This window comes from Geotrypetes seraphini, chromosome 10, assembly GCF_902459505.1.
Source record: "Geotrypetes seraphini chromosome 10, aGeoSer1.1, whole genome shotgun sequence".
In the NCBI taxonomy this organism is placed as follows: Eukaryota; Metazoa; Chordata; class Amphibia; order Gymnophiona; family Dermophiidae; genus Geotrypetes; species Geotrypetes seraphini.
The window spans coordinates 141,213,061-141,357,239 of NC_047093.1; the positions used below are offsets into that span (position 1 = coordinate 141,213,061).

Below are 144,179 nucleotides of genomic sequence, written 5' to 3' on the forward strand. Positions count from 1 at the left end.
TCTGATGATTAAACCTTCTAGTGAGATAGATCCAGTTTCCCTCCTTGAATATCTCATTCTGGCTTTTGATTTCCACAATAGGGATTGAAATTCAAGACTTCCCCATCTTTGTTGTGAAACGCCCTCCTCTCCCATTATGTATCTGATGGCCACCCTCCAAAAACCTTTCCCTTCTGTCTTCCCTTCTCCAAGGCAAATCAATCAAGTTCTAATCCTTCCTCAATCAGGAATAGCTATGAAAGATGATACAACTTACGTCGTACCTAATGCTTTTAATGAAATTGAAGACTTTCAACTTCGAACACAAATGGTGAGAAAAGTAGGATTTGGTACGACATAAATTGTATCATCCTTCATAGCTATTCCTGATCAAAACCTTCATCAAGGCTGATTTCAGGACCCCTGAGGAAGACAGAGCATTGCCAAAACACGGACATGCCAAAACATGTAGGTCCGGTCTTACTTTGTAACCAATCAATATAAGGTATTGTAACATCTTTGACACAGACTTTTTGTACCTGATATATTTCTGTTTTTAATCGTATGGCATTTTGTGAAATAAACATTTTTTTTATCAAGTCTCCTGCATCTCCACTTTGTGTGTCTTCGGAATTTCAATTTTGTTGTGGAATAATGGTCCTTCCCCCTTGTGTTTGCTCTTCTCAATCAGGATAGCTAGACCTCACAACCATTTTGTATTATCATGGTAGCCAAGAAAGGAGGGTGGCTGGTTGGGGTAAGAGAGTGTCATACAGCTGAATCAGGGATTGGTTTAGAAGGAGATCGGTGGTCCAGAAGCAGTGGATTTTATCTGACTCGTAAAGTGGACATGTTTGCCTCTTCCTCTCCACCCGCCCAGATGTTCAGCCCCTAGTACGGCTGATTTGACCCACTCCCCTTTTTCAAACAAATGTATGTGAGGCAGATGTTGCACATTTTGAGGGAGGCATTGGGTGGTAACTCTCTGTGAATGGAACAGTGAGTGACATCGAGATCAGAGTCAGATCTAACAGCGGACTCTTTTTCTCAAGGAGTGAGCAGATAAATGGCAGATGAAGTTTAATATGGAAAAATGCAAAGTGATGCATTTAGGCAGAAAAAACAAAGAACACAAGTATAGTATGTCAGGTGTAACTCTGGGAAAGACCGAACAGGAAAAGGACCTGGGTGTACTGAAAGATAGGACCCTGAAACCGTCGGCGCAATGTGTGGCGGTGGCGAAGAAAGCAAATAGAATGCTAGGCATGATAAAGAAGGGAATTACAAGTAGATCAGAGAAAGTTATAATATCGCTCTACAGAGCCATGGTCAGACCGCACCTGGAATACTGCATCCAGCATTGGTCTCCATACTTAAAGAAGGATATAAAACTGCTAGAGAGGGTGCAGAGACGTGCAACGAAGCTAGTGAAAGGTATGGAGAACCTGGACTACGAGGAACGACTTAGGAGACTGGGGTTGTTCTCCCTTGAGAAGAGGAGACTGCGAGGGGATCCGATCGAGACTTTCAAAATACTGAAAGGATTCAACAAAATGGAGCAGGGGAAGCAGTTATTTACAATGTCCGATGTGACACGGACAAGAGGACATAGACTGAAGCTGAGGGGGGACAGGTCCAGGACGAATATCAGGAAGTTCTGTTTCACGCAGCGAGTGGTGGACACCTGGAATGCTCTCCCAGAGGAAGTAATTGCAGAATCCACCGTTCTAGGATTTAAGAGTAAACTAGATGCACATCTCCTTAAGAGTGGCATAGAGTGATACGGGTAAGGGTAAATTAGATGCACATCTCCCTTGAGAAGCATACAGCGATATGGGGACTAAAACTAGGCCAGGGTACACCTGGTGGGGCCTCCGCGTGTGCGGATCACTGGACTTGATGGACCCAGGGTCTGATCCGAGATGACAATTCTTATGTTCTTATGAGTCTCAACCTGACCAAGAACTAAAAGTCATCAGTCCCAGGTCTTTTTTTTGCTCCCTACCCAAAATATGTGAAGGCGACCCAGACATACAAGTAATCATCTCTGTTTATATCATTTTAACAAGCCATGATATTTTTAATGCTGCCATAGCTGTTGTTGTTGTGTGTGTATGTGGGGAGGGGGGGGCTGATGGGAGGCGGGCATCTAGTTCCTCAGGGATTTGTTAAATCATACTGTTAGACATGATATGCTGGATTTATAAAATGTCACATTTAATCAGCGTCAGCTCCAGAAGGAAGTGGCATGGAGAGGGGTGTGGAATGATTCTGGGAGCAGGAGCGCTGAGTTCTCCCCTGGGTGTCCACAAGCACAACATCCTGCAAGAGTCGAATGGTGAAAGAGAGTAACAATTTGTAGCTCTGCCGGTCGCCGGTCAAGAAATAATTCCCTCTGTTGATTGGGGAAAAAACCCTACAATAATGACATAATCAATCAGTACTGAAGGTCCTCTGTGTCCCTCCCAGGCTTTACCCCACATTCCCCCATCACTGAGGATACTCTGTGCCCCTCTCAGGCTTTACCCCTCACTCCCCCACCACGGAGGATCCTCTGTGCCCTTCGCAGGCTTTACCCCTCACTCCCCCACCACGGAGGATCCTTTGTGCCCCTCGCAGGCTTTACCCCTCACTCCCCCACCACTGAGGATCCTCTGTAATCCTCCCAGGCTTTACCCCTCACTCCCCCACCACTGAGGATCCTCTGTAATCCTCCCAGGCTTTACCCTTGCCCTCACTGAGGATCCTATGTTCTAGGAGTTCTTCCCAACTGTAATGATAAATTTCAGAATCTTATTGTAAACTGCAATGAATCCTTGCTGAAATTTGCGGGGTATAAGAGACTGTATGGTATCTTCAGTAACCCAATCCAGATTTTTCCTGTCATGCACGTTGAGGATCCTCTATAGCTGTCTAAGGTTTCTCCTGCGTCTCACTCTCCACGCCCGCTTCCTTGGTCTGGAGTTTCCCAATGTGTAAATCCCATGCTGGTTGGGCTCAGGGGTGGGAGGTGATGGCAGGCACTTGGGACTTTTTCTGAATAGTTTGTATCCTTCTACCTCAGATTCTCTCATTTTCTGATCAGGGCCAAATCCACAAAGGCTCGAGCTTAGCGACACTTTTATAAGGGCTTTGGGACACGTCTAAGCAGTTACAGCATGCTAGTGTAAAGCCACTTTGGTGTATCTATTGGTAGGAGCAGTCACGTATGCCATGTCAGTGGCAGGTATGAGTGGGCACACCTAACTGCGCCTTGCAATAGGCAATCATGCTCCTTCCACATTAATGCCCTCTTTGTGACATCATTCGCATGCTTTAAGTGCACCTTGTGACAAACAAAACGCCCATGATGCGCTCATGCTCCTCCCACATTAACGCCCCTCCTGGTTACATCATTCGAAAGCATAAGTGCGCTTATTCTATAAGTTAATATTTGCAATTCGGACTAGATTCTCTAAATGTACTGAGTTAGGGGCTGTTTATAGAGTAGCGCCTGGTGCCAGGATCTGTGCTCAACTGATACCTGGTGTAAATCCTGGTGCGTAAATTAGGCGCAGATCCCCCGAATTCTATAATACTGGAGACATCTCCAGTGAGCGCCCTGACCCGACCATGCTAATGGCTCCTAATTACTGGCGCTAATTGGCTCATTGCTCAATTAGATTACACACACAATTTTGAGTGCCATATATGGAATCTGGGGGTTAGTGCCTAAATGTAAATGCTTTTTTGGAGAATTGCCCCTTAAGCGGCTTTAATTTACACGCTGATTATGTTTTGGCCCTGACGACCTCCGCACTCTGTGGCGATCTCTGATATTCAATGATGAGACTTCATCCGGCCACCGGCATTGAACGTCAGGAGCAAAGTCCGCCACCTAGAACTTAGCCAGCCAGGCTGCCAGTTAAGGCAAAATGGCGAAAGGTAGACCTGCTCTTTAGACAGGTCTTTGAAGCCACTAACTTTAACCAGCCAACTGCTGGATACTGGCAGTCCTTGGCCAAACTGGCAAACTGAATATCAGCAGAGAGCTGGCCGAGAGGCGTTCCCAACAGCCTAAGTATCACTGAAAGGGGGTTAGAACACTGATACTCTCGTATATACCTGTGTCTATACGTAAAGGCCCAAAATCTACCTTAAAGCTATTCTGTACCTTGAAAACTGAAACTTAGCTATTTTGTACATTGTAATTTGAAACTTCAGTCCAGGTGAGATATGGGTGGGACTTACAAGTAGGCAGGCAGGTAAATTTCTGGCATTTCGACTGGCTTAAGTGCTTACACGTAAATTATAGGTGTGCATTTCACCTGTTCCACAGTGCGGAAGAAAACATCACCTCCAAATAAATGTACAACAGGGAAGCATAAACTTTCCTGCAACCAGACCTAACGAGAGAGGGTAAGAAATCACCGTTTGCCCCAGACTTTTTCGTAAAACATCTAAGACAATATTTCAATGGATGCTACGTCTGTCACATGTGCTAAAGAGGGTGATGTCTTCCACAAAGTGGCAATGGTGTACCTAGGTGATCTGGAAAGGCAAGAAAAAGCTGTGGAATTGATGCTCTTGATGCAGATATGGGTAAAAAGTTTTGGAACAAGGCCACAAACGTTTATTGAATATTCATCAAATACAGACTCATCCACATAAAGCGAGAGTAGTGTAGGTCCAACACGGTCCGTGTTTCGGCTGTTTTAGCCTTCCTCAGGGGTCCTGGACGTTGGATATTGGATAATAATCAGCGCTATTATGGATGAAATCTTCACTGCGGGTTCGGAACTCGCAACTTTGATTATTCACGGGTTTTGTCTGGGTGATCCACCCCCACCTCCCAGACCTCTCCACTTACTTTTAAAAAACCTGGTGGTTTAGCAGTGAAGCAGGGCAGGAGTGATCTTCCTAGGCTCCGGTCCTGTGCAGAACTGGGAGCAGAAATGGCTGCTGTGAGTTCCCATGGTCTCGCGGGAACTCATGGCAGCCATTTTTGTTCCCAGTTCTGCACAGGGCAGGAGTGTAGGAAGATCACTGCTAGACCACCAAGCTTTATAAAGTAAGTACAGTGAAGAGGCGGGGATGGGTCAGAGTCGGCCTTAAAGTTTTTCACAATTTTTTTGTATTTGTAGGCCAGCTTTTCCCCTAACCCCCGTGAATATGGAGGGGGATGTGTATTTTAGGAGATTTCATCCAGAATAGTACTGATTATTATCCAATACCCTGCGTCTGGGACCCCTTGAGGAAGGCTAAAATAGCTGAAACACGGACTGTGTTTCACTTCTGTAGCTTGGCGCCAGCACATGGACACAACCTCTTGATCAGAATCATCTAGAATTGCTTGTAGGTTCTTATTTCACTGCACAACATCTGTCGTTTTCCACCTCTCTCTCTCAGCTCTTTCATCACCCGCTTTGTTCTCTGTCTTTCATGGTGATCTCTTTTATTCCTTTTCTTTTTTCCTTTGTTTGGCTCTTTCCGGATGATCTCTCTTTCCTGGCCAAATCGTTCTGTTTTTGGATTCTATTTCTAAATATATTTTACATTTCTCCTACTTCAAGAGTTGTTTCATCTTTCTACTGGTGGTCCAGCATTCATCAGCTGGTCTTTGGGATGGTCAAGGAGAGACTCGGTCAAGTTACACCATGATTAAAGAGTCAGAGCCAGTGACAGAACCAGAGATCAGAGTTGAAGCACAGGGAGATAAAGTGAGTCATCCCAGGGTCACACGCACAGAGACAGTGACAGAGCCGGAGTCTAGAGCTGAGACACACGGATTTTATTAGTAGTTTGTGCAAGAGAGCATAAGATAAATGTGGGACAGGACCCCAGTGTGGAGAGTTGCACAGGGACAGAAATTTCACCCATCTCCGCCTATTAAGATCCATTCCATCCCCACAATTAATCTCCTTCATTCCCACCTGTACCTGCAGGAGTCGACGCTTTTCTTTACTTGCTCACAGACCTAACATCTTCCCTTGCTTTTTTGGATGGTATTCACTGTTTAACCAATGAATGCACTCCAGCTGCCTCTCTCTGTACGTGCCAAGCCTCATTCTGTAATCACCAGAGGTTTTGACTACCTTCTTCCATACCCGCGGGAATCCTGCTGATTCTGCGGGATTCCCACAATCCCCATTCCCGAGCAGCTCTCTACCCCAGTGTCTCTGACTGGCTCTTTGTTTTTAATGACAGGCTGCTTCAGTCAACATACTACTTCTCCATTCCACTCCGGGTCTCTGAATTCCAGTTTCTCCTCAAGTAAAACAGTATTGCAGATCCGTATGGAAGGGGGAGGAAGAGGAAGGGAAGGGGATAAAACCAGGACTAGAGTGTCTTCTCTGAGATGACTGAGCCTGGTCAGCCATCCTTTCAGGTTGAGTAACAAACTCCGGGTCTTGCAGGCCCCAGGCTTCTCTGGATTTGGAGAAAATGCAACCCCGGTGCCTTGTGCTCTTTGCAAGCCTTTCCCAGCAGACATGATAAAATGCATCTTAGTGATATCAGGTGTGAGACAGCAGGGAGGGAGAAGACGGCGCCAGCTATGAGATGCAATTACCCGATTGGATTCAAGCCTGTGTGCATATCTCTCTTTCCCTTCCAGGTTCAAGGTCACATATTCTCTCTCGTCAGACAATGGTCACAGGAGGGTTAGCGACCTTAGTGTTTCTTGTCTTTGGAGGGGCAAGTTTTGGAGGAATTACTGCAAACTAAAGGGGTTACATTTGGTGAGGTAATATAAATTGATACCATTTTTCTCTCAGGGTGACCATTTTTATTGGACTAACTTAATGCATTTTTTCTTCTTCAGATCAGAAATAAGTAAATGTTGACAAATAGACTATATCAGTGAAACATAAAAGCATTTCTCTGGCAGTCTTGCAGGAAGAGGGAAGGAGTGGGTAAGGGGAGGTAAATTTATATCTGATGGAAGACATTTGCAATTTTATCTTATACATATTCACAGTGCGTCTCCAGAAGAGAGTTGAGAGGAGGGGGAATATCGCCAAAGAGGAAATCTACCCCCAAAAGCTGAGGAGGAGGGGGAGGAGGGAATGAGATTGGAGGGGGTGCAGAGGAAGCAAGGGGTAAAGGAAACTATGCTCTGTGATGGAGGGACCTAAGAATGAACATTTTAAAATGACTGATCTTTAAAGCAAGTTACGACAAAGGTGCATCAGGCATTTTCCTGCCCTAAGGGGCTTGCGGGCTAAGTTATATCTGGGGTAATGAAGGGTTCATTGCCCGAGGTCACATGGCGCATCAGTAGAAAAAAAATGCTGGAGAAAGGCAAGACAGATGTCCAATCAAACCAAAACAAGCTTTATTAATCCAGGTGTGACAAGCTTACGATGCCAGTATGACAATCTAATGGTCCCAACAAGGATCCTGGTGTCGGCAGTATAAACTGCCTTCTTCAGGGGACAAAACAACTGATAGTTGAATAAAATAAAGCACGGTGTTTGGTGGAGAAAGGTCAAATAATCGCCCGCTAAAAACAGTCGTGCAAAAAACGCTTCGTAGTCTCTCAAGGCAACCGCTATGGTTTTGTATCATCAGTTGAAGCAGGATTTCAGCCAACATAAGAACATAAGAACTGCCATCTCCGGATCAGACCCATGGTCCATCGAGTCCGGCGATCCGCACACGCGGAGGCCCAGTCAGGTATACACCTGATGTAGTTTTAGTCACCCATATCCCTCTATGCCTCTCGTAAGGAGATGTGCATCTAATTTGCCTTTGAATCCTAGCACAGTGGATTCCTTCATAACCTCCTTTGGGAGAGCATTCCAGGCGTCTACCACTCGCTGTGTAAAGCAGAACTTCCTGACATTTGTCCTGGACTTGTCCCCCCTTAGCTTCAAACCATGTCCTCTTGTCCGTGTCGCGTTGGACAATGTAAATAATTTATTTTCCTGCTCTATTTTATCGATGCCTTTCAGCATTTTGAACATCTCGATCATGTCCCCTCGCAGCCTCCTCTTCTCAAGGGAGAACAGTCCCAGTTTCTTGAGTCGTTCCTCATATTCCAAGTTCTCCATACCTCTTATTAGCTTCGTTGCTCATCTCTGCACCCTCTCCAGCAGTTTTATATCCTTCTTTAGGTTGGGAGACCAATGTTGGACACAGTATTCCAAGTGTGGTCTGACCATTGCTCTATAAAGCGGCATTATGACTTTCTCCGATCTACTCGTGATTCCTTTCTTTATCATGCCTAACATTCTGTTTGCTTTCTTTGCCGCTGCCGCGCATTGTGCCCTGGTCTTTCTGGTTCTCATAACATCAGGAGCAGAGCAGAGGAGAGGTAGGAGAATCCTCTGTGGCCCTGCCCCCAAGCTGTCTAATTGCTAATATTTTATTGGACAAAATATTGGTAGGGGCATCCCATCTCTCTAACCTCTAGGTTAATTCACCACTGATAGAGAGTTAAGACAATACAGGGTATCTTTGAAGCGAGAACTTGGGAGTGTTGGGCTAGACTTGGGAAAACCCCACTACTTATTCCTAGGATAAGTAGCATAAAATCCATTTTACTGTTTTGGGATTTTGCCAGATACTTGTGACCTGGGTTGGCAACTACTGGAAACCTTCAGTCTTTCCCAGTACTGCAGCTCTTATTATCTTATGTAAGCCAATTATTGTGACATCACCAATGAGGTTGGCTTTTAGGTATTGGTGGAATGAGGCATTATGACATCACAATCTCAGCTCTGGAATGTTGCTACTCTTTGGGTTTCTGCCAGGTACTTGGGACCTGGGTTGGCTACTGTTAGAAACAGGATATTGGGCTTGATGGACCTTTGGTCTGTCCCATTACAGCAGCTCTTATGTTCTTATGTGAGCCAAGTATAGGACAATCAAGCCATTGTGACATCAAATTTTTGACCAACGATCAGTTTTCTCAATGTAAATGGGTCATGAGAGAAGCACCTCAGGGGTCTGTGCTGGGAACAGTGCTGTTGTGTTTTACCATGTTCATTAATAGTCTGAAAAGGAAGCAATGAATGATGGGATCAAATATGGAGATGGCACAAGTTTTTATTAGGATTTTATATACCGCCTATCAAGGTTATCTAAGCGGTTTTACAATCAGGTACTCAAGCATTTTCCCTAGCTGTCCCGGTGGGCTCACAATCTATCTAAAATTATTCACGGTGGTTAATACACACACAGGCTGTGATGAACGGCAGAAGAGCCTTGCCAGACTGGAAATGTAGGTGAAATTTAATATGGACAAGTGCAGAGGAAGGCAAATAGAGGAAAACCTTATTAGTCTGCTTTTGTGATAGACCTAGGGGAAGCCAACGCTTGCCCTGAGATCGGTAGCATGGAATGTGGCAGTTCTTTGGGGATTCTACATGGAAGGTTGTTACTCTTTGAGGATTCCACATGGAATATTGCTACTATTGTGTTTCTGCCAGGTACTTTGACTCTTACCACCTATATTAAAACAGGCCTTCATACCATAATATTTGGGCAATTAACTACCAAAAATGTCAATTGCATGATTGGATTTTACATAAAAATTTGGGTTTTATTACTTTGACCGAAATTTGGTTTCCCAAAGGTGATACTATTTCTCCTGTTCAGATTTGTCCTTCTGGTTATAATTGTATAACTCAGTTTCATGAGCTTAAGAAAGGAGGCGGTCTTGCCTTCATTTTTAAAAGATGTTATCATATTTACAGGAAAAATATGAAAGAAATTTTGCCTATTGAATGTTTATTGATTTCTTCAGATATACTGGGTATCACTATTTTATTAGTTTATGTACCACCAAATCAATTTTCATCTCTTTTCAGATGACATCCAATTATTGTTTTGGCTTTTTTCTTTTTTTTTAGATGATCAGGAAACAACCATTAGGGATCTAAATAGCAAATTGAGTCAATTAAGTAATTGGCTACATGAACGCAATTTGGTACTCAATATTGAGAAGACATTTGCAATGTTGATCTCTCATGGTCAAAAACCTTTGAGGGCTTTTCCAGAAATTCAAGGCACAAGGTTACGACTTTCTGCTGACATAACTATCTTGCATATTTGCTGTGACTCTAATCTAACCTTAATCTTCAAGTTAATCATGTCGTAAAGTCAAGTTTTTACCAACTGTGCATGTTACATCAACTAAAACCTATCTTGGAAGAGGAAAATCTTACAAAGCTAATTCATGCTTTTATAACATCTAGGTTGAATTACTGTAACACTCTTTTTCTTGGCTTAAGCAAAGCTAATGTACTTCATCTGCAGTTGGTTCAAAATACCACTGCTAGACTTTTGACAGGTACTAGAAGATCAGATCACATTACTCCAGTGTTGTATAAACTACCCTGGTTGCCTATGGACAACGTATTAAGTTCAAATTGTTGTACATGGTGTTTAAAGCTTGGTATGTAAATTCTCCTATGTATCTTTCAAATAGGTTAACTAGATATTTTCACAAAGATCTTTACGCTCCTCTCAAAAGGAGTTGCCTGGTGTCGGTCAAGCCAAACCCGCTTCAACAAGAAATTGAGCATTTTCGTACATTGGTCCATCTCTGTGGAATCCTGTGTTTGACACATTTTTTTGACGGCATGTGTTAATCAATTCTATGGTACTAAAAATTTTGTTGAAGATTCTATGATTCGTTAATGGAGTTTGTTTGATGATTTTATCTGTTATTGCTGCATTATGTTAATGTAATTGTACTATGATGTATGTATATCTTTTTTGTACACCGCTTAATACTTATGTCAATAGTAGAAATTGCGAAAATAAATCTAATCCAAACCTGAATTGGCCACTGTGGAAACAGGATACTGGGCTTGATGGACCTTTGATCTGTCCCAGAATGGCAGCTCTTATGTTCTTATGTATAGGACAATTGAGTCATTGTGACATCACTGCTGAGGCTGGCTCTTAGGCATTGGTGAAATGAGGCATTATGACATCACAATCTCAGGTCTGGAATGTTGCTACTCTTTGGGTTTCTGCCTGGTACTTTGGACCTGGGTTGGCCACTGTTAGAAACAGGATACTAGGCTAGATGGACCTTCGGTCTGTAATCGCACATGCCTCAAACACTTATAATTTTAAAGTGTTTGAGGCTTGTGCAGATGAGGCCAGAGCTTGTAGGAATGGGGCAGGGACAGGAAAAGAACTCGCTAGGACGGAAAAGGAAAAAATGTATCCCCGTGTATTTCTTTAACTCTAACTTCTAGAAAACACGGCCACAAGACTAATTCTCAAAAAGAATCAATATGATAAGGCAAGTCTACTCTTAGAACAACTGCATTGGCTGCCAGTGAACAACAGAATCCAATTAAAGATAGCCTGTATAGTCCCCAAAGCGATCTAAATAGAAACCTCAGAGGGACTTACATCTGATATCAAAGTCCCACATTTCTTCTTCAATTCACGTGCATCACAATGCTTGAAACCATCTCTCCCGTCACCTCAAAAAATACGACATAAGAAAATGTTTGAGGCCATCTTTGAGTACCACATTCCCCACAAACTGCCACTATAACTAAGACAACGCACCAGATGCCTTGACTTCAGGAAGAAACTAAAGACATGCCTCATCTTCCTATAACCACTTTCTCATCCTCACCCCTTCCGCCCAACAGTCATCAGCCTCTCTATAAATGTAACGTCAAAACTTGATCTAACTCTTGTTGTAAACCAAAGATTCCTTGCAGAGAATTGTGGTATTGTATTCCCACTCCAGGTCCTTGTAACCAGATATGTTTATTAAAAATCTTTATATGCTGCTCAATTTGCCAAATAGGATCAAGGTGGTTAACAATATAATCCAATCAAAGTAATGAAAAGAACTCCATTTAAAAATAGGAAAGGCAAAGCAAAAAAATAAACTAAATATCATACATCTATCATACAAAATATTGAATACATTCTTCAATAAAAATAAAGATAAACAAAATTAAATAAAACATAAAATAAAATAATGCAGGTTGAAGTACTGAATTCAAGTCCTATCAATGCAAAAAGGCCAGTTGAAAGTAATGGGCCTTTTAAAATTTAGGAAAGATTCTTCCTTTCTCAATTCTACAGGTAAACTATTCCATAGAATTGGAACCAGATACAAAAATGCACAATTTCTAGTCAAGGCAAGATGAGTCGTTGATATATGAGGTCTAGCTACTCTATTATCATTTAATCAATAATAATATGCTAGAGGCGCATGCGCTCTTGAAAATTCGTGAGCGGTGGCGCCATGAGGTGTGCTTCTGTGCCAGTCCTCACGGCGCCTGCGCGTGCTGTGCAGAAGACACCAGCGACTCCTCCCTCCCGCTCCTCTTCAAAGCGGCCTGCTGAGGTTCACCAGCTGCAGAAGAAGGAGTCGCTGTGTCACCTCCCGCCCTCACTCGCCGCTGCCGCCGCTGATCCTCCTCTTCAGAGCAGCTTGCAATCATGGCCAGCTTTAAAGAACCTCGCAGGCCGCTCTCCAGCTTCAGTAGCACGCTCCCTCTGACGCACGGGATCGCGTCAGAGGGAACGTGCTACCGAGTTGGAGAGCAGCCTTCGAGGTTCGCTAAAGCCGGCCACCACGATCGCAGGCTGCTTTGGTGAAGAGGAGCAGGCCAGAAGACGCCTGGATGTTGAGAGGGTAAGAAGGGAATCAATACCGGGAGCCAGGGGGAAAGGGAAAGGGGGCTGTTTTTTGGGGAGGGGTGTGCTGGGGGGAGACAGAAGGGGCCATGGATAGGGAGAGGGAAAGGGGGCTGCTTTGGGGGGAGGGGTGTGCTGGGAGGAGACAGAAGGGGCCATGGAGAGATAGGGAGAGGGAAAGGGGGCTGCTATGGGGGGAGGTGTGCTGGGGACAGACAGCTTTGCTCAGGGGGGGGGGGAGACAGAAGGATACAGACAGCGGCCAAGGAGAGAGAGAGAGAAAGAAACACAGACAGACACATCTATTCTAGCACCCGTTAATGTAACGGGCTTAAAGACTAGTGATCTTAATAAATGCCTAGGTGCATAAAATGACACTAAGTTGGAAAGATACAAAGGTTGTAATTCAAATAAAGCTCCATGTGATACACAATAAGAGCCTGATTCTATATACGGCGCCTACCGATAGGCGGCTATCAACATAGGCGCCTACATTAATTGAATAATAAGGGTCAATCAGCGCTGTTATTGTTTATTGAAAGCTTCTATATCACTACTATTGACAGGGGAGTCAATTCAGAGCGATTTACATGAACTTGTGTAATGCTATTACAATACAGAGCGTTTTCTGAGATGGTTTTTAATACAGATACATTTATACCATCGTCAATCATCCTACGTATATGTTAACAAGGGTTAATTGAAAAATAGGCACCTACAGTTCTGTAATGGGCCACCTGTAAATTTATAGGCATCCTAAGAAAAAACATGAACCTATGGAAATAGGCGTGGATTGTAGCTAGGACCTAGGTGCCTGTATTTTAGGTGTTGTGAAAGCTAGCCTACTTTTCAGATGGTTCCAGCAGCCCGGAGTGTCTGAACCCAAAATTGGGCTGTCTTCTCCTTGGAGGCATCTACACGTTACGACCCCATGCTGATGATGTCAATGATACATGCTGACATCATAGGTTGCCCTGATCCAGTATAATTCTGCAGACGGCGCTTGCAATAAAGACACCTAGTCACACCTAAACAACATAAGCACACTAGGATCACTTAAGCGTCACTCAGCACGACTCTATAAAGTGCGACTATATTTTGTTGAATCGCATTGGCTGGCTCCTTCATTGGCGCAGATTTTTTTGGTGCTGTTAATAGAATCTGGCTGTAAGTACCTGTCTAAAATATGTAAACTGCTTTGATTGTGTATACCACACAGAAAATGCAGTACAGTACTCCCCTGAAATTTGCGGGGATTACGTTCTTGGAGTGACTGCAAATTGTGAAAAACCGTGATTATTTGATGCGAAAGAGGAGCGGGGATCAGAGGCGGGAGAGGGCTGCAGGGGCGGCGGCTGCTGCTGCGAGTGCCAATGCGGGTGGTGGCGCTTGCGGCTCCGACCTAGGCCTGGATCGCTGCTCGGATCGCAAGTCAGGCAGAGCGGATCGGTGATGTAGCAGGGCCGGAGGATGCGCATGGCAGGGTCCTGGGATGTGGAAGAGGCGAATGGAGGATATTTTTCTAATTGTAATTGCGGAGGGAAGAACCGTAACTTCGCGGGGGTATACTGTATATCAAGTTCCGTCCCCTTTATCTTTTCAAGCTCAAATGGCATGTGAACGCTGGCGCCTTTCATAAAAGCCTAGAATTCCCTTAAATGGTTGCAAAGTAGTTAAAAAATGACTATGTCCTGAGATTTTTTCCACAATATTGGACCTGCAATGGAGAAGGACATGTTGAAGCCCTCAGCTCGGTGTGTGGCGGCAGCTAAGAAAGCAAATAGAATTTGCGGACGACACCAAACTATTTAATGGAGCTCGGACTACAGAGGACTGCGAAAAGTTGCAAAGGGACTTGAACAAATTAGAAGAATGGGCGGCGAAATGGCAGATGAAGTTCAACATTGAAAAATGTAAAGTATTACATGTGGGGAGCAGAAACTCGAGGTACAACTATACAATGGGAGGGATGTTATTGAATAAGAGTACCCAGGAAAGGGACTTGGGGGTAATGGTGGATATGACAATGAAGCCGTCAGCACAGTGTGCAGCGGCCGCTAAGAGAGCGAATAGAATGCTTGGTATAATCAAAAAGGGTATTACAGCCAGAACGAAAGAAGTTATCCTGCCGTTGTATCGGGCGATGGTGCGCCCGCATTTGGAGTACTGCGTCCAATATTGGTCGCCGTATCTTAAGAAGGATATGGCATTAGTCGAGAGGGTTCAAAGAAGAGCAACACGTCTGATAATAGGTATGGAAAACCTGTCATATTCTGAGAGATTGGAGAAGCTGGGTCTCTTTTCCCTGGAGAAGAGGAGACTTAGAGGGGATATGATAGAGACTTACAAGATCATGAAGGGCATAGAGAGAGTAGAGAGGGACAGATTCTTCGAACTTTCGAAAAATAAGAGAACAAGAGGGCATTCGGAAAAGTTGAAAGGGGACAGATTCAAAACAAATGCTAGGAAGTTCTTCTTTACCCAACGTGTGGTGGACACCTGGAATGCGCTTCCAGAGGACGTTATAAGGCAGAGTACGGTATTGGGGTTCAAGAAAGGATTGGACAAATTCCTACTGGAAATGGGGATAGAGGGGTATAGATAGAAGATTACTGCACAGGTCCTGGACCTGTTGGGCCGCCGCGTGAGCGGACTGCTGGGCACGATGGACCTCGGGTCTGACCCAGCAGAGGCATTTCTTATGTTCTTATGTTCTTATGTTATGTTCTTATCAGGAAAGGAACGGAAAACAAAGTTGAAAATGTTATAATATCCTTATATTGCTCCATGGAGCGGCAACACCTTCAATACTGTGCAATTCTGGTTGCCGCATCTAAAAAAAAAAGATATAGCAGAAGTACTAAAGGTACAGAGAAGGGCGATAAAAATGATAAAAAGGATGGGACGAATTCCCTATGAGGAAAGGCTAAAGCGGCTAGGGCTCTTCAGCTTGGAGAAGAGAGAGCTCAGGGGACCTTTTGGTCTGTCCCATTATGGCAACTCTTATGTTCTTATGTTTCTTCATAATGAATTGTGTTTACAACTGGTACGGAAAGCTACCTAGCTATCATAAGAACATAAGAAGTTGCCTCCGCTGAGGCAGACCATAGGTCCATCCTGCCCAGCGGTCCGCTCCCGCGGCGGCCCATCAGGCCCATTGCCTGAGCAATGGTCTATACCTATCTATACCCCTCAATCCCTTTTTCTTCTAGGAATCTATCCAAACCTTCTTTGAAACCATTTAAGGTTTTCTTGTCTACAACAGCCTCTGGAAGCGCGTTCCATGTATCCACCACCCTCTGAGTGAAAAAGAACTTCCTAGCGTTTGTTCTAAACCTGTCCCCTTTCAATTTCTCCGAGTGCCCCCTTGTACTTGTGGTGCCCCTTAATTTGAAAAATCTGTCCCTGTCTACTTTTTCTATGCCCTTCAGGATCTTGAAGGTTTCTATCATGTCTCCTCTAAGTCTTCGCTTCTCCAGGGAGAAAAGTCCCAACTGCTTCAATCTTTCGGTGTATGGGAGATTTTCCATTCCCTTTATCAGTTTAGTTGCTCTTCTTTGTACTCCCTCAAGTACCGCCATGTCTTTCTTGAGGTACGGTGACCAGTACTGGACACAGTACTCCAGATGCGGCCGTACCATTCTTATGTACCATTCTCAGATCTCAAATTACACGATGCGGTCTATAAACTTGTCGTAAAGGTCCACCATCTCTATGGCTGGCATAAGGTCTTGCACCTTACCGCCTAAAACATTACATCTTGGTTCTTGTAGCCTGCAGTAACCTACGTGGTTCTCTGAGGATAACAAGCACGCAGAGACAATCCAGAAAATTACATTAAAACATAGCTATCAACACAGCCAAGTCAAAAATAAAGCAAAGCATAGCATACATTCAATTTCTAGACCTCAAATATTTATGAAACAATACCATCTTCACTCTTCTAAACAAGAAATAGGTTTTTTTTTTAAGCCATGTAATTAAAGAGGAGAGAGAGTTCTATACCATAGCCTCCTGGTAAGGAAAAGATTTTAATCAGCTCCGAGATCTAATCTGATTAACAGCTGCAAAATGCAACTTTATCTGTTGCCGTCTGTGAGTTAGTTAATTAAGATCTACTATAGGAGGTGGCCAATACCATGTATTATCTTAAACATTATCATGTGTAAATTAAATGTCACTCTGGTCTCTATCGGTAACCAGTGTAATCGCAGAAAAAAATGGTGCCATTTTGTCAGATTTATGAGCTGAATATATTCATCTCATATCTATATTTTAGACTGTAATTTTTTGAATACTAATTTAGAGCATCCAGAGTATATGATATTACACAAAGGGTCTAGAATCAGAAAATAAGATTAAATATTGAACTAAGGCCAGTACTGGGCAGACTTGCACTGTTTATGTCTGTATATGGCCATTTGGTGGAGGATGGGCTGGGGAGGGCTTCAATGGCTGGGAGGGTGTAGATGGGCTGGAGTATGTCTTAACAGAGATTTCAGCAGTTGGAACCCAAGCACAGTACCGGGTAAAGCTTTGGATTCTTGCCCAAAAATAGCTAAGAAGAAAAAATTTAAAAATTTAAATTGAATCAGGTTGGGCAGACTGGATGGACCATTCGGGTCTTTATCTGCCGTCATCTACTATGTTACTATGTTATTACAAGAGTCCAGGATATTTCGCAGTCCAGGATATTCTTAGAGCCCGACTGAACTCTGCCTATACTGGCTCCAGGCCCAAGATGGCTGCTGCTGAAATTTATGGTAACCATTTTGGCAGTGGAGATGACCAGGGCGAGACTGACTGTGAGTCTTGCCCTGGTTAGACCACTAGTTCACTGGGGCGCCTGAGAAAGGTTTTTTTTTGGGGGGGGGAGTTGGCTGATGGATGGGTCTGGGGAAGGAGGAGTTAGGAGGAAGGGAGGCTGTGTGCAGCAGCGACTGCAGTAGAGGGTGGAGGAGTTTCAGTTTCATGTGAAAATGCCAAACCTCGAATCTGAATTTCAGGCCACCTCCAGTGCCGAATCTGAAATTGAAAGCATGATTTGGTCAGCCTCTAATTTCCTCATAAATATTTGGATCATTAGTATTTAAAGGGACATTCCTGATTTGGTCAGCCTCTTATTTCCTCATAAATTTTCCTCATAAAATCATGATTTCCAGTGTCATTAGTATTTGAAGGGATATTCCTGGAAGCTCCTCAACCAGGAAAGAGGGGCATCACCTAGAGTGGCTTGAGGATCCTTCAAACAGGAAAGAAGAATATTCTCAAACTAACCTAAGAAGGAAAATGGACCTTCCTTTAGAGAACAGGCTTCAGTCAAGAGCCCTCTAATTGCCTCCAGGAGGGTTATTTTATAAAAGGTTGCCCAAGTTAAGAAGGTAAGCAGATGCCCATTTTTCAATTATTTTAAAACGATGCAAAGATGCCCAGATGTCTTTGCAAAATACCAGGGTGAAGTGGAGGAAAGGGCGTAGACGTGTGTGGCTTCAACGTAGACGTTGACGTGTGTGGCTTCAACATAGTGGCTGTGTGTATTTTATGAAGAATAAGCATGATGTGTGGCTCTGCCATATTCCAACCAAGGTCACAGGGGTTGCGGACTTGGCTCTGTAAGTAACTTTAAATGCATGACCTGTGGGGTAATTTCAAAAAATCCCAAGTATGTGCATAATACAAGAGTTTTATGTGCTGAAAAATGACCCTCTAAGCGTCTTCATGCGGGAAAAATCTAGGTGTTATTGTAGAGAATACATTGAAATGTTTTGTGCAGTGGGTGGTGGCAGCCAAAAAAGCAAACAGGATACTAGGAATGATTAGAAAAGGGATGGTAAACAAGACTAAAGCGCGCTAAGCGTTTTAGTGCGGATTTAGCGTGCACTAAATCAATGCGTGCACTAACCGCAAACGCATCCACAGGATAACATGCACGCATCAGCGTTTAGCGAGTGCTAAAAAAGCTTAGCGCATCTTTGTAAAAGAGGGAGTAAGAATGTTATAATGCCTCTTTATTGCTCCATGTTGCGACCTTACTTTGAGTATTCCGCACAGTTCTGGTCGCCATGTCTCAAAAAGATATCATGGAATTAGAAAAGGTTAAAAGAGCGACCAGGATGATAATGGGAATGGAACTCCTTTCGAATGAGGAAAGACTAAAGAGGTTAGAGCTCTTCAGCTTGAAAAAGAGACGGCTGAGAGGGAGATGTGATTGAAGTCTACAAATTTCTGAGTGGTGTAGAACAAGTAAAATTGAATTGATTTTTCACTTTTTCAAAAAGTACAATGACCAGGGGGACACTCAAAGAAGGGATGGAGGTGTGGTAGACCCTGATCGATTTTCAGAGGATTGTGTTCGTGAGGAGCTAGCTAAATTAAAGCTAGACAAAGCGATGGGGCCGGATGGTGTACATCTGAGGGTGCTGAAGGAAGTTCTGGTAGATCTGCTGACTGACCTTTTCAATGCTTCTCTAGAGTCAGGAGTAGTAACGGAGGACTGGAGAAGTGCAGATATGGTCCTTCTACACAAAAGTGGAAGGAAAACGTAGGGAATTACAGGCCAGTAAGTCTGACTTCTGTGGTATGCAAATTCATGGAAATGCTCTTAAAACAGAGAATGGTGAAGTTTCAGAGGCAACATGGATTCACCACAGGGAGGTCTTGTCAGACAAATCTGATCAATTTCCTTGACTGGGTGACCAGAGAATTGGGTAAAGGAACTGCGCTATTTAGATTTTAACAGAGCCTTTGACAGTGTTCCACACAGACGTCTAATAAATAATAATATTAATAATAATTTATTTTCATGTATACCGCCCCACCAACAGTTCTAGGCGGTTCACAGCAGAAAAACTGAAACAAGTCAGCCGAAAAATACAATTTCAAAACAAACTTCTACATACAATCATTAATACATGTCAATTAATATAGTAGACAGAAATATAAAACCCCCATCTAAAATATTACTCAGATCTACATTCTACATTCTTGTTCATCAAATAGGTAAGTTTTTAATGAATGTTAAATATGAATGTGCTTGAACAATCAACGGACCCATCCAGGAGTTCATCTTCCCTGCCTGATATTCCAATGTCCTGTCCAAAAAAGTCTTATAACGACAGGCCATTGGTGTAGGGAAGATGAACATACCGGAATTTCTAGCACATTTTGTCAAATAAGACAATTTCTAATAGGGTACCAAATAAAAGGGTAATAATCCAAAAAGTACCTTTTAACAAATGCACCCAAACTTAAAAAACACTCTGGCCTCAAATGGCAGCCATTGCAGTCTAGCGTAAAAAGGACTGACATGATCATACTTCTTAAGACCAAAAATAAATAAACTGAGTGCTCTTGGGATGGGCCCCAAAGTGACGGGCTAGGTCAAGAATTGGTTGAGTGGAAGACAACAGAGGGTAGTGGTTAATGGAGATTGCTCTGAGGAAAGGGATGTTACCAGTGGTGTGATCTAAATGATCTAGAAACAGGCACGAAGTGTGAGATAATAAAATTTGCGGACGATACAAAACTATTTAGTGGAGCTGGGACTAAAGAGGAATGCGAAGAATTGCAAAGGGACTTGAACAAATTGGGGGAATGGGCGGCGAGATGGCAGATGAAGTTCAACGTTGAGAAATGTAAAGTATTGCATGTTGGAAACAGAAACCCGAGGTACAACTATACGATGGGAGGGATATTATTGAATAAGAGCAACCAAGAAAGGGACTTGGGGGTAATGGTGGACATGACAATGAAGCCGACGGCACAGTGCGCAACAGCCGCTAAGAAAGCAAATAGAATGCTAGGCATAATCAAGAAGGGTATTACAACAAGGACAAAAGAAGTTATCCTGCCATTGTATCGGGCGATGGTGCGCCCGCATCTGGAATACTGCGTCCAATATTGGTCTCCGTACCTTAGGAAGGATATGGCGTTACTCGAGAGGGTTCAGAGGAGAGCGACACGCTTGATAAAAGGGATGGAAAACCTCTCATACGCTGAGAGATTGGAGAAACTGGGTCTCTTTTCCCTGGAGAAGAGGAGACTTAGAGGGGATATGATAGAGACTTATAAGATCATGAAGGGCATAGAGAGAGTAGAGAAGGACAGATTCTTCAAACTTTCGAAAAATAAAAGAACAAGAGGACACTTGGAAAAGTTGAAAGGGGACAGATTTAAAACGAATGCTAGGAAGTTCTTCTTTACCCAACGAGTGGTGGACACCTGGAATGCGCTTCCAGAGGGAGTAATAGGGCAGAGTACAGTACAGGGGTTTAAGAAAGGATTGGACAATTTCCTGCTGGAAAAGGGGATAGAGGGGTATAAATAGAGGATTACTGCACAGGTCCTGGACCTGTTGGGCCGCCGCGTGAGCGGACTGCTGGGCATGATGGACCTCAGGTCTGACCCAGCAGAGGCATTGCTTATGTTCTTATGTCTCAAGGTTCTGTTCTTGGCCTGTTCTTTTTAACATTTTTATAAATGATATTGCTGAAGGGTTGTTGGGTAAGATTTGCCTATTTGCAGGCGATACCAAAATTTGCAATAGAATAGATACCCTGGATGGTGTGAATGACATGAAGAAAGACCTGGCGAAGCTTGAAGAATGGACTGAAATTTGGCAGCTAAAATTTAATGCTACGAAATGCAAGGTCATGCATTTGGGCTGCAAAAACCCGAAGGAACGGTACAGTTTAGGGGGTGAAGAACTTATGTACATGACAGAAGAGCAGGACTTGGATGAGATTGTATGTGATGATTTTAAGGTGGCCAAACAGGTTGAAAAGGTGTTGGCGAAAGCTAGAAGGATGCTAGGGTGCATAGGAAGAGGTATGGCCAGTAGGAAAAAGGAGTATTGATGCCCCTGTATAAGACTCTGGTAAGACCTCATTTAGAATATTGTGTACAATTCTGGAGGCCGCACCTTCAAAAAAAGATATAAAAAGGATGGAGTCGGTCCAGAGGAAGGCTACTAAAATGGTGCGTGGTCTTCGTCATAAGGCGTATGGGGATAGACTTAAAGATCTCAATCTATATACTTTAGAGGAAAGGCAGGAGAGAGGAGATGTGATAGAGACATTTAAATACCCACGTGGTGTAAATGCACATGAGTCGAGCCTCTTTCATTTGAAAGGAAACTGCAATGATAAAGTTAGGAGGTGATAGGCTCAGGACTAATCTAAGGAAATACTTTTTTTACAGAAAGGGTGGGAGATGCGTGGAACAGTCTCCCGGAAGAGGTGGTGGAGACAGAGACTGTGTCTGAATTCAAGAAAACCTAGGATAGGCACGTGGGATCTCTTAGAGAGAGGAAGAGATAATGGTTACTGCAGATGGGCAGACTGGATGGGCCATTTGGCCTTTATCTGCCATCATGTTTTAAGTTTCTTTACCGCACATTGACGCCCCGTGGAATTCAGCAACCTGTGGTTTCCTGGTACTTCAGGTTGCTGAATCCCATATTACAGGAATAACTGTAAGCCACCTTATTTCTGTGGCCCAGGAGCTCCCCTTGGACCATCAATGATATGTAAGATGGTGGTGGTGGTGGTGGTGGTGGGGGCGTCATACATTGGGAGGGAACTCGGGTCTGCAGCCCAGGAGCATCAGGCCATTTGATGCTCCCAGATGGTAAAATAATGCGACTTGCAGTGTATCACCGAAGTCACGTTAGGGGATTTGCTTAGTGCAAAACGTGCATTTCTGTATTTTGCATCACATTACTTCGTAATACATGACAACTTAAATATGAACAGGCTCTATTTGGAAAAGCAGCTTTGGGGCCGTTTACGTCATGGTAAGGGCCAATTATTGCACCTTAATGACCGAACGCTGCTTGATGAATTCCCCCCTAAGGAGCACATTTAAAAATATTTTTTCACTTGCTGCCAGAGGATGTGGCAAAACTAGAAGAGACATTTCTATAAGCACCTGGTTTATATACTTGCAGGGCCTGACATTCAGCTGCTGGTAGTTGGCGTTTTGCCGACCATTGGATATATTCCTTAATATTCAAAGCTGGGCACTATAACTAAATATCTGGTTGTACGTTGGCTGCTCAAATTCATCACTTAGCTGCTTAAGGTGAACCGCATGAAGAAATCACTGTATTTTATGCGGTCTGATTTGTCTGGTTAACTTCGGTGGTTAAGTGCCAGCTCTGTCCACAGACTGCCTACTGAGTTTAGGGGTCTGTGGTTAAGTGTTGCTGAATATCAGTGGCGTGGGAGTGTGTGGTGCAGTGGCTAGAGCTACAGCCTCGGCACCCTGAGGTTGTGGGTAGAGAATGACACGGTGACAAAATTCATCACCGTTCCCATCCCCGCGGATAACCGCGGGAAATAATCCCATGTCATTTTTTAGTGTCTATTTCAACCTCGGTCCTTCTACACCAGCATTCTTCAAAGCAAAGCTTGCGGGTCAGTGGTTGTAGCCATTCATACTCTGATTCTTATGTGAGCCAAGGATAATGAAGCCATTGTGACATCACTGATGTGATTGGCTCTTAGGCACTGGTGGAATGAGGCATTATGACATCACAATATCTGCTCTGGATACCAGAGACTGTCATTCTGTAGTGTCTGTTTCAACCTCGGTCCTTCTACACCAGCATTCTTCAAAGCAAAGCTTGCGGGGCAGTGGTTGTGCCCAATTATACTCTGATTCTTCCCTCTCTCCTTAAAGAATGACATGAAGATGGTTTTCCGCGGTTATCCGCGGGGACGGGGACGGTGATGAATTTTGTTACCGTGTCATTCTCTAGTTGTGGGTTCAAATCTCACACTGCTCCTTGTGACCCTGGGCAAGTCACTTAATCCCCATTGCCCCAGGTACATTAGATAATAATAATAATAACTTTATTTTTATATACCGCAATACCACAAGCAATTCAGAGCGGTTTACAGAGGAAGAGACTGTATACAGAGTGTGAGCCCACCGGGACAGTTAGGGAAAAAAGCCTGAGTACCTGAATAATTTGTAATCCGCATAGAATTGTAGGATATGCAGAATATAAATTATAAAAAATAAATAAAGACAGCCTTGTAAGTGCAAGATCAATGCCCTAGAATTTGAAGTTACACACCTTTGTGTATGAGGGTGGTTTCAAAAGTTTGGTAAATTTCCACGCGATAGCACCACCCTCCATTACATCATCAATGCCATCAATAAATATTTTGCAGAGTTTGACAAAGCCTATTTTTCCGATGGAATGAAAAAAAACTGGAAACTCGCCGGACTAAGGGCCTGGTTCTCACAACAGCTTCCCGATTGTACGCGGAGGTAAGCATCCTACTGCCGTCTAACTTACCAATCAGGATGCACTTTTAAAAGTTTTAACAGATGCGGCAAATGATGCCTACGGAAGCGCCTAGTCCTGTCTGCGGACGCCTAAAGCCGGTAAAGGTGTGGCCTATACCGGAAGTGGCCTTAGGTGTCCGTAGGCGCAAGTCAGACGCCTTAAAAGCAGGCCTGTAAAATGCTGGCCTACATTTAAGCTGTCAGTACAAAAAATAGACGTGATTCTGGTCGGTGATTGATACACACTAGGCCCTCGATGGAGACTATGTTGTTTAACTTGCTTTTTTACCAAAACTTTTCAAACTACCCTCGTATTAGAAGTTTGCCTAATTTGCTTAGCGCACAAACATCAGCTGCGTACACATGGGCATCACCACACTTACAGAATACTGCCAGTCACGCATGTTGCATGGTGAACTTAGGTGTCTACTTAGGGCATCCATTGACCTGTTATAAGTAAGTGCACCTAACTTTTGACACGCCATTGCAGTCTTGCGCTAATATTCTGTAATGGCTTAGGTGTGTCCTTAAGCTATTACAGAATTGGCGCCAAGCGCCCTTCCATAGCACCTAAAATGAGGTGCCAGTTTATTGAATTGCTGCCAGTTAGTATAGCTGGGTTTCAGACATGTTTGGATATGTTCCTGGAGGTTGGGAAGCCACTGCTTATCTCTGGGGGGTTGATAATTTGGAATGTTTGCTTAATTTTGGGGCTCTGCCATGTTCTTGTCTCGTAAGACTGGACTAGATGGTTCTTTGGGTTGAGCCAGTATGGCAGTCCTTATGTTCTCTGTCTCTGCCCTTTCCTCTTCTCCTTCATCCCTTTCCCTCTCTCTCTCCTCCTAACTCACTGCAGAGCGAGTGCCCAGACCCTCCGAGATGAGCCTACGCCCTCGCGTGACCTCCGCTTCTGCCTCCGCAGCTAGGATGCTCTTTCTCCTGGCTCTGGGATGCGCCAGCCCCTTCGTGCCTGTGCGCCGAGAGGACGGCCCCCGCTCCCTCAACGTGGCTGTGGTCTTCAGCGGTGACTCCTACCCTCCGGAAAGCGTCCGCTTTTCCCCAGATACCTTCCGCCACTTCCCCATGGAGGTCCACCCGATCTCTGTGCTGCTGAACGATACCAACCCTCGCAACCTGATCGTGCAGATCTGCGACGTGCTCTCCAGCCTGCGTATCCACGGCGTGGTCTTCGAGGACGACACCCGTACTGAGTCTGTGGCTCAGATCTTGGACTTCATCTCGGCCCAGACCTCCATGCCTATCATCGGTATCAAGGGCGGCTCGGCCATCGTATTGACCCCCAAGGTGAGGGGGGAGGGGTAGGTGAGAAAAGGTAGATGGATCAGAACACATTGCAGAAAGTCCTTTGACATTTGAAGGTAGATGTACGCAGAGCTCCATGGAAAAGCTCTTAATGAGTCATCATTTCCATTTGAGGTTGGCTCTCTTTGCCTCTCTCCCTTGGTCCTCTATTTCTTTTTCATTGTTCCTCCCTCCCATCAACTTCATTGATCTTTCCAAATCTCTATCCTCCCTTTCTTCATAGTGTTTTCTTCCTCCTCCTCTTCTCCATCTCTCCCCAGCCTTTTTCAATTTCTCCCTTCTTTATCTTCTGTCCATCTCCTGTTATCACTTCCCTTTCCCTTTCCAGCTCCCCTCCCCCATTTCATTCCCTTTTCCTCCCCCATCATTCACCAGGCTTAAGGGCACCATATGAGGTGACCACTCAGTTCTGACCCCATTCCCATCATACTCAGGGACACATATTCACAAAATGCCCCTGAAAGGATCCTCAGAGGTGGGGGAGTGAGGGTTAAAGCCTAGGATGGGCACAGAGGATCCTCAGTGGAGTGGGGTGAAGGGTAAAGCCTAGGATGGGCACAGAGGATCCTCAGTGGTTGGGGAGTGAGGGGTAGAGCCTAGAATGGGCACAGAGGATCCTCAGTGGTAGGGGAGTGAAGGGTAAAGCCTAGGATGGCCACAGAGGATCCTCAGTGGTGAGGAAGAGAGAGTTAAAGCCTAGGATGGACACAGAGGATCCTCAGTGGTGGGGAAGAGAGGATTAAAGCCTGGGATGGGCACAGAGGATCCTCAGTGGTGGGGAAGAGAGGTATAAAGCCTGGGAGGGGCACAGAGGATCCTCAGTGGTGGGGGAGTGAGGGGTAAAGCCTAGGATGGCCACAGAGGATCCTCAGTGGTGGGGGAGTGAGGGGTAGAGTCTGGGAAGGGCACAAAAGATCCTCAATTAAAAGGGAGCGAGGGGTAAAGCTGCAGGTTGGTTGTCTCTGCATTGTTGCATCGGGAAGAGAGATGGTGTTACAGTTTTTCTTTTAACTTATGGTCTTCTCTCTCACTTTCTCCCTGTTCTTTTGCTGTGACTGTACTAGTTTTGCTCCCTTGATATTTTGCCACTGGCGTTGCAGGCGAATATTTATCCTCTGATTTCACGGGGTTAATATACAAATCCAGTTAATCTGCTGAGAGACTCCTTGCCTGGTTAACTGGTGCTGAGTGGGCCCTGAGGGAAGATCCACTGGCAATTACTCAAATAGTGCCGCTGAATTTCCCTTCTAACCGCTAAAGCCGAAACTTGGATATTGTGTTGGTGGTCTGGGAGTGCATTTAACTGGTAAGTGGTGATATTTAGCACTTAACCAGTTAAGTATATTGGTCCAACGGGACCACATGAATAGCAGTCCTGTCTTTGGCTGCTTTAACTTAACCTGATTATTACAACTTATCCGCTTAAATGCCAGCTGACAGTATATGAACCCAAATAAGTCATACTGGGACCTGAACATGGCCCAGGCATGATTGCCACCAGCTGAATATCTTCCCTATATGTTCTCTTTTCTCTGCACCCCTCAGGGACCCACCTCTAATTTCCAGATTCAGCAAGGGAGGGGAGGCCACCTGAGTTTAACCGCCCCCTGCCTTTACATACACATGCCACAGACCTCCTGAAAGACTGGAAGTATCAAGGTTGATAAATAAAATAGTTTCTCTCTCTTTCTGCTTACTTCTACCTTTTCCCTTGCCTTTGTCCCCTCCACCTCTTGTTCCCTCCACTCCTTTCTCATTTTTCCCTCTCCTTGTCTCCACCTTCTGCAGGAGAAGGGTTCTATCTTCCTCCAGCTGGGGTCCTCCACAGAGCAGCAGCTGCAGGTCATCTTTGAGGTCCTGGAGGAGTACGACTGGACAGCCTTCGCAGTGATCACCACCCTCTTCCCAGGCCACGAGGACTTTGTGGAGTACATCGAGTTGATCACGGAGGGCAGTTTCATTGGCTGGGAGCACCGTGGTGTGCTGACCCTCAACCTCACTGAGGACCCTGACGGGGTACGGCTTAAGCGCCAGCTACGCGAGGTTACCGCCCAGGTCCGTCTCCTCTACTGTTCTCGAGAGGAGGCCGACAGTGTCTTCCGGGCCGCCCGTGAGGCTGGCCTGACCGGGCCTGGGTACATCTGGTTCATGGTGGGGACCAACCTAGGCAGCACGGATTACATGCCTGAGAACCTGCCGGTGGGACTGTTCACAGTGCTTTCGGCTGGATGGAAGGATGATCTGCACCGACGTGTCCAGAATGGTGTGGCGATCATTGCCACGGGGGCTGAGGCCCTCTTTAAAGACTATGGCTTCATCCCCGAGTTTAACAATGACTGCCGGGCCCCCAACCTGACACACCTGAATGAGAATCTGCACAGGTAAGAACAGTTTTAATTGCCAGGCAATAGCAATGAGCACTGTTGTTTCCAGGTCTGCCCATTTCACGCTGGGACTTGTGGCTTCAGTTTCCCTGCAAATTACTCTGAATGTGTTTCTCAAAAGGATCTGTCTGGCTGGATCCCCCAGGGTGAAAATTGCTCAGCACCAAGCAGCTAAATTTCGCTGTAGCCCTGGGAAACCAGTTGAGCAGAGTCTAAAGTAGTTCCATGAGTAGAGCATAGCAGTATAATAGATAGCAACAGATAAAGAAAAAAATGGTCCGTCCAGCCTGCCCAGTACGGTTGTTGGGGTTCAAACTGCCACTTCATGTCTTCATATGGGGTTATGCATGATCCTTCAATTCTGCTCATCTCTTACCTCGTCTATGCTCCTTCCTCCTATCCATTACCACTCCGTTTACTCAACTGTCTTCTACCCCTTCCCAAATCTAACTGATGTAACCTTGCTGTCCTTACAGCACATCTTGTTGTACACCATTTTAAACTGAAAAGGTATGACAGGATATAAATAAAGCTATTATTATTATTTGTACAGGGTACATGTACAGGGCATGTGTATGTACCTATAACATTCCAAGCCTTGTTGGATGATGGAAGTATGAGCTTTGAAGACCCTACTGTTGGGATGACCTTTGAACTTGTGTCCCCAGTATCACTCAATGGATACAAAGTCAAACTCAACAGGGACTTTTTTTTATTAGTAAAATACGTACAACAGGTCATTCTCTAAATCCATCTCAGGCAAGTTCTCTGCACTAAGACAGGTGCTAGTTATGGAAAATCAAAACAATGCTCCTTACCATCTTTGGTTTCTATTCACTCCACAAGTTTCTTGCAGGCCAGTGGCTGGACTACCACCCCAGCCTTCTCCTCTCCTCTTGGGTCTTCAGAGTATCTCTTTCCCTCTCCTGTTTCCTAGCTAATATAGGTAAAGCCAGACCTCAGGCCCCAACCTGTTCACCCTGCAGACCCCCTGACTCTCCCTTCAGGCTCCCATTTCTCTTGTTAGGTAGATTCCCTGACTCTTCCCATACTCTTCAGCTGTTTCCTTGGGTAGACTTCTTGACTCTCGTTGGGTAGACCTGCTGAGTTTCTCCTTATTCTTCAGCTCACTCTTTGGATAGACTCTCTGAGTTTTTCCTCAGTCTTCAGCTCTCTCTCCTTGGGTAGATTCTCTGAGTCTCTTGTAGTTATATAGACTCTAGACACCTCTTCAGGATCCTGTTGAGAGATAAATGCAGTAGGGGAAGGGAAGGAATTTCTGTCTTTAACTCATACCCTTTTTTCTCTGGTAGCTCAAGGTGAGTTACATTCAGTTCCTATAGGTTACCTCAATTTGATTACTGTAATTCTTTATATTTGAACTTAACATCAAAAAATTACAGTTCCTCCAGAATACTGTGGTTAGATTAATTTTTGATCTAAAAAGATATGAAAGTGCTGCATTGGCGTATAAAAATCTTCATTGGTTATCAGTTGAGAGGCGAATTAAGTTTAAATCAGCTCGCATAATTCATCGTATATTACAGACTAAGGGGCTCATAATAAAAAAAACCCAAACATCTAAAAAGTGGTCTAAATGGGTACTTGGATGATCAAAAAGCCTGATCGTTCAAGTACCTATAATCAAAGCTGGTTTTAAGACGTATATAAAACCAGCTTAGACCTTTCCCCTGCTTCTAAACGCATAGAGCGAAAAGAGGCGTTTTTAGAGGAGGGGAAAGGGCGGGAGGTGGGCCGACCTAGACCTAGGCGTGCAGCAGGTATAACCAAAACTTTAGGCAGGCTTCCTAGTCGGCACTAATACGTTTTGACTTAGACCAAGTCAAAACAGGTATAAGAGCTGAAAAAGGGGCCGCTGAGCTGATGGCGGCTGGCATGATCAGCTCTGTGGCCCGGCAACCTACCCACCCCCCACCGCAACCATCGGGGCAGGAGAGATGCCTCATCTCCCCTGCCCAAGTACCACCAAGTGCCGCCAAACGCGGCACTTGGGCTCTCCTGCTGTGATCCACCCCTCCCCCCTGCCCGACAATGATCGGGCCAGGAGGGAGCCCAAGCCCTCCTAGCCTGGCGACTACCCAACCCCTGACTAAGATCAGGGCAAGAGGGAGCCCAAGCCCTCTTGCCCCGGCGATTCCCTGAACTTCTAAATCGATCAGGCCAGGAGAGAGCCCAAGCCTTCCTGGCCCGGCGACTCCCTGATCCCCTGACTAAGATCGGGGCAAGAGGGAGCTCAAGCCCTCTTGCCTCGCAGCACCCTGAACCCCCCTCCCCCCCCCCCGCCAATTAAGATTGGGCAGGAGGGGCCTAAGGCCACTGGGCCTATTCCGGTTGGTCCAGGCGCCTCAGTCCCCACCTGTGGGTGGGGTTTGAGCCACCTGGGCCAATCAGGCCCTAAGACCAGCCATTACTGGGATGACTGGCCTGCTGGCCGGCCGGACTTGACACCCATCCATCCAGCCAACGATTTGAAGGTACGGGGAGGGGGATTTGGGGTGGGGGGTCAAGGGGACGGCGGGGGGGACTCACGGGTCAGCAGGGGGGGCCAATCAGGGGTTCGGGGGGGGTTTGGGGGAGTGGGGTCCATCGAGGGCTGGAGGGCCTGGGAAAACTCCTGCCCGTATCTTAGTGGGGGTGGGGGGTAGGGGTTCATCTGGGCAGGAGGGCTTGGGCTCCCTCCTGCCCAATCGTAATCGGCGGGGGGGTTTGGGGTGCCGTGGTGCAAGAGGGCTTGGGCTCCCTCTTGCCCCGATCTTAGTCGGGGGTTGGGCAGTCGCCAGGCCAGGAGGGCTTAGGCTCCCTCCTGGCCCAATCGAGTCGGGGGTTCGGGGTGCCACGGGGCAGGAGGGCTTGGGCTCTCTCCTGCCCAGATCGTTGGGGGGGGGGGGGTGGATTCTGTAACCGGTGTTCTTTTTGAGAGACACCGGTTACAGAATCCAGCTTTTAGACGAAGGACTGGCTCCTCCTTCACCTAAAAGCCCTTGTTTTGGGCGTTTGGGACTTAGGCTTTTTTTAGGTTGATTATATGGTGTAAGTTTATACGTAGTGGTAGTCTGGGCGTTTAAACAGCTGAACGTAGAGGCAGGCCATTATCAAAAAAGCCTTCTTTTTGGACGTTTTTTTAAATAATGGACATTTTCCCTGCTTCTACTTTCAACGTTTAAGGCCTTAGGCCAAAAGGGGACTTAAGACGTTTTTTTAAAATTATGCTCCTCCACCTCTTCTGAAATCTGATTTTGCTTTTTTCTCATTTGCATTATTCTTCCATCCGATTCTGTGGTACCTTATTACTACATTTCTCACAAATTAGAGGAGTACGGTATAAACAGCAGCTGAACTCCTCTTTTGCTTACGCTGCCATTACAATTTGGAATAATCTACCCGTTCACATTAGGATGGATATCAATTACTTAAGGCTTCGTAAAAAAATGTGAAAACTTTTTTATATGACTTGTTGTAATATTCATGTTATGATGATATATTAATTATTGATTGCTTTTGTGTTTTCCCGTAGATTTTACGGCCTCTTTTAATGTAAATCGCCTTGAACCTTTTTGGTAGGGTGTGATTAATAAATTGTGTATTAGATTAGACAGAACAAAGAACAGCAGTGAGATTTGAACAGGGCTTCAACAGGCGCTTCCTTTCCTGTCTTTAATCCCTCAGGATCCCCCCCCCTTCCCAATCCTGAAATGGAGGATAAAACTCCTTCTTCCTATAAAGGGCTTTATATGTTCTTCTATACACAGGGATAATATATTTATCACATCACCTCCCTCTATCACATACCGCTGGTAGAAACCGTAATAGCACCAGACCATCTTATTTAAAGACAAATTTAATGATTTTGTCACAAACCTGACCTGTTTCCAAGTTTCCAAGTTTATTATAAGATTTGATTAATCGCCTATTCCAGGTTCTAGGCGATGTACAGCTAAAATTACAAAGTTAGGGTAAACATACATAATTAGAACAACTTAATATTAAACATTAAAATAGCATAAAAATACTTAACATGACTAAACGTATACAACAGGACAATGAACATAAAAAACATTAGGGAAAGGGGAAGAAATTTAATATAAGATGTAGAAAAGATTTAATATAAATTGTTAAAAAAAAAAAAAAATCAATTAATCACTAAAAGCATCTTTAAAAAGAAATCCCTTAAGTTTGCTCTTGAATTTGTCTAAAATTCTTTCTTCTCTTAAATGAATGTTGGTATTTTTTGCCGGGAGTAGGGGGAGTGGGGATTACAGTCATGTATAGAATACTGAGACAGACAGGCCTAACCCATAATTTGTAACACACATATCTCCAGAGAATTTATGAGGGGAAAACTACCCCTGTAGCTGTGTAGAGGAAATTATCCTACTTCGTCTCTCCATGTCCCTGTGTACCCAACTGTAATCGAGATATAACATTATCCATCCTCTTCTCCCTCGGAAGCTTGTCCTGCCTATAAGCAATATTCTCCAGTTGTTGTTCACACACCTGCCCCAGAGGAGGCCGCCTACCTGATTATAAAATATGATGACTGGGCCATACGATGTGTCTCGGTTTCAGAGGTAAAGAAACCAAAACGTATGAGATGTTCTTTATGATCAGAAATCTTTTTTGTGGTTGTAGACAAGTGATGGTTTTAAGCTCTTGGTTGTGTGGCTCCTAGTGGGTTAGTTTCATTCCACGTTTGTACCTGAAAAAATGGACGGTTAAGTGACTTGCCCATTAAGGCTTTAGTTCTTCAATTTATACCAATCATTTTCTAATGGGATAAACACAGATGATCTTGGCTCTAAGTGGTGTTCATTCACACAAATTAGCCAAATCTGACATGAACAATGCACGAGAGCATGGACCTGGGAGGGCCAGGGGCAGGTCAGGGGTGGGCCTAGCAGTGGTGCACACAATTTATAGAAGTAAGAAAACAACAAGGCTGCCATGGGTGGGCCCAGGCCCTCCCACTTTAGGCTCAGGCACACCCAGCGACAATACATTTATTAAGTATTTGGTGAGGATCCCCCAAGTCCCACAAGCTAAAAAGTCCCCATACCGCTGCTCCCGCGTACCTTTAAAGGGGCAATCTTCGCGAGCAGCCTGACTGATACACACTACTCATACCAACATCACCAAAAAATGGCAAATGGTAGAACATGCCTGGTCTTTTCTCAAGAACACGGTGAGCGAGGCGCAAAAGCTGTATATCCCCAGATTCAGAAAGGGATGCAAAAAGAGTCGAACAAAAGACCTGGCGTGGATAACTAAAATAGTGAAGGAAGCGATAGACGATAAGAAAAATTCATTCAGGAAATGGAAAAAGGACAAAACTGAGGGGAACTGGAAAGAGCACAGGAAGTATGAAAAAGAATGTCATCGAGTGGTTCGAAAAGCAAAAAGAGAGTATGAAGAGAGGCTAGCCAGGGAAGCACGAAATTTCTAACCGTTCTTTAGATTTGTTAAAGGGAAGCAACCGGCTAGGGAGGAGGTGGGACTGCTGGACGACGGACACAGGAAGGGAGTGGTGAAGGAGGAGAAAGAAGTGGCAGAAAGACTTAACATGTTCTTTTTTTCTGTATTTACAAACGAAGACACATCCAACATACCGGAACCTGAGCAATTCTTCAATGGAAATCAAGCAGGAAAATTAACATCCATGGAAGTGAGCCTTGAAGATGTACACAGGCAGATAGAAAAACTAAAAACTGACAAATCCCAAGGTCCGGACGGAATCCATCCAAGGGTTCTGAAGGAATTAAAGGAAGAGATAGCGGAACTACTGCAGCAAATTTTCAATCTATCCCTGAAAACAGGCATGATCCTGGAGGACTGGAAGATAGCCAATGTTACACCCATCTTTAAAAAGGGATCAAGAGATGACCCGGGAAACTACAGTCTGACCTCGGTTCCGGGGAAAATGGCGGAACCACTGATAAAAGAAAACATTGATGAACATTTTGAAAGAAACGAACTTCTGATAACCAGCCAACATGGTTTCTGCAAGGGGAGATCGTGCCTAACGAACTTATTGCACTTCTTCGAAGGAATTAACAAACGGATGGACAAAGGAGACCCCATAGACATTATATATCTAGATTTCCAAAAAGCCTTTGACAAGGTGCCACATGAACGGCTACTCCGGAAACTGAAGAACCATGGGGTGGAAGGAGACGTACATAGATGGATCAGAAACTGGTTGGCGGGTAGGAAACAGAGGGTAGGAGTGAAGGGCCACTACTCGGACTGGAGGAGGGTCACGAGTAGGGCTCGGTGCTCAGGCCACTGCTATTTAATATATTCATAAATGATCTAGAAACATGGACGAAGTGTGAGATAATAAAATTTGCGGACGACACCAAACTATTTAGTGGAGCTCGGACTAAAGAGGACTGCGAAGAATTGCAAAGGGACTTGAACAAACTAGGGGAATGGGCGACGAGATGGCAGATGAAGTTCAATGTTGAGAAATGTAAAGTATTACATGTGGGAAACAGAAACCCGAGGTACAACTATACGATGGGAGGGATGTTATTAAATGAGAGTACCCAAGAAAGGGACTTGGGGGTAATGGTGGACATGACAATGAAGCCGATGGCACAGTGCGCAGCGGCTGCTAAGAAAGCAAACAGAATGCTAGGCATAATCAAGAAGGGTATTACAACCAGAACAAAAGAAGTTATCCTGCCATTGTATTGGGCGATGGTGTGTCCGCATCTGAAGTACTGCGTCCAATATTGGTCGTCGTACCTTAAGAAGAACATGGCGTTACTCAGAGGAGAGCAACGTCCGATAAAGGGGATGGAAAACCTTTCATACGCTGAGAGATTGGAGAAACTGGGTCTCTTTTCCATGGAGAAGAGGAGACATAGAGGGGATATTATAGAGACTTACAAGATCATGAAGGGCATAGAGAGAGTAGAGAGGGACAGATTCTTCAAACTTTCGAATAATAAAAGAACAAGAGGGCATTTGGAAAAGTTGAAAGGGGACAGATTCAAAACGAATGCTAGGAAGTTCTTCTTTACCCAACGTGTGGTGGACACCTGGAATGCGCTTCCAGAGAGCGTAATAGGGCAGAGTACGGTACTGGGGTTCAAGAAAGGATTGGACAATTTCCTGCTGGAAAAGGGGATAGAGGGGTATAAATAGAGGATTACTGCACAGGTCCTGGACCTTTTGGGCCGCCGCGTGAGCGGACTGCTGGGCACGATGGACCTCAGGTCTGATCCAGCAGAGGAATTGCTTATGTTCATATGTCATGTTCTTATATCACAGTCTTCCTTCTGATGCACTCCGCCTCTATGGAAAACAGGAAATTGTGTCAGAAGGAAGCCTATGGGGCTGGCACGAGCAGTGTGTATCAGTCAGGCTGCTCACTGCCAGTGAAGATTAGCTTTTCGAAAGGTAGGCAGCTGTAGTGGGGGTTGGGACTGGACTGGGTCGGATCACCTGAGTGGAAGAGGGAGAGATGGGATTGTCTGTCTACTTAACTGAGGTCCAAGCCTACCCAAAACTGGGTATCTGGCTATGCCCCTGTCTTCTATATCCAAAGTGGAAAGAAGAAAAGCAGACCATATGAAGAACAGTTGTTTTAGATTTAAAACAAACCGGAGAAAATATTTCTTCACTCAACATGTAATTAAACTCTGGAATTTATTGCCGGAGAATGTGGTGAAAGCAATTAGCTTAACAGGGTTTAAAAAAGGTTTGGATAACTTCCTAAGAGAGAAGTCTATAGCCATTATTGAGATAGCATAGGGAAATCCACTGCCTATTCCTAGGATAAGCAACATAAAATCTGTTTTACTCTTTAGGGATCTTGCCGGATACTTGGGACTTGTTTTGACCACTGTTGGAAATAGGATACTGGGCTTTGAAGGACCCTAAGTCTGTCCTAGTATGGCAGCTCATATGATCTTATGTGAGCCAAGTACAGTCAAACCTCGGTGTGTGAGTAACACGGTTTGCGAGTGTTTTGCAAGATGAGCAAAACACGAGCAAATCATGCCTCGCAAACTGAGCGTTGACTCAATTTGTGAGCCGCCCCCCCTGAGAACCGGCATTGCTGCCCGCGAATGCCCCCCCCCCCGGAAACCGGCATCACCCCCCCCCCCCTGCTCGTGAAAGCCTTCCCCTTGCGAACCGGCATCCCCTGTCCACCCAAACACAGATCTGGCACCGGCACGCAGCACCAATCCACAGGACGTGCCGGTGCCCGAAGATCCTACCTCTTGCCTGGGCTGGGCCTTGAGCATCTGTGCATGCTCAAGACCTTTTGGCTCCCGCTCTCTCGGTGCCCGAAGATCCTGCCTCTTGCCTGGGCTGGGCCTTGAGCATCTGTGCATGCTCAAGGCCTTCTGGCTCCCGCTCTCTCTGAGATTTGGAGAGAGCAGGAGCCAGAAGACCTTGAGAATGCGCAGATGCTCCAGGCCCAGCCCAGGCAAGAGGCAGGATCTTCGAGCACCGGCATGTCCTGTGGGTTGGTGCTGCGTGCCGGTGCCAGATCGGGGTAAGGGCTTGTGTTTGGGCGGGCAGGGGATGCAGGTTCGCAGGGGGGGGAGGTGATGCCGATTTGCAAGGGGGACGTTCACGGGCGGCGGTGCTGGTTTGCGGGGGGGGGGAGTGGGGGAGGAACGAATCAAGCAAATTTCCCTTACTTCCTATGGGGAAACTCGCTTTGATATACGAGCACTTTGGTTTACGAGCATGCTTCTGGAATGAATTATGCTCGTAAACCAAGGTTCCACTGTATAGGACAATGAAGCCATTGTGACATCACTGATGAGATTGGCTCTTAGGCATTGGTGGAATGAGGCATTATGACATAATAATCTCAGCTCTGGAATGTTGCTACTCTTTGGGTTTCTGCCTGGTACTTGGGACCTGGGTTGGCCACTGTTGGAAACAGGATACTGGGCTTGATGGACCTTTGGTCTTTCCCAGGATGGAAGCTCTTATATTATGTGAGCCAAGTATAGAACAGTCGACCCATTGTGACATCACTGATGAGGCTAGCTCTTAGACATTGGTGGACGCTTGGCACTTAACACACACTAATTTATTAGCATGTCTTAGTAAAAGGATCGCTTTGTTTGTGTCAGTCAGGTTTACATTTACTTATAGTTTTAGAAGTTCCTCTTTGTACTTCCTCTGAATTTGGGCTTTAGCCAGTTGTTTTTCTTTGCCGATCTAATTTTTTAGTTTCTTCTCTTGTTTTCCAAAATCTGTTGCTTCTTTTTCCACGTGTTCTGCTGTATTTGTGCAGGTTTAAAGTTACAGCACTCTGAGTACATGCATCTGTTGATGCTGTTGTTTATGTAACCATGCCTATTCTCCGCCCTTAACCACACCTACTGTTAGAGATAGGCGTGGGAAGGCGCTTCCACTTAGGCAGCGCTAGGCATCCTAAGAGTTTGGCCCCACACTCTTAAATTGCTTAATTAATGTTTTTTTTATTTTTGATTGGCTGAAAACCAGCACATTCAATTACCACGCCGATTAAGCTAATTAAAAATTAAAAATGCGGATCCTGAATTTAGGCATCGCTACAATTAGTATGCCTGATGTAGGCGCCATTTACAGAATATGGCCTTAACCGAATATACACAGTTAGCCATGGACAAGCGATTTAAATAGGGCCATTTAAATCACTTTGAATATCAGGCGGATTTAGCTCAGATTTTCTAGTCTAAAGCTAGCAGAACGTTATGTCTTCTTTATCAGCTGGGGTCCAGTTAATTGATGTCATTGTTTTCATTGTGTCCTTAACCTTTGTGGCTTACCTCTACCATCTATGGTCAAGGTCATCCTGTCCTTTAGCTTCTGTAGGGATATCATCTTCATCTGCAGTGTCAACACCATTACTACCATCACCATCAGCCTCAACACTCAAGCCAAGGCTGGGTATTCTTGGTGTCCTTTATAGAAACATAAAAAAATGAGGGCAGATATAGACCATACGGCCTACCCAGTCTGCCCATCCACTCTCCCTTCCACTACTTTAAAGATCCAATGTAGAAGTTCCAAGTTTTCTTGAATTCAGATACAGTCCTTTATCTTCACCACCTCCACTGGGAGGCCGTTGCAAGCATTCACCACTCTTTCCATGAAAAAGTATTTTCTGGTTACTTCTGAATTCATCCCCTTTCACCTTCATCCTATTCCCCCTCCTTCCAGAGTTTTCTCTCAATTGAGAGACTCGACTCATGCGCATTTACACCATGTAGGTATTTAAAAGTCTATCATATCTCCTCTCTCCCACCTTTCATCCAAAGTAAGTCTTTCCCCATACACCTTATGACCAAGACCATGCACCATTTTAGTAGCCTTCCTCTGGACTGACTCCATCCTTTTATATTTTTTTGAAGGTTTCCAGAATTGTACACAATATTCTAAATGAGGTCTCACCAGAGTCTTATACAGGGGCCTCAATACCTCCTTTTTCCTACTGGCCATACCTCTCCCTATGTACCCTAGCATCCTTCTAGCTTTTGAAATCGCCTTTTCAACCTGTTTGGCCACTTTTAATTACATGATATGAAATTCAGTTGCATATGTTATAGGGAGGGCTGTGGAGTCAGTACACCGAACCTTTGAACTCTGACGTCGACTCCTGTTTTTCTATTATCCAACTCTGACTGATATTTGGCTTTAATTTTGCTTTGTTCTGGATCTAAAGTACCGGTAAGTATAATTTCTGTTTAGCAGTATTTTAGATCCAGGAAAAAGAATCCTTTATTCATAAAAAATACTCATATTCAGATACAACAATCTTATACTAATCTCCTTCAAAGTAGTCCCCTTGGGCTGCCACACACTTCTTCCAATGGTTCTGCCATTTTCAGAAGCAGCACTTGAACTGGAACTGAGATTGCTCACAACTGGTCCATCGCATTCTGCATGATGTCTTCTCTTGACTGAAATCTGGTCCCTTTCAGAGGCATTTTCAGCTTAGGGAAAAGCCAGAAGTCACATGGAGCCATGTCGGGACAGTAGGGAGCCTGAGCAATCACAGGTGTATTGTGTTTGACCAGAAAACTCCATATCAAATGTGAAGAATGGGCAGGTGCGTTATCATGATGGAGCTGTCAATTGCTCGATGCCCACAGATCCAGCTGTTTGCATCTCATAGCGTTAAGAAGGTGATGCAGAACCTCTTGGTAGTTCCCCTTGGTGATTCGACGATCCTGCATCACCAGGGTCCTCACTTGGTCAAAGACGATCTCATTTCTGGACTTTGAGGGCCTACCAGAACGTGCTTCGCTCTCCACTGATGTGCAGCCATCTCTGAAGCGGTTGTACCACTCCTTTATCTGTGTGGTGCCCATTGCTTCGTCCCCGAAGGCCTGTTGAATCTTGTGGATTGTTTCCACTTGGGATCGCCAAGCTTTGCACAAAATTTAATGCAGTAGCATTGTTCAACTTTTTCTGTCATTTTGTCAAAAATGAAAATCGGACGGCACTCACTTACACTTCCTCACTCATTGGTGGTCTGCCGGTGACTGACAGCTTCTGTAGGTGGGAAAAAAATTCAAGCATGCGCATTAGGGTCACCTATATACGTGCACCATACCACGCTTCCTAGCTTTATTTGTTTACGAAAGAAAAATTAAGATCTGATACTTTTTGAACAGCCCTCGTATTTATGACTATAAAGTGATACATTTACCGTATGTTATAATGTTGTAAGTTTTTAGTTGGAATTGGTACATGTTTACAGACCGTGACTCTGCCCACAATTGTGTAACTTCAAATGAATGCCAAATAATACCAATTATTGACTTTTAATGCCTCATTAGTTAGTTTGTCTGTGGATCTGGGATCCATGTCCAAATTTGAGAACCCAACCTTGGGTGACTTAAATAGAATCTGGGGTTTTGTTTACCAAAACTGCACGCTCTTTCAGAATACGTCATGATCTTAATGACATTTAATCCTTAGACACAAAATGCCCTCCTCCCAAAAAGGAATCCTTAACACTCCCATAAACAATAAGGGAGCTGGCACAGCACCAACATGTTTGAGCCATCTACCCCTACTCCCTGGAACACAGAAGGTCAGGTGATGGACCAACACAGTGAATATTACAGCTAATATTCAGTGATTTTTTTTTCTTATTGTTAAATCACTAAAGCCCATCTAAGCAAGAGTTTTCCTCCTCCTTTATCTGAAGAAAACCTCAGTCTAGTTGAATGAAAATGTTAAATGAATTAGACTAAAAAACCGTCTTTGCTCTGATTCAACCTCAGGAAACTGTTCTGGCCAATCTATCCCCAAGCTGTGAATAAAATACATGAACCAGTGAAAAGGAAAAATTACACATTTCAGAAAGGACAGGAACAGATCCCCTTTTTGGCTCAGTGACAGCATACCACAGATTCTGCAGCTCTGCTTGTTCTTTGTCTTCTTTTCCCTAGGATTAGAGACAGCTTTCCTTCTTGCTCTTTGCTGGGAAGTCTTTGATTTTCTTTCTCTTCTGTCTTTCGATGTTGCTTAGTACAGGAGAAAATGCATTTCTGCTTCTTTGTCTCTGCACTTGCCCTGCAGACAGACCCCTACATCTCAGCCTTTTCAGCTCAGATTGTGTCTGCTCATTCCTAATTTGTGGTCTCTTTTTCTATGTTATTCTCTCTTCTCTTTGGGAAAAGTGTCTGTGATCTGTTTGGATTTTGCTCAGTGCAGGAGGAAATGTATTTCTGCTTCTCTTTCTCTGCTCTTGCACTGCTGGCAAACTCAGACCTCTTGAGATTTTCAGCTCAGTGTCTGCACATTTCCGCTTCTAATTCATGGTCCCTTACTCTGTGCTTGGTGAGGGTCTGTCCATGTTCTGTGTATGTGAGGGAACCTGCTATCATATTGGTTCTATGTAAGGATCTCTCACAGTTCTGCTGGTTCTGTTTTGTATTATAGGAGATATATTGGTGTTATAAAGCTGGTGGAATATTTGCAGTGCTGCCTTTTCCTAGATAGGATTGCTACTAATTGGTTCCTGATAGGTCTAATTTTTTCCAGTGGCCACAACCACATGATGTGCAGTCTTTCATACCTGCTAATTCCTGTCAGCAAGAGAATTAAAATCCTAGGGGGACTGATTGATTTCAAGTTGGCCTTTTGGCCATATATATCTATTCAGATTGGTCAAGTTCGCTTCTTCTAGTACCTATTTAATAAGAAATCATTATGTATCATTATTCATTCTTTGGTGATTATACATCTCAATTACTGTAACATTTTTACATAATTAGGCATCCAAGTTTCCAAGTTTATTCATAATTTGATATACCAACCATCAACAAGTTTCTGGTTGGTTTACAGTGCTAAAATTTAAGTTACAATAAAAGTAAAATGGGGAATAACATAAATTATTGGACGAGACATGGACAAAATTGATTCAAGAGGGACTGGGGAAAGGGGAAGATTCAAAATGACATTGAAGTTAAAAGAAAAAAAATTAAAGGGAGGTAAAGGGGGGAGGGGGAGAATAAGGAAAGAAGGTAAATCGCTTCTTAAAGGCGGTTCTCGTTCATCGTTAGATGTATTGGACAAGGATCTTATATTGTATTTTGGTAGGCATCTTGAAATAGGAAGGTTTTGAGTTTTATTTTGAATTTGTTGAGGTGGTTTTCAACGCAGAGGTGTGCTGACAAAGCATTCCAGAGAACAGGGACTGTGACAGAAAAGATGGTGTTTCGAGTGTAGAAAAGTTCTTTGATTATGGGAACAGTCAGCAGATTCTGATCGACGGATCTCAGGGCCTGAGAGGATGCATAAGGGATACAAAATGTTACTGTCAAGTTGATTTCTAGTGCCAAAAAGTTTGACTGTGTGACTCCACTTTTGAAAGCTGAACATTGGCCGCCTATTGGACATTTTATAATCTACAAAATTGTAATTATAGTTACACAATTCACTACATTGGGCTACAATTATATTTTTTAGGTATCCGATCCCTTTTTCTCTTTCACGTACACTCTACTCCACTCAACAAAATCAATTAGCTATTCTATCTTTTCGAGAGTCTAGGTTTAGCATCATCCATCGCACATTATGGAATAGTCACCCTTTACCCTTATTTTTTTTTTTTAGAAAAGTCACACCAGATATTCAAGACTTCTCTCTCTCTTATTGTACTGTAGTTCATTCTTTTGTATTTTATGTCTAGTATTATATTGTACATCGCCTTGATGGTTGATCTCTAAGGCGGAATATCAAATTAAAATGAACCTTAATGTTACTTTGTCTACACCAGGGGTGTCCAACCTGTGGCCCAAGGGCCGCATGCGGCCCAGTGAAGTATTTTGTGCGGCCCCGGTCGAGGGCGATGCAGTGTTTTCCTCTGCTGCCCCTGGGTGTTTACCGCCTTACCAGCTACTTCCTCTTGTCTTGCTGCAGTGTTTGCGCGTTTGTGTGGCCCCAGAAATATTTTTTTCGGCCAATGCGGCCCAGGGAAGCCAAAAGGTTGGACACCCCTGGTCTAGACCATCATTAATGATCCTTTCAGTCGTTCCTAAAGCAATTTGACCACTTTGAGTAGATGCACAGACAAATATTTTATTTATTTAAAAATTTTATAGCCCGCTGCATGCCCAGTTCTGAGTAGATTACATAACTACAGTCATAATAACTAGTCAAAGAAATATTCAACATATAATTAAAACATACTAAAATATACACTTTTTCTTCTATTTACTATATATCTATCTATCTATATCTATATCTATCTATCTATCTATCTACAGAAGCCAACATCCAGCGCCCTTCTTCTTGACCCTCATCTAACATAAGCTTACAAAGTAATTGAGTGACCTTTTATGCTTGTGAACTCTACTGCATTCAGGTTGACCCTAGTGTTACCTCCTGTGCCTTTTTGTAGATCTGATGGTTTGTGGATTGTAAGCACCAACACAATGCTTTCTTGCTGCTTTGGGCTGTCATCGCTGCTCCATCTACATCTGGGTCTGGATAACCAGCAGCTTTCACCCACTTCTTTCCCTGAGGAATATATTAAAAGACTCGCTACAGATGTTTTGAGGAAGTTGTTAGATGAATTATGACTGTGCTCAGCTGTTTAGATATTAGGTGATAGTGTAGGCAGGTGTCATTTTGTTCTAAATGTCGGGGAAAGCCACAAATATGCTGTGTGGGTTCGAAGCACAGACACACACACAGTCAGAGATGGAGCTGGGGGCTGGAACTGAGGCACGAAGAGGTGAGGTGTTTCCCCAAGAGTCAGGAGCTAATTCTATAACTTGGCGCCCTGAATTAGGCTCCACGATGGGGCACGATAAGTGCCAGTTCTATAACGACATTTAGGCATGCCTAAGACATTATGGGTTACTGGCATAACTTCACTTTGGTATGTCAAAGGTTAGTCAGAATCACTTATACCAGGTCATGTGCCCACTTATAGATTTATCTCCTTGGTGATTATGTGTTGATACCTAGTGAGATCATGTTTGATCTCTGTTTTTGGTGATGTCCTCTCTCTGTCTCTTTCTACAGATATTTTATGAATATCAGCTGGGGAGGGAAGGACTTCTCCTTTAATGAAGATGGCTACCTCATTAACCCTTCCCTTGTGGTCATCGCCCTGAACAAAGAGCGGAGTTGGGAGGTGGTGAGTTACAGGGTGGACTACAGTAACAGAACAGCTTGGGGGATGTTTTGAAAAACTGTGGCCCACCTACTACTAGTTCTCTGTGAGGTACTTGACTGCAACCATTGATGTGCTAAGTCCCACTGCCAGGGGGCACACTGCATGGCTGTGCAAATGGACCTGCATTGGGCGAATCAATGGAGAAAGTTGAGATCAACATAGATTCATATCTAAGCTGGCAGCCAAGAAAGTATCCCTCTTGCCACAGTATCGTCAATGGCTGGCCCACCAGCATACACTCAAATGTCCAATAGGTACCAGTCTTGCACTTCTAAGCTTAGTTTGGTGTAAGAGTCTTCTGTGGTGAGAAATACATTACTACATGTCCTGTCACTGATAGAGACAGAGGAGAACCAATCACCTGCTTTCTCACCCCTCATAGTTATAACATGGTATTTTCTACAAGGCGGTAAAAAGAGAAAATGAAGCTTGGGATTCAGGCTATAACATGTGTACTGAGGATAGAAGGAGAGAAATCACTGGAAATCAGAGAGTACTAGAAATATGAGCGGGAAACCCCTTCAAAGATCATCTAGAATCAGCGAAAGATGGGGCTGGGAGAGACCTTTGGAGATGATCTAGAATCAGTGAAAGATGGGGCTGGTAGAGACCTCTGGAGATGATCTAGAATCAGAGAAAGGTGGGGCTGGGAGAAACCTCTGGAGATGATGTAGAATCAGAGAAAGATGGGGCTGGGAGAAACCTCTGGAGATGATCTAGAATCAGAAAACTATGGGGCTGGGAGGGACCTTAGAGGTTATCTATAATTCCCAAAAGATGATTCTAGGAGAGATCTCACAATGTCATCTATAGAGAAATGGAACAGGAATAAAATTAAAAGATCATATCAAAATATTGGAAGATGTGATTGGAAAGTCCATCAAGAGGTCAGCTTGAGCTGAAGAAATCTGGGAGGAACCTTAGGGGGGGGTCATCAAAAATTTAGAAATATGGGGTACAAGGAATTTCTAGAAGTCATGTAGGATCCTAACATGAAAGGTTAGAAGGGAGCTTAAGAGGTCATCTAAATTAGAGAATGACACAGTGACAAAATTCATCACTGTTCTCGAGGATAACCGCGGGAAACCATCTTCATGTCATTCTTTAAGGAGAGAGGGAAGAATCAGAATATGAATAGCCACAACCACTGACCCGCAAGCTTTGAAGAATGCTGGTGTAGAAGGACTGAGGTTGAAATAGACACTAGAAAATGACATGGGATTATTTCCCGCGGTTATCCGCGGGGACGGGGACGGTGATGAATTTTGTCACCGTGTCATTCTCTAATCTAAATTTGTAGCTAGATTGGGCTAGAGAGGGTATCAAATTTTACAAAGATGGGACTGGAAGTGAGTTGCAGAACTCATTTGAATACTTACAAGACAGAGAGGAGCGTTTTTGACAGAACACCCAAGTCAGAATTGGGACTTCTTTCTCATAACGTCCAATAAAAAAAAAAAAAAAATCCATCTCACAGCGATTTTCAAACAGGGAAGTCGCCCAGATTTCCTCTTTGAAAATACATGAGAAGAATGTCTCTGGAGACTTCCATCCTGAACAACTGTCTTACAAACAAACATTTTTAATTATAATTGGAGAAAACAAAGCACAGGGACATCTGTTTGGCACATTCTTATGAAAAAGGTCACACATGTCCTTGCAGAACAAAGAAGCAGCCTAGTGGTTAATGCAGTGGACCATAAACTGAGAGGCACAGGTTCAAATCTCACTGTAATTATATATATATATATATATATATATATATTTTTTTTTTTTTTTTAAATGATCCTTCCAGGAACATAAAAATACCTACTGTACCCAGTGGCGTAGTGAGCGTAAAAATTGCCTGGGGAGGTTGCACCCTCCTCTCCATCTCACTTCTCCTTCTGCACCCTTCCCCATGTACCTCTTTAAATCTTCACCAGCATGAGCAGCTTCTCCAGCCTACTACTCGTGCTGGTGTTGGCTCTGACATCACTTCCTGGCCCCGTGACCTCGGAGGGGGCTTGACCCCGTGATTTCAGAGGGGAGCCAGACCAACGCGAGCAACAGCCTGGAGAAGTTGCTCGCACTACTGAAGATTTAAAGAGGTATGGGGGGAAGGGACAGCACAATCGTGGCTTGGGGGGGGGCTGGAGAGGTGGGGGTGGGAAGCGCGAGTGTGGCGTGGGAAGGAGCTGGGGCGGAGAGGAGGGCGCCTCCTACTCTTGCTACGCCACCTGATACAATAACTATTTTTCTGTTCCTGGAAGGAACCCCAGAAAAAAAAATTGGCAGAGTTACAGTGGGATTTGACCCTCACACCTAGGCTATTCCTCTGACCTGTTTGCTGCTTTAGTCAGAATGGCCATAATACTAGCAGCTGACCTAGAGCCTGGATTTCCTGTCCAGTTTCACTTTCAAGAGAGAGGGAGAGGAACAGCAGCTGCTGGGGAATTAAAGAGGGATTATGCCTTAATCCCTTCAGTGATCAGCTGCTCAACCACAGCATCTATTTGTAACTCAGATGTGACTAAAACAGGTTTAGATAAAAAATGTCCTCCTTTTAGATATGGATGTTTGTTCCTATTCGAAAATCGCTGTTGGATGTCCTACTTGTGTGCTCTCACCCAAAATAAATCCACAAACATCCCCTTGCTATTTGGGCAAACTGTAGTGTGAAACATCCAAATTCTGACTTTCCAAAATTGGAGTTTGGATGTAGCAGATGGACTTTTTAAACACATTTTAAGGCATCCATCTTCTTTGAAAATGAGCACCAAAGAATACGAGATATAGGTCTAGACCCATCGAGATGGATCCAGTGATCAGCAGAGGTCCCATCCAGATCCATTTATCTACATATCTAGATGATCTACTAAGCTCCCTCCAAATCTAATCCTTGTATTCATTCTTGACGTTACCTCCAGGCTCATCTCTCTCCAGATCGCAGTTGAATGTCTGATGTCTTTGAAATCCATCTTTCTATGATTTTATGATCTTCCTCTCATGATTAAAGAGTAGAACTGTAGTAAGCCATCATGGGTTTGACAATAAGAGGCTTAGGTGGTTCCATTCTATCCACAGGTGGGAATCTGGGAACATGGGGACCTTCGGATGAAGTATCCTGTGTGGTCGCGTTACGGCAAGTTCCTACAGCCTGTGGATGATGATCAGCACCTTACAGTGGCCACACTGGAAGAGCGACCTTTCGTCATTGTGGAAGGTGTTGACCCATGACAGGGACCTGCATTCGGGACTCTGTGCCTTGTCGGAAGCAACTGAATAAAACAGAGAAGTATGTGCTTGTAGGAAGATTATAGGGTGCCTTCAGCTTCCTTCCACATGGAAGCCCAAGCAAAGCTCTGAAGCTCTTGCTGTCTTTCTGTTACCAAAATACCATTCTTCTGTAATGGTATTTTCCGTTCCATGAACTATTCTCTGCATGCTTTCCCTGCTTGTTCTCTCTTCCTGTTTCCCCTCTCTCACTTTCATGAGTGTCCAGTAGTGAACATGACCATTTTCAAATCAGGAAAAGGTCTATATTTTTGGTTCAAAAATGGTTATTTCTTAGATGTTTTTGTGCATAGTGGGGGAAATTCTATAAATGGAACCAAAACTTAGGCACCGGTAGGCACCCTACATGCACCTAGGTAAATTGAAAAACGCCATTTAAAATGGTAAAAAATTAAGAGCCTAAATAAAAGGAGCTGGTAGGTGCTTTACAGCACTTAACGCCACTATGGGCGTGGCTAACACCAGAATTGGCATTAGGCGCAATTCATGGCATAGATAGGCATCAGAAAATGTAGGCCCGGAAAACCCTGGCCTACATTTCTGGCACCTATCTTTCGCGGAGGTGCAATTCTCTAAAGGGTGCCGTCACTTGACTGACACATGATCGGCAGCTGCTTTTTAGGCATTTGCCGATATCGGCACCCTATAAAGAATACGGGCCTTACTGGCTACTTATGTGCTATATATTTGTGGACGGTGAAACCAGGCCCTTAAATTTTGCTTCTAAGCTCCAGTTTTCAGAATTAGGTGGTCGATCGCAGACTTAAATTCAGTTGGCCTAAAAACTCAGGCACTGGATTTAAGGCCTATTTGAAATTGCCATGACCAGTGGGGTAGCGATGGTGAGAGGTGCCCAGGGCGGTGGTACCCCTCCCCCCTCCTCTCTGCCCCCCCTGCCTCTTCCCATTCCTCCCCTCCACGCGCTGAGGTATAGTCCTCAGCACGCGCCCCCTTCCCTTCCTCCCATACCCCTAGTTGAAGAAGTTGTTTGTGGAGGTCAACAACGTGCTCTTCACGACCCCGTCAACTCTCCCTCTAACGTCACTTCCTATGCGCAGCACCCGGAAGTGATGTCAACAGGAGAGCCAACGGGGTCCCAAAGAGCACGTTGTTGACCGCCACAAACAACTTCTTCAACTAGAGGTATGGGGGGAAGGGAAGGAGGCGTGCGCATGGAGGGGAGGAATAGGAAGAGGCAGGGGGACGGAGAGGAGGAGGGGTGTTGGCGCTCCCACCATCATGGCGCCTGGGGCAGACTGCCCCCTTGACCCTCCCCCTTACTACGCCACTGGCCACGACCTAGCTGTCTACGGTAGCAGCTGATAAGTAGATTCACTCAGCTCGCCAAAAAAAAGGCACATATCACTGCTTTGAAAACCTACCCCAAAGGTATTTTAAAATATATACTTTTGGGGGGGAGATTAGAGAAGCAAACAGCTTCGTTATCCTTAGAGGAATTAAAGATTTATAGAACTGACTAATTTCACTTCCCTGGTTCTGCCAATAACACCATCCAATTAATATTAATTTCCTTGTTATCTCTGAAGTAGACCACAGAGCACATTGAAGAAAGTGTGTCTGAACAGAAATCAAGGATTAAAACGTATTTGCAGCTTTTTCGTATTAAAGAATAGTGATTCTGAGAAAAGGACCTATATCAGAGTGTTTCTACAAGTGGCCATGAATAGGTCCAAATCTGATTATAACCCTCTGATAAGATATGAGGCTTTCAGAAAGCTTATAGGGCAGAGTTTCTCAAGTGGTGGGTTGTAATCCCAAATGGGATGACAAATTCCACATTTGGGGTCATGGTCTGGGCGACACATCATCGATCTGTGCCTCCAGGGGTTGCACACTTTCTGTGGCCCCCAATAATGGGGTCATGGCCACAGAATGTTGTAGGGGCTGATAGAATGGATTGATCTTGTCCAAGGTCGTATCCCTGACCACTTCAAGTCAAGGGGACAGTATCAGAGATTGACCTTTTTCCCTTCTGTACCTGAAGCATTCTCTCTTTCTCTTGCCTATGTTCAATTGTCTATGCTGTATTCTTTCGTAGGTCTAGCAGCCTGAGCTTCGTCGCTATAATCCGATAGACATATATATTGATTCATCATAGCCTCCTACTAATACATGATCTGTTTTTATTTCTCCCTTCCTCTTCTCCACGCAGCCATCAGAGTGATCCTATCATCTTTGTGAAGCAGTGCTGTAAGGGGTTTTGCATTGATATCCTCAAAAGACTTGCAAAAACCATTGGCTTCACCTATGACCTCTACCTAGTCACCAACGGCAAGCATGGGAAAAAGATTGATGGGATATGGAATGGAATGATTGGGGAGGTACGTGAAAGCCTTTTGTTGAGAACTTGGGTACTTTTCAACTAGTTGCAGATGAAGGACTATTTCTAGAAATCTTTGCATGATTTGTTGGCATTCATCGTTTATTGGATTGAACTTCTGTTTTTTTGGTTTCTTTTCAATTCAAAAGTCTTGGTATATCTTGATTGCTTTTGTTCTTTATTGTGTGTGGTTGTTGGCACTCAGTTGAGTTGGCTCTAGGTGGTCCTTCATTCCTCCCGAGTTGGTTGTTTTTAGCTCTGAATGAACTGATGGTGCCCAGATTACATTTCTGCTTGGGGGTTATTAGTTCTTTGTTGATAATGTTGTTCTTAGATCCTTGTTGAGCTGTTTGTTCTTGATATATTTTTACTGACTCTGACTCCAACTCCACCCAAAATTGCTTCCGACTCTAACTCCCCAACTCCAACTCCATGACTCTGAGTCCACCCAAAATTTCTTCCAACTCTGACTCCACCCAAAATTGCTTCCAGCTCTCCCTGATTCCAACGCCTCCAAAATTGCTTCCGACTCCACAGTCTGGCATGTATAAGTTCACAGTGATACTAGCCATAGAGCTGTTGTTATTGGGGATGCCTAAATGTGACAGGGACACACAACACATACAGTATTCTCTCTGTTACATGACTAACTGGAAGTTCCACCCATGTGTATGATTCCCCCCCCCCCTTGCTTTTGCATGCTGTGTGAGTTAAGTGCAGTTATTGAATAGCTCTATGGCACCCTTCAGGCGCCATCAATGGTAAGCGCACCTTTACACATGTATCTTTTAGTTTTCCAGACATTTATTCACACAGGGGGCACGTTTACATGGTTTTCTTGGCGTGGCCTCAGAAGCGAGTACCACCTGCCATCCGAATACAGGCTCAGCATCCCGTGGTGATATCCCCATGCCACCCACTGCAGGCAGGGAGACTTCGGCAGCGGTGGGAGCACTGACCTCTCACTCCTCAATGCTTGAGCGGGTGAACATAATACAAGATTCTACGATTCTAAGCTCTCTGGTAATTGAATTATGAGGCTGTTGTTCAATTCTAAAGAAGCTCGGCAGTCTCATAAAAATAGTGAAATAAGCGCTGGCTGCCTTCAGTTTAATATTGCAGGGGAAAAGAGCACCTCATGGGACACAGTGGAGCAGTCCATTATCCGGCCTCTACATATTGGCCCACAGTTCCTATTTAGTACCGAGGGATCATATCTCAGCCCTACAGACAAATTGGCTTACCCCAGGGTCACAGACACAGTCTGGGATAGAACTGGAGATTAAAGCTGAGGCAGAAGGAGATAAAGTGACTAACCTCAAGGTCACACACAAACATAGAGTCAGTGGCAGAGCTGGGATTAGAGCTGAAGTACAGGGAGATAAAGTGACTAACCTCAAGGTCACACACACATAGAGTCAGTGGCAGAGCTGGGATTAGAGCTGAAGCACAGAGAGATAAAGAGACTCACCCCAGGGTCATACACAAAGAGTCAGGCACAGGGAGATAAAGTGACTTTATCCAAGGTCACACACACACACAGAATCTGTGATAGATCCTTTTTTTTTTTTTTTTTTTTACATCTTTTTCCTATGTCCACCACCCATCTTTCTTGATTGTCTCTATCCCTCCTGTCCAGCATCTCCTCTCTGTGTCCTTGTCCCTATACTCCCTCCAAATCCAGCATCTCTTTTGTGCCCCTGTCCTTCCCATTGTCTAGTTTCTTTCTTCTCTCTCTTCCTTTCCTCCTTTGCCCTCACCAATCCACTCTCCTCCTTTCTCTCTCTCTCTCACTGTTGGTTCAGCATCTCTCTTTCTCTCTCTGTTCCCTCCATTCTCCCCTTTATTCTGGAATCTCCCCCCTCTCTTCCCCCTCCTCTTGGTCTATGTCTGTTGCATCTGCTCCCCACCCCACCTGCCAAGTCCAGCATCTCTTCCTTTCTTCCCCTGCCCCCGCACCCAGGTTTAGCATTTTCTATCACCCCCCTCCATGCCCAAGTCTGGGATCTCTTTGCCTCAGCATTTTTCTACCTTCCCCCATTGCTCCTGTGAATGCCCAGTGGGTCACGACAGAGGCAGCGCCAAAAGCAGAGCCTTTCTTCTGCTGTGTCTAGCCTCTCTGCAGCAACTTCCTGTGGGCAGGATACAGCAGTAGGAAAGGCTACGCCGATCAGAGAGCAGGTTTGGCGCTGCCTCTGCTGCAAGCTGCCGCAGCGTTTGCAGGAGCAATGGGGGAGATAGGCAGATGCCAGACCCAGGACTGGGGACATTTTGCCAGGCTCGCTCAGCGGTGCTACACCCCTGCATACCACATTATGGGTAAAAGTTTAGGTAATATATTTTTGGCTTCCTGGCTGATACTTTGCCCTCTCTTTCTTCTCCTTCCAAACTCTTGTACATTTATAAATATGCCCTAAAACCCACCCACCACTCTCTCCCCACCTCACTGCTCAGCCGAAGGAGGTTTATTGGAGCCATCTTTATCTTGGATCCTCAGTAATTAGTCTGGAAGGCTTTCCCTCCAATTCTGACACATTTCAACCTCTGAAAATTCACTCTATCTCCGCTCCAATCCTCGGCTCTGACACTCTCTGCATGTGACCCTGGAGCGAGTTGCTTTTTTCAAGTTTCAAGTTTATTTAAAATATTTGATATAATTGCAATATCCAAATCCAATGCGATTTACAAAAATTAAAAGTGGAAAAAGTACAAAAATCCAACAAACGGAACATTAAAAACAATTATGATGTAAAAATGCAATTGAAAAGGGGGGGGGGGGCTAAATAAAATTGGATTAAATACAATTCCAAAACAAATGAAAAAGGGTGGGTAAGGAGACAAAAGGTTGGGGAATGTTACCTGCTTAATTTCTACTTAACAGTGTTCCTTGTCCAGATAAATTCCAGAATGAGGTTATGTGATATTAAATGGGTCAGTTAAAGGCGTCTTTAAACAACCAACTTTTTAGTAGGCCTTTAAACTTATTAAGTAATTTTTCTTCTCTTATATTGGATGGAAGCAAGTTCCAAACTTGAGGAGCTGTAACAGAAAAGATCATATCCCTCCTAGTGATTCAGTTCCAATCCCCGGCTCTGTCACTGACTAATTGTGTATAACCCTGTGGAGAATCACTTTATCAACTTGTACCTCAGCCCTAATCGTGAGCCCTGTCACCGACTCTCTGGACCCGATTCTATTTAAAAAAAAAACCCCAACAACTTATAGGCCATCTAAAACCTAAGCGGGTTCAAAAAAAAAATACAACCATAAATCACTAACACAAGATAAAAACCATCGCATAAAATACTAAACAATAATATGAGGGAAGTAACAGCTCATCCTGTATCCTATTAATCAATCTCAGCTGTCCAACTAGATTGTAGACGCTGGTCAGGTTGTCAATCGTGCTTAGCAGCGTCTAGGTGTGCTTATTGATCATGTCTCTCCATTACTTAAAAAGGCACACTGGCTCCCTGTTGCACATCGTATTTTATTTAAACGATGCTTGCTTACTTTTAAAACTCTATTATTTAAAACCCCTGCTTTTATTTTCAGAGTTTGAATTCCTTATTCTACCTCTAGATTTCTGAGATCACAAGATCAACATTTATTGGCCATCCCCTCATTAAAAGTTATTAACACGAGGCGTCATACTATTTTTTCAATAACCGCTCCTCAGTCCTGGAATGATCTTCCATTGTATATAAGAGAGGAAAAGAATTTAGACAAATTCAAGACCAAACTTAAAAGTTTTCTCTTTAAAGATGCTTAGGAATCAAGGAAACTCTTCTATCTTGGCATCCCGTCCTCTAAATTTTCTTCACACTTCTACCTCTAACCCTCTGTTGTAGTTCCTTCCTATTTCTCCTACTGTAAACCGCGTCGAGCTCTACGAACGTGGAGATGATGCGGTATACAAACCTAAGGATTAGATTAGATTAGATTAGATAGCGGATGCTGCGGATGGGCAGACTGGATGGGCCATTCGTCCTTTATTTGCCATCATGTTTCTATAACCATAAAGCTCTATGACATCACAATGCAGGTGGAAAGAGCCTTAGCCTATAGGAAGAGGAGATGCAAATGTTAAGAGCCTTAGCCAATAGGGAGAGGAGGAGATAGCACTTCTACCTCTAACCCTCTGTTGTAGTTCCTTCCTATTTCTCCTACTGTAAACCGCGTCGAGCTCTACGAACGTGGAGATGATGCGGTATACAAACCTAAGGATTAGATTAGATTTAGTGAATAAACATAATTCCTTTGTCTCTCTTCATCTAATATTTCAATTCTAATCATTTTTGTTTCCCCTCCTAATGTTTTTACCTTAATATATTGAATTTAACACTGATTGTAATCCCTAAATAATTTTTCCTTTTGTTTTGATGTCGTATGTATAAATTATTTAACTTAAATGATTTAAATTTTGTATTAGAATGTTCGTATTAGCAATTTAATTTGTTAAGCTGTATGTTTGTGTGTTTTGTTAACTATATTTTAGATATTTTTAACAATTTGTACATCGCCTAGAACTTGGAATAGGCGATTAATCAAAATATATAATAAACTTGGAAACTTAGGCATTGTTAGGTGTCCTCGCAGTAGGTGCTGTTACATGAGGCCAGGGTTTTCCTGGCGTAATTTGCCAGCGCCTAACCCAGACACTTTAAAGATGCCTATGTCAACCGCGGCTATTCTCCTTCCCTAACCAGGACTACTTTTAAGATAGGCGTCAGATGCAGGTAGGCATCTCGACTTAGGTGTCGATAGGCACCATGTGGTAATTCTGCACACATCCCTGAAACCATTTGTGTGTATATTTTAATGCACTGTTTTTGAATGGAAAATTAATAAAGATTTATTTAAAAAAAATTAACGGCTCATAATGAAAAAAAACCCAAACATCTCAAAAGTGGCCTAAATGGGTACTTGGATGATCAAAAAGCCTGATCGTCCAAGTACCCATAACCAAAGCTCGTTTTAGACGTATCTAAAACCAGCTTAGGCCTTTCCCCTGCCTCTAAACGTATAGAGCGAAAAGAGGCATTTTTAGAGGAGGGGAAAGGGCAAGGGGTGGGCGGACCTAGACATAGGCGTACAGCAGGTATAATCAAAAGTTTAGGCAGGTTGCCTTGTCAGCACATATACGTTTTGACTTAGACCAAGTCAAAACAGGTATAAGTGCTGAAAAAGGGCCCGCTGAGCTGATGGTGGCTGGCACGATCAGGTAAGCGGCCCGGCAACCTACCCACCCCCTACCGCAACCATCGCGGCAGGAGAGATGCCTCATCTCCTCTGCCGCAATAGCGATACCACCAAGTGCCACCAAACGCGGCACTTGGGATCATTAAAGTGGCAGGAGAGATGAGCCATCTCTCCTGCAGCGATCCACCCCTCCCCCCGACAAATCCGGGCAGGAGGGAGCTCAACCCCTCCTGCCCGGCGACACCCCCCCAACGATCCTTGCAGGAGGGAGCCCAAGCCCTCCTGCCCCCCGACACCCCCCCCCCCCCCCCCCGACAACAATCAGGGCAGGAGGAAGCCCAAGCCCTCCTGCCCCGCGACACCACCCCCCCACAATGATCCGGGCAGGAGAGAGTCCAAGCCCTCCTGCCCAGGCGATGCCCCCCCTCTTGCCAAGTTCGGGCAGGAGAGAGCCCAACCCCCATTGCCCAGGCGACCCCCCTACTCCTCACTCCCACTAAGATACAGGCAGGAGGATCCCAGGCCCTCATGCCCTGACACAACCCCCCCACGACCGCCCCCTGAACCCCTGATCTGCCCACCAAACACCTTCCCCCACCCACCAACCTGCGAACCCCCCCCCTGCCGACCCTGCAACACCCGCCCACTCCTGACCCCCGCTTACCTGTGTCTAGAGTTGGGGTAAGCCACATTTATCTCCCAATGATCAGCTCTAGTTCCTTGTCAAGAATACCAGGAGAAAGTCACTTGATTTCCATATGACTGGGTAACGATCAAAATATTGCCTATTTTTACGTCTGTGCTAGATATGCTCTGCCAGGGTCCTACAACCCAGTGGTGGCTGCATGAGTGTTTCCAAAACCCTAGAATGGAGAAAATGTACTACACGCATTCTTGGTTCCTTCTGGTGCCTTTGGTAATATTTTATTTGGGAAGGGGACACATAACCCTGCTTTTCTCCTGCAAACTCTTCCAGGTCTTCTACGAGCGAGCGGACATGGCCATCGGTTCTCTGACCATCAACGAAGAGCGCTCTGAGATCATCGACTTCTCTGTGCCCTTTGTCGAGACCGGCATCAGCGTGATGGTGTCCAGGAGCAATGGGACCGTCTCACCCTCCGCATTCCTAGGTGACCGAACAGAGGGGGGAGGCAGAGCTGTATGTGTTTGAGGGCATTGAGATTTCATTACTGGAACTGTAGAGAGTGCTGCGGGGCAGGAGTGAGTGTCAGTACTAGTGCTGCCAGATTCATGATTCGAATCGATTCACCGATTCACTTCGGGTGAATCGATTCGAATCGATTTACCACGACAAAAAAATTGGCCTCCCAATTTGTTGACTTACCCTCCCCCCTTAAGCAGGAATGGCAGCGCTGCCTCTTGCTGGCCTGCCGCTCCTGCTTTAGAGGGTGAGTGGGGAGGGTCAGTCAGGAAGTGGCTTCCCTGCTGGTGTCCGGCTTCCCCATTGGCTTTCCGGCATCAATTTACCTAATTTCAGCAACCTGCTGGTGCTAGTGATCTTTGCAAGCTGCCTATATCTTTGGAGCTCTCTTCTCTCTGTCGCGGTCCCACCCCTTCTCTGATGTCAAAGGAGGGGTGGGACCGCGGCAGAAAGAAGATAACTCCACAGACGTATGACAGCTTGCAAAGATTGCTAGCGCCAGCGATCTTATGCAGGCTGCTGAAATTAGATAAATTGATGCTGGGAGGCCAGGGGGAACATGCAGGCCTTCCGGGAGGGGGGGAGGTGCAGCCTTCCGGGGGGGTATAGGCCTTCAGGGGTGGAGTGTAGGCCTTCAAGGGGGGACAGGCAGGCCTTCAGGAGTGGGGTGTAGACCTTCAAGGGGGGGGTGCAGGCCTTCAGGGGGGACAGGCAGGCCTTAAAGGGTGGGTGTAGGCCTTCAGGGGGGTGCAGGTCTTCAGGGGAGGGGGCCCTGGGGTAGAAGTCCACGGAGGGAGAGACGGAAGGGGAGGGGGTTCAAAGAGATGTGCATATGCCGGACTTTGGGGGGAAGAAATAATGGGTCTAAGAACAGAGGAGAGGGAGAGAGATGGTGGACAATGGGATTTAGGGATGAAAGGAACAGAAAGGGAGAGATGGTGGACCCTGGGGTGGTGGGAAAGGGGGGAGAGATGCTGGATGAAAGGGTAATTGAGAAAAGGTGGATCTGTGGATGGAGACGGAAAAAAAGGAAAGATGCCAGACCTCCGGGGGAAGGAAGGGAAACGGAAGGGGAGGACAGAAATAGAAGATGGATGGTTAGCACGGAGAAAGAAGAAAGAAGGAGATCCTGGCAAGCAAGTTATCAGAAGACAACCAGAGCCAGGGACCAACAAGATTTGAATAATGACTAGACAACAAAAGGTAGAAAAAATAATTTTATTTTCTGTTTTGTGATTACAATATGTCAGATTTGAAATGTGTATCCTGCCAGAGGTGGTGTTAGACCGCAAATGTTAGCACTTAACAGAGAGAGAAAAAGTATTTTTTGTTTGTTTATTTTGTTTACACCACATTGCCAGTTTGGGTAGGAGAGGGCAAAGGGGGTGAAGAGGCTATAAAATAAACCCACCAAGATGTGTTTAAAAAACACCCAATTGGGCAGGAAAATTGAATCGAATCGAAAAATCGATTCAATAGGCCGAATCGAATCGAAATTTTTTTCCCTGATCGGGCAGCACTAGTCGGTACTGGATCACAAGGTGCCAAATGCACTGGTGGAGGAAGTCATTCCTTCTGTCTTCCTGGCACCGAATTGATGAAACTGAGAGTGGGCTCCATATAACTTCACACTCTCCCCTCCCTCTTGTACCTCTCCTTCTTGTCTCCTGCCTTTTCCTCACTTCTCCTCTTCATTCTCCCCATCAGCTGTTACCAATCTCTTCTCCCCAGCTCCTCCCTGCTTCTCCACACTGCTTCGTTTTCCTTCTTCCTATCTCAATAATCCTCACTCGGTCCCTCTCTCTCTCGCTTTCTCCTCTTTTCACCTCTTGTCTCCTCTTTCTTCAACATCTGCCTGCATTCATTTGGTTGGGTTTTATTTCTGGAGGTTTGTGTTTGTATAGTTTATGATATGAGTTTTTATGGTGAAGTCATTTGGTTGGGGGTTTATATTTTTTTATTTGGGGTTTTTTTTTTCTGGAAGTACAGTGGTAGGGAGATGGCTAATTCATGTTACGAGTTTTATATTATAAATATTTTTACTGTGAGCCACAGGGGAAAAAAAAGGATTTTTCTGGATGAGCAGTATATTACTTTTAATAAATAAAAACACAGTCAGCCTTGGCACAATGTGAGAAAGGAGCAAGGCCATATTCAGGAAAACAATTCTTCTCAGATATGAGTCTATTAAGACCTGTTTCTCCTGGCTCCTGGCCACCCCAGCCCTAACCATATAGTGGTACAGCGGCAGCAGATGAGAATCCAGGGAACACTTGGTCAGCAGGAGATAACCTGATAGGAGCTCTTCCTTGCCGTTTATTTCCCACTGAGTAGAGTTGTTTAGCGTAGGAGGCTTACAATCTTAGGACTTTACAAAGACAGCTCTAGGTAGATGGAAGAGGACTGCCCAATCTCACCCAAACGGGTCTGAATCAGTGGATGCTGGGAGCATCTTTCTGTCTCACTCTTTCAGGGTCTCACCGCCTAGTGCATCGGTACCGAGAAGTGATGGAGCCCCAATATTAATGGAAAATCTTCCTCTCTTTCTTACAGAGCCTTACAGCCCAGCCGTCTGGGTCATGATGTTCGTTATGTGCCTGACTGTGGTCGCTGTCACGGTTTTCATCTTTGAGTACTTCAGCCCGGTGGGCTACAACCGCAGCCTGGCAGCAAGCAAGCGTGAGTCTCCCCTCCCTACTGCCAATCCTTCTTGATATTTCTGTCCCCTGCCCCCCCCCCCCCCCGATTTCCCCTTTACTGCTGTTCTTACATCCAAGCATTTTATAGTTCCTGTTTGCAATGACTTTATTTTCCTTTTCATATCCTATTCTCTTTTTCAATCAGTCCATTTTTCTCTTCTCTCTGTCATCCCTTCACTTTCTCTATTCCCTCTTCTTGTTCTTCCCTTCCCTCTTACCACTGTTTGTCCTGTATCGGTAGTATGGAATATTGCTCCTCCTTGGGTTTTGGTCAGGTACTAGAATGGGCTTCTGGGCTTGATAGACCATTGGTCTGACCCAGTAAGGCTATTCTTATGTTTTTTTCCACAGTCTTTCTCCCTGTCTCTTTCTCCATTCACTCTGATCTTGTCTTTTTCTCCCTCTCTTTCATTTTCTTTAACTTGCAGTCTCTCTCTTCCTGCTCTCTTTTCCTTTCTCCCTCACTCCTTAACTTTCTCTCCTCCCTCTTCTTCCCATAGTCTCTCTCCCTGTCTCTGTCTTTCTCCCCTTCACTCTTTTCTTTTCTAGTGGTGTACCAAGGGGGGGCGGGGAGGCAGTCCGCCCTGGGTGCAGGGCCTAGGGGGGTGCATAGCGGTCCGAAATGTTTTATTTCTGGAGGTTTGTGTTTGTGTCCTGACTACTGTTGAGAAAGAACTACACTTCAGCGTGGCTGCCGGTGCACCCCTTCCGATTTACTTGCTCTGGAGCAGAGTCGGCAGCCGCGCTGAGGTGCAGGAAAGTCCTGCGATGAGTACGTCTGCCGGCTCTGCTCTGGAAGAAGTAAGTTACGTTGGAGGGGGTGGACCTGGCAGACGCAGGAAGTTGTGATGACTGCATCTGCCGGATCCACCCACTCCAACATAACTTATTTTTCTTCCGGAGCAGAGCCAGCAGACGTACTCATCGCGGGACCTTGCTGCATGAAGGGAGCAGGACTTCTGATATGGAAGAATGGTGGTGGGGGAGAAAGGGGGAAGGGTGGTACTGATGGAATTGGTGTGCAGGGAAAGGGGAGAGAGGCATAAGGGGAAAGGATACTGAATGGAATTGGATTGGAGGGAAATAAAAGGGGTAGATGCTAATTGAAGAGGGGTGGATGGAGAGAGAAAGGGCAGACATTGGATGGTAGTGGGGAGGGTAGAGGGGGAGCCTATGCTAGATGGAAGTGCAGATGGGAGAGATAAGGGAGCAAATACAGGAAGGAAATAGGAGGAGAGAAAGAGGTGAGAAGATGCTAGATGGAAGTGGACAGAGAGAGGAGAAGGTACTAGATGGAAGGGGTACAGAAAAAGGGCACATGATGGAAGGAGGTGATAAATAAAAGGAGGGCACATGATGGGGGAAAAGGATTGAATTAGTGAAATACTGGAGGGGGTGAGGGAAAGAGGTGGCGAGCTGTAGGTAGACAGTAAAAAAGGAAATTGATGAGAGGGTAGTAAGAACGTAATCTAGACAGATGCAGAAAATAAATTGAAAAGGAAAATGAGGGAAAAAAGGGATTGCAGAGGAGAGGTGTGGGAGAGGGAAGGAGAGGAGAGAGATGCCAGACCAATGGAGGTGAAAGGAGAGATGGAAGGGGGATGCATACAGTTTCTGGAAGGGGCATAGAAGGAGAGAAGATGCCATATAGGGGCAGAGAGACGGCAGACAGTGGATGGAAGGAAGAGAGTAACAAGAAGATGAAGAAAGCAGAAACCAGAGAAGACAAAGGTAGAACAAAAATTTTCTATTTATTTATTGCTTTAGGAGACATATGTCACTGTTTCTGAGGTATTGCATTGTATGCAGAGTCCAGCTTCTTGCTGGTTCAATTTAACCTTTGTCTATGTATTTCTATTTTATCCCCCCTTTTACAAAACTGTGGAGTGTTTTTTAGCGCCAGCCGTGATGGTAGCAGCTCGGATGCTCAGAATTCTACCACCATGGCTAAAAACCACACTACAGTTTTGTAAAAGGGGGAGGGGTTAGTTTGTGATTACATATTCCATACTAGGCGAAGGGGTTTTTTGTGTTTGAAAGACATGGTTTTCTGTTAGGATTGACTGCATGATTGATCTGTACTAATCTGGCTTGTTTAGTTTTACAATGGGTGTATTGGTGCTCACTACAGTATGTATGATGCTGCCTTTTCCTAGGTACACTCTTGTGTGACTTTTGGATTGTTACTAAAAATTATTTTTTTCATACAAATGGGGGGGGGGGGTGTCAAAAAACAATGGGCCCCGGGTGCCATATATGCTAGGTATGCCACTGTTCTTTTCTTCTCTTTTTCTCCCTCTCCTTCATTTTCTTTTTCTTTCAGTCTCCCTCTTCCTGCTCTCTTTTCCTTTCTCCCTCTCTCTCAACTGTTCACTTTCTCTCTTCCCTCTGTTTCTATCTCTTCTCTTCTTCTCAAAGTATCTCTTTGTCTCTCTCACTCTTTTTCTCTCTCCCCTTCCTTCGCGTTCTCTTTTCTGTCCTTTCTCCTCTTCTGCAGTCTCTCTCCTATCCCTCCTTTTCTGTCTCTTTCTCTCTCCTTCTTCACTTTTTTCTTCAACTTCCTCCTTTTCTATCCCTTCTCCTCTTTCCTCGTCCCACAGTATCTCTTGTCTTTTTATCTCTCTCGTTCACTTTCTCTTTTCTGTCCTTTCTCCTCATCTGTAGTCTCTTTCCTATCCCTCCTTTTCTGTCTCTTTCGCTCTCCACCTCACTCTTCCCTCTTTTTCTTTCTCTTCTCCTCTTCTTCCTCCACCCACCCCCTTTTCTAAATTTTCTCCTCTATTTCCCTCAGTCTCTCTTCTGTATCCCTCCCTTCTATGTAATTTCATCTCTCTCTCTTTCCTCCTCAGGGATATTTCTTGACCTGCAGTTTGAATATGTGTGGCTACAGTAGTGGAGACAGGGGTTAATTAGCCCAGGAATTTGGCCTCTATTTGTGAGAATTAGGCACCTAAATCAACCTCTTTGAAAACTGACTAGAGACGAGTTTCTAAATTTAGGTGGCTCCAGGGATGAATTTAGGGCGGGGGAAAACTGAGTGCTGAGCATTGATTTTCAGTGCACTGACTCATAAACCGAAGTAATGAATTTTCATTTTCGGAGCCTTGCCCCCTTCTTTTAATAAGGTCCGCTAACCGATTAACGCGTGCTAAACGCTAACGCGTCTATAAACTAACATGCACGCGTTAGCGTTTAGCACGCGTTAATCGGTTAGCGCACCTTAGTAAAAGAAGGCCTAAGTTTAAGAATGCTAATTTTGGGAAAATACTCTGGGGCTGATTTTCAAAGATTTAGACACCTGAAACTGTGCTTTAGTTAGCTAAATAGTACTGTTCAAAATATGTCCAAGTGATTCTATTCAATAATTTTAATAGTAGTTTTACCGGGGGAAGGGCTGTACAGTGGTGCCTCGCATAACGAACGCCTCGCACAGCGAACGCTGCGCACAACGAACTTCATGTCTTGCTTCCTACAACGAACTTCGTTTCACACAACGAAGTCGCCCGAGCCGCATCCTTCCGCGCAGGCACTGCGCTTAACTGCCCTCTCTCCGCCTGGCTCCCTGTGCAGTGGCGGACCGTCGGCTCGCAGGGGCCCGGCGCCTACTGCTGATGCGTTGGGGGGGGGCGGAGCTACTCTCGCCGCTTCCCCGATGCTAGAAAAAAAAATGAACAGTTAAGTCCCAGTTTTTGCCGCTGAGACTCTGCCCTCTCTCACTGTAAAATTAGACTCTACTTAGTCTGTCTTTAAATTTAAAAAATGTGTGTTGTTTTAAAAAACAATTATGTTTTTAGATGTATCTAAATAAAAATAATAACAAAAAATTTATCTTTTTTTATGTCATCTTAGCATATTTTATGCTACAGAACGAATTATTTTTTTTAACATGTATTGTTATGGGAAAACGCGTTTCACATAACGAACTTTTCGCATAACAAACTTGCTCCTGGAACCAATTAAGTTCGTTGTGTGAGGCACCACTGTATCTTTCTAGGGTTTTCTCTATTGTATATTGGGCTTTTAGATAATTTTCCTGTAGTATCTTTTTATCAGATTTATTTATTAAATTTTCTATACGGTTCTCCTAGGAGAGCTCAGCAGTTTACATGAATTTATTCAGGTACTCAAGCATTTTCCCTATCTGTCTTTGTGGGCTCACAATCTAATGTACCTGGGGCAATGGGGGGGATTAAGTGGCTTGCCCGGGGTCACAGGGAACAGCATGGGTTTGAACCCACAACCTCAGGGTGCCGAGGCTGTAGCTTTAACCACTGCACCACTCTAGAAATCAAAATGTAGTAAAAGTGAGCCAAGTGAAGGACAATGAAGCCACCGTGACATCACTGATGAGGTTGGCTCTTATTGGTGGAATGAGGCATTATGACATCACAATAACAGCTCGGGTTATGAGGCTGGAACTTTTCACACTATTCATTCAATTTTCTATACCGTTCTCCTAGGGGAGCTCAGAATGGTTTACCTGAATTTATACAGATACTCAAGCATTATTCCCTGTCTATTCTGGTGGGCTCACAATCTATGTAATGTACCTGGGGCAATGAAGGGATTAAGTGACTTGCTCAGGGTCACTTAATCCCCTCCCCCAATGCGCCAGGTACATTAGATAGATAGTAAGGAATTAAGCAGCAATGACCCCTTTCCTTTTGGTTTTTTCCTTATTTGGCTTTCGTTCCTATCCAAATTGTATCTCTAACCCTATTTCCTTTTGTCTCCCGTCTGTCTGTCTCATTTGTCCCCTTTTAATATGCCAAGTATTAGTTGAAGTTTCTTTGTAACTGTTTTCTTTCTGTATGTGTTAATGGCATTTTTATTGTCATGCTCTGTTCTTTCTTTTCTTTTTATATTGTAAACTCGCTTAGAAATTAGATAAGCGATCAAATCAAATTTTAATAAAACCTTGAATGTAAGGAGCAGTGCACACTCTCAGACATAGTATGACCCTGGGCAAGCCACAAAGAAACATAGAAAAGAGCAGAAGAAAGGGCTATAGGCCACCAAGTCTGCCCATTCCAAGTATCCCCTCCCCTGAATTTACTCCCTTAAAGATCCCACGTGAGTATCCCATTTTCTCTTAAAATCCGTCACGCTGCTGGCCTTTATCACCTGGAGTGGGAATCTGTTCCATTGATCCACTACTCTTTCGGTGAAGAAGTACTTCCTGGAGTCACCATGAAACTTCCCTCCCCTGATCTTCAGCGGATGCCCTCTGGTGGTCGAGGGTCCCATGAGCCAGAAGATATCATCTTCTGACTCGATGCGTCCCTTGATGTACTTATATGTTTCAATCATCTCTCCCCGTTCTCTTCTTTCCTCTACTGACCCAGGTACATTAGTCAGATTGTGAGCCCACCGGGACAGATAGGGAAAAATGCTTGAGTACCTGAATGTAAACCACTTAGGCTATAAGTGGTATATAAATACAGTGGAACCTTGGTTTACAAGCATAATTCGTTCCAGAAGCATGCTCGTAAACCAAAATACTCGTATATCAAAGCGAGTTTCCCCATAGGAAATAATGGAAACTCGCTTGATACGTTCCCACCCCTCCCATCCCCACGGCCAGCGGCGCTTCTCCCCCCCCCGCTTACAAAGGCCCCCGCGCGAACCGGCCCCCCCTGCCCAAACAACTTGAAACTTACGCCCCGTCTGGCACCGGCATGCAGCCCACAGGATGTGCCGGTGCCGCTTGAAGAACTTCCTGCCTCTGCCGGGCCTTGAGCATGCATCTGCGCATGCTCAAGGACTTCTTATTCTCCCTCTCGAGGGGGGGGGGGGTGCTCACAAATGGAGTCAACGCTTGGTTTGCGAGATAAGTTTTGCTCGTCTTGGAAAACACTCGCAAACTGGGTTACTCGCAAACCGAGGTTTGACTGTACTAAAAATAAATAAATAAGATGGCATGGCAAACATTGTCTGATAGTGATGGTAAAACATAATATGACAAAACATGGAATGGTGAGCCGTAGCATTACAAAGCACTTGTTTTGTTATTCAATTTTCTATACCGTTCTCCCAGTTTTCTCTCTCTGTCCCGGTGCGTACCTGGGGCAATGGGGGGATTAAGTGTCACAAGGAGCAGCATGGGTTTGAACCCACAACCTCAGGGTTCTGAAGCTGTAGCTTTAACCACTGCAACACACTCTCACTTCTCTCAGGATGGGGGTCTGCATAGTGTTGGCTGACTGTTTCTTGGTTATTTAGGTAAAATCTAGATTTGTTTTAGAGTTATTTTTTTTGGGGGGGGGGAGTATGGAAAATCCTCATTTTTGTGTTTCCCAGACCTCTCTATAGGTCCCTGTGATTTGCATCTGGTCTCTCGCAGGTTTTGTTTCTCTTGCAGGGTGAGGGTTAGAAACACAGAAACAACGGCAGATAAAGGCCAAATGGTCCATCCAGTCTGCCCACCCACGGCATCCACTATCTCACAAGTGTCAAAGTCGGTCCTTGAGGGCCGCAATCCAGTCGGGTTTTCAGGATTTCCCCAATAAATATGTATTGAAAGCAGTGCATGCAAATAGATCTTATGCATATTCATTGCAGAAATCCTGAAAACCCGACTGGATTCCGGCCCTTGAGGAGAGACTTTGACATCCCTGCACTATCTCCTCCTCTCCCTAAGGGATCCCACATGCCTATCCCATGTTTTCTTGAATTCAGAGTGACAAAGTCTCTGTCTCCATCACCTCTTCTGGGAGACTGCTCCCCGCATCTACCACCCTTTCTGTGAAAAAAGTATTTCCTTAGATTACTCCTGAGTCTATCACCTCTTAACTTCATCCTATGTCCTCTCCTTCTGGAGTTTTCCTTGATTTGAAAAAGGTTCACCTCCCTGTACAACTGCCCTTCTCTCTTGCTGCACCATATGCCTGGAACAAGCTGCCCGAATCCCTAGGGCGGGCTCCGTCTCAGGAGTTGAAAGCACTCTCGAAGAGGTGGGCTTTTAACTGGGCCTTGAACACTACCAAACTCCTCTCACCTTGGGTTCTGCATCCCCAACCCTATATGTCATGTCTATCTAAGTTAGATTGTAAGTAGAGAATGACACAGTGACAAAATTCATCACCGTTCCCGTCCCCGCGGATAACCGCGGGAAATAATCCCATGTCATTTTTTTGTGTCTATTTCAACCTCAGTCCTTCTACACCAGCATTCTTCAAAGCAAAGCTTGCGAGTCAGTGGTTGTGGCCATTTATACTCTGATTCTTCCCTCTCTCCTTAATGAATGACATGAAGATTGTTTATCGCGGAGACGGGAACGGTGATGAATTCTGTCACTGTGTCATTCTCTAATTGTAAGCTCTTCTGAGCAGGGACTATCTATAAATGTCAAAATGTACAGTGCTGCATAGGCCTTTCAGCACTATATACGTAATATTTATTTATTTATTTATTTATTTTTATTTATTTATTTAGATTTATATCCCGTTCTCCCAGTAGCTCAGAACGGTCTACAAGTAAACATACACAGTAGAAGTAGTTAGGCAAATAAATGTGCAATAGGTTTAGATGCTTGGACATACAAGATTGAGCAGTATTTATCAGGCTACAGACAATTTTTCAGAGTATAGACAATTTATCAGAGTACAGACTAAGAGAGGACTATACTGAAATTTAGGAGAAGTTAAATAGGGGAGAGAAGAGAGAGGTGGGGTTTAAGGGGGGGTGTAGACTGAGGGAGACCTTTAGTTGAAGAGGAGGGTCTTTACCATTTTACGGAATGTCAATAAAGAGTTCTGTTGCCTGAGTTGGGGGGGGAGTTTATTCCAGAGATGTGGGATGAAGTGGCTGTAGGATCGTTTGCGGGCAGTTTCTGAGAGGAGGGACCTTCCAGGGGGAATGCATAGGCGTATTTCCGATTTTGAGCGGAGGGTGCGAGTGGGGGTGTAGATGGGAAGCTTAGATTTTATGTAGGAGGGGGGTGGTGGCATAAATTCTCTTGTGGGCTACTGCTAGGGCCTTGAAAGCACAGCGCTGGCTAATTGGGAGCCAGTGTTCAGCGCAGAGTGCTGGGGAGACGGGATCATGGTAGTTGAGGTTGTGTAGGAGGCGGATAGCTGCATTTTGGACACGTTGGAGGCGTTTGAGATTATTTTTGGTTAGTCCATTGAATAGGGAGTTACAGTAGTCCATTCTGGAGAGGACATATGCGTAGAGGAGTTGGGCGAGGTCAGGTGTGGAGATGTAGGGTTTGATCTTTTTCAGTTGGCGGAGGTAGTAGAAGGAGGTGGAGATTACTTGGGATATGTGGGCAGATAGGGATAGGTGTCCGTCTAAGGTTACTCCTAGGCTGCGTACCTGATCTGTTGCCGTTAGTAGAGTGGAGTCCCATGCTAGGGTAGGACGTGTGAATTTGGTGCTTTTTTTTCTGATCCATAAGAGTTCTGTTTTAGTGGCGTTTAGTTGAAGTTTGTTGTTTGACATCCAAGTTTTCATATCAGAGAGGCAATGTTGGAGGTTAGTAATTTGGGACGATCGGTTCTCGCCTAGTGGGAGGAGCAGCTGGATGTCATCTGCATAAGAGTGGATTTTAATGCTATATTTCTGCGCTATATCAATGACAGGCCTGATGTAGAGGTTGAATAGGAGGGGGGATAGAAGGGCGCCTTGAGGAACACCATATTTTATAGGCTTGGGGCGAGATTTGTGAGTTCCTAGTAGGACAGTCTGGGTCCTTTGATGGAGGAAGTAATAATAATAATAACTTTATTCTTTTATACCGCCATAACCAGAAGTTCTAGGCGGTTTACACTAAGAGGAGCTGGACAATCAGCAAAGTACAATCATTCAATAAAAATACAGTTACAAACTATAAAAAGCCCTAATTAAGTGATTAGTAGTAATAGTACATTAATGTCAAGGAGATACCATGTCAAAAGCTTTGTTAAAATCCAAGTACACCATATCTAGCGCCCCTCCCATCAGTTGCGTAGCGAGGGTGACCGGTGCCTACGGTGGTGGTGCCCTTCTCCCACCCTCTTCCCCGTACCCCCTGCCGGGCACGTGCCCCTTCCCTGTACCATTTTAACTTCGGTGTGAGCAGCAACAAACTTGTGCCCGCATTGGCTTCAGCGCTTTCTCTGATGTCACTTCCCAGAAGTGACAAAAGCGCCAAAGTTCATCGCTGCTTGTGCCACGATTAAAAGGCATGGAGAAGGGGCACGTGCACGGGTCCTGCAGTCCATTCGATTCTAGAAATCTCACTATCCTCCGCTGAAGAAGCGTTGAAAATGAACCGAGTGTCTGCACACGGTGGGCATGTTGGCCCATATTCTATCGATGGCGCCTAACTGGAAAAATGTTAGAGAAATGGTCAGGAACCACTTCACAGGTCATAGACCTGATGAGCCGCCGCGGGAGCGGACCGCTTGGCATGATGGACCTCTGGTCTGACCCAGTGGAGGCAACGTCTTATGTTCTTAAAAGGACTTTTAGTTAAAAAAATTTACAATGCCTAACATTAATGTAGGCGTGGCTAGTGGCGTTAAGCGTCGTAAAGCACCTCCAAAGGCGCCATCCACGTGAAAGGCAGGCCTTAAAAACCCTGGCCTTCATTTCCGTTGCCTACCTTTCCCAAAGGTACGACTCTCTAAAGGGCGCCATCAGGTGACAGGTGATCTGCGGCTGTATTTAAGACGGCCGCTGCCGCTGCTGGCACAGTTTATAGAATCCAGGCCTTGGTGTCTGAGTCCCTTTGTTTCAGTCCTGGAGCTGGGGATCGTTGATATAGATGGTAAAGATGGGACCGGGGGGGGGGGGGGGAGGAAGGGAGGACACACACACCTCATCTGTCTCTCTGCAGGCTGTCTTTATCTTTGCTTTATGAATCATGGATGTGATTCCAGTTCCTCCACCCGATTCCAGTTTTGCAGCAATTTAAGGTTGAGGGCCGCGTGGCCCCCCTCCCCCTCTCAGATTTCTGGTTGAAATTCAGGCCACGCTTGGCACATCTCTCCACACAAGGCTAAAATTCCTTCCAGCAGTGCAGATGAAAAGCCCTCTTAGCTAATGAGAGTGGTCTCAGAGTGAGTTCCCAGTGCCTTGGGCAGAGCAGGCTGGGAGCTGGCATCAGGATATGTGTTCCCCACTGAGAGAGCATGTCCTTTCAGCGCTGCCTGTGGTTATTTCAGGACACGTGTCTATGTAACATAGTAAACCACGACAGCCTGGCCCAGTCTGCTCAATAGTCACATTCATGGTTAAATTGTCTTTTTTTTTTTCTTTAATATTTCTGGGCAATAGACCCTAGAAGCTGCCCGTTACTGTCTTAAGATTCTCACTGCTGGATCTGCCGCTGAAGCCCACTCCAGCCTATTCTAACCATCCTGTCACTGGAGCTTCTATCAAAGCCCTCCCCAGGTCGTCCTAAACCAAATCACCATATACAGGACAACCAGTACCAGCCTTAGTCTGTTTTATACCATGCATTTTCTAATTGGAGATCCTCTGTGTTCATCCCATGCTTTTTTGAATTCTGTCACTGTTTTCCTCTCCACTGCGTCTCTCGGGAGGGCATTCCAGGCATCCACCACCCTCTCCGTGAAAAAGAATTTCCTAACATTACTCCTAAGTCTGCCACCCCCGAAACCTCAACTTATGCCCTCTAGTTTTACCATTTTTCATATGTGCGTGTATGTGTACATCTGTGAATGTCCACATGTATATGTGAATGTCCACATATGTGTATGTGTGCGTCTGTGAATGTCCACGTGTGTGTCTGTAAATATACCATAAATATCCAATAGGAATATATATATATATCTCAATCAAGATAGCTGTAGAGATGTTTCAAGTTTTTAAAAGTCTTTATCATATCTTCCCTGTCCTCTAGAGCAGTGTTCTTCAACCGCCTGTCCGTGGACCGGTGCCAGTCCGCAGAAAATTCTTGCCGGTCCGCATAGGGCCGGCGAGATCGATGAGCTGCAATTTCCTGCCGGTCTGCGCAGGGCCGGTGAGATCATGGGGAGCCTCCGACAGTGGCTTTCTCCCCTCCCAGTAGCTGTCGGTATTTGCCAGCGCAGCGATTCACTAAGGCAGCACTGGGGCTTTTGCTGAGTCACGGCCGCCTCTGATGAAGCAACTTCCTCTTTCCTCAGATGCGGCGCGACCCATCAATGGACCCAAGGCTGCCTTAGTGAATCGCTGCGCTGGCAAGTACGGAGAGCTGCTGGGAGGGGAGAAAGTCACTGTTGGAGGCTGGGAAGCTGCTGGACAAGGGAAAAAAAAGGGACAGCTGCTACTGGACCTGGAAGGAAGGAGAAGGAGAGATACTGCTGGGAGAGGAGGAGGGAAAAGAGTCTGGGAAGCTGCTGGACAAGGGAAAATAAAGGGACAGCTGCTACTGGACCTGGAGGGAAAGGGAAGGGAAGAGAGTTACTGCTGGACAGGAGGAGGAGGGAAGGGAGAAGGAAAAAAGGAAGGAAACAGCTGGCAGGGAGATTAGAGGAGGGGAAGGGGAGAGACAGGGATGAGAAAGTAGAGAGATTGATGATGGGAAGGGGTCAGCAGAGAAATAAGCAGAGAGGGACAAAGATGCTAGATCTGGTGTAGGAGAGAAAAATGAAGAGAGCAGTGAAGCTGGAATGAATCATGTAAAAAGGTCTTGGGTCCAATCCTATTCAACATATTCATAAGTGATATGACCCAAGGGATCAGAGGAAAAATATCATTGTTCGCCGACGACGCCAAACTGTGCAACATAGTAGGTAAAAGCACTATGCCTGACAATATGACACAGGACCTACAATGGTCATCGACTTGGCAGCTTAACTTCAATGCTAAAAAATGCAAAGTGATGCGCCTGGGTAAAAGAAATCTGTGCAGGACTTACACGTTAAATGGTGAGACCTTAGTTAGGACCACGGAAGAACGGGATTTAGGAGTAATCATTAGTGATGACATGAAAACTGCCAATCAGGTGGAAAAGGCTTCCTCTAAGGCAAGGCAAATGATGGGTTGTATCCATAGAGGTTTTATCAGCAGGATGCCAGAGGTCATAATGCCACTGTACAGATCCATGGTGAGACCTCATTTGGAATATTGTGTTCAATTCTGGAGACCACATTACCGGAAAGATGTGCTGAGAATGGAGTCAGTTCAGCGGATGGCCACCAGGATGGTCTCGGGGCTCAAAGATCTTCCGTATGAAGTAAGGCTGAATAAATTGCAGCTGTACTCACTTGAAGAACGAAGAGAGAGAGGGGACATGATCGAGACATTTAAATATATCACGGGTCGTATCGAGGTTGAAGAGGATATCTTCCGTCTTATAGGACCTTCTTCCACCAGAGGGCATCCGCTGAAAATCAGGGGAGGGAAATTTCATGGTGACTCCAGAAAGTATTTCTTCACTGAGAGGGTGGTCGATCATTGGAATGAACTCCCACGGCAGGTGATTGAGGCCAACAGCGTGTCAGATTTCAAAAATAAATGGGATATTCATGTGGGATCTCTAATGAGGTAAGGGCAGGGGGTGGTGAGCAAAATCAAGGAGAAGGGTCAATAGAGTGGGCAGACTTGATGGGCTTTGGCCCTTTTCTGCCGTCATTTTTCTATGTTTCTATGTTTCTAAAGGAGAGAGGGGGCGCAGGCTGGATGGAAAGGGGAGAGGGGCATAGAAAGAAGACAGATACCATATGGAAGGGGGAGAGGGCAAACAGTGGATGGAAGGGGCAGATGCTGGATTGAAGAGACAAGAGATGGCAGACGCTGGAATGAAGAGAGTGAAAAGAAGATGAAAGCAGAAACCAGAGATAACAAAAGGTAGAAATAAATAATTTTATTTTTATTTTGTGATTAGAATATATCAGATTTGAAATATATATCCTGCTAGAGCTGGTGTTAGACATAACTGGGGACTGCAAAGTCAAGGCAGTGCTTCTTTAGCTTCCAGCTGGCTTAGGGCTCTCTCTGACCAGGGGGCATTCCCCTAACACTATTCCTGTCATGTGTGACTGCAGTATTCTGTTAGCATGATATTTCTGTGTAGCATTCTGTAATAATTTGGCTTGTTCAGTTTTCTTGGTAGTAGAGGGGATATATGTGAAGGTGAGGGGAGACAGGGATTTTGTTGATCCTTGCTCTGTATTATTTGTATTTATAAAATGACAATTGTACAGAATATTGTATCTTTTTATACTTTAATAAAATACATTCAATATAAAATCATAACTGAGGCTTGTGCGGATGGGATCAGATGGTTTGCGGGGACCAAGCTCGCGGAGACGGGGCAGAAACAGGGTTTTTAAAATTTCAGTCCTAGTAGTTTGCCAGTCCACAAAATAATTATTTTATTTCCGCCGGTCCATTGGTGTAAAAAGGTTGAAGAACACTGCTCTAGAGTGCAGGTCGTCGACTTACAACCTATGCGACATGCGACCGTTCGACTTTACGATGCGTTTCCACAGCCCATACTAATTACAGTTTTTACCCCTCCCCGCCTACCTTTTCCCTTGTGGTTCAGCAGTGTATCCTGCCTGAGCACCTTCTGACGATGTCAGAAGCCAGCAGCGCACCCGGGCCGGCACACGCAGGAGCAAGCTTTTAGAACTCCCGCTCCGCCCTGCACCGCTGACTATAACACTGCCGTAAGTTCTCATGAGACTTGTGGTTCTCATTGGACCACCAGGGAAAATATGTACCGTATTTTCACTCATATACCGCGCATCCGTGTAAAACGCGCACACGGGTATAGCGTGCAGGGAACTATAATTTATGTAAATAAATATTATATACCACGCACACCTGTATACCGCGCATGCCACCCCGACTCTCCCGTCGCTGCCCGACTCTCCTTTTGCCCGCCCCAACTCTCCTCTGGCCAACCCGACTCTCCTTTAGCCCGCCCCGACTCTCCTCTGGCCAGCCCGACTTTCCTTTAGCCCACCCTGACTCTCCTCTCCCCCTTGAAGTCCTGTCCCCCCCCCCCAACATCCGATTCACCCCTCCCCCCGCAGGACCTATCGCACCCGCACCCCGAAGAACTGCTTGCGCTCAAACACGCACCCGCCCCCCCACCCCGAAGGACCGCTCGCACCCCCACAGCCTCCCCCCCCTTCATGTAGAAGTTTCCTACCGTCGTCCTGCTGCTTCCTCTGCCGGCGGTCCTGCCCCTTCTCTTAGCCCTGCGGGACCGCCGGAAGAGGAAGCAGCGTAGACACAGGGCTAAGAGAAGGGGCAGGACCGCCGGCAGAGGAAGCAGCAGGACGACGGTAGGAAACTTCTACATGAAGGGGGGGTGGGGAGGCTGTCCTTCGGGGTGGGGGTGCGGGTTCGTGTTCCAGCGTGAGCGGTCCTTTGAGGTGCAGGTGCCAGCGGTCTTGCGGGGGGGGGGGGGAATCGGACGTCGGGGGGAACTATGTAAAAAAAAGGGGATAACGTGCTCACGCATATAACGCGCATGGTTATACACGGTTTGTAAAATCGTGTATAACGGGCGCGTTACATGCGTGAAAATACGGTATACGACTGTATACATATTTAGGTCTTCCAGTCTCTTTTTGTACATCTTTTGGTGCAAGCCCCATACCATTTTGTCGCTTCCATCTGGACCGCTTCCATCCTTAGCCAGAGATGGCCTCCAAAACTGAGCACAATACTCCAAGTGGGGCCTCACCAACAACCTGTACCTCCTTTCTTTTGCTGGTTACAGTGAAAGAGACTGTGGAAATACATATGTCTGCGTACCTGAATGTGTGTGTGTATTTATGTGCACCTTGTATGGGTGTGGGCGAGAGGGACTGTGTGCCTATGCATGTTTGTGTGTGTATATCCTTAGACGTGTGTGTGAGAGAAAGAAACTGTGTATACTTCTCTGTGTCTGCGCTCCCAGTACAGACACTTATCCTAAGTACTCTGGATTGCTGTAACATCATTTATTTTATCTATAGGCAAGAAAAACATTAAGAGGATGCAGATTATTCAAAATACCATGTCTGATTAATATCCAATTTGGAAAAATTCGATCATGTGTCGAAATATGGTGTCAGGTCAAAAGCGCGCCGGGACAAAGGCGCGCCCAGACAATTGAGCGCAGCGCGGAGGTGCGCGACACTCAAAATTACTGTTTTTAGGGCTCCAACGGGGGGGGGGCGGGGGGGAACCCCCCCACTTTACTTAATAGACATCGCGCCGCGTTGTGGGGGGTGTGGGGGGTTTTAACCCCCCACATTTTACTGAAAACTTAACTTTTTCCCTGTTTTTAGTTTTAAGTTTACAGTAAAATGTGGAGGGTTACAACCCCCCAAACCCCCATAATGCCGGCGCGATGTCTATTAAGTAAAGTGGGGGGGGGTTCCCCAACAAAACCCCCCGTCGGAGCCCTAAAAACAGTAATTTTGAGCGGCGTGCGCCTCCGCGCTGCGCTCAATTGTCTGGGCGCGCCTTTGTCTTTGGCGCCGTTGTCTATGAATCCGAAATATTATCAAATACTGCATTGGCTGCTGATAGAGGCGAGAATTTTGTTTAAGTTTGGTTGTATCTGCTTTAAGTCACTGCATGGTCTTATACCTAGTTATCTTCTTGATCATTTTGAATTTGGCAATAGAATACGCCCTACACGGGACTCGCGATTATTTGCTTTTCCTTCTATAAGGGGCTGTGTTTACAAACAATTTTTAAATAGAAGTCTATGGGACAAACATTTTGGCAATTTTATATTACGCTCTAATTCAGAAAATTGCTAAAAACATATTTGTTTGATAACTTTTTTTTTAACTGCACAGAACTGAGAGGTAGTTGTGGTATACAAAGTACAATGGAACCTTGGTTTACGAGCATAATTCGTTCCAGAAGCATGCTCGTAAACCAAAATACTCATATATCAAAGCGAGTTTCCCCATAGGAAATAATGGAAACTCGCTTGATACGTTCCCACCCCCCCCCAACCTCCCCCCGAGGCCAGCGGCGCTGCTCCCCCCTCCCTGTTCGCAAAGCCTCCCCCCCCCCACAGAACTGACACGCCCGCCCGAACAACTTGAAACTTATCCCCGTCTGGCACCGACACGCAGCCCACAGGACACGCCAGTGCCGCTTGAAGAACTTCCTGCCTCTGCCGGGCCTTGAGCATGCATCTGCGCATGCTCAAGGCCTTCTAATTCTCCCTCTCGCTGAGAATCTCGGCGAGAGGGAGAATTAGAAGGCCTTGAGCATGCGCAAGGCCCGGCAGAGGCAGGAAGTTCTTCAAGCGGCACCGGCACATCCTGTGGGCTGCCTGCCGGTGCCAGACGGGGGTGGGGGGGGGGGGTGGGTGGGGAAGTTTCAAATTGTTCAGGCGGGGGGGGAGGGGGTGCCTGTTTGAGCGGTGGGGCCTTTGCGAGTAGGGGGGGAGCGATGCCGGTTCTGGGTGGGGTTGAACATAAGAATTGCCATCTCCGCATCAAACCCTAGGTCCATCAAGTCTGGTGATCCGCACATGTGGAGGCCCCACCAGGTATACCCTGGCCTAGTTTTAGTTCCCATATCACCGTATGCTTCTCAAGGGAGATGTGCATCTAATTTACCCTTACCCGTATCACTCTATGCCACTGTTAAGGAGATGCACATCTAGTTTACCCTTAAATTCTAGAACAGTGGATTCTGCAATTACTTCCTCTGGGAGAGCATTCCAGGTGTCCACCACTCGCTGCGTGAAACAGAACTTCCTGATATTCGTCCTGGACCTGTCCCCCCTCAGCTTCAGTCTATGTCTTCTTGTCTATGTCACACTGGACATTGTAAATAACTGCTTTCCCTGCTCTGTTTTGTCGAATCCTTTCAGTATTTTGAAAGTCTCGATCGGATCCCCTCGCAGTCTCCTCTTCTCAAGGGAGAACAATCCCAGTCTCCTAAGTCGTTCCTCGTAGTCCAGGTTCTCCATACCTTTCACTAGCTTCGTTGCACGTCTCTGCACCCTCTCTAGCAGTTTTATATCCTTCTTTAGGTATGGAGACCAATGCTGGACGCAGTATTCCAGGTGCGGTCTGACCATGGCTCTGTAGAGCGGTATTATAACTTTCTCTGATCTACCGTATTTTCACGCAAATAACGCGCACCCGTGTAAAACGCGCACCCGTGTAAAACGCGCACACGGGTATAGCGCGCAGAAATCACGATGATATGTACAAAAACTTTTGTATACCGCGCTCACGGGTATAACGCGCATGATGCCCGACGCTCCTTTCGCCCGCCCTGACTTTCCGTGCACTGTCCCGACTCTCCGTTCACCCCCCCTGACTTCCGTGCACTGCCCTGATTTTCCGTGCGCTGTCCCGACTCTCCGTTCACCCCCCCTGACTTCCGTGCACTGCCCTGACTTTCCGTGCGCTGTCCCGACTCTCCGTTCACCCCCCCCTGACTTTCTGTGCACTGTCCCCCCTTGAAGTCCTGTCCCCCCTTGAAGGTCTGTCCCCATCCTTAAAGCCTGATGCCCCCCCCCCGACGTCCGATACATCCCCCCCCCCGGCAGGACCACTCGCACCCCCACCCCGAAGGACCGCCGACTCCCCAACAATATCGGGCCAGGAGGGAGCCCAAACCCTCCTGGCCACGGCGACCCCCTAACCCCACCCCGCACTACATTACGGGCAGGAGGGATCCCAGGCCCTCCTGCCCTCGACGCAACCCCCCCCCCCCCAACGACCGCCCCCCCCCCAGAACCTCCGCCCGTCCCCCAGCCGACCCGCGACCCCCCTGGCCGACCCCCACGACACCCCCACCCGCCTTCCCCGTACCTTTGTGTAGTTGGGCCAGAAGGGAGCCCAAACCCTCCTGGCCACGGCGACCCACTAACCCCACCCCGCACTACATTACGGGCAGGAGGGATCCCAGGCCCTCCTGCCCTCGACGCAAACCCCCCTCCCCCCCCCCCAAGAACCTCCGACCGCCCCCCCAGCCGGCCCGCGACCCCCCTGGCCGACCCCCCCACCCCCCTTCCACGTACCTTTGGTAGTTGGCCGGACAGACGGGAGCCAAACCCGCCTGTCCGGCAGGCAGCCAACGAAGGAATGAGGCCGGATTGGCCCATCCGTCCTAAAGCTCCGCCTACTGGTGGGGCCTAAGGCGCGTGGGCCAATCAGAATAGGCCCTGGAGCCTTAGGTCCCACCTGGGGGCGCGGCCTGAGGCACATGGTCGGGTTGGGCCCATGTGCCTCAGGCCGCGCCCCCAGGTGGGACCTAAGGCTCCAGGGCCTATTCTGATTGGCCCACGCGCCTTAGGCCCCACCAGTAGGCGGAGCTTTAGGACGGATGGGCCAATCCGGCCTCATTCCTTCGTTGGCTGCCTGCCGGACAGGCGGGTTTGGCTCCCGTCTGTCCGGCCAACTACCAAAGGTACGGGGAAGGGGGGTGGGGGGTCGTGGGGGTCGCCAGGGGGGTCGCGGGTCGGCTGGGGGGGCGGTCGGAGGTTCTTGGGGGGGGCGGTCGTTGGGGGGAGGGGTGTTTGCGTCGAGGGCAGGAGGGCCTGGGATCTCTCCTGCCCGTAATGTAGTGCGGGGTAGGGTTAGGGGGTCGCCGTGGCCAGGAGGGTTTGGGCTCCCTTCTGGCCCGATATTGTCGGGAAGTCGGCGGTCCTTCGGGGTGGGGGTGCGAGTGGTCCTGCCGGGGGGGGATGTATCGGACGTCGGGGAGTCGGCCGGGCAAGAGGGCTTGGACTCCCTCTTGCTCCGATCGTGGATGCGGGTGCGGGTGGGAGCGCGTGCGAGCGGTCGTTCGGGGTGGGGGTGCGAGTGGTCCTGCCGGGGGGGGATGTATCGGACATCGGGGAGTCGGCCGGGCAAGAGGGCTTGGGCTCCCTCTTGCTCCGATGGTGGATGCGGGTGCGGGTGGGAGCGCGTGCGAGCGGTCGTTCGGGGTGGGGGTGCGAGCGGTCCTGCTGGTGGGGTGAATCGGACGTCGGGCGGGGTGGGAACTATGTTTAAAAACTTTTGTATACCGCGCTCACGCATATAACGCGCGAGGGGTATGCGCGGTAGGTAAAAACGCGTATAACGCGCGCGTTATATGCATGAAAATACGGTACTCGTAATTCCCTTCTTTATCATGCCTAGCATTCTATTTGCTTTCTTTGCCGCCGCCGCCGCACATTGCGCCGACGGTTTCAGGGTCCTATCTATCAGTACACCCAGGTCCTTTTCCTGTTCAGTCTTTCCCAGAGTTACACCTGACATACTATACTTGTGTTCTTTGTTTTTTCTGCCTAAATGCATCACTTTGCACTCGGTTTGCGAGACAAGATTTGCGAGAATGTTTTGCTCGTCTTGCAAAACACTCGCAAACTGAGGTTTGACTGTACATTGTTATGTTATCATCTGTGTCTATGATTATGTATTTATTTTATGAATTAATTTGGTTTTATTTCTCATCCGATCAGAACAGGTTACAAGTTTACATACATAATAAAGTGTATTTATACAAAACGATGGCAGGACATTGTCTGACACAGATGACAAAAACATAGGGCTCCTTTTACCAAGCTGCGCTAGGAGTTTTAAAGCAAGCACTGCAATGCCGTGCGCGCTAGACGCTAACGCCTCCATTGAGCTGGTGTTAGTTTTTCCGCATAGCGCGGAGGGCAGCGCGCGCTAATCCGCAGCGTGTGGTAAAAACGCTACCGCAGCATAGTAAAAGGAGCCCATAGTTAACAAAACATGGTCAAACATAATATGACAAACACGGATGCTTGAGACGCGTTCAGCGTCCGGATTAAAGTTTGATCGGATTCGTTACACCCTGAGGCAGCTGAATTAAGAACATAAGAAGTTGCCTCCGCTGAGTCAGACCAGAGGTCCATCGTGCCCAGCAGTTCGCTCCCGCGGCGGCCCATCAGGTCCATGACCTGTAAGGTGATCCTTTGTCTAAAACCCTTCAGTCCCCTTTATCCTTCAATCTATACCCTTTCATAATCCTATCTCTACCTCTACTTATATCCCTCAATCCCCGTATCCTTCAGGAACTTGTCCAATCCCTCTTTGAATCTCCTTAATGTACTCTGTCCTATCACATCCTCCGGAAGCGCATTCCAGGTGTCCACCACCCTCTGAGTGAAGAAAAATTTCCTAGCATTGGTTCTAAACCTGTCCCCTTTCAATTTCTCCGAGTGCCCCCTTGTTCTTGTAGTTCCCAATAAGCTGAAGAATCTGTCCCTCTCCACCTTCTCTATGCCCTTCATGATCTTGTAAGTCTCTATCATGTCTCCTCTGAGTCTCCGCTTCTCCAGGGAAAAGAGCCCCAGCCTTTCTAACCTGTCTGCGTATGAAAGGTTTTCCATACCTTTTATCATTTCTGTCACTCTTCTCTGAACCCTCTCAAGTATCGCCATGTCCTTCTTGAGGTACGGTGACCAATATTGGACACAGTACTCCAGATGCGGGCGCACCATCGCATGATACAGCGGCATGATGACTTCCTTCATTCTGGTTGTAATACCCTTCTTAATAATACCCAAATTAATAATAATTATGAAACATTGGCCATCGTTGGTGTACTGATTAACAGAAGATAAGTTGAATTTATTTTTTCATCTATCTTGGATATCTTCTAAGCCATTTATAACACAGTACAGTGCTTGTTTCATCTAAAGGAGGTTTTTTTAGCCAGTGAGGTGAACGCTCCACCACTGTTATTCCACCACTGTGGAGGTGGGAGGGCCCTTATCTGAGGCTTTTTCCTCCGTTTGAAAATGCTCATTTAGCCTGTACTGTGTTACTAACATATCATCTGATATAGTGCATCTTACCATTGTGAAAGAGTTTTGTTTAAAAACATGGTAGGGTGAGACATAGCAAAACATGGCATTACAAGCGTGGCTAACCTAGTATGATGGAGCCTAGCACGGTAGACATGGAACGGCAAACACTGTGTAGCAGACATAATGTGAGAAATTGTAGCATGGTAGACACAGTATGGCAAGTATAGCATGGAAGATACGATTTATAGTATAATAGGGTGAGAGAGAAGAGGCGACAGTATGACACAATGAGGCATGGTTAGAAATTTGGATTGGTGTGGTCTCCTAAGAGGGTCAAGGGAAGAAGTGGGCTTTTATTGCTTTCCTAAAGTTCAGCAGACCTTCTAATGATCTAATATGGGTAGATAGCTTGTACCAGAGGCGTGGTAGGTAGTGTGTATCTCCCAGACGCACAAGCACATACACGTGTGCAATGTATAGTGTGAGTGTGTTTTTTATGTGTGTCTGTGAAAGTACACATATATTTGTGTGTATTTGTATGGGTCTTTAAGTGTACATGTAGGTTTGTGTGTACTGTATATGTGAGTGTGTCTGAGAATGCAATGTATATTTATATGGGTCTGTTAGTGTACATGTGTGTGAATGAACATATATGTGGATTTGAGTACATAAGTGTGTTTATGAGCGTCTCTGAATGTACAATGTATATGTGAATTTATTTACTTATTCAATTTTCTTTACTGTTCTCCCAGGGGAGCTCCACATTGTTTACATGAATTTATTCAGGTACTTAAGCATTATTTCCTGTCTGTCCCAGTGGGCTCACAATCTATGTAATGTACAGGGGGCAACTTGCCCAGGGTCACAAGGAGCAACATGGGTTTGAGCCCACAACCTCAGGGTGCTGAGGCTGTAGCTTTAGCCACTGTACCACACTTTCCTCATGTGTGTGTATGTGTGCATCTGTGAATGTACACATGTATATATGAATGTCCACGTGTGTGTGTATGTCAGTGAATGTAAACATGTATATGTGAAAATCCATATACTGTGTGTCTGTAAATGTCCATGTATGTATATGTCTGTGAATGTACACATATATATGTGAATGTCCACGTGTGTCTATGAATGACATGTGAATGTCCCCGTGTGTGTATCTCTGTGAATGTCCATGTGCATGTATGTGTGTATCTGTGAATGTACACATGTATATGTGAATGTCCACGTGTGTGTGTATGTCAGTGAATGTAAACATGTATATGTGAAAATCCATATACTGTGTGTCTGTAAATGTCCATGTATGTATATGTCTGTGAATGTACACATATATATGTGAATGTCCACGTGTGTCTATGAATGACATGTGAATGTCCCCGTAAGTGTATCTCTGTGAATGTCCACATGTATGTGAATGTCCATGTGCATGTATGTGTATCTGTGAATGTACACATGTATATATGAATGTCCACGTGTGTGTGTATGTCAGTGAATGTAAACATGTATATGTGAAAATCCATATACTATGTGTCTGTAAATGTCCATGTATGTATATGTCTGTGAATGTACACATGTATATGTGAATGTCCACATGTGTATGTGTGTGTCTATGAATGTAGTTATAAATATTAAGGCGATCAAAAAATATGATAATATGCTCAATGATTAAGTCACTCAAGATTATATAACATATTTTACATTAAACTTCTAATAAATTATTAATAAATAGTGAAAAGGATTCAGTGTCAAAGTGCTTCCTACAATTGCGAACCATTAAGAAAACAAGTTGGGACCATCATCACACTTTTCTTCCTAATAGTGATATATTACTATAGATATATACCGGTAATACTCTGCACTGGAAACAATACCATGATGATAATAATGGACCAGAAGTAAAAATCACTTATCTTCTTTATGTTGTAAATTCTATCATGTTTCAACCCAGTCAGTCTGACCAGTAGGTACTATTTTTTCATTTTTGTTTTCATTGCGAGGTGAATAATAAAGCGTTCCGTGCGTTTAAAATCATATCACTCCCCTACCCAGACCTGAGTTTCGCCAAAAACGGCTTCCTCAGAAGGAGTGTATGTTAGTATTTGTGCTGGGGCTATCAGTTCAATGGCGCCATCAGCGTTCTCAGTGCCGCCAATTATAGTCTAATTTATTAGAAGTTTAACATAAAATATGCTATATAATCTTGAGTGTCTATGAATGTACACATGCATGTGAATGTCCACGTGTGTATATATGTATGTCTATGAATGTATATGTGAATGTCCACATGTGTGTCTATGAATGTGCCATAAATATCTAACAGAAATATATATATATCTCAATCAAGAGAGCTGTAGAGGTGTTTTGACTTATATTTTTTTTGTGTGTCTGTGAATGTACATGCGTGTGTGCGTCTGTGTTTTCTCTCTTCATTTGCATCTGATTGAGATAATTGTTCAAGATCCCTCTGGCAGCTCCCTTCACCAACCGAGGTTCTCTGGGGATTATGATATTCTGTTAGTGATCAGGAGAGAATAGGCTAAACTAATTAGGGAGGAGATAAGAACTTTTCTGAACACAAGTGGAAAATTGGCAGGATAATCCTTCAAGGGGCCTCCTGCGTGTGGGGAAGAGAGGAGGGCGGGGTGGAAGGCAACATGAGGAGAGCATGGAGAGAGGGCTGAGCGAGATGGGGAAAGAAGGGAGTGATCTGAGGAGAGAGGCTGATGCAATAAATCATGCCATTCCTTCACTTTCCATTTTCCCATGCTAACCCTAGTCTCAATACAGCAAGGGTTCTAGCTTGGAAAACTCCACTCTACAACCAGCGTGCTGAAGGGTCTAGACCAGGGGTGCCCAATACGTCGATCGCGATCGACCGGTAGCTCAGGAAGGCAACGTGAGTCGATCGCGGAGCCCATCCCGGGCTCCATGATAGACTCGTGTTGCCGTCCTGATCTACTGGGCCGATCAACCTTCCTCTGTGTTCTCCCTAGGGCCTTTTAGCTGGGTGGTCCGCCCAGCTGCCATCTGCTGCTGCCGCTGCTGCTGAACATTAAAAAAAACCCCGGCTTGGAGATTTCAGCCCGTAGCGAACTTATGCTCCGGGCTCTAACGTGTGCGTGCTGGCTTCTCTTCTCTTCCCTCTGAAACCGGAAGTTATGTCCGGGGGGGGGGGAGAAGGGAAGCCGGCACGCACATGTTGAGAGCCCTGAAGCAAGCGTTCGCTACGGGCTAAGGCGGGAGACAGGTTAGTGAAGCATTTCCTCTTCTTGCTGCCGAGTCCTGCCTACTTTCTGTTTCCGCAAAGGCAGGACCCGGCAGCATTTCCCCCAATAGGTCGATCGCGATGCTGGTCGGCCGAAGCAGGGAGAGCTTGGGGTGGCATCGGCTTTTGGACCTGTTATTGGTGGTGGTTTGGGTCCTGGTCCCCGATGGCAGTTTAGGTCCTGGTCCCTGATGGCAGTGGCTTGGGGGAGGGCAGGGAGAAAGAAAGAAAAAGGGCAGGCAGGGAGACAGAAGGAAAGAAGAGAAACAGAAAAAAAGAAAGGGAGGCAAAGAGAAAGAAAGGGCAGGGAGAGAGGAAGGAAAAGTTGGGGGAGAGGAAGCATACAGGCTAAAAGAAGGGAAGAAAGATTGGATGCACAGTCAGAAGAAGAAAGTGCAACCAGAGACTCATGAAATCACCAGACAAGGTAGGAAAAATGATTTTATTTTAAATTTAGTGATCAAAATGTATCTGAATTTATATCTGCTGTCTATATTTTACACTAAGGTCCCCTTTTACTAAACCGCAATAGAGGTTTTTAGCGCAGTGAGCCTATGAGCGTCGAGAGCAGCGCTGGGCATTCAGCGCAGCTCCCTGCGCTAAAAACTGCTATCGTGGTTTAGTAAAAAGGGAGGGGGGTATATTTGTCTATTTTTGTATGATTGTTACTGAGGTGATAGTGCATAGAGTCATCTGCTTTGACCTCTTTGAAAAACCCTGGAATAGGAATGATAATTAACATTTTCTATGCGTACAGTGTGCTTTGTGTTTTTTTTTAATTTTATTGTTGGTAGATCATTTTGACTTGGTCATTTTAAAAGTAGCTCGCAAGCCAAAAAGTGTGGGCACCCCTGGTCTAGACTCTAAAATTTCCATCTTTGTCATTTCAGAGCCTGGCGGTTCAAAGTTCACCATTGGTAAGTCGATCTGGCTGCTCTGGGCCCTGGTCTTCAACAATTCGGTTCCAGTGGAGAATCCAAAGGGAACCACCAGCAAAATTATGGTGCTGATCTGGGCTTTCTTCGCCGTCATCTTTTTGGCCAGCTACACTGCCAACCTGGCTGCCTTTATGATTCAGGAAGAGTACGTGGACACTGTGTCTGGACTCAGTGACAAGAAGGTAAGAGTTAGAAAATTCAGGATCAGAAGAGAAAGGGATGGGGGTGGGGAGCTTAAAGGTCAAAGGAAAAGGATTAGGGATTCATTGGTGAGGAGGGAGGGGCTAGGGGGAAAGGTTATATGCTCAGGATAAGCAGCATAGAATTTGTTTTGCTACTTGGGATCTAGCTAGGTACTTGGGACCTAGGTTGGCCACTGTTGGAAACAGGATACTGGACTTGATGGACCTTCGGTCTGTCCCAGTATGGTAGTTCTTATGTTTTTAGGATTTAACCCTTTCAGGACCAAGGGACATATTTGTCCCATAACTTTAAAATCCTATCAATTTTGATTGGGATAGTCTACGGTTCTAAATTTGATATGTACGGATTCCATATGATACTGCCTTTATGTAAACAAACTGGTTCCGACATTCATTCATTAGCGTCGTTGCTAGATTGACGAGAAGATTCACTTGCCACACTGTCCATAAGCCAGAAGTGTGATTTTTTAAAATAAAAATAATGATATTTCACAAAAAAAATCAATTTTTTGGCATCTGCAAGCCCTTTTTACCATAAAAATGTCGTCAAAACCACAAAAATTGGCCTACGATCCTTATGGTCCTGAAAGGGTTAAGATAACCTAGGGAAGACCTAGTGCTGACAGAAAGAGTTTCAAGGGCTTAGTAATACAGGAGAAGGGGGTTAGAGGACTCAAGGATAAAAAAATGTGAGGTAGAGAGCTTGGAAATATGGCAAGCAGGGAGTCCTGATGCAAAGTTATAAAGAATAGGGGGACTCAGTGGTATAGTTAGGGACATTTAGTGGTTAGGGGAAGCTTAAGGGGTTCAGTGACAAGGAGAGGGGGATGGGGGAACTCAGGAGTAAAGAGAGCAGGCAATTACAAGTCTTGCTGCTTTCAGGACCTGAGAGAGCTAATCCCTGCTCCTGCCACTTGTAACTGGCCACCAATATGACCTGGCCCCACTCTGTGCCTTAGAGCTGCCATCCATCAGCCAAAAACCCCTGTTGGAGTTTACCTGTCTGTCTCTTGCTTTCTCAACCCCCTTCCCTGTATTCTCTGTCTCTCCAGTTCCAGAAGCCCCACGAGCAGTACCCACCACTCAAGTTTGGCACCGTTCCCAATGGCAGCACAGAGAAAAACATCCGGAGTAATTATCCCGACATGCATACCTATATGATGAAGTACAACCAGCGGAATGTGGAGGACGCCCTGCAGAATCTAAAGATGGGGTGAGGAAGGAGGTGTGATGCCTGCAGACGCATGTTGCCACATGCATCCTGTTTTCTAGTGAGGAGGAAGAAGGGGCAACACAAGGCTAGGACAAGGCAGACATGTCGGGCAGTGCTGAAGAGGCGAATATTGATAAGGTTCAAAGAATGAGCCTGACTGGGATTGGCTAAGGTCTGGATGCTGGGCTCTGGGTTCTTGAGGGCTCACTACCTGGACTGGGTTGCTTTTCAGGATATCCAAAAGAATCACTTTGACCTTGTATGTATTTATCATGGGTCTCTCTTGAAACTAGGCTTATTCGGAGTCGGGCAGATCTGGCTGGCTGAATCTGGGAGTCATCACTCCTGAATGACCTCAGATGTTACATGTCAGGAACAAATGGGAAAATGTCCAACCAAATATCTACTGAAAGTTGCTCCCTCTCAATTTTCCCTACCCCCTACCAGTGGTCACATCTGGAGTAATATCTTTCAAACCTTCACACATCTATCCTCACTTTCCCTGTCAGTGTGAAATTGACTTCTTGTCTTTCAGCCTCCTGTTGAGGAGCCATGAGGATCTTTCCCCACCCCCGATAGTTCTCTTCTCCACCATCCTCTTGTCGATATCCTCAAGTCCTCAATTTCTCTGTCTCTAAAACACATAATCTCCTTACCTTGTTATGTTCCTACCGGTTCCTTTTCCTAGTTTCTTGCTTTAGTTTACCTTCCTAGTGCAACATGCTACTATTTCTCTCCTTTAATTTTTCTGATATCGGTGTTCTCCCTTTTGTTTCAAACAGCAAACTGGATGCCTTCATATATGATGCAGCTGTGTTGAACTATATGGCCCGGAAGGATGAAGGGTGTAAGCTGGTTACCATCGGCAGTGGTAAGGTGTTTGCCACTACAGGGTATGGAATTGCACTGCAGAAGGGCTCCAAATGGAAACGTCTCATTGACCTGGCTCTGTTGCAGTTCCTGGGTGATGGTAAGTGCTACACACCAGCCTTGATCTCTATCTCCAGGTCCCACTGATTTCACTCTTGCTGTTTGTAGCAGCCTTAAGGATCATTGGAAATGTTTCTGATTGTTTATTGCCCAAATAAAGTGTGTGTGTGTGTTTGGGAGGGGGGGGGAACGGACAGGGAGAGAATTTATCTAGGAGGTTTTACTCAACAATTCAAGGCCACAGTGGAATTTTGGAACAAATACACACCATATACAAACTGGACCCTATCTAAACTGAGGCTTATATTTTTATTATCATCTTTCTTTCAATTTCTTTTTCTGAATGTCAGTCTACTCTGTCACTGTCTGGGAGTTTTCACACTATCTGGGCATCACAAAATGTGCTACCAAACCTTGTACCCCAGAGGTGGTTGCATGTGCGCTCCTAAGCCTAATTAGAAAATCATGGCTTTGTTCTGTTCTTGAGTGTGGTTTTCCCTTGTTCTGCTTCTCCTGTGTTGTCCCTCTCACATCCTCTTGTCTCTACGTCTCTCTGTTCATCCTCTTCTGGCATAGTTTGGCATGCTGGTACCAAATGTACTCCTTGCAGTCATCTTGTCCGTTTTGCCTCTCCAGATGTCTTGAGTGCCTGATGCGCAATCAGTCTTCCATTCTAGATAGAACATCCTTCTGCTGGAAACATAGCCACCTATCCCCCTCCCTCCACATACTTATATCAGGACTGTGTATTCTGCAAATTCCATACGGAGCCGAGTCACTGTCTTGTACAGGCATTTATCTTTAAAATAACAGTCAGGCACACAGACATTCCCACCCTCTGTTCAAGAGCTACTGGAAGATGGCCTTGCTTTTGCTGCCAGCATATTAAAATTCTGATGAGGACGGCAGTGCTGCATGCAAGGGAAAGTGTAAATCCCCCGTAGGGAGGAGTGAAAAGGGAAGTTGTGGAGCGGATCAGGGCTGGCAGTCAGAGCCCATCAGCAGGAGAGTTTGGTCACTCTCCTGCTTTAGCTATTTTTCTGCCGATGTTTCCTATTCTGTAGGAAGGTTTGGCCAGAGTCTGCCCCTATTTTTAATCTTTTTTGTTTCTCTTATATTTTTTCTTTCTGATGATTTTTTAAAATTATTTTTCCACTTTCACTTTTATCCTTCTCTCTTCTTTCTCTTTGTCTCTGAATCCTTAATCTTTATTTATTGTTCATTTCATTTTCCTTTTACATCGCTTTCCTTTGTTCTTGCATTCCATGATCTCTCTTTTTTTCCTCCCGTCACTCTAAATTTTCTTTCACTCTCCTTTTCCTTTTTTTTTTTCTTCCTTCCTCTTTTTCCATGTCACTTGCTGTTTTCTCTCTCCCTCCCTCATTTCATCTAATGTTTCTTCCCTACCATCCCCTCTCTGTACCTCTTTTGGCTTCCCTACCTCTCGTTTTCTCTGTCATCCTCTCTCTCTCTTTTCTTTCTCTTTCTTCATTTTTTCCTCATTCATCTCTTCCTAATTCTCTTTCTCATGTTCCATCATTCATGCTTGTCTCTTTCTTTCTTTCCCCCCCACTTCTCAATTTCTTCCCTTTTCCTCATCATTCTACACCCCTCCTCTTCTTACCATTCCTGTCTTTCTTCCTCTCCTTCTCTACCTCTCTCCACCTGTTTCTCTCCCCCAACCCATTCTGTCTTCCCAAGTTGTGCCCAGATCTCATGGAGCATTAAGACTTAAGAGCCCGACCCTGTGCTTGAGGTCTTTCTCATTTATCTTCCCCTTTTGCCACTGGCCGTTGCTAGGTTACCCACCCTGTGCTTGCCACTCAGCTCTGACAGCTGAGGATGAAGGGGAGAGAAATATTCACTTTTTTTTTTTTCCCAATCAAGAACCTTTTTTTTTTTTTTTTTTTTTATCAAGAGCAAACTGTTCCTGGGTTTTGCAAGCCAGGTGAAGTACACAGATCCTGCTTAAGGAAAGGCCAGGATAAGAAGGGCTCTTATTCCCTCACCATGGTTTCATAATTTCAGCCTCTTTTTTTCACAGCACTCAAGGAAATCAGGGAATAAAATCAAGATCTGTTTAATTTGTTGTAATTTTTTTTAAGATTTGATGTTTGTTAAAACTCATTATTTAAAAAATCCATCAGCATTTAGATGGGAGAAAGCAATAGGTGTGGCTTTGTAAGGAAGGCATTTTTAGCCACCTATATACTTTTTTTTTTAAAACAATGGCCTTATTAAAATGATTTAATAAACTAAACTATTTAGAAAGGAGCACAGGCAGCTGAGAGAGCTTTCTTATTGGTCAGTGGTTGTGGGAGGGAGTACAGGATGCTGGGAAAGCTGACTTTTTGGTTAGAGGTTGCTAAGAGGGCAGAATAAGGAGCTGGGAGAGCTTTCCTATTGGTCAGAGGATGTGGGAGGGCGTATAAGCAGCTGGAAGAGTCCTCCTATTGGTCAGAATCCAGGGCAAAAAGTCAGAACTATCAACGCTTGGATCAGCAAATACAAAGAGCTACAGTGCATTTTCGCTATTCATGCATTCATTATTTGCAATTTTGCATATCTGTGGGTGCGTGAATTGTAGCCGCTATTGGCGAGGAAGTGAGTTGCAAGCAACAACTCCAAAAAGAGAGAAACATGTTTTTCCTATAGGATCCATCGTTCACTCGCTGCGGTATTGAGGACCCTGGAAGCTAACGTCTATTTTCCCACAGAAGCATTGTTTACGTTATTCGCAAATCTAATCTAATTCACAACTTATTAATTGCATTATACCAAAAAGGTTCAAGGCACTTTATATCCAAAGAAGCCGTAAAATCTATGGGAGAATAGAAAAGCAATCAAACATTAAAATATCATTTTGGTTCATGAAGATTTTCAGGAACCATACTGCTGCGGGAGTTGGAAGAAGATTTTATATATGTTGTATTGTGGATCTATTTAGATGGCATATAAATTAATAAAATAAATAAACAAACAAACAAAATAGGGTCTAGGAATAACACTAACAGATGGGTGTAGCAAAGCCGAGAGACCTATGGGAGCCGATATTTTGAAGGAAAAAAGATCAACCTTCCTGAGAATACAGTTGCCATGCTACCTCAATCCAACTGGCAGAGCTGGTCAGGAGCTCAAAGTCCCAGCCAAGCCCTGGATTAGCCTGCCATCTCCTCCCTCCCATCTCCCAAGATTTTTTCCCTTCCCCCCTCTCTTCCTCTTACCTTCATCCCTCTATATTTTCTTTCTCCCCTCAATCCCCAGTTCCCCCTCTCTTTTTAGCATTTTTGACCAAGGCTTTAACATTAGGTTGATTAAGACACTTTTTTGAAGTCTGCTGAGGAAAGTGAGGAGACACCTGGGAGAGATGGTGGTAGGGGAGAATAAGAAGTGAGTGAAAGAGGTCTGTTTTGCCACCTCAAAACGTGATGACACCATTCCAGCCTCCAACCACCAACTACTCAAGGAGCCCTCCCATGATCCCCAGCAAAGGCATCTTCTTAAACATTAAACCTAGAGCCCAACTTCTTACTTTCTCTGTTCTGATTTTTATTCTGTCTGTCCCTCCTGCCATTCCACCACCACCACTTGCTCTTCACCCTTGCTTCTTTCAGATGAAATTGAGATGCTGGAACGCTTGTGGCTGTCGGGCATTTGTCACAATGACAAGATTGAAGTGATGAGCAGCAAATTAGACATCGATAACATGGCAGGAGTCTTCTATATGCTACTGGTGGCCATGGGACTCAGCCTACTGGTCTTCGCCTGGGAGCACCTAGTCTACTGGAGGTTGCGGCACTGTATGAGGCATACGGGCAAGCTGGATTTTCTCCTGGCCTTCAGCAGGGTAAGGTGACATAGTGGAGCCAGCACATGGCAAGGACACCACCTCCAGATCCATCTATATCTTCAATCCTTCTGGTCCATCTCCATTGACCCCTCCCCTTTGCCTGCGTTAGCCTCCTCTCACCTCTTCCGTTCACCATATCTTTCTGTCCCTCACTGACCATCCATCATCCTTGGTTTTCTGGACATTCATATGTGGACTCAATATTCTTTACAGCCCATCCTTCTACCTTTCCACTCTTAGCCACTGATTCATTTTCATAAGTTTTTAAGCCAACCTCTGGTCAGTCAATCTATTGTATCTGGCCTGCTTTAAAATTCTCAGAATATAGAAAAAAAGGATCTGCCCTATTAGGCAAAGTAGACACACAAAAATGGGGTAAATGAGACATCAATCCAGTCCAACAGGGAAGCCTTTATTGTATAAGTCCCAACAAGGATCCGAGTTTCGATAATATAACATAATTGTCTTCATTAGGGGACAAAAATATGACATAAAAACAAATAACCTTATTACTAGGGAGATTATCAATAATATTCTGTGATAAATATTCACTATTCACAATAATCACAGCTCTAAATTAAATTAAACCATAAAGTGAAGTGCTCAGACCTTGTACCTATAATTTAGTGATAACACCAAACAGAGGTAAGCTAAGGGACCATCATTGCCTTCACTTTCCCTTACCCAACCAATATCAAAAACATATCAACTTATTTGGAATGGTTGGGGCGTTGGTATCTGCTTGACCTCGATGGGGTTGAAGTGCCTTGTGTAACAGTGCTGTGACTTTAAAAGCGTGATTCAATCAAACCATTATATCATCCCTGTCTCCCCCGACTCGAGTTTCGGCTCTTCATCAGGGAGGGACTCTATTAAAACAATAAATAATTTTTTGTTATTATTATAGCCGTATCAGTACGCTGCCTGACTTATCTATTCTCTAACTTTAAATGCAAATTAATGCTTAAATCTTCAGTTGTACTATCAAACTTCCCAAATCTGTTACTGGCTCTGTGGACCGGGACGGTGTCGAAAGCAGGGATAGCGGAAGACGCTGTGCCGGTCCATAGAGCCAATAACAGGTTTGGGAAGTTTGATAGTACAATTGAAGATTTAAGCATTAATTTGCATTTAAAGTTAGAGAATAGATAAGTCAGGCAGCGTACTGATACGGCTATAATAATAACAAAAAATTATTTATTGTTTTAATAGAGTCCCTCCCTGATGAAGAGCCGAAACTCGAGACGGGGGAGACAGGGATGATATAATGGTTTGATTGAATCATGCTTTTAAAGTCACAGCACTGTTACACAAGGTACTTCAACCCCATCGAGGTCAAGCAGATACCAACGCCCCAACCATTCCAAATAAGTTGATATGTTTTTGATATTGGTTGGGTAAGGGAAAGTGAAGGCAATGATGGTCCCTTAGCTTACCTCTGTTTGGTGTTATCACTAAATTATAGGTACAAGGTCTGAGTACTTCACTTTATGGTTTAATTTAATTTATTTAATTTAGAGCTGTGATTATTTCAAATAAAAACAAATAAAACATATATAAATATACAGTCACATATCCAAATAAGTCTATATTGATAAAAAAATATTTATCAAAACATTAATAAAAATATTAAAACCCAAAGTGTGCTTAATATTCTACAGATAAACTAAAATTACAAAAAAATATAAAATCTAAACAGAACACTTGAAAGAGTATGTGAATAAAGGCTAAATAGAGAGAGGGGAAAACTGTCACAAAGTTTACTGGGAATGTGATATTGAGTGAAACAAAAGCAGGAAGAAACAACTGAGGCAGAGTAGTCAGGCTATCTTTAAAAAAGGGAAAAAACGCCATGACACCACTTTGGGTTTTAATATTTTTATCAGTATAGACTTATTTGGATATGTGACTATATATTTATATATGTTTTATTTGTTTTTATGTCGTATTTTTGTCTCCTGATGAAGGCAATTGTTATATTGTCGAAACTCGGATCCTTGTTGGGACTTATACAATAAAGGCTTCCCTTTTGGAATGGATTGATGTCTCGTGTTTGCCCCTTTTCTTGTGTGTCTGCTTTAAAAATTCTGCCAGGTGTTTGCGACTTTGGCCTGGCCATGACTGGACTTGATGAACCTTTGATTTGATCCAGTATGGCAATTCTTGTGTTTTTATGACTCATTAGTTGATCATCTGAATGTCAATGTATGCATCTATGTTTGACTCTCCAACATCCTTATGGGTATCTTTACGCTGGTCCTTGCCCTTCATCATGCCAGTTTCCTACAGGAGGTCAATTCTGGAATAAATTTAACTGATAGGGTGCCTTGTGCTATCACCAAATTGCAAGGGGGACGGATGGATAAAGACGATGTTCACCTGCAGTTTAATCCTTTCTTGTCCCCTTCTTCATCTGATCTGAATTCAGCTCTGGCAGTACCCATCATAACAAGCCATCATGTCTATCCTTCCCATCATCTGTTGTCATCAGAGCTGGATTTATGGCGTCAGCACCCATAGACGAGACCAGAGAGCAGTGGGAAGAGGAGATTTCTCCCCTAGAGAAAATATGTACAGCCCAAACCTAAAGCAAGTGAAACCCAGGCTCCTGTTTAGCTCAGGCTTTGGTACCTTCAAAATTTGGAACCTCAGGCAGTTGTCTGTATTGTCTGTACCATAAACCGCCCAGACGTACCTCCCTCCCCCTCTCCCCCCACAGGTCTGGCATAGCTGGAGGCTCCTGGGCTGGGCTATGATGCATACTCCTCTGCTTATCCCCCTACTGGGATCATAAAAGGTTTAAGTGGAGTGTTGTGGTCTGATCTTTAATGGCTGAAATCCTATCCCCAATTTTCAGGCTCTCCTCTCTCCCTCTTCTCCTGCTCTGCTGCCACGGCACTGTAAACATAGCTCCATTCCCTAACACTTGGTTCTGTCCCTTACCCAAGAATAATTCTCAAAAGGGTGTCTAAAGATGGGAACCAGGATGCTGCGCACAAATTCATAAAGTCCGTTGTGTGGAATACTTGTTGAAGGCCTCATTTATTTGCTTGACTTTAGACAGGATTATTATGCTAGCCAAACAACTGGTGTAAAATACATGTGTGTGACTGTTAAGAGTGCTACAACCTGCGCACGAACATGCTAGACACACCCCTGGACCTGCCCAAGCCCCTCTTAGGTCCACACCTCCTTGCAGCTGCGCACTCCAAACTCATACACACAATTTATACAATTCCAACTGAGACAGTTAACGTGCGTAACTGCTAATTATCCGACACCAATTATTAATTGGATGTTAAGGCCAGTTAGCAGCTTATTAAGTTAGGCACATAAATTTGCATGCTAATTGCAAAGTTGGGTGTGCAAATTTATTGAATTGGAGGGGGGGGGGGCAATATTGAGGCTGGATAATCGGAAACCCTGTGTGCTGAGTTGACTGTAGTACACACCCCAGAGGTGGCTGCATGAGTCTGTAATGCCATTCCTCAGTAGGGGGTGTTGACCAGCTCTAGATTATTCATGAAAAGCTGGAATAATCATAATTTTACCCACAGGGCATCTCTGATCTTATAATGAACGCCATCCTCCCCCCAACAAGTCCAAAGACCTTCTTGTCCCATTCACCCTGGGATTTTCTCTGTTTTGCACCCCCCTAACCCTGTCTCTCAGCCATTCATCTGCTCCCAGAGGATGTTGGTAATTGTCAGCCTGGTGCTGCCAGGGATTGAGCGAAAACTGATAAATCCTGGCCAGCCCCCCTCTAATTCAAGTGACTCCCTGATCTCTGCCGTGCTCAGCTTCCTCAGCAGCCCCTACATGCGCTTTAACATCTCTCATTATCCATCGCTCCCCCTCCTACTGACAGGTCCCGGCTCCTCGCTGTTTCCCCTCTCTTGCTCTGTCATGAGAGCGATCTTCATATAATCAACATGCCTGTCACATTAGCAGCTGCGTGAACACTGCGCTGCTGTATCACTCTATGCTGCACAGGTGAATCCCTCATAGGGAGAGGGAGAGTGTGTGTTTCTCGTACATTTATTTAACCCTCTGTGTGTGTCTATCCTTGAATGTATGTGTATTTAACCCTCTGCGTGCATTTGTGCATGCCTGTCCTTGAATGTATGTGTATTTAACAATGTGTGTGTGTATCATTGTGTGGGTCTCTTCTCTCTCCTAATTCTCTCCCTCTTCCCTTGTTCTCCTTTCTTCTCCTCATCTTTCTTCCCTTGCCATCCTTTCTCTCCTCTCTCCCATTCTCTTGTTGAGTCTTCTCAGAAATGAACAATCTCACACAAGGAGAAGCATGGCAAGAGAAAGGCAGCAGCAGTGGGATGGGAGGGGAAAGGGAGCGACTCACACTAATCCCCAGATCCACAGCTGGTTCTCAATTGAGACCAGACAGAGAGCTGCGCGGCCCCTGCTTTCCCTATTCCCCTCCATCTCATGGCACACAAATAAGCTAGGCATATTTTAACATCCCTCATTTTTTCCTCTTCTTCCCCAGGGCATGTACAGTTGCTGTAGTGCAGAAGACCCCAAAGTGAAGGACCAGCAGCTGCCCGTCTTGAACCACTGCTACCCACTGCAAAGAGTGCCCACGCTCTCCAACTCTGCTACCGCCACTGCAGCTGCCCCCCAACCACCGCCTCTGGCCCCCACCCAGCCTGTGCCCTGTACCAACTTTCTGCCCCGTGAGAGGCGGGCTGTGGAACACTGGCACCGTGCCCGCAGCCCCAACTGCTTCAAGGAGGTCTATGCTTCGAGCCGTGATTCAGGACAGAAGTCAGCTCCCAGCCGCCACTCTCTGAAGAGCCTCTTTGCTGATGGCTTCCACCGCTATTACGGCCCCATAGAGCCCGAAGGGCTGTCGGACCACTTGGCGGAGAGTGGCCAGGCCTTCGGGAAGGAGAAGGTGGTGCTGGGCCCCTGTTCAATGTCCTCCCCACCGCTACAGAGAGAGCATTTCCTGGAAAACCCACCCTCTTATTTTGCTATTGTACGGGAGAAGGATGCGCCGGAGCCGTCTGGATGGCAGTCAAAGATTTCCCGTGGTCTCCATGAGAGTTTCCCCATGGGCAAAGAGCGAGCTACCAAGTCAGCTGGTCAGGCCCGTGGCAGCCGCACTCCAGAGATGGCAGGAAAGAAATATGATCATGTTGGTGGCAGCGGTGGCTACCAACCGAAGGGAGCCCTCTCCTGTGAAATTGAATGCGAGGTGCGTGGAGGAGGCTCCAGACCCAGCAAGGCAGCCACCGAGTCCTTTGATGGCCCCCATTATAGTTACACACGCTTCTCCTATGAGGATGACCATGGTGGTGGAGGCGGCGTCAGCAGCAGTGGAAGGGACCGCAGGCGGCGTCGACGTAGGGAAGAGGCTGACCCCGAGTCCCAGCCACTGCTGCGCAAGACATGCCCCACCCGCTCACACATCTGCAGGAGCCACTCCCACCCCTTAGTGATGGGAGCCAGTTTCCCAGGCCCCAGTGAATATACTGAGCTGTCTGACTCCGACTCCGACATCTGCGAGATAGAGGCTCCCTGCCCCAAGTCAGAGCTGGGCCACGACTGTTGGTATTCGCCTGACCAATTCTGCACCTATCCATCCAGGGAGCGGCAAGCCTCCGTGTCGGCTTCTCACAAGCCAATGAGGTACTGGTCAGTGGACAAGCTGGGCAAGTACCAGCAGCTGAGCAAGGAGTACCTCCCAGCCACGTGCCATGGGTCCTGCTACTGCAGCAGCCTAGATCTGCTACCACTCCGCTGCCACAAGGAGCCACGCTATTTCAGCTGCTCAGAGGAGAAACTGGAAAGGCACTTGGACTGGGAACACCTGAGAGACCACTGCTCCTGTCACCGCCACCGGCGCCACCACCACCACCACCACCACTCCTGCGACCTTGCGCCCATACACCCCACTTCCCGAAGCCTGGAGGACCTCAGCCGGTGTCATCTGAGGTGCCACAGACACACCTTCTCACCAGAGTGGCTGCCCCGGATCAGCCGCAGTGGTAACCTCTACAGCAGGAGGGGCTCAGCCCACTTCTCCAGCTTAGAGTCGGAGGTATGACCATAAGACTAGCAGGCCATGACATGACTGGATTCTATATTTATACATTATATACCTATATCTTATACAACTGAAGCCAAAACTAACCCTATCTCTGCTCCAGAATACAACATCACCTCCTTCCCTTCTCTTTCAAATGGGACACTGCTTGGGATGACACTTAGTTCAGGATGGAGGCCAGTTTCTCCTATCGACTGACATCAGTAGATGCCCCGTCCCCTCCAATTCCCCTGAAGTGTCTGAAGGCCGCATCTGAAGAGGTCCTGAACAGATTCTTCCTGGCTGGGCCAGAGGTGATGACTCCTTCTAGTATATTTTGGGACACGGCCTCCAGTGTTTCTCATAAAGGAAGACCGCAGACCTCCTCTCCATGTTCCCATCTTGGCTGTTGAACAGTAGGGTGGGCAATCATGGTGTCCCAGGGACCAGACTGTCTTTTTACTCCAACGTCTCCCATCATCCCAGGACCACAGATTTGAATCGGTCGCTTCACGTGGATAATTGACCTGGAACTGGGGCTGCCTTGGAGGTGGTGGGTGGCAAGGAGGGAGGGAAGGGAGAAACACCAAGTGAAATGGCCCAGATCTGGTTCCTTGAATCACCATCTGCTTTTCTGTGACTCGTGAGGAAACGTTAAGGGCTTCACTGCAGACATTTCTGTCTTCTTTAAGCACATTGCAATAGGTATGTAGGAAGGCAAAAAACAAAAAAAACAAACAAAAAAAAGTACTAGTTATTACTTCTATAATTAATGAATAATAATCTTCCTCGAGGTCATATGTCCACCAGTGTATCACCTCCAAGGAAAGCAAACCCTCGCTGAAATTTCGTTATTCGGACTTGGGGACATTTTTACATGAATCAGCTTCGTACCTATATGAACATTCCCCAACTGCATTCCTTCCCCTCCCCCCCTTATTTCCCTCTCTTCCCCTTTTGGAGACAAAACTGTGATAATCTTAACTAGAGAACATATACTGTGATTCTGAATAAGCCCATCTTTCTCTGCTCCCTAACCCCTGCCCTCACCTCACACAGCCTTGTCTGACATTGTATGGGGAAGGCTTTAGACCATTAAGATTTTCTGGTTTCAGGTTTGAAGTGTGAGACCCCACCCCCCACTCCTCAATGAGCGAATGACAATTCAAAAAGAAAGGGTGATGTTAAAGTTAGGATGGCCATTTGGAATTAAAGAAGAGGTGGGATGAGGCTAAAGCAGATTGTATGAAACGGGGTTGCAAGTTTTGGTTGGATGATCACGAAACGGTACTGTTGACCGGTGAATCTCTTTGGCCCTCGAGAGATCTCTGGGCTTTTTGACCAATCACGAGATGCTCAATCCATTGGAAAAGTCTCTTATGGCTTTGGACACCCCCCACTAGATTTATGAATATACCATCTTAAGCAGACTGAAAAGGTGGATTAGACCTTTTTTTTTTTTTAATTAATCTCGCCCTTTTCTTTAGAGAAGCTGAGTTTGTAGGGGACCATGAAATAATGGGAACACCCAACACATGCAGTCAAAGGGATGAGTCTTCCTGTAAGCCATAAAGACTAAGCTCTATGGGTGATACTGAGATTCCGAGGCACCACGGGGCTTTTGGAATGATACAGTACCAGTTGGATACCGTGCCCTTAAGTGTTAACAGTAAATATGTGTCATTTTGCTAGGCCCTAAAAGTTGAGTGCCTCTTTATTCAATGGGCTCCACAAGACATTTATTTCACTGCTCTTTCAAAAACAAAGGAGTTTTGAGTACTGTATGACTCCTGCACTCCCCCCCCCCAAAGAAAAACACCACATACACAGAGGTGAAAGGATATTCGATGGGGTACCCCATCCCCCTGAAAACTCATCATGGGCCATGATTTCATGGGAGGAACGACATGGGTCTTTGGGTTCTTTTATGCTCATAGCTAACCTTTCCTTCTGCCTTCCGATGTTGATGCCATTGGCATTTTTTGCCTCGAATATGCAATAATATTAACAATGGGTCCCTGGATTCAGGATGGAATGGATGAGCTACCGAGTGAAGAATTTGACTGAGGCATTGACTGAGGCCCTGGATTGGTTGGTTTGGGTGGAAGTGGAGGAGAGGATTCAGGAAATGATGATAATCCTACAGTTGGGTGACCACAAGCAGGCCCTCAAGGCACATACATCAAAAGCCAGTGGTGGTTGAGTCATTTAACCCCTAGAGCTGGACATAAGAAAGGATGCTCAGTCAAAAGCCAGCAGTGGTGGTGGTATACTAATGATGACAACATGAGTCGTAGGTACAAGGAACTAGTTAGTTGAATGATATAGGGAATGGTACTTATATTCTACTTTTTCTGAATGGTTTACAGCAGTGTCTCTCAAACTGTGTGCCATGGCACAGTGGTGTGCCCCAAAGAGATTCCGGATGTATCATAAGTAAACACTAGAATAGATGACATGTACGTTGCTTACGCAAGAGTCTGTCAATGTTATGAGCATCTGTGTGTGTAAGGATACAACTGCCCAGACAAGCATCATTCTTTGATGTGATTGGTCCTTGAAAACTAATGGCAAGTAATTTTTATTTTTAATGCAGTAGTTATCTTAAATTGAGCAACAAAGCAATTGAGGCTTTGTTACCGTTTGGATCTTCTTATTGTTGCGAACTTGGATTTTCAGCTCTGACAAGAGAACAACTGAAGATGGTGGATGATGAAATGCATGTTTGTTTCTCGACTATCGAGCCACGTTTTGAGTTAATTTGCACTCAAAAACAAGCACACCCATCGCATTGATTAGCAATTCTATTCTATCTATTTTAATTTCACTGTTGTTACAATTACCCATACATAGCTTAAAGAACTTTAAATAAATAACTCTCAAATTTAATTTTTTGTTGGTTTTGCAATTTTATAATTTCAATTATAATGTGCTGTGAAAAACATTTGCCCAATTAGTGTGTCGTGAAAAACATTTGTTTCATTTAGTGTGTCAGAGCTAAAAACATTTGAAGGGCTGCAGTGGGAATTGAACTCACAACCTCAAGCAAAATGCATATTTGGAGTCATACCCTGGGCAGGCTCTCCATAAGACATTGCTGGTTCTCTCTCTTGGAGACTCTATGCTTTCTGTATCCGCAAATATGGGGTCATGGCCACAGAAAGATTGATAAGCATTGGGTTAAAGTTTTTTTTTAAAAAAAACCCTCCACTCTGTGCGACCTTTAGGGTACCTTTATCTCCACGATGTCCCCTCTAACTTCCAACACTCTTCATGACTCTGGGTTATTTTCTAAAAGGCTAAATTTTGAGCTTACCATGGCAGGAACAAACCTCACTCTTCTGGCAGGTTTTGCTAGAGATAATTGCAGCCTCTCAGGTACACTTCTAATGCTCATCTCGACATTTGCATTGTTCTAAAGAGAGCCTTCTAGAGTTCAAGGGATCTTATATCTACAGTCAACACATCAAGATGCACTTGGAAATTCTTTTCAATCAGGCCGGTGGCACCCAGAACAATCGGGATAATTTCTGTCTCTTTCCGCCACACTTTCTTGGTATCTGACTGCATTTCAGGGTACTTTTCTTCTCCACACGTAACAGAAAACAGTCACTTGGGCACTGACACTTCTATTAATAATACCGCCTTGGGCTTTTCTCTTTAAGTGCGGTGTCCAGTTTTCTTGCATCAAGTTTTTTTTTATCAATGGGCTTGGGAATGTCTCAGGTGACCATCACGTTTTCATTCTCAACTCTTTCTTCTGGGTCATGATACCAGTGTTTTGTTTTTTTTTTCTGATACAGCGATGTTATATGAGTGAGATGAGATCTGCCACCTTATTTCTATGCACAGAGCCTTCTGACATCAACCAGCAATGAGATGAGGGAAGGTTCCCAGTTCTGTGCTACAGGATCCACATGTGTCTGTTTTCTATGCTGACTTAAACCTTCCTGTCCGTAGTTCACTGTCCTTAGTTTAAATTCACCTCTCCATAATCATGTCTGTGCTAGGTTTTGAACAGCTTGTGATTTCTGAAGCTGTATTTCCTACCAAATCTGGGCTTTAGCCACACTTTTTTTTTAATTTGCTGGTTTAATTCTTGAAAGGCTTTTTTCTCTTGTTTTGAACATTTTTTTGCTTTGTTCTTTCATGTGCCGTGGGTTCTCATTCATTCCTTCTGTTTGTCAGAGCTCTTGCTAAGATTAATGATCGAAACCAACTGTGACTATTTAATTTTGCACCAGCACTTTTTAAGTATTTGGGTCTGTTGATGATTCAAAAAGTCTGAAAGCCTATGATGGCAGCTCTGTATGGGTATTCTGTTTCTATAAGATCCATACTGCTTTCAATTCTTAGAATGTATGCTCTTGGTTTTGAGGTTTGAGATCTTTATATGGTCAGTCTTATGATTTCAAAACTGATTCTATTTATGTGACCAGGGGATGAGTTACTTTTCCCCTGTTCTTCAGCTCTAATCTTTGCTTCTGCCACTGACTTCGTGTGCAACCCTGTGTGTAGGGTAAGACTAAGTGATGTTCATCCTTACAATACATTGACATGCAATTTTTCATTTCTCTGAGTTCAGTGCCTCCTCTTCCATGCTGTATCTCAAATTAACAGCACTGTAAAGCAGGTGCAGGCTTGCCTCTTTTTTGTGAGGGGGAGGGGGAATGGAATCAGGGTTCCTTTCTGGAAGACTGTTGCATTCTTTAGAATGAACACCTCAATGAGTCGGTATCATTACTTCTCATTTAAGCATGATTTGCAGTAATCATCTTCCGAATATATATTTTTCCTGTTAATGTCAAATTTGCATCCAGAATTAAACTGATTTTTAAGTAGAGGCTTTCTCTTTCTTTCAACGGCAGAACTGAAGTAACTAATTTAATAACTAGGGATAGAACTGCTTCCTTTAGGGTGTCTTGAAGTTCCTGGTCATTGAAGGCTGCAAAACAGGAGGCAAGGGACTCCATCTGCTTTGAAGAGCATGGAATGATGCTCCTGTTCCATAAGGGACTTTCTTTTCGGTACATTTTGACTTTACATATCTCTTTCTCTGCTCACCCTCCCAACCAGATTGTATTTTTCATAATCTGACCAAGGGAGTGGAAGACACATGCATGCAGAAGCCAAAATTTCTGCACAGGACATGAGGGATTCGAAAGTTGCCTAATGTCACTGTCCTCCCATTTTGCGTGGAGCTTGGGTGCGGTTTATTTTATTTTCCACTCTTGATAATGGGGAGTCAAGATGGGTCCATCACCACTGGCTTAATTGACAAAACAATATGTGGCGCTGAGTGGAAGAGGGGACATCTCGGCCTCTCAAAGAGCTATTGTCAGATCCAGGGAACACAGTACTCTTTGGTGGAAGGTTTGGGGGCCACAGCAGCATCTGCCAGGAAGCCATTTGCTTAGAAGCTCTCCTCGCCCCTAGAGCAGCTGGAATCTTGGTTTTCCCACTGTGCTTGTTGGGACTTGTAGTTCTGCTAAGCAACTCAAAATTATAAGTTCCTGTTCACAGTAGGGGCAAAATTAGAAGACTGGGCCACCCTGTTCCAATTGACTGGGGATGAGGGTTGTGCCTTCTGCAAAATCCTTCCAGTGCATGGATCTTTAGTGTCATCTGCTGGTGCAATTCTCCACCATCTCCCGTCCGTGGCCTCTAGGATAGAAAGCCCTCTTCTCCCCCCTCCCATTCTCACCCATTCAGAAGGCAAATAAACTCATCTACATGTGGTAATAACCAGGGAGAGAAGGGGGAAGAAGTCAGAGGAACAGGGGGTCGCTCAGGAAATCAGGAGAGGGCAAGGAGTGGCAGGAGGTGGAATACATTTGGCAACTATGATTCCTTCATTTTAGGAAGGAGGGATCTACTGTTTCTTGTAACCTTTATGAAACTGAATACTCATGCCTCTCTGTTTCCAAACTCTGAACTAACTGTGATTGATTTACTGTGACTTAAAAATTCTTTACTCTGTTATTTCAATTTCTGGCTGAAACTGTGAACCTCTTCCCCTTCACTCCCCCCCCTCAAAATAAACATCACCCTTGTGCACAAACCAAGACATGGAATGATCCCCATTATAACTCAGGGTGCCCCCGCCACATACTGGATGTGTTGTAAACAGTTTCACCCTTCATCGTATCTTCTTCTTCAGCATTCTCCTTTCTTTATAAAGTACTTTCTTACTTTCTCCCACCACCACCCATCTCTCTGAGCAGAGATGTCCTGTGTGTGTTTAAACATCCGCCATCCCAGACCCAAATCCCTCCCCAGTCCAACCACCAGCAGTAGGACATCCAGTGGAAAAGGTTCACTGCATCAGGGCCATAAGTGACCATGCCAAGGATCTCTCTCTGTTAACACGCAGCAGAGGGGACTGCAAGGTGAGGGGATAGGGAAGGGAGGGAGGGAGGGAGGGAGGGTAGAGAATGGATCAGGGGTCTGCATCTGTTTCATCTTCATGAGTAAAAGGGTGCAAAGGAAGTGGAAAGTCTTGTCTATGGACAATATTGCCACCTGGCTCTCGTTCATGGATGGGGTGGGGTGGAGTGAATATTCTTTGGAGTGCACTATCCTGTGCACTATCCTGTAGCAATAGCCAGGAATCTTCACCCCCCCCCCGGCCTTTGCCATGATACCATTCCTTTCTGGGTCTTATGGGGGAGGGGGCGATGGGGAGGGGAAAGAAGGAGGCAGTGCTACTGTTTTTAATAAGCAATTGTACAGAGAATATTGATGAATAAACTACTGTAAAAAAAACAAACCCAAAGACTCCGAGACTTTCTGTTATCTATAGCAAGGGGTACTGCCTCACGCCTCATACAGGAAGGGGGTTTGGAAACAGCCTTAAATCTGAGGTGAGAAGAGATTTGCAAAGAGAGAGAAGAAATATGTGATGTTACAGGTCAGTGTGTACTAACAGTTGCCAGAGTGGTCCCAGCCCACCCCCACCCTCTCCAGCACGGTCCCTGTCCTGGGATATACAGAGGGCTTTGGTCCCAGCATTGTCATTACCTCCCCCCACCCCTTCTGTCTGTCTACTCATCAGAGCTTGGCATTTCTCCTCTAGCACCAAGGAGGCTCCCTGAAGTGTGCCTGAGTGACATGAGAGTAACACAACAAGAGCTAAATCACAGCAGTCCATACGGAATGAGAAAAGAAAAGAATTTTCCTCAAACATAGAGAGACAACAGGGAGCAGAAAATGATCCGGCAATATCATGGATGTACAGAGCCTGCACAAATGAAGTCAATTTCAAATGCTGACCAGCTGTATTAGACATGGGGGGATTGAGTACTCTCCTTCTCTCCTACACCATTCCCTCCTGCACCTCCTGCTGGGGTAGGCTGGTACTTCAGGAGGCTGGTACTGGGGTAGGCTGGTACACCTCCTGCTGGGGTAGGCTGGTACTTCAGGAGCTGTGACCTTCCCCATACCCAGAGCTCCTGCACCATTCCCTACAATGCCGCCTGCTGGGAGAGGCTGGAACTGCGGGAGCTGTGAGCTCTCCCCAAAGCTACCCCCTCCCCTGCACAGCTGTGTTTTTAAGCAGAATTAATAAAATGTTAATTCCTCATATTTTTTTTTATTTTCCCATATCTTCTAATTCCTTTATTTCATATCTTCCTGTCATTGAGTATTTCCCTGTTTATGCTTATTATTTATGTAAAGCCGCTTTGAAAGTTGAAAAGGCAGGATAACAAAATTTTAATAAACTTGGATGATTGCTTTCCCACCCCCCACCCCCAACTTCTGGTACACATCTATCCCTGCTCACCCTTTTCTCTCACCAGCTGTAGCAATACTTCCCCTGTGACCAGCTCATTTAAGAATGTCTAATTTGGGAATTTATGGTCTCTCTGGTATCTTTTTTGGGGGGAAGGGGGTGGGGGTTGCATTGTTTGGCTTTTAAATAAACATTTAAATAGGGTTCCTATCTGGCAAGCATGAACCATTGGGTAAGCATGACAGGATCAGCTTCAGGGTGGCAGCAAAGGCATAGCCTATTCTGCTGCCACTCAGCCTGAGAGCGTTTTCCAGAATGGAAAAGAGGGAGACAGGGATGGGGGAGACAGAGAAAAAGGGGGAGGAATTAGAGACAGATAAAGACAGAAAATGGGGAGGAATTAAAGAGGGAAAGAGGGGAAAAGAGAGAAACAGATAAAGGAAAGGGGAGGAATAGAGGCATAGAGAGAAATTAGGTAAGGAGAGACAGTGAGACAGGGAGGAAGAGAGAGATAAGGGGAAGAAATACAGGCAGCGATAGAGGGAGAGAGATAGAGGCAGAGAAATGGGGAGAGGAATTAGAGACAGAGAGGGAGACAGAAACATAAAATGAAGCAAAAGATGCAGACAGAAAGGAAGAGGAAGAGATAAAAATAGAGAAATGGGAAAGGAGACAGACAAGCATAAAAAAGAGAAAGAGAGAGAGAGAGAAAGGATGAATCAGAGAGAAATGAAGTGAGGAGAGAGACACACACACACACAGCGAAAAGGGAGGGGAGGGGTTAAGAATTAGAGACAGAGGGGAGAGACCGAGACAAAAAATGAGGTGGAGAGCGAGAGAAATGGGAGGAAGAGAGCCAGATAATAATAATAATAATGTTATTCTTATATACCACCAAAGCCTGATAGTTTGAGGCGGTTTACAATAAGAGGTGCTGGACAATCAGCGAAGTGGTCACAATACAAAGTAATCGAATGCAAGCTTACAGAATGGAACAAGTGAAAAAACTGTAAAATTCTTAGGTTACAAATTGATTAAACAATTTCATTTTTACTGATTTTCTAAACCTAAAATAGGATGAGGAAAGCATGATAATGTTACCCAGCCAAACGTTCCATTTACCTGTCTGGAAAGCAAGAGTCCTGTTCAGGAATCTTTTATAGCAGCAGGCCTTTATTGTTGGGTAGGTGAACATATGAATTCTGTGTGTGGGCCTAATAGAACTATCCAAATTAAATTGAGAAACCAAGTACATAGGGGCCAGACCAAATATTGATTTAAAACAAAGACAAAAAAAATTTAAATAAAACTCGTGGAAAGAGGGAAGGAGACAGAAGAGGGGGGGGGGGAGAATTAAAGACACAGAGAGAGAGAAAGAGAAAAATGAGGTGAGGAGAGAGGGAGAGACAACTGATAGACATAGAGAGGGAGGGAGGCAGAGACACGGGAGAAGAATCAGAATGGAGATAACAAGGAAAGGAGGAAGGAAGGAGAGACAGAGGGAGAGAGACAGGGAGGGAGGCAGACACAATGAGGGGGAAGGGAATAAAGAGCAAGAGAGTCAGAGACAGAAGGACAGAAATGGAGCGAGAGAGAGAGATAGGCAGAGAGGGAGATGTAGATGAAAGGAGGGATAGAGAGGGAAAGAGAGAGGTAAGGAAGGAAAGGCAGGGAGGGAGAGAGAGAGAAATGTGTGTGTGTGAGGGAAGGAAATACAGAAAGATGCCATTAAACATTCAAAGAAGGAAAGAAGACCTATACTGGCTCTGTATAAGCTGATCATCTGCAGTCAGAGTGCCACAGAGATTTGGCCTATGTAGGCTGGTACTTCTTATACAGACAGACAGTCTAGACCTGTCAATACTAGGAAGAGAAAAATACAAAGACAGGCCCTGAACGAGTTGGTTCTAGAGAATGAGACAAGTGAAGACACAGGACAATGAGAGACAGGAATATAAATATGCTCTGTAGGGACTGGTCCTGGGGAGTGAGACAGGCAAGGAGAGACTGCATACAAACTGGGAAAAGAGATCGGCGCAGACACTGATCCAGAATGATTGCAGGATGAGAGAGACAGCTTCTTCCAGACTGGCACTGTGGAGGGAAACTAATGCTTTCCAGAGGTTCTGTACGAGCCGTCTCTAGGAAAAGAGAGATGAACAGAGACTGTATTAGATTCTATACAGATTGCTTCTTGTCCAGAAAGAGAGAGACAGACACAGAGAAAAGCTCTGTGCACAGTGGATCTAGAGAGACAGAGAGCTACACAGTGGATTTAAATACAGATATAGAGACAGACTGGCCGTATGGAGAGAAAAGCTCTGCACAGTGGATCTAAAGAAAGAGACAGAAACAGGGGCAGATTAGTCCAAGGGAGTGAGAGAGAGCATAGTGAGACAAGGTGGTATAGACTTGATCCTGGTATTGAGACAGACAAACTGAGACTTATTCCTGGGATGTAGACTGGATCTAGGGAGAGGCTTAGGTAAGATAGAGCCAGACAGAAACAGAATTTCTTCAGACTGGTTCTGGGCAGAGAAACAGAGACACAATCTTTATACACCAGTTCAAGGTGGGGGGTGGGGGGGGAGAAGACAGGTTCTGTAGTGGCTGTTCTAGAAAGGGACAGGCATACTGAAAGATACATTACATGGAGGACGAGAGGCAACTACAGAGACAGAGAGAGAAAGACATAGACATGTGCTCTGTACAACAGATCAGTTCTAGGAAGAGAGACAGATTCTGTAAAGGAGGGTTTTGGTGGGCAGAAAAAAAAAGGCTCCCTATTGACTGGTTCTGAAAGACAAACAAATACAGAGACAGGTTCTAAACAAAGTGCTTCTAGAGATAGAGATGGGCCCTTTACAGACTGGGTCTGTGGAAACAGTCACTGACAAATGTTTAGAAACTGTTTTGGGGTGAAAGAAAGTCAGATTAGGTACAGACTGATTCTAGGAATAGAGAAAGAGACATTTCTTGTGACAGAGAGACATGCTCTATACAAACTGGATATTGGGAAAGACACAGAGACATGCTCTATACCAGGGGTGTCCAACCTCTGTCCGAGGGCCGCATGCGGCCCCATGAAGTATTTTGTGCGATCCCGGTCGAGGGTGATGCAGTGTTTTCCTCTGCTGCCCCCAGGTGTTTACCGTCTTGCTGGCTCCCTCCTCTGTCTTGCTGCATTTGTGTGGCCCCAGAAAAATTTTTTTTCGGCCAATGCGGCCCAGGGAAACCAAAAGGTTGGACACCCCTGATCTATACAGACTGGATCTTTGGAAAGGGACAAAGAGACATGCTCTGTACAGACCGGATCTTGGGAAAGGGACAGACAAAGAGACATGCTATGTTCAGACTGGATCTTGGGAAAGGGACAGACAAAGAGACATGCTCTATACAGACTGGATCTTTGGAAAGGGACAGACAGAGAGACATGCTCTATACAGACCAGATCTTGGGAAAGGGACAGACAAAGAGACATGCTCTGTACAGACCAGATCTTGAGAAAGGGACAGACACAGAGACATGCTCTATACAGACTGGATCTTGGGAAAGAGACATGTTCCGTACAGACCGGATCTTGGGAAAGGGACAGACAAGGAGACATGCTCTGTGCAGACTCCATCTTGTCATTGAAAGAGACTCTGTACATACTGTTGGGACAGAAACAGGCTCAGATGGATTTAGCAGTCAGAAGCAGATGTTTCTCTGAGCATCTGTAGGAAGGAGGACAGGCAGGGACCTTGTCAGTAGAAAATTAATTAAGTGGCTTCGTTGCTGTTCAGACAGGGAGCAAAAGTTTGGGATTTTGTGAAAATCCGACGGAGTAAATCTTGGCAGGGGGAGAAAGGGCGAGATCATTTACATAGAAATTAAAAATTAAATTAGTGGGAAAAATGGAAGGAAATTGTGATTCAGATGGAAAATGTAATTATGCAGCTACAGACAGGAACCAGAGAAATTAAATAATCAAACTGGAAAAAAAAGGCTTTCTGTCAGATGGGGATTCAGAGGTCCTATCCTCCTGGGCCAGCAGCCGCAGGGAGTAATCTCCCTCTTACCTGTTCCTTTTTCTGACCTTTAGCTAATTCTGTGGAAGTGACAGATGAATCCTTCCCAAATTTCTCTTCCCACCTCTGAACACATGTAAATCTCAGATGTGGGGAGGAAGAAGGGGGGGGTGGGGAAGTGCTGTACTGGCCATCTTAGGATTCCTCCCTGCCCATGCAGGCATCACACTGATACATGTAAAAGATGAATACAAGCACGGACAAGTGAAAAGCAGATTTCCAGAGCCCCAAACAGGTGTCACCATGATCAATGTAAAGCATAAATACAGCACAAACAGTAGGAGAGCAGGTCTTCATCATGGGTATACAGCATGGACAACTAAAACATGGGTCTTCATGTAGGCATCGGACTGACACATATAGCACAGTTACTTATCGTAACAGGTGTTATCCAGGGACAGCAGGCAGATATTCTCACATGTGGGTGACGTCATCCACAGAGCCCCGATGCAGACAGCCTTGCAAGCAGACTTGCTTGTAAAACTTTGGAAAGTTTGCGACTACCACACTGCGCATGTGTGAGTGCCTTCCCGCCCAATGTAGGGTGTGCGTATCCTCAGCGTCTCCTCAGTTCAGATAGCTAGCTACGAAGCCAACCAGGGGAGGTGGGTGGGTTGTGAGAATATCTGCCTGTTGTCCCTGGATAACACCTGTTATGGTAAGTAAATGTGCTTTATCCCAGGACAAGTAGGCAGCCTATTCTCACATGTGGTTGACCTCCAAGCTATCCAGAATGGGATGGTGGGAGTGATGGTAATAATGACGGGTGAAAGTATGAACCGAGGACCAAGTGGCAGCTTTGCAGATTTCCTCAATAGGAGTAGATCTAAGGAAAGCTATTGATGCCGCAATGGCTCTGACTTTATGGGCTGTGACTCGACTCTGTAGATGCAGTCCAGCCTGAGCATAGCAGAAAGAGATGCAAACAGCCATCCAGTTGGAGATAGTGTGCTTGGAAATTGGATGTCCCAACTTGTTTGGATCAAAGGAGACAAAAAGTTGAGGAGCAGATCTGTGTGGCTTAGTGCATTGCAAGTAAAAAGCCAAAGCACGCTTACAGTCCAGAGCTGTTTCACCAGGATGAAAATGAGGCTTTGGAAAAAACACTGGAAGTACAATGGATTGGTTGAGATTAAATTCTGAAACCATTTTGGGTAAGAATTTAGGATGAGTACGGAGGACCACCTTCTCATGATGGAAGACTATGAAAGGTGGGTCCGCTATTAAAGCTTGTAATTCACTGACTCTGCGAGCAGACATGAGAGCAATGAGAAAAACTACTTTCCAAATGAGATATTTCAAATGAGACAAAGCCATTGGTTCAAAAGGAGGCTTCATCAATTGAGCAAGAACAATACTGAGATCCCAAACCACTGCAGGCGGTTTGAGAGGTAGCTTGACATTGAAAAGTCCTTTCATAAATCTGGAAACCACAGGATGCGCAGAAAAGCCGCAATTGCACTGAGATGGACTCAAAAGGATGTGGATTTGAGGCCTGATTGAGATAAATGCAAGAAGCAATCCAAAACTGAAGACAAGGAGGTAGACTGAGGCTCCTTGTGATGAATGGTGCACCAAGCAGAAAATCTAGTCCATTTCTGGTTGTAACATTGCCTAGTGGTAGGCTTCCTAGAATAATAATAATAATAATTTTATTTCTTATATACCGCTGTACCGTGAGGTTCTAAGCGGTTTACAGTAGAAATAGAAGAAATGCATTAAAGCCTCCAAAATGTCCTTAACAGATTTGGGAAAACTGTAGAGTGGCAGTTAGGTTGAGAGGTACCAAGCTGTCAGGTGTAGAGACTGCAGGTTGGGATGAAGCAGAGACCCCTGACTCTGTGTAAGTAGAGAGGCAAAAACTGGTAGAAGTAGTGGCTCCCTGCTGCTGAGTTGAAGTAGAAGGGAGAACCAGGGTTGTCTGGGCCACCGAGGAGCTATCAGAATCATGGTGGCATGTTCATGTTTGACGGGCGTCTTGAGAATGAGAGGAAATGGAGGAAAAGCATACAGAAACTGTTTCGTCCATTCCAGAAGAAAAGCATCTGCCTCAAGACGATGAGGAGAGTATATCCTGGAGCAGAACTGAGGCAGTTTGTTGTTGTGGGGAGACGCAAAAAGATCTATCTGAGGGGTCCCCCACTGAGAAAAAATGTGATGGAGAGGCGAGGAATTGAGTGTTCATTCGTGAGGTTGCAGAAGATGACTCAATTTGTCCGCCAGATAGTTTTTCTCTCCTTGAATATAGACCGCTTTTAGAAAGGTGTTGTGAAGGATTGCCCAATTCCACACCTTTTGAGCTTCCTGGCAGAGAGGAAGAGATCCTGTGCCTCCCTGCTTGTTGACGTAGTACATGGCGACTTGATTGTCTGTCCAAATAAGGATTACTTGATCGTAGAGAAGATGCTGTTAAGCTTTGAGAGCACTGAAGATCGCATTGAGTTTCAACAGATTTATGTGACATTGACGATCTGTGATGGACCAATGGCCTTGAGTACGGAGACCATCGAGATGAGCCCCCAAGTATAGGTCGAGGAATCTGTTGTGAGGACCTTCTGTTGAGGGGCGTTTGAAACAGTAAACCTCTGGAGAGATTGGAATAGAACATCCACCAGTGGAGAGAATGTCTCAACAAAGGAGTCACTGTAATGTGCTGAGAGAGTGGGTCAAAAGCTTGCACCCACTGAGATGCCAGGGTCCACTGAAGAATTCGTAGGTGAAGTCTGGCAAAAGGAGTCACATGAACTTTAGAGGCCATGTGACCTAGGAGAACCATCATGTGTCTCACTGAAAGTGAAGTGAGGCATGACACTTTGTGACAAAGTTGAATGAGAGCATCCTGACACTGCTGAGGAAGGAATGCTCTAAGTTGTACAGCTCTGATGAACTGTAGAGTATGAAAGAGCTGTAGTTGGGATTTTGGGAAGTTGATTTCGAACCCCAAGCTTTGGAGGAACCAAGTAGTCCATTGGGTCGCTACAATAACCCCCTGAGATGTTGAATCTTTGATGAGCCAATCGTCCAGGTATGGGGAAACCTGAAGACCATGGTTGCGCAAAGCTGCTGCTACCACCACTAGGCACTTGATGAAGACTCTGGGAGATGATGCCAGGCCGAAGGGTAGCACTCTGTACTGAAAATGATGATTTCCCACCTGAAATCTGAGGAACTTGCGAGAGGCTGGATAAATGAGAATGTGAGTATAAGCCTCTTTGAGATCCAGAGAGCATAACCAATCGTTCTGATCTAGAAGGGGATACAAGGATGCCAGAGAAAGCATCCAAAATTTTTCTCTGACAAGAAATTTGTTGAGTGCTCTGAGATCCAAAATAGGTCACAGATTGCCTGTCTTCATTGTAACTAGGAAGTAATGGCAGTAAAAAAAAACCCCTGCTCTGCTGTTCATGGGGAACTTCCTCGATAGCATGGAGGCAAAGCAGAGCTTGAGCTGCCTGAAGAAAAAGGATGGTCTGGGATGGATTGGAAGGATACTCTCTTGGGAGAAGATCTGGAGGAATCTGGATGAAATGAAGAGAGTAACCTTCCCTGATGATAGAGAGGACCCAGAGGTCGGATGTTATGAGCTCCCATCGGTGGTAATAAAGATGGAGAAGGCCCCCTATAGGAAGAGGAGAGGACAGAGGTAGAACGATTGAGGTTATGCTCTATGTGAGATGGTCAAAAAGACTGAGAGGCCTTGGGTGCAGCAGGAGTCTGAGATTTTTGCTTCTATTGTTGATGTTGTTGTTTCTTAGGAGGCGGCCTTGAATAAGGAGCTGCCTTCTGACGAAAACGCCTCTGGTAGGATGGAACAGGCCAACAACCTTTGGAAGTGGAAGGCTTTGGCTTTGGTCTAATGATGGAAGCATGCTCAGACAGACGCTTGGTAGCTGCCTTAATCGAGTCATCAAACAACTCATTGCCCTGGCATGGAATGTTAGCCAGTCGATCTTGCTGATTTGGGTCCATATCCACAGTGTGAAGCCAGGCAAGATGACACATGGTTACCGAAAAGGCAGTGACCCTAGAGGACAGTTCAAACACATCATAGGCAGATTGAACTAGATGCATGCAAAGTTGACCCAGAGTGTTGTGTAGTTGTTGAAACTCTGGAAGTTGATATTGGGGAAGATATTTGAAAAAATCAGGCATGGCGTTGACCAAATACTTGAGATAAGATGTGAAGACAAAGTTGTAGATCAAAACTCGGGTTGTCATGATTGAATTTTGATACAGCCATCGACCAAACTTGTCCATAGTCCTGCCCTCTCTTCCAGGCGGGATGGTGGCATAAACCTTGGCAGGATTGGCTCTTTTTAAAGAAGATTCCATGAGAAGAGTCTGATGGGATAATTGAGACTTCTCAAATCCCTTACAGTGGACAATCCTATATCGAGATTCCAACTTTGCTGGCACAGCAGGAACAGAATATGGTGTCTCAAGATTTCTTTTGGAAGTTTGAGAAAGAATGCCATTTATGGGTAATTTCAGAGACTCCCTAGGAGGATGAGGCATTCCCAGTTCTTCCAGATACTCCTTAGAGTATTTTGAGTCAGATTCTAAAGATATGTTAAGATCCTTACTCATTTTGCATAGAAACTTGGTAAAGAATACCGGGTCTGAAGAGGTATGACCTCGTTGCGAAGGTGATCAAGACCCCTCGAGGTACCTCTCATAGCAGAGAACGAAGGTGAAGCCTCTCTGGAATATTGATACGTGAGATCTGAGTCCAGAGGAAAAGATGACCCACTTCTGGAATGTGACGAGAACCTCGCAGAAGAACTCGACTGACGAGAGTGGTGAGGTTCCACAACAGATCTCCTTGACGAAGGAGTTTGTGGTCTTGAAGAGCCTCGATTCCTGGAGAAATGAGACCTGTCTCGAGAAGAAGACCTGAGCCTTGATGAATGCCTCGACAGATGATGTGAAGAAGTATGTCTTAAATCACGGTCCCGTAATTGAGTCGGATCCAGTCTGGAGGAGTTGTTGTACAGTGAGAGATTAGAGAAACTGGGCCTCTTCTCCCTTGAAAAGAGAAGACTGAGAAGGGACATGATCGAAACATTCAAGATACTGGAGGGAATAGACAGATTTAGTAGATAAAGACAGGTTGTTCACCCTCTCCAGGGTAGAGAGAACGAGGGCATTCTCTAAAGTTAAAATGGGATAGATTCCGTACAAATGTAAGGAAGTTCTTCTTCACCCAGAGAGTTGTGGAAAACTGGAACACTCTTCCAGAGGCTGTTATAGGAGAAAACACCCTCAAGACAAAGTTAGACAAGTTCCTGCTGAACCGGAACGTACGCAGGTAGAGCTGGTCTCAGTTAGAGCACTGGTCTTTGACCTAGGGGCCGCCGCATGAGCGGATTGCTGGGCACAATGGACCACTGGTCTGACCCTGCAGTGGCAATTCTTATGTTCTTATGAATGTTGAGGCTTCCTCGGCCTGTACCTTGAAAAGGGCAACGCCTTATATGAAGAGGTAGGACTAGAAGTCGGAGAACGAGGTCGAGATACCAGAAAGGACTCAGTTCCTTGTAACGAGGTATCTTGAGGCACTCTTAAGGACTCAACTCCTTGTACAGAGTGTGTTGACTGAGCTCTAGGCACTCTCAAGGACTCGACTCCTTGTATAGAGTGACCATGTTGAGCTCGAGGCACTGCCAAGGACTTGACTCCTTATAATACTGCTGAGTACTCAGGCTGAAGTGCAGGAAGCAAAGTCAAGGCAGGAATCAATTTGGCAAGCATGTTACCAAACTCCTGATGCAGAATAGTCTTCAACATATTTTGCAAAACCAGCACCAAGACCACTGAATCTGGTACATTTGGTGTGGCTATAGTCTCAGAGGAAGACAACCTTGAAGAACAACGATGTCTCAATTATAAGGTTATAAGGATGGCATGTCCGGAGGAGTTGACTTAGCTATCTTACCTGAGGGAGGCAGTGAGGATAAGAGCTCCTCAGGAGAAGATTTAGCTGATTTCTCCAAAGATGACTTCCCAAACGAGGAAGGTTTGATTTAGGTTGAGATCAAGGTGAAAGGTGGTAGCCCCGTAGAAGACTTCACTGGATTCGGGGTCGAGGTCAAGGTTGGAATTGGGGTCAGGGCCTTAAAGGCCTATCCATGCCGCTGAATATTTTTTCTACCTGAACTCGACAACGTTTAAAGGCTCAAGTTTGAAGCGTAGCACAGCAGGCACACGACTCTGGACGATGGTCAGGTCCTGAACACTGTACACCAGCTGTGTGGGTCAGTGAGGGAGATTGCACGCTGGCAGCAGCTACACTTCTTGAAGCCTTTGACCGGCCAGGACATAGAATGAAAAACAGCCATGGCTACATCGAAGCCCGCCGACTGAGTTCACGGGTTAGGCCCTGCCTTGATACGAAGGAAAAAAACAAACCAAACTTATTATTATTATTTTTTTTTAAAAAGAAAATGAAACCTGCAATAAACACAGCGACCCTGTAAGGAAAATACATGAGCCGCGGTGAGAGAAGGCACGAGTAGAACTAAGTCTAGCGCAGAGCATCGAAACGAGGACTTCTTGGCTCCACGGAAAACTTAGAACTGAGGAGACGCATGCCCTGCATTGGGCAGGAGGGCACTCGCGCATTCACGGTGCGGCAGTCACGAACTTTCTAAAGTTCTTCAAGCAAGTCTGCTTGCGAGGCTGTCTGCATCGGGGCTCCGTGGATGATGTCACCCACATGTGAGAATATGCTGCCTGCTTGTCCTGGGATAACACCTGTTATAATAAGTAACTGTGCTTTATCCCAGGACAAGCAGGCAGCATATTCTCACTAATGGGTGACCTCCAAGCTAACTTGAAAGGGATGGAGGGAGAGTTGGCCTTTAAGAAAACAAATTTTGCAAAACTGACTGGCCGAAGTGCCCATCCCGTCTGGAAAAAAAATTTCCAGACAGTAATGTGAAGTGAAGGTATTAACTGAGGACCAGGTGGCAGCTTTGCAGATTTCCGCAATAGGAGTAGATCTGAGGAAAGCTACAGAAGCTGCCATAACACGGATTTTATGAGCAGTGACCCGACTCTCTAGTGGCAGTCCGGTCTAAGTATAGCAGAATGAGATACAGGGCAGCCAATCAGTTGGATATTGTTAGGATCAAATGAGATGAAGAGTTGGGGAGATGTTCTATGAAGCTTTGTACGATCAATGTAGTATGCCAAAGCACGTTTACAGTCCAAAGTGTGCAGTGCCATTTCTCCTGGATGAGAATGAGGCTTAGGGAAAAAAAATGGAAGAACAATGGACTGATTGAGATGAAAGTCCGTAACTACTTTTGGTAGAACTTTATCATGGTGAAAAACTGTGAAAGGTGGATCTGCGACCAACGCTTGTAGCTCACTGACCCTCCTGGCAGAAGTGAGGGAGATAAGAAAAACTACTTTCCAGGTAAGAAATTACATTACATTAGAGATTTCTATTCCGCCATTACCTTGTGGTTCAAGGTGGGTTACAAAAGAGATTAAAAAAAAAAACAGAAAGTTACAATGGAAGAACATTTGTCCTTTCTAGAGAGGTAAAGAGTAGGTTATGTAGTTTCATTTCAGTGTGGCGGGAAGAGGGAGGGGGGAAGTATGTTAAGTTTGAAGTTAAGGAAGTACGTTAAGTTTGAAGTTGAGATGAGCTGTTGCCATTAGTTCAAATGGTGATTTCATCAACCTGGAAAGAACTACATTAAGGTCCCAGTTGACAGGTGGAGGCTTGAGAGGTGGTTAACATTGAAAAGCCCTTTCATGAATCTGGAGACCAATGGATGAGCATTGAGAAGCTTTCCCTCGACTGGCATGTGAAAAGCTGTAATAGCACTGAGATGAACTCTAATAGATGTAGATTTAGAAATCCCTCTATACCTTGAGACAACTAAGACTAATCAGACCATACTTTCACCAACACCACTTTGCCTTAGTTGTACAGCTGATGATACTTCCACAACTTGACTACTGCAACTCCATCTACATGGGAATCAACACCACTCTGATTCACAAAATGCAACCCATCCAAAACACCGCTGTCAGACTAATCTTCAACCTGAGAAAATATGACTCGATTATAGCCTTCATCAGGCAACTGCACTGGCTACCCATCCCGTCACGAATAACCTTCAAAACTTCATGCATCATTCACCATATACTTTACGGAAACTCGGCGGCTCCTCTCATCAGCTCTTCTCCAAGGCATAGTCTACTTCCCACAGAACCCTCAATAGAATACTTCTAAATCTCCCTTCCACAAAAAATCTGCAATACAAATGTGTTTTCCACTCCATGCTCACCTTTCTAGGCATAAAAACTTGGAATGACCTTATTGAAATGACCAGAACGGAACCTAACCACACCAAATTCCGCAAGAAACTGAAAACTCATCTATTTGGTACCTAATCACTTGTATCCTCTTTTCCTCCTGTATCTTCCTGCCCTCCATTGTCCTCCCTACCCTCTTCTAACCCCTTTCTCTTTAATGTCGCCAAGAGCTTGTATAGGTATGTGCGACATACAAATGGAAAAAATAAATAAATTTAAGACCAGAATCAGAAAGATGAAAGAGATAATCCAGCACCAATTCCAATGACACGGAAGCTGGATCATAATGATGATGATGGAGACAGCAGGAAAAAAACAGAGTCCACTTTTGTTGATAACACTGTTGAGTGGCCGATTTCCTGGAAGCGTCAATAATAGTGCGGACAGGCTGAGAGAGATGCAATGATGTCAGCCCGAGAGATACCAAGCTGTCAGTTGTAACGATTGCAGGTTGGGATGAAGAAGAGTTCCTTGATTCTGTGTAAGCAGAGTAAGAAATATTGGAAGAAGTAAGGGTTCTCTGGTGCTGAGTTGAAGTAGAAGGGAGAACCAATGTTGTCTGGGCCACTGAGGAGCTATGAGTATCATGGTGGCTAACTCCTGCTTGAGTTTGAAAAGAGTTTTCAGGAAGAGAGGAGTGGGAGGAACAATTGCGTCCAATCCAGAAGAAACACATCTGCTTCCAGGCGGTGAGGAGAGTAAAGCCTAGAGCAGAAGCGGGGCAGTTTGTGGTTGTGGGGAGCTGCAAATAAGTTCACCTGAGGAGTGCCCCAATGTGCAAAGATGGACTGAAGAGTTGTCGAGCTGAGTGTCCATTTGTGAGGCTGAAGAATTCTGCTGAGGTTGTCTGCCAAGGAATTCTGTTCGCCCTGTATGTGGACTGCTCACAGAAAAAGATTGTGGGTGGTCACCCAAAGCCAAATCTTTTGAATCTCTTGACAAAGGGGAAGAGAGCCCGTGCCTCCTTGCTTGTTGATGTAGTATATCGCTACTTGATTGTCCGTGTGGAGGAGGAGAACTTGGTTGGTTAGGAGATGTTGGAAAGCTTTTTGCGCGTAATACATCGTTCTGAGCTCCAGCAAATTGATGTGAAATTTGCATTCTTTGGAAGTCCAATAATCCTACGTTTGAAGGCCGCTCATGTGCGTTCCCCAAGCGTAGGTAGAAGCGTCCGTCGTGAGCACCTGGTGATGCGGAGGAAGATGGAAAAGAAGATCTCTGGATAGATTGGAAGAGGTCATCCACCAGTGGAACAACTGCCAAAGAGATGAGGTTAGAGAGATATGCTGTGAGAGCGGATCTGTCGCCTGACACCACCGAGAAGCTAGGGCCCACTGAGGAGTGCGAAGATGCAATCTGGCTACTGGGGTGACATGAACCGTGGAGGTCATGTGGCCCAGGAGAACCATCATGCATCTCGCAGAGATTGTTTGTAGCTGAAACATCTGTTGACAGAGATGAAGCAAGGCAGCTAGGCAATCTGGAGGAAGAAACGCCCTCATGAGAGTAGTATCCAGAATAGCCCTGATGAACTGAAGACGTTGAGTTGATTGGAGGTTGGACTTTGGGAAACTGATTTCGAAGCCCAAGGCTTTACGTGAAGGCAGATATTGCTGAAGCGATGAAATTTGTTTAAGAAGATATTTCATGTAACAGGAAAAGAAAAAGGTATAATTGGATGCTGTTTGCCAACATTAAGTTTTGGTACAGACTTCTACCAAATTTGTCCATTGTCCTACCCTTTCTACCAGGAGGAACGGATGCATACACACTTGTCCTAGATGATTTCTTCAAAGTAGATTCAACCACGAGAGACTCATGGAGCAATTGAGGCTTATCAAAGCCAGGTAAGGGTATCACCTTATACAGAGATTCCAAACATTTAGGAGCCACTGGCACAGAGAGAGGAGTCTCCAGGTTTTTATAGAAAGTTTCCTTCAGAATGGCATGGAGTGGAAGCTTTAACAGTTCCTTAGGAGGAAGATCATAATCAAGTGTGTCCAAGTACTGCTTGCTGTAGTTGGAATCAGCCTCCAACGAAACATCCAGATCATGAGCCATCTGTTGCAAAAATCTGAAAAAAGAAAGTTTCTCTGAAGGAAAAGAAGCTCTGGTAGATGAACATCTAGCTGATCCAGAAGCAGAAGAGTCCACATCGGTAGTAGATGGCATTTCACGCTCAGTATCTCCCAATAAATCTGAATCTCTGAAATGATGTGATCGGTGTCGATGGCTCAGTGTCGAGGTCTCCAATTAGCCTCTCGAGATGTGGCCGAGGATGATCGGTGCTGAAGTGCAATGCTCGAGTCCTGGGTCGAGGATGTCCACACTGGTGGAGTAGCATTAAGAGGAGTGGTTGGTGCCATGAGCAACTCAGACTGGACCGGCTCCTGGAGGGTCGGTGCCATGCTTGCTAAAAAGTGAGCCGGCGCCAAGAGGGTAAAATGCTATCCTAACTCCTCCCAAAGCAGATTGTCAATTTTCTGCTTAAGGGAAAGTGCCGGTACTGTTTGCTTCATTTTGGCTGGTACAGATGGCTGGTCAACACGGTCCAGGGATGATGAGGCTGAAGAGGAGGCACTCACCGATATTGAAGCCATGCATTTACGGGACTTACGCGAGGTTGGCAGGACTTGACTCACTGCAGCTTCGGCCTGTGTCCCAGAAGGGGTAGTGGAAGGTGTAAAGTGAAACACATGTACATTTAGAAGGCTTTTTAGCCGGCTTACCCAGAGTGAGTTGTGACACCGGAGTCCAAGTTGGTTGACCCACCCTTGGTCTTGTCTTGGTCGGTGCAGACGGTGTTGGAGATGAACTGGGCTCCATGGCGCAGAACAGTTGTTTTTGTTGAAGCAACTGATTTTTGAGAGTGCGCTTCTGAAGGGACGAGCAGCGGGAGCAGGAGTCGGCATGATGCGCAGGTCCCAGTGGTGAGGGCCTGTTACAAAAATGGTCCGAGCACAGCGACTGCAGCCATTGACAAATCGAACTCTATGGCGAAAAGAGTCCATAAGGTCCCGCTGGGCCAAAGCCTGCGACAGCAAAGTAAAAAGAAAAAAAGAGTTGTTTTTTTTTTTAACTTGATACAGAAAAGAAAATTTAAAAAACAAAGGAACTGTGACAAAAATGTCACAATCCTTGAGAGCGGGAAGGCAAGTGAGAGAAAAAATTCAACAGGTATTGAAAAACGTATCTTTCTAGCTCCGCGGAAAATAGAAAACTGAGGGACCGCGCACCAAAGAGGTGAGAAGCAGTGTAGGTTTCATTACTGTCCCAGAGGTACTGCTGGGGTTTTTTACCGTGTACTTCAATTTGGACCGTTACTACCACAGTCCCCATTTCACCAATTCCCTGAGTTACCCAAAGCCACAAAAGAGTGCTAAATCCAGTATAGCAGCTCTTATATTATGTGAACCAAGTATAGGACAATCAAGCCATTGTGACATCACTGATGAGGCGGACTCTTAGGCATTGGTGGAATGAAACATTATGACAACACAATCTCAGCTCTGGAATGTTGCTACTTGGGACCTGGTTTGGCCACTGTTGAAAACAGGATATTGGGCTTGATGGACCTTCAGTCTGTCCCAGTATGGCAGCTCTTATGTGAGTCAAGTCTAAGACAATCAAGCCATTGTGATATCACTGGTAAGGTTGGCTCTTAGGCATTACATTACATTAGTGATTTCTATTCCGCCAATACCTTGCGGTTAGAGGCGGATTACAAAAGAAGTTATCTGGCCATTTCCAGAGGAATTGAAGAGAAGAGCGAGTTGTTTCAGAGAATTGGGAAGAGTCTTGCGGTGTTAGTTTGTCTTCAAGGATTTCTTGAATAGCATGGTTTTTATTTCTTTTCTGAACGATTTGTCTTTTCTGAACGATTTATAGTCTGGGGTCATTATCAGTAAATTGGAGAGTTGGTAGTCCAGTTTTGCTGCTTGTGTGGCTAGAAGGTCATCGTACAGTTTTTTTCATTTGATGTCTCTGATTGTGGGATGCGTGAATGATTTGTGGATTCTCCTATGTCTGGTTGAGGTAGTTTAGATTAGGCGGTTGTTTAGGTAGGCTGGGCTGTCTCCGTTTATGGTTTTAAATAGTAGGCAGTAGAATTTGAATTGTGCTTTTGCTTGTATTGGGAACCAGTGTGAGTCAAGGTATGCCACCGTGATGTGGTCGTGCTTCCTCAGTGAATAGATAAGTCTTAGCACTGTGTTTTGAATTGTTTGTAGTTTTATCATGGTAGCAGGGGAGAAAGAGTATGTTGCAGTAGTCTAGAAGACCTAGGACTAGGGACTGGACCAAGAGCTGGAATCGTGTTCTGTCGAAGAATTTTCGAACTTGACTCAAGTTTCTCATGACCGCGAATGATTTTTGTATTGTTTTGTTGATTTGTGGTTGCATAGTACAGCATCTGCCTATCATCATTCCTAGAAGTTTTAGAGTGGGTTGTAAGGGGTATGTGAATGAGTTTATTACTAGATTTGTTATGGTTGGGGTTTTATTATTTTCGAGGAGAATGAATTTTGTCTTGTCTGGGTTCAATTTCAGTTTGTGATTTTTCATCCATGTTGCTACTGCTTCAAGTGTCCTGTGTAGTGTGTCTGTCATGGAGGACATTGGTTGGTCAAAAGGAAGGAGAATGGTGATGTCGTCTGCATAGCTATAGGAGGTTAAACCTAAATTGTCCAGGCAGGTGCCAAGGGATGCAATGTAGAGATTGAAGAGAGTTGGGGATAGTGGAGATCCTTGGGGTACGCCGCAGGTGTTGGACCATGTTTTCTTTGTTCAACTTTACTCTGTAAGTTATGGATTGTAGGAATCCTTGAAATCATGTGTGTACCTTATCTGTGATTCCTATTGTATCTAGTATTTGTAGTAGGATGTTGTAGTCTACCAGGTCAAATGCTGTGATGAGATCCAGTTATATAATCAGCATTTTTCTACCTGTGCTGAGGTGTTGTCTAGGTGTGTCTATGAGGGAACCCAGAAGTGTCTCTCTGCTGTAGTTGGTTCTGAAACCAGATTGTATAGGGTGGAGTATGTTGTGGTCTTCTAGGTGAGGAGTTTGGCTACCAGGCCTTCCATTAGTTTGACATAGAGTGGTATTGAGGCTATGGGTCTGTAGTTGGATGGTTGATCCGTTGCTCCTTTAGGGTCTTTTAGGATCGGGGTGACGATGATTTCGCTGAGGTCTTGTGGGAAAAGGCCATCTGCGAGCATGGTTTGTATCCATTGTAAGAGGAGAGCGCGGAATTTGGTACTGAAGGATTTTAATAGGTATGGAGGACAGTGGTTGAGGTCGCAGGCTGCGTAGCTGTATTTTTTGTAGAGTTTGTTAAGGTCGGACCATTGTATAGTGGGGAAGTGGGACCAAGTTCTGTCTGCCACAGCTGATTCTTTTTCTGTGGGGGGCATTGTGATCTCTTCTAGGTGGGTTGGGGTTCTGGTGAGTGTAGTCCTGGAAGTTGTGATTTTGTTTTTAAAGTATTCAGCTAAAAGGGTGGCTGAGGGGGGAGGGATGTCATTATTGGCCAGGTAGGGTTTGGTGTTTGTGAGTTCTTTTAGTATTTGGAATAGTTTTTTTGTGCCTTGGGTTTCTTTGTCTATTAGGTTGGTATAGTGCAGTGGTCTCAAACCCGCGGCCCGCCAGATACTATTTTGAGGCCCTCGGTATGTTTATCATAATCACAAAAGTAAACTAAAACAGTTTCTTGATTATATGTCTCTTTAGCTATAAATGACAATATTATTATTAAGCCTTAGCCAAAAGGAAAGATTTATAAACTATAAAGAGTTTTACCTCATTCAAAATTGTCATTTCTTTAATAAGATATTAACTATTTTTTTTCTGAGGTCCTCCAAGTACCTAGAAATCCAAAATGTGGCCCTGCAAAGGGTTTGAGTTTGAGACCACTGGTATAGTGTGTCTTTCTTTTTTCTTTTAGTTTTAGCTTTTATTGTTGGTTTAGTTTTCTCCAAGCTGTTTTCATGGTTTCTTTGTTATTCTTTCTCCATTTTCTTTCTAGTCATCTGCATTGTCTTTTGAGTAGGAGTAGTTCGTTATTGAACCATTTGTCTGAATGTCTGCTAATTCTGGTTTTTGTTTGTATTGGGGCTAGCTCATCTAGGGTAGCTGTACTTAGCCTGCACCATTGTGAGATGAAGTCTTTGGGGTTGCATTCTTGGATTGTTGCGTCTTTTTTAGTCCAGAATTCGGAGGGGGTCGATGTATTTACGTGAGTTGTAGGTGGAATGAGGCATTATGACATCACAATCTCAGCTCTGAAATGTTGCTACTCTTTGGGTTTCTGCCTGGTACTTGGAACCTGGGTTGGCCACTGCTGGAAACAGGATACCGGGCTTGATGGGCCATTGGCCTAACCCAGTTTGGCTGCTCTTAAGATATTTTCAGCCCCTGCACTCTCTGCATTATCCTGATGTCTCTTCTAATAGTTTTCTCCTCTGCCTCAAGGAGAAAATTAGACTTGAACAGTTAGGGACTGAGCAGGAGATTGCCAACGGTTTGTATGGTATCCATTTACAGATTTAGTAATAATGAACAAGAGAGAATGAAGAAAAACAGACATAAGACAAAAACATAAGAATAGCCCTACTGGGTCAGACCAATGGTCTATCTAGCCCAGTATCCTCTTTCCAACAGTGGCCATGTCATGTCACAAGTACCTGTCAGAAACCCAAATAGTAGCAACATTCCATCTACCCATCTCAGGGAAAGCAGTGGTTTATCCTATGTCTGCCTCAATAACAGACTATGGACTTTTCCTCCAGGAACTTGTCCAAACCTTTTTAGAACATACGAATAGCCATACTGAATGAGACCAATGGTCCAGAACTCCAAAGAGTTCCAACATTCCATGAGGAATCCCCAAAGAGTAGCAAGATTCTGGAACCCCTAATAGTAGCAGCATTCCATGCGGAATCTCCAAAGAGTAGCAATGCTACCAATCTAGGACAAGCAGTGGCTTCCCCCATGTCTGTCTCAATAGCAACTATGGATTTTTCTTCTAGGAACTTGTCCAAACCTTTTTAGAACATAAGATTAGCCATACTGGGTCAGACCAACGGTCCATCTAGCCCAGTACCCTGTTTCCACAGTGGCCAGTCAGGTGCATAAACATGTGGATAAAGGTGAGCCGGTTGATGAAGTATACCTAGATTTTCAGAAAGTTTTTGATAAAGTTCCCCATGAGAGAACTCCTGAGAAAATTAAAGAGTCATAGGATAGGTGGAAAAGTTCAGTTGTGGATTAGGAATTGGTTATCAAATAGAAAATAGAGGGTAGGGTTAAATGGTCATTTTTCTCAATGGAGGAGAGAAAACAATGGAGTGCCACAGGGATCTGTATTGGGACCGGTACTATTTAACTTATTTATAAATGATCTGTAAATTGGAAAGAGTGAGGTGATTAAATTTGCAGACGACACTAAACTGTTCAAAGTTGTTAAAACGCATGTGGATTGTGAAAAATTGTACGCAGACCTTAGGAAATTGGAAGACTGGGCGTCCAAGTGGTAGATGAAATTTAATGTGGATAAATGCAAAGTGATGCACATTGGGAAGAATAACCCGAATCACAGTTACCGGATGCTAGGGTCCACCTTGGGAATTAGCGCCCAAGTACAGGATCTGGGTATCATCGTAGACAATACGACGAAACCTTCCACCCAATGTGTTGCGGCAGCCAAGAAAGCAAACAGGATGCTAGGAATTAATTTAAAAGGGGATGGTTAACAAGACTAAGAATGTTATAATGCTTCTGTATCACTCCATGGTGTGACCTCATCTGGAGTATTGCGTTCAATTCTGGTCTCCTTATCTCAAGATAGATATAGTGGCACTAGAAAAGGTTCAAAAAAGAGTGACCAAGATGATAAAGGGGATGGAACTCCTCCCATATGAGGAAAGACTAAAACAGTTAGGGCTCTTCAGCTTGGAATAGAGACAGCTGAGGGGAGATATGACTGAAGTCCACAAAATCCTGAGTGCAGTAGAATGGGTACAAGTGGATCGATTTTTCAGTCCGTCAAAAATTACAAAGACTAGGAGACACTTAATGAAGTTACAGGGAAATACTTTTAAAACCAATAGGAGGAAATTTTTTTTTCACTCAGAGAATAGTTAGGCTCTGGAACACATTGCCAGAGATTGTGGTAAGAGTAGATAGCGTAGCAAGTTTTAAGAAAGGTTTGGACAAGTTCCTGGAGGAAAAGTACCCCGGGCTCCCCTCTATCGCCCACACTATTCAACATTTACATCTTATCCTTAGGACATCAATTACAAAAGTTAAATTTAAACTATTACATATATGCAGATGATATTTCTATCTTAATTCCCTTAAATAGCATAACAAATGAAATTCTAGATCACATCTCTCATATAATGACTGAAATTGAACAATGGACAATCAACTACAAACTGAAACTAAATACAGAAAAGACGAAAGTCTTCTTGGCAAGCCCAAAGGATAAAATTACCAGAACATCACTACATCTAAATGGCCACGAATACCCAATTTCTAAAACTATAAAAATACTGGGAATCACACTAGACAAACATCTAACTATGGTTGACCACATGAATATAGTGGTGAAGAAATGCTTTTGTGCACTGTGGAAATTAAGGACCATTAAAAAATACTTTGACCCTACATCCTTTAGATTACTGGTGCAGTCTCTGGTCCTATCAAAACTGGACTACTGAAATATCGTTTATCTAGGTATCCCAAAGAAAACAGTATGAAAATTAAGAATAGTACAGAACACGGCAGTTCGCTTGATATTCAGATTGAGGAAAAACGACCACATTAGCCCCTACTACAGAAGGTTACACTGGTTGCCAATGGAGGTGCGAATAATGTTCAAGTTTGCCTGTATTTGTTTCAAGCAGGCCTGGGGACTAGGACCTTCCTATCTTCTACCACATTTCGTACTACACAACCCCACACGGTCAACCAGAAACTGTAATATATTTGCATAACCAAGGATCACCAGATGCAAATACAAATCTTTTATGGATAGGTCTTTCATGTTTCAAGCAAGCAAACAGCAGTCCTGGCTGGGTAACTACATCAATGGAGCCAGGCTGACCTAAGGCGCCTTTTGGATAGCAATTAAAATTGTACTGTTTGACAGATTCATCTCCTAAACAGAAGCCACACTAAATTTATAAATTTATATTTTCCTTCTGTCTATTTCTTGTGTAATATGTTGCACCCTCACTTTTTGCATTCTGTAATTCGCTGATTGTCCAGATTTCTTCCTTGGGTTGCATACTTGAGATTCATATTTTCCTTATGTCTATTTCTTGTGTAATATGTTGTACCCTCACTTTTTGCATTCTGTAATTCGCTGATTGTCCAGCCCTCTTCGATGTGAACTGCCTAGAAGTCATCTCACTATGGCGGCATAGAAGAATAAAGTTGTTATTATTATTATTATTATAGTCTGTTGTAGAGAAAGACATGGGGGAAGCCACTGCTTGCCCTGGATCGGTAGCATGGAATGTTGCTACTATTTGGGGTTCTGGAATCTTTTGTTACTCTTTGGGATTCTGGAATGTTGCTACTCCTTGGATTTTGGCCTGGTACTAGTGACCTGGATTGGCCACCGTGAAAACGGGTTACTGGGCTTGATGGACCACTGGTCTGACCCAGTAAGGCTATTCTTATAGCCATTTCCAGTCTGGCAAGACTCTTCTGAAGTTCATCACAGCCTGTGTATGTCTTAACCACCGCGAATAATTTTGCCTCATCTCTATATTTGATCCCATCATTCATTACTCCATTTTCCAGACTAATGAATATGGTAAACAGATCTGTTCTCTGCACAGACCCCTGAGGCGCTCCACAGTTAGATATCACCTCGTATCCCAGGACTTCTGAATCTCTTAAAGAGTCTGTCATGAAATACTTTGTCAAATGCCTTCCGAGAGTTCAAATACACTATATTAACAGAATCACATTTATCCATCAAATAAGACAGCCCCCCCTTTTTAGAAAAAAATGTAAAATAAGGCACCCCCCCCCCGCAAATAAGCCACCCACCGATACCTGCGCTTACCCGAATCGGGTGGTACGGTGGGTGACTCCGTGTGGTCCCTCCGTCTACCGTATTTGCCTCCATGGCTGCGTGCCGCGCCTCGTCATGAAGTGAAGAGGAGGAAGTGACAGGACTGCAGCGCGCGCACGTGACTCCGCGCAAGGAAACACAGGCTGCTTCCCTCATCCCTCCCTAACGGAGACTGCAGGAGTTTGTTCACGGCCAGAACATCCAAAAGTGAGACACGCAGACAGGTTTCTTTTGCTGTGAGCAATACCACTTACTGTATATAAAGCCTGTTTAAAATGCATACGGTATATAAACAATGGTTTCACATTGTCAAGTCCCCTCTGATACTGCACTACAGAATAATCTCTTTACTGTGTTTCCCTGATGGAGAACATTGGGGACATTAAATGGTACAATATATGGTATGATGGATAAAGCTGGCCATACACGGTACGATTTTTCGGCCGACCGATTCTTCAGCCGACCGTTTTCTTCCTCCAACGAACGCATTGCGAACGTACCTATCGCGAACGTAATAAAATTCTGTTTTTTTTCAACAATAACTGTGTACTGTAGTCTTCTTCATGGGTAAATAAGGCATCCCCCGAAAATAAGCCCTAGAGCAAAAAAAATAAGACAGTGTCTTACCATCGGGGAAACAGGGTAGTTCGACACAACTTCCCTTTGCTACGTAATTTCCATACTGGCTTTTTCCCATTAAGACACATTTATCTACATGACCAGTAATTTTGTTCTTAACATTAGCTTCAACTATTTTACTCAGCTCTGATGTCAAGCTCACCAGTCTGTAATTATTTGGATCACTTCCAGTTCTCTTTTTGAAAATTGTTGTTAACATTGGCTTCCTGCAGTCCTCGAGCACAGAGGAAGATTTGAATGGAAAGTTGCAGATTGTCCACAGCAGGTCTGCAATTATTGTATTTGAGTTCCTTTGGAACTTTAGGGTGAATACCATCAGGGCCCAATGATTTTCAACAGTTTAGTTTGTCAGTTTGCAGACTAACACTGATTTGTTTCAGTTCCTCTGATTTGTTACCTGCAAAGAATGATTTCCCAACATCCTCCACAGTAAAAGCCAAAGGAGAGTACTGATTTAGTGTTTTTGTATGGCCTTATCCTTCCTGAGCGCCGTTTTTACTTCCCAAGTTCTGAAATGGTCCGGCTAACTTGCTCACAGGTTTCTTGTTCTCTGTCTCTCTCCTCCCTATCTGTCCACTAAGCTGTTTAATGCAGGCGCTTTCTAGGAACTGACCGGGAATCCAAAATCAGGACCTTGGCTAGCGCCTGACTGCTGCTGCTATTACTAAAGTCCAGAAAGGATAGTAACATAGTAGATGATGGCAGATAAAGACCCGAATGGTCCATCCAGTCTGCCCAACCTGATTCAATTTAATTTTTTTTTTTTTCTTCTTAGCTATTTCTGGGCGAGAATCCAAAGCTTTACCCGGTACTGTGCTTGGGTTCCAACTGCCGAAATCTCTGTTAAGACTTACTCCAGCCCATCTACACCCTCCTAGCCATTGAAGCCCTCCCCTGCCCATCCTCCACCAAACGGCCATACACAGACACAGACCGTGCAAGTCTGCCCAGTAACTGGCCTAGTTCAATATTTAATATTATTTTCTGATTCTAAATCTTCTGTGTTCATCCCACGCTTCTTTGAACTCAGTCACAGTTCGGGAGCGCATTCCAGGCATCCACTACCCTCTCCGTAAAGTAGAATTTCCTAACATTGCCCCTGAATCTACCACCCCTCAACCTCAAATTATGTCCTCTGGTTTTACCATTTTCCTTTCTCTGGAAAAGATGCCACTGATTCTCTTGTAAGTGACCTCCAAGTGGGTTACATGCTCATGCTCAACTCTAGTTCCCTGCTTGGTCACAGGGGTGGGAAATTTCATGGCGACACCAGAAAATATTTCTTCACCGAAAGGGTGGTTGACCGCTGGAATAATCTTCCATAACAGGTAATTGAGGCCAGCAGCGTGCCAGATTTTAAGAAAAGATGGGATTGGCATGTGGGATCTCTTCATGGAGGTAGTTAGGGGGTAGGCCATTAGTGTGGGCAGACTAGAAGGGCCGTGGCCCTTTTCTGTTGTCATTTTTTATGTTTCTATGACTATGTGTGCCCTGTGTGTGTGTGTGGGGGGGGAGGGTCATTTTATTCCCCTGTGCTTCAACTCTAATCCCTGGCTCTGTCACTTATTCTCTTTTGTGTAACCTTCGGGCTGGGTCATTTCGGGGCTCATTTTCAAAATACTTTGGCACACAAACTATGTACCGTAGAAATCTATGGTACTTTGTTTGTCTAAGTCAAAGGATTTGACAAAATAGACCAGGAAGCATCATTACTGACTTTTTCAGATGTGACACGGACAAGAGGTCATAGCCTGAAACTGAGTGGCAGCAGGTTCAGGACAAATGTTAGGAAGTTCTGTTTCGCACAGAGAGTGGTGGACGCTTGGAATGCTCTCCCGGAGGAGGTTGTGACGGAGACTACTGTTCTGGGTATCAAGCACAAGTTGGATGCACACCTTCTTGCAAATCATATCGAGGGATACAGGAAAACCGGGTCTCCAATAAGGAGCACCTAATTGGGCCTCCACGTGCGCGGATCGCCGGACTAGATGGACCTAGGTCTGATCCGGTGAAGGCGTTTCTTATGTTCTTATGTTTTGAAAATGAGCCTCTTTATGAGCTCAGTTTCAATACCCAGCTTTGTCCTGCATGTGTCTTTCTGTTTGAAATTTCTTGTTCATATCTACCTATGGTTGTGAGGTTTTAAAAATCACTTTTGCTACACTCTCGAGACCCTGCATAGAGACTACAACGTAGAAAGCACAAAATCTATTTGTAAAGAACTGTTGACATCAAATACTAACTATTCACAACTGTGCATGCTCTACGAGGGGCCACTGAAAAGTGTCAAGAAAAGTGTGGAATAACTTGTACGTTTCATGGCTCCACGTCATTCTCTTCTTGATTGGGCTGAGAACTTTTCAGCAGCCCCTCGTATTGTGCTGTCATAATGCCTCATTCAACCAATGCCTCATCAGTGATGTCACAAAGGCTTAATTGTCCTATACTTGTGCCCATTTACTAGATGCATTTTGCCTCAGTGAAACAAAGTGTCAAGAAACGTGTGGAATAACTTGTAAGTTTCCTGGCTCTACATCATTCTCTTGGTTGGGCTGAGAACTTTTCAGTGGCCCCCTCGTATGTCTATCACAGCTCTAAGTACAGAGCTCTGACGATGATCTGATCTCTAGGTGTCTGTGTTGTGTCCCTGCCCCATTCCTGCTTGTGGCTCTAAAGTCTTCTCTTCAGCTCTCTGTGCTGTATTCATACTTTCTATATTTCAAATGTGACATCTTTATGGGGCTGTGATGAAGATCCAATTTTTCAGACGTCTGTGCCATATTCATGCTTTAGGTGTATCGATGTGATGCCTGCATGGGGCTCTGAAGAGAATCTGTTCAAATGTCTGTGCTGTACTCATGTTAACACAGAGCAGTGCAACATGTGTATGGGGCTCTGATGAGGGTCCAACTTTTCAGCTATCTGTGCTGCTTTCACACTTTACATGTATCAGTGTGAAATCTGCATTGGGCTCTGATTAAGATCGTTACTTCAGCTGTCTATGCTGTATTCATGCTTATTCGTATCAGTGTGATGCCTGCATGGGGAACTGATGAATGGTCCATGTAATCCCTGCTTTTAAGCGGTAAATCATATTTTAAATAAAACTTGGAAACTTGGATGGAATGTGTATGGATTCAGATGAGAAAAAAAACCAGAGTGACATGCCATACAGTTTCCTTACTTTGGAAATAGTGGCGACAGTTTAGGGAAAGAAACTGGCAGTAAAAGCTATGGATTCCAACTGGAAGATAGAGGAGGGGTGGAGGAGAGAAAACAGAAAGGAAATTAGGAGATAATAAGAGAGGAAAGAAAAGAGGGAGAGGGGGGAGGGAGAGAACAGGTGGTTCACAGTGAAAAACACAGAAGATAAGACACTTCCAAAGAAACATGCCCTGAGTCAGCAGCCAGGGTGAGAAAGAGATATATAATTTTTTTTTTTTTTTTAAGCTTCAGAATGCGTTTCAGAGAATTTATGGTTCTTTTTTGGGACCTTTTTCTCTTGCCTTCAGCAGATTTCAAAACACTAAGTTTCTGCCGAACGGAATGGGAAGGGGAGGAGAGGGGGTGGAACAGAGGAGACGGCGCTGATCACAAAATCTGTGCAATGCAAATCTGGAAAAAACTTCTTAGGTCATCAAAAAGAAAAAAAAAAAAACTGTTCAGAAAATAAGCATTCATTCACTGCCCTATTCTCTCCCTCTCTCTCTTCTTTTTTTCAATTTGTGGTAATTATCTTCTCTTTTGCATGTACTTGCAAAAGATAATTGCAAAGAATTCAAAACCCCCTTTTTAATGCTTTGTTTTTGATCAACCAAATAGCTCTGTTGGACTGCGAAAGCCATTATCTGCCTGTGCCAAGATTCACACTGCCCCCCCCCCCTTCCCAGTGCTAGTAGCAGCATTTGAACAAACCATGCCCCCCACCACCCCCCCCGCGCCCCGGTCACTAGTGTCAGCTTCCAATGTTTGAGCATCACACATTTAAACACCCCCATTGCAATAACCCCCCAGATTGTATAATAGCTCTCATATTTGGGCACAAATCTGAGATCCACATGGAAATTAATTAGTTAATGAATTGTTAATATTCACTCCAGAGGAAGGCTACTAAAATGGTCAGTGGTCTATGACATAAGCTGTACAGGGACAAACTTAAAGACCTCAATATGTATATGTTGGAGGAAAGAGGACATATGATAAGAGATGTTTAAATTAGAGAATGATACAGGGCCTAATTTTTCCCCATCCCCACGGGAACTCATTTTTCCCTCCCTTCCCCAGGAGTTCTTTTCCTGTCCCTGCCCCATTCCTGCAAGCTCCGTCCTCATCTGCGCAAGCCTCAAAAATGTTAAAATCATAAGTGTTCGAGACTTGTGCGGTTCAGGCAGAGCTTACAGGAATGGAGCAGGGGACGGGGACAGTGACAAAACTCGCGGGGACAGGATGGGGAAATTGAGTTCCTGGGGGGACGGGGACAAATTTGTCCCCCTGTCATTCTCTAGTTTAAATATCTATGTGGCACGTAGGCGAGTCTCTTTCAATTGAAAGGAAGCTCTGGAATGAGGGGGCATAGGAAGAAGGTGAAAAGAGAGATTCAGAACTAACCTCAAAAAATACTATTTCACAGAAAGAAGGGCCTCCATGAGTAGGTGGTGGTGACAAAAAAGCATATCTGAATTCAAGAGAGCTTGGGACAAGTACGTTGGATCTCTAAGGGAGAGTTCGGGATTGCAGATGGCGTGGATGAGCAGACTGGAGAGGCCATGCGGTCTTCATTTACCTTCGTTTTCCTACGTTCATTGGCTCCAATTGGGATTGAGGTGCAGATATGCTACATGCTATTCTGAAAACGCTGTGTCTTGCGCACAACTCCAAAGAGGCCGTGGACGTGGTAGGAGCTCCGACAGGTCAAGCGTTCCAAAGATTTTGGCACGACATTCTGAAATACCAAGGTTACTCTAGGTTTCAGCAGACGTTATGTCCTTGTGCACAAAGCTGGATGAGATTCTTCCTGGCACATGAGACGGTCTGCAGTGCTCAATCAGCTGATTTTGTGGCTACAGGTTTCTTAAGCCACTCGCACAATATATAGTGGCTGTAACAACACAGCCTGTGAACACTTGCTTTTAGCGTTCTTCGTGACTACTTAAACATTACACGTGTTGAGATACTTTGACTCTTGAGGTAGGTGGCCTTTGTCGCCGAAACACGTCTCCGTGTCGAGTAACCAGCAGATACATGTTACAGCCCATTTTATAAACTCAGTGGGAACTGGACGATGTCATGGACCCACTCTCTGGCCAGTACAGAAAGGTTGCCTCTAGAACAGTGATCTCAAATTCAAACCCTTTGCAGGGCCACATTTTGGATTTGTAAGTATTTGGAGGGCCTCAGAAAAAATAGTTAATGTTTTATTAAAGAAATGACAATTTTGCATTAGGTAAAACTCTTTATAGTTTATAAATCTTTCCTTTTGGCTAAGTCTTAATAATAATATTGTAATTTATAGCTAAAGAGACATATAATCAAGAAACTGTTTTATTTTACTTTTGTGATTATGATAAACATATCGAGGGCCTCAAAATAGTACCTGGCAGGGCCGCAAGTTTGAGACCACTGCCCTAGAACATCAGTAAGCCCCTCCTCCCCCCCTCCCCGCATAACTGGAACCCCCGGCTGAATGGACGTGTGGAAGGCAGAGAATACGGGTTAGAGCAGTGATGGAGAACCTTCGGTGCCACTGGCTGCTCAGTTCATTCAGGCCCAACTCCAGGAAAAATTACTCCTAAATCTCAGGATAAGTTTTGGTTGTACTCTCCTTCTAGCCCAGAGCCCTTCCATTCATCCCTCCCTCTGCTGTCACCACCAGCATGTTATAGCTGCATGTCCCCACAGCTAAACCTGTCACCCCACCCCACGAACCCATGGCTGCAGAAGTACAAGCCAGGAGGTGAGTCAGTAGGACATAATAGTGGCTTTGTGTGCACAAGAGCAAGACTCGTGTCTGAGATAGTCATTAAAATGTGATTCTGTCTCACGTTCATTTTCCTAAACCATCTCTCCCCAAGCTTTTCCTCTCATCTTCATTTTCTCTCTCTCTTCTCTCCTTATTCCTAAATATTTCCCCAGTTCCCTCCCCTTATCACTCAATCTCTCCAAGACTCTCTCCTGTCTTTTACATTCTCTGTATCTTTCTATTTCACTGTATCCCTCAGTCTCTCCAATTCTTCTCTTTTGCACAAATCCTTTATCCTTCACTCTCTCTATCTCATTTATCTTCTCTCCCTAGCTCTCTGATCCCTTTTCGTTCCCCAATTTGCTTCTTTCTCCTTCACTTTCTTTATATCTTTCTCCACTTATCCCTCAAGCCCTCTCTGATTCTCTCCTCTTCCTCAGTGATTACCTTTCAATCTCTCTAGCCCTCTTTTTCTCCCTTTCTCTTTCAGCACTCCCCATTCCTTTCTCCCCTCTCCTTCACTATCTGTATCCTGTCTTTCTTTTATCAATTTCTGTCCCCAATCTCTCCTTCCACCTCTTTTCTTCACTCTCTCCCCCTCCTCCAATTCTCTCCTATCTCCATCACACACTCTTTCCCAGTAAACCTTCCTATCTCCCATCTCCCCTTTTTCCTACATTCTCCCTTTCCCCATGTATCTCTTCTTTCTCTCTGTTTCACTCTTCCTCTCCCTTCTCCAATGCTGTCTACATTCCTTCACTCTTCCTATGCCTCCATTTCTGTCCACTCTTTTACACATCTTCAGGGAGACTTTCTGCCCCCTCCCTCTGTAATACTAATCACCAGAGCAGACTTCTGTCCTGCTTCTGGCACTTAGTGACTGCCAAGCAGGTCAGTAATTGACTTTGTATCTTCCTGGGGCAGCCTGTCTCCTGCTAAAGAAGAGATTTTCATTCTCAGGGCAGGAAAGGTGAGAAAAATCTCTTTTTTCCTGTGAGTCCCTCCTGTACAAGGAAAATCTTTAAAAATACTCATTATGGACCCATGGAGAAAGCTACTGCAAGTCTAACCGTAAGGCTACCTCCACACAATAATGGACGAGCAATACAGACAGGGTAGTGCCCAGGTGTTAACTTATACAGAAGACATGGCCGCACATTCTGTTAAAATGTATGGTAATGAGGCCTTTAAGTATTTTGTGGCAATGAAGAGAAGGGGACAGCAGCTTTTGCAATGTGGACAAAGTGAGACGTTTTTGTCAGGTCTGGGGCAGCATAGAAGGGTTTGCGAAGAGGAATTCGTGCCAGTTGTTAAGATTTAATTAGTTTTGTCTTCTGTGCCTGCAAATTTGAAATGCTGACAGGGAGGTAACAGAGCTTGTACGCATGTCGGAACATGCCAGCGCCTGTTCTCGCTTAAATATCAATCTCACAAAATTTTTTAAAAAAATTTTGTGAAGCCGTTTAGACAGAGACCAATGGGTGCTCCCACTTTTGGTTTCTCTATCAACATATGCGCAAGAAGCTGCACTTACCGCAAAACCTTTGTGCGCATGCATCTGACAGGCTGCCCCTCCCTGATTAAAATGCAAATTCTATGCACATAACATTTTCATAGACTTTAGTTTTCTGCATGGCATTATGCTCGCGGCTGAAGCTGTAAGCTTGTGGCTCTCTTGTTTTGCTTTCTGCATTGGCTCCACAATTTGGGGTGGGGGATGCTGGTTCCTGACACTAGCACACTTGTTCACTAGGAAATGTGAATGTCGGCATTTGGCTGCTGAGGGAAAGAGGGCAGGGAGGGGGACCCTGTTCTCCTCAGAGAGAGAGATTGTAATCCTGACACTTAGGGCCAGATTCAGTAAATGTCACAAGAACAATCACAAAGGCATGGAAACCCCATGCCCAGATCAAAGTGAAAAAATTTTAAAAGGGGGGGGGGGGGGTCAGGACAACGGTCTTACAAAATCAAACTAGATTTATTGAAGGACTCGACACGGAGACGTGTTTCGGCGACAAAGGCCACCTACCTCAAGAGTCAAAGTTGTTGCTCTGGAACAATATGGCTGCTCCCTACTGTCCCTGCTTCCCAGGATTGATGGGGAAAAGGGGTGCCAGCTTCTTACCACCGCTGGTCTACCATTCCGAGTAAGGATGACAAGATTTGGCATCTCCCTACTGTCACCTCAAACCTAGGGATTAAATGTGAAGTGGAACAAGATAGGGGGGGTGGGAGGGTGGAAAAGCACAGTTACTTACCTTGTTATCCAGGGACAGCAGGCAGCTATTCTCAACATGTGGGTGACGTCATCCATGGAACCCGGATGCGGACTTGCTTGAAGAACTTTAGAAACTTCGCGACTGCCGCACCGCGAATGCGCAAGTGCCCTTCCGCCTGACGCAGGGCATGCGTCTCCTCAGTTCAGATAGCTAGCAGAGAAGCCAACCAGGGGAAGTGGGTGGGTTGTGAGAATAGCTGCCTGCTGTCCTTGGATAACACCTGTTATAGTAAGAAACTGTGCTTTATCCCAGGACAAGCAGGCAGCCTATTTTCAACACATGGGTGACCTCCAAGCTAACCAGAATGGGATGGTGGGAGTGTTGGCAATTCAGGAGAATAAATTATGTAACACTGCCTGGCCGAAATGGCCATCCTGTCTGGAAAGAGCATCCAGATAATAATGCAAGGTGAAGGTATGAACCGAGGACCAAATGGCAGCTTTACAGATTTCCTCAATAGGAGTAGATCTAAGGAAAGCTACTGATGCCGCCATGGCTCTGACTTTATGGGCTGTGACTCGACTCTGTAGATGCAGTCCAGCCTGAGCATAGCAGAAAGAGATGCAAGCAGCTAACCAGTTGGAGATGGTGCGCTTGGAAATTGGATGTCCCAACTTGTTTGGATCAAAGGAGACAAGAAGTTGAGGAAAAGATCGCTGTGGCATAGTCCTTTGCAAGTAGAAAGCCAAAGCACGCTTATAGTCCAGAGTATGAAGAGCTGTTTCTCCAGGATGAGAATGAGGCTTTGGAAAAAACACTGGAAGTACAATGGATTGATTGAGATGAAATTCTGAAACCACTTTAGGTAAGAATTTTAGGATGAGTACTGTGAAAGGTGGATCTGCAACTAAAGCTTGTAGCTCGCTGACCCTTTGAGCAGACGTGAGAGCAATGAGAAAAATCACTTTCCAAGTGAGATATTTAAAATGAGCCGAAGCCATTGGTTCAAAAGGAGGCTTCATCAATTGAGCAAGAACAACATTGAGATCCCAAACCACTGGAGGAGGTTTGAGAGGTGGTTTGACATTGAAAAGACCTTTCATAAATCTGGAAACTAAAGGATGAGCAGAAAGGGATTTCCCTTCGATAGGCTGATGAAAAGCAGTAATTGCACTGAGATGGACTCGAATGGATGTGGATTTGAGGCCTGATTGAGACAAATAGAACAGGTAATCCAAAACTGAAGACAAGGAGGTAGATTGAGGCTCCTTGTGATGAATGGTGCACCAAGCAGAAAATCTAGTACATTTCTGATTGTAGCATTGTCTAGTGGTAGGCTTCCTAGAAGCCTCTAAAATGTCCTGTACAGATTGAGAAAACTGTAGAGTGGCAGTTAGGTTGAGAGGTACCAAGCTGTCAGGTGTAGAGACCCCTGACTCTGCATAAGCAGAGAGGAAAAAACTGGTAGAAGTAGTGGCTCTCTGCTGCTGAGTTGAAGTAGAAGGGAGAATCAAGGTTGCCTGGGCCACCGAGAAGCTATCAGAATCATGGTGGCATGTTCATGTTTGAGTTTAACAAGTGTCTCGAGTATGAGAGGGAATGCAAAGAGAAAGCGAATCGTCCATTCCAGTAGAAAAGCCTCTGCCTCCAGTCGGTGAGGGGAGTATATCCTGGAGCAGAACTGAGGCAGTTTGTTGTTGTGGGGAGACACGAAGAGATCTATCTGAGGAGTTCCCCACTGAGAAAAAATGTGATGACGAGGCGAGGAATTGAGTGTCCATTCGTTAGGTTGTAGAAGACGACTCAGTTTGTCCGCCAGACAGTTTTTCTCTCCTTGAATGTAGATAGTTTTCAGGAAGGTGTTGTGAAGGATTGCCCAATTCCAAACCTTCAGAGCTTCCTGGAAAAGAGGGAGAGATCCTGTGCCTCCCTGTTTGTTGACATAGTACATGGCGACTTGATTGTCTGTCCGAATGAGGACTATCTGGTTGTGAAGAAGCTGCTGAAAAGCTTTGAGGGCATTGAAGATCGTTCTGAGTTCCAAAAGATTGATGTGACACTGAAGATCCGTGCTGGACCAATGGCCTTGAGTACGGAGACCATCGAGATGAGCCCCCCAAGCATAGGTCGAAGAATCTGTCGTGAGGACCTTCTGATGAGGGAGCGTTTGAAACAGTAAACCTCTGGAGAGACTGTCTCAACGAAGGAGTCACTCTGATGTGTTGAGAGATTGGGTCGAAAGCCTGAGCCCACTGAGATGCCAGGGTCCACTGAGGGATTCTGAGGTGAAGAAGTCTGGCAAAAGGAGTCACGTGAACTGTAGAGGCCATGTGACCTAGGAGAACCATCATGTGTCTCGCTGAAAGTGAAGTGAGGGATGACACTTTGTGACAAAGTTGAATGAGAGCATCCTGATGCTGCTGAGGAAGGAATGCTCTAATTTGTACAGTGTCCAAGACAGCTCCGATGAACTGTAGAGTTTGAGAGGGCTGTAGTTGGGATTTTGGAAAGTTGATTTCGAACTCCAAACTTTAGAGGAACCATTTAGTCTGTTGGGTCGCTACAATAACCTCCTGAGATGTTGAATCTTTGATAAGCCAGTCGTCCAGGTACGGGAACACCTGTAGACCATGGTTCCGCAGAGCTGCTGCTACTACAACTAGGCACTTGGTAAACACTCTTGGAGATGAAGCCAAGCCAAAGGGTAGCACTCTGTTTTGGAAATGTAGATTTCCCACTTGAAATGCGCTCCCGAGAGAGGTGGTAGAGAGTAAAACTGTGACTGAGTTCAAAGAAGCGTGGGATGAACACAGAGGATTTAGAATCAGAAAATAATATTAAATATTGAACTAAGGCCAGTACTGGGCAGACTTGCATGGTCTGTGTCTGTATATGGCCGTTTGGTAGAGGATGGGCTGGGGAGGGCTTCAATAGCTGGGAGGGTGTAGATGGGCTGGAGTAAGTCTTAACAGAGATTTCGGCAGTTGGAACCCAAGCACAGTACCGGGTAAAGCTTTGGATTCTTGCCCAGAAATAGCTAAAAAGAAAAAATTAAAAAATTTAAATTGAATCAGGTTGGGCAGACTGGATGGACCATTCGGGTCTTTATCTACCGTCATCTACTATGTTAATATGAAATTTGAGGAACTGTCGAGAGGCTGGATGAATGGGAATAGAGAATTCGTTCTGATCTAGAAGGGGATAAAGGGATGCCAGAGACAACATGCAAAATTTTTCTTGGACAAGAAATTTGTTGAGTGCTCTGAGGTCCAATACGCAGATTGCCCGTCTTCTGCGGAACTAGGAATTAACGGGAGTAAAACTCCCTGCTCTGCTGTTCCAAAGGAACTTCCTCGATGGCACGGAGATGAAGCAGAGCTTGAACTTCCTGAAGAAGGGTGGTCTGCGATGAATTGGAAGGATACTCTCCAGAGGAATCTGGATGAAATGAAGAGAGTAACCTTCCCTGATGAATGAAAGTTCCCAGATTGGTAAAAATGATGGAGACGACCCCCAATGAAAAGGGAAGAGGACAGAGACAGAACAACTGAGGGTATGCTCTGTATCAGATAGTCAAAAAGGCTGAGAGGCCTTAGGCACGGCAGGAGTCTGAGGTTTTTGTTAACTTTGCTCTTGCTGTTGTAATTGTTTCTTAGGAGGCGCTCGTGTATAAGGAGCTGCTCTCTGAGGAAAATGCCTCTGGTAGGATGGAAGAGGCCTGAAGCCCTTAGAGGTAGAAGACTTAGGTCGAATGATGGAAGCAAACGATTTTTCATGCTCAATCGTTTAATAGCTGCCTCAATCAAGTCATCAAACAATTCATTGCCCTGATAAGGGATGTTGGCGCGACGATCTGGAAGATTGGGGGTCTATGTTTACAATGCGGAGCCAGGCAAGCCGGTGCATTGCCACTGAGAAGGTCGTGACCCTCGAGGAAAGTTCAAATGCATCAGAGTGGAAGTCACATGCTGGAACTCTGGAAGTCGATATTGAGGAATATACCTGAAAAAATCAGGCAGTGCGTCAACCAAATGCTTGAAATAAGAAGTAAAAAGAAAATGGTAATTCAAAACTCAAGTTGCCATAAGAGAATTTTGATACAAGTGACGACCAAATTTGTCCATGGTCCTGTCCTCTCTTCCAGGAGTGACAGTGGCATAAACTTTGGCAGGATTGGTCCTTTTCAGAGAAGACTCCACATGAAGGGACTGACCTGTAACGAGATTCCAGCTTTCCTGGAACAGCAGGAATGGAACAAGGTGTTTCAAGATTGCGTCTGAGAAAGAAGTCTATTAATGCGTAATTTGAGAGACTCTGCAGGAGGACGAGACATACCCATTTCCTCTAAATACTCTGTAGAGTACTTGGAATCAGAGTGGAACATAGAAAAAGACACCTGATTCGAGGAAGGGCAGCTTCAAGGGGAGAGAATGAAGGCGAAGCCTCTCTGGAGGCTGAATATGCAGGTACAGATGACTGACTGAAAGAATGGATAGAATCCCTCGCAAGAGAAGAACCATAGTGGTAAGGCTCTGTAGATGGTGTCCTCGACTTCAGAGTTGGAAGCCTCGAAGAGTCTCTAGGCCTGTTGGAGTGAGGCCTGTCTCTAGAAGAGGACCTGGGCCTAGATGGGTACCTCGACTGATGTGGAGAACTGTGCCTCGAACCAGGCAGGTCCCGTGAGAGGAACGTTGAGGAGTCCTTGTCCTATACCTCGAAAAGGGCAGCACCTTATGTGAAGAAGGAGGGCTGGAGGCTGGATATCGAGGTCGAGACACCAAAAAGGACTGAGTTCCTTGTGTCAAGGTATCTCAAGGCACTGGCAAGGACTCGGCTCCCTGTACAGAGTGTTGAGGCTCCAGATGAGACATTCACAAAGACTCGACTTCTTGCATTGAGTGTACAGTAGCTTCTTGAGGTACTCCCAAGGACTCGACGCCTTGTAATACTGCTGAGTGCTCAGGCTGGGTTGCAGGAAGCAGAGTCAAGGCAGGAGTATGTTTGGCAAGCAAATTACCAAACTCCTGAGGCATAATGGTCTGGATCATAGCATGCAAATGTGAAACTAAGACTTGATCTGGTATATTTGGTATGGCTATAGTCTCTGAGGAAGAGGAGGAAGAATGATGCTTCGATTTGGAGACATGCTTCTTGGGCAGCTTCAGAACCACTGCTGGAACAGACTGCTGCACTACCTGATCTGAGGAAGACAGTGAGGAAAGCGGCTCCTCAGGAGAAGACTTAGCAGATTTGCTCGAGGATGAGGACTTCCCAAACAAGGAAGGTTTGATTAAAGTTGAGGTCGAGACCGGGGTTAGTGGATCCATACCGCCAAAGATTTTCTGCAACTGAATTTGACTTTTAATGTTGAGGTTGAAGGGTAGTATAGTGGGCACATGACTCTTGAACCTGTGACTGGCCTGGACATAGACTGAAAAATAGCTGCGGTGAAATCAAAGCCCGCAGGCTGAGGCCATGAGGCAGGCCCTGCCGTAACACAAAGAAAATTTAAAAAAAAATTATTTTAAGTAAAATAAAAACGCGGAAATAACACAGCGACCCTGTCTTAAAAAGAGCACAAGCCACGGTGAGAGAAGGCACGAAGTAAAATGAGTCTAGTGCAGAGCATCAAAATAGGACTTCTTAGCTCTGTGGAAAACTGAGAACTGATATGTGCGCCCTGCGTCAGGCAGGTACTCGCGCATGCACGGTGCAGCAGTCACAAATTTTCTAAAGTTCTTCAAGCAAGTCTGCTTGTGAGGCTGTCTGCATCCGGGCTCCGTGGATGATGTCACCCACATGTTGAGAATAGGCTGCCTGCTTGTCCTGGGATAACATCGAATTCCACTTTCTTTGGAGTTATCACAGTCGGAATCTCACACTTCCTGCTGAATCAGGGGTTTTTTGTTTCCTTCTCCCTCTCTGCCCCCAGTTCTGAGTTTTCTATTAGTGTTGTACCAAGGGCTGCATGAGCAGTGTAGCTGCATGACGCAAATATAGAGAAGTGCAAGCATTGCTCAGTTCACTGTCTCCTTTCTTTTTTTTTTTTTTTTTTGGGGGGGGGGAACGGATTGCTGCATATTCACTCTGGTTGAAGTATAAAGTTTTATTTCAGTACTTTCAATATTTGGGACTTTTCCTTATTGAAGTTTTGTTGCATTGATTCCTGATGCTGAAACACGGCCCATGTTGGGTCCTTCCATAAAAACGATTTCCTTGTCCCATTTCAAGAGGCCCTTGGGAGCTTTTTATCTCTGGATATTTGATTTGTACTTTGGATTCCCTCTTCTCATCACTTTGGATGCCAGCTGGCGAGTGCATTCCCTTCCCGAATAGGCTTTCCACACATCTCATTTGGATGCCATTAGCTTTAAGCATCACACAGTATTCAACTCGTGATAAAGATCAACCGCAGTTGGTGTCGCAGACTTTTGAAAGTCAACCCCTGAGCTTAGAGAGTCACTGAAATGATAAATGGGGGGGGGGGGGGCATGAAATAAATATGATGATGCAACAGTATGGTTCCCCACTATCCAAAGATTACAGAGGTCCTAGGGTTAGTGGCCACCTCAGCAAAACGCTTGAACGCCTCCACTGTTGCCCCACGTGGATTGAGGAAGGCCCAACAGGAGTGAGACTTGTCAGGGATAGGCAGCCAGGAAATGTCTGTTTCATGTTTCCTGTGTTGTTTTATTAGCATTTTTTTGGGGCCATTCATCAGTACAGGAGCAATGTCATTATGAGTGTTTTTTTAATAAAAGAGAGCAAGCTAATATCAGCAAATGGAAAAATACAAAATGTGGATTTTTTTTTTTGCTCATTTTCCTTTGTTAACGTCATGGAGTATGTCTCTGAAACGACAGCCCATCTTGCACTACACTATGCCCAGTGAGTTCTAGGAGTGAATGCAGTGACACCCTCATCTATGTTAAAACTGTGTTAAAAATGTGTGTGTGGGGGGGAGAGATAGTTATAGCCCTGTTTACCAAGTGTACTGATTTTTGGCCTAGTTCAGAAACCTTCCAGACCAGGAAAAACCATTTGCAGAGGGGGAAAATCCCCACGCTTCTGGAAAAATCTGTGTCCTAGGCAAGCTGGAGGAGGGTGTAAAGTGCCTTCACTTGTCCGCACAGCTGACACCTCCAAGAGTGAGGATGAATTTAGTCAGACCTGTGCCAAGTCTGGTAAGAACAGGGAGGGACCCCTCTCCTCCTTCTCATCACGCACAACTGCACCAGCGGTGAGGCCCTTGTTATAGGGGAAAGATTGGAGGTTTACAGGAGCGAGGAAGAGGAAAGGGAAGAAAAGAAGAGAAGATAAAAAAACTAAAAAGAACAGAGATGGAGAGGGCACAGGTTTTTTTCCAACGTGGGTGGACACGTACAGTAGATGGAATTAGGGGTGTGAAAAAAAACCTCCATCTTTTTATAACATGCTACAAAATCAGCCACACTTTCGAAATGAGATGTTCTAGGCACCTTCTGGAAGTAGAAGGAGGTGGGGACTGAGGGGAGGGTGGGGTGGGGGAAGATGGAAGTACAGATCAATGCCAAACAGCTGTGTTCAAGAGAAAGGGAAAGAAACACAGAAAGATATGCTGATCCCTACACAGAAACTACTGTACATGAAAGCAGAACCCTTCCCCACGGGTAGCACACACAGAACAGGGTCAGACCCTCATCAAACATGGAGTAGGAACCACAAATTAGAAATACACACAAAGTGAGCTGCAAATCCTGAGATGCCAGGGTCTATCTGCAGTGCAAGAGCACAGAAAGAGAGGCAGAAATTAATTTCCCCCTGTACTGAGCAAAATCCAAAGAGATCAGAGACCCATTTCCTGGAGAGAAGAGATAAGAACATAAAGAGCTTTCATACTGGGACAGATCAAAGTTCCATCAAGGCCAGTATCCTGTTTCCAAAAGTGGCCAGCCCAGGTCCCAAGTACCAGGCAGAAACCCAAAGAGTAGCAACATTCCAGAGCTGAGATTGTGATGTCATAATGCCTCATTCCACCAATGCCTAAGAGCCCAACCTCATCAGTGAAATGGCTTCATTGTCCTAGACTTGGCTCACATGAGAACATAAGCATTGATATACTGGGGCATACCGAGGGTCCATCAAGCCCAGTATCTCATTTCCAACAGTGGCCAACCCAGGTCCCAAGTACCAGGCAGAAACCCAGAGTAGCAACATTCCAGAGCTGAGATTGTGATGTCATAATGCCTCATTCCACCAATGCCTAAGAGCCAACCTCATCAGTGATGTCACAATAGCTTCATTGTCCTATACTTGACTCACATAAGAACATAAGAGCTGCCATACTGGGACAGACTGAAGGTCCATCAAGCCCAGTATCCTGTTTCCAAAAGTGGCCAACCCAGGTCCCATGTACCTATGAGACTACAAATTAGTAATAGAAACATGAACTCAAAGACTGAGTTAGAAACCCTGAGATGTCAAGGTCTGTCTGCAGTGCATGAGCAGAGAGAGAATGAGAAATGCATTTCCTCCGGTACTCAGCAAAGTCCAAAGAAAAGGGAGAGGGAAAATAAGCACTGGTAAATTAGTAGAGATTAGTAGTTGGTATGGATGGACAGACTGAAGAGGCCGTTTGGTCTTTATATGGCTCATTTTCTATGGACAGAGGATCTCTGAGGGCGAGGAAGGGATTGTAGAGATTAGTAGTTGTTGTGGCTGGACAGACTAGAGAGGCCATTTGGTCTTTATATGGCTCATTTTCTATGTTTCTATGGACAGAGGATCTCTGAAGGCGAGTAAAGGATTGTAGAGATTAGTAGTTGTTGTAGATCAGGGATCTCAAAGTCCCTCCTTGAGGGCCGCAATCCAGTCGGGTTTTCAGGATTTCCCCAATGAATATGCATTGAAAGCAATGCATGCACATAGATCTCATGCATATTCATTGGGGAAATCCTGAAAACCCGACTGGATTGCGGCCCTCAAGGAGGGACTTTGAGATCCCTGTTGTAGAAGGACAGACTGGAGAGGCCATTTGGTCTTTATCTGGCTCATTTTCTATGTTTCTATGGACAGTGAATCTCTGAAGGCGAGGAAGGGATTGTAGAAATTAGTAGTTGTTGTGGCTGGACAGACTGGAGAGGCCATTTGGTCTTTATCTGGCTCATTTTCTATGTTTCTATGGACAGAGGATCTCTGAAGGCGAGGAAGGGACTGTAGAGATTAGTAGTTGTTGTAGATGGACAGACTGGAGAGGCCGTTTGGTCTTTATCTGGCTCATTTTCTATGTTTCTATGGACAGAGGATCTCTGAAGGCGAGGAAGGGACTGTAGAGATTAGTAGTTGTTGTAGATGGACAGACTGGAGAGGCCGTTTGGTCTTTATCTGGCTCATTTTCTATGTTTCTATGGACAGAGGATCTCTGAAGGCGAGGAAGGGATTGTAGAGATTAGTAGTTGTTGTGGCTGGACAGACTGGAGAGGCCGTTTGGTCTTTATTTGGCTCATTTTCTATATTTCTATGGACAGAGGATCTCTGAAGGCGAGGAAGGGACTGTAGAGATTAGTAGTTGTTGTAGATGGACAGAATGGAGAGGCCGTTTGGTCTTTATCTGGCTCATTTTCTATATTTCTATGGACAGAGGATCTCTGAAGGCGAGGAAGGGACTGTAGAGATTAGTAGTTGTTGTAGATGGACAGACTGGAGAGGCCATTTGGTCTTTATCTGGCTCATTTTCTATGTTTCTATGGACAGAGGATCTCTGAAGGCGAGGAAGGGATTGTAGAGATTAGTAGTTGTTGTGGCTGGACAGACTGGAGAGGCCGTTTGGTCTTTATCTGGCTCATTTTCTATATTTCTATGGACAGAGGATCTCTGAAGGCGAGGAAGGGACTGTAGAGATTAGTAGTTGTTGTAGATGGACAGACTGGAGAGGCCGTTTGGTCTTTATCTGGCTCATTTTCTATGTTTCTATGTACAGAGGATCTCTGAGGGAGAGGAAAGGATTGTAGAGATTAGTAGTTGTTGTGGATGGACAGACTGGAGAGGCCATATGGTCTTTATCTGCTGTCATTTTTTGTTTCTATCTAGATGGTTTT

General features: G+C 45.1%; 1 protein-coding gene across 1 annotated transcript; it reads left to right on the forward strand.

The window, feature by feature from the left end:
- Window positions 1-24,807: 24,807 nt before the first annotated feature.
- GRIN2D (glutamate ionotropic receptor NMDA type subunit 2D) lies at window positions 24,808-95,086 on the forward strand. The gene is given in 13 exon segments (XM_033962397.1): window positions 24,808-25,185; window positions 26,992-27,584; window positions 43,107-43,221; window positions 46,327-46,474; window positions 46,477-46,537; window positions 48,710-48,878; window positions 55,056-55,209; window positions 57,795-57,920; window positions 82,773-83,002; window positions 84,076-84,236; window positions 85,019-85,206; window positions 88,781-89,013; window positions 93,524-95,086. Coding segments are annotated over 13 exon segments (4,119 nt in total).
- The last annotated feature ends 49,093 nt before the right edge of the window (window positions 95,087-144,179 follow it).